This window comes from Dermacentor albipictus, chromosome 7, assembly GCF_038994185.2.
Source record: "Dermacentor albipictus isolate Rhodes 1998 colony chromosome 7, USDA_Dalb.pri_finalv2, whole genome shotgun sequence".
Lineage (NCBI taxonomy): Eukaryota > Metazoa > Arthropoda > Arachnida > Ixodida > Ixodidae > Dermacentor > Dermacentor albipictus.
Window position 1 is genome coordinate 91,949,418 of NC_091827.1, and position 121,214 is coordinate 92,070,631.

The 121,214-nt window shown below is 46.3% G+C and overlaps 2 protein-coding genes across 2 annotated transcripts; one reads left to right on the plus strand and one right to left on the minus strand.

The window, feature by feature from the left end:
• Positions 1–13,321: 13,321 nt before the first annotated feature.
• Xpd (general transcription and DNA repair factor IIH helicase subunit Xpd) lies at positions 13,322–102,092 on the minus strand. Its single transcript, XM_070522465.1, has 22 exons — positions 101,894–102,092; positions 101,312–101,411; positions 100,469–100,546; positions 95,917–95,979; positions 95,187–95,300; positions 91,336–91,449; positions 87,350–87,403; positions 79,210–79,272; positions 73,036–73,159; positions 64,181–64,277; positions 59,265–59,374; positions 56,188–56,211; positions 55,965–56,107; positions 53,676–53,820; positions 47,434–47,573; positions 44,110–44,211; positions 36,544–36,822; positions 30,966–31,038; positions 30,815–30,885; positions 23,094–23,237; positions 21,217–21,360; positions 13,322–13,509 (listed from the first exon to the last, which is right to left on the minus strand). The coding sequence occupies exons 1-22, from the start codon at positions 101,896–101,898 to the stop codon at positions 13,417–13,419; spliced, it is 2,280 nt and encodes a 759-aa protein (XP_070378566.1). The 5' UTR covers positions 101,899–102,092; the 3' UTR covers positions 13,322–13,416.
• Positions 102,093–102,338: 246 nt separating this feature from the next.
• Arl2 (ADP ribosylation factor-like 2) lies at positions 102,339–120,965 on the plus strand. Its single transcript, XM_070522464.1, has 5 exons — positions 102,339–102,883; positions 106,189–106,299; positions 108,119–108,281; positions 119,669–119,749; positions 120,173–120,965. The coding sequence occupies exons 1-5, from the start codon at positions 102,819–102,821 to the stop codon at positions 120,308–120,310; spliced, it is 558 nt and encodes a 185-aa protein (XP_070378565.1). The 5' UTR covers positions 102,339–102,818; the 3' UTR covers positions 120,311–120,965.
• The last annotated feature ends 249 nt before the right edge of the window (positions 120,966–121,214 follow it).

Genomic DNA, 121,214 nt, shown 5'->3' on the forward strand with positions numbered 1-121,214 from the left:
ATGTGTAATAGTTTGGCATCAGCTGTTTGAAAAGGAGCATCAGGTGGCATAGTTGTAGTATGATTGTCAACGTCCGTTTGGAGTTGACTAATCCATTGCTGTAGATCAAGAATGGAATTGGGAGCATTATTTGCACGAGTTTTCCGAAATTTGTCCCAATCCGTAAGTTTGGGAGGCAGAGTGTGAAAGGGCTTGTGAGAGAAGGTAACAGAAATCTGTATGACGTAGTGATCGCTACCAAAATTGATTTGAAGGTTTTCCCATTTAGTTAAGCTAACCCGAGAGGTGAGGGTGAGATCTGGTGATGTATCTATGGAGACACTATTTCCTAAGCGAGTGGGTGTGTCGAAGTCATTGTGGAGGGTGAGTTGATGATCCTGAATGTGGGTCCATAAAGCTCGACCTTTCGGTGTGGAAGTAGTGTGACCCCATAGTTGATTTGGAGAGTTAAAATCGCCAACAATGAGGAGCGGGTTTCTTCGAGCTTCCTGTTTAGCACGAGCAAAAAGGGTAGTAAAACGGTGGTGTTTAGAGCTGGGACTGCTGTAAACGTTAAGGATGTAAATAGGAGCTGACCTGGTCTGTTTAGGAAGTATTTCTACGAAGTCGTGATCAATGTCGATATTCTCAAAATGGGAGCAAGTAACAGTCAAATGTTTTTGTGCTAGGATCGCGGTATTGGGACGATCGCATCTTTTGCATTGGAATGTGTTGTATCCGGGGAATTTAACATAACCATTCGTTTCTTGTAAAGCAATGACTGCGGGCGGTTGCGTGAGATTGGCTATGTATTGTTGCAGACTGGCCTTCTTTTTCGAAAAGCCCCTACAATTCCACTGCCAAACAACTAGGTTGGAGCGCTTAGGGGATGCGGCCATGCAGTCGATCGAGTCTTTCGATAATTTGGTTGAATCGCTCATCAATCTGGCTAAGTCGCGCGTCATCCTGGTTAAATTTAGCATTTATATGGGCACTGAGGCTATGAACGTTAGTAGTGAGGGACTCAAGCTTGGCTTCTACGGCATCCATGCGTTTTTCAAGGGCCTCAAAGCGATTGTTAGAGTTTCTAATGTGTGCGGTGAGTTTACGACTTAGCTTATCGTGTTCCTCCCAAGTATCTCTCCCATCATCACTAGATTTGCGCTTCGTGGCGGTTATGGTAGTGGGAGGAGGAGAAGTGTCCATGGTTAGAGATTGATCGCCATTCTCACTGACAGGGGGAGGAGTTACAGTGGGTTGCTCATCAGCAGAGGGTTGAGATCGAGTGGCAGTAGTCGTACATGGAGAAGGGGTTTGGAGGTCGAGAATTTGTTTACGCAGAAGACGATTTTCGTCCTGTAACTGCTGTAGGAGGGCATAGATTGGGGCATCAGGTTGCTTAGGTTTAGGTAAGCTGTGGGAAGCTACCGATGCCCAGCTTACCTGAGGAGAGCTTGATTTGTTGTTAGATGGAGCAGCGGATAGAAGAGGCCAATCTTCGTCTTGTTTTTTCTTAGGAAGAGGTCCCTGCTTCTTGGGTGAAGCAGAAGACTTGGTCTTGGATTGAGGAGGAGTCTGGTCAGCCTTGAGGAGTGAGATTTTGGGCTTATATCGTAGTGGACACTGAATGGATCCAGTCTCATGACTTCCACTACATAGTACACACTTAGGAATGCACACATGATCAGTCGGTGGATTCACAGTTCCGCATTTATGGCAAGTATCCTCAGTATGCGTAGGGCACACGTCCGGTCGATGTCCAACTTTCCAACAGCGTGTGCAGGCCTCGATTTTTTGTCGAAAAGGCTTGCATCGGAGCATCGCCATTTCATATTTGACCCAAAAAGGAACTTTCGTTCCCATGAAAGTCACGAGGACTGCGTCGGAAGTTTTTCCCATTCGTCTGGCTTCTAAAAAGTGCATTTGTGGGTTGCACTCACGAAGCATGGGCAGAATGTCTTTTTCATAGATAACTTCTCCCAGGCATACTCTGTCGATGTAGATAATGCCTTTGCACGTCTCGGAGTTTGGAACGCTGTAGGAGGTGACTTCGTGCTCTTGGCCGTCGGCTGTGAGCGACTTGATGGCGAGATATTTCTTCAAGCGATCGCAGCTTTCCGTGCTGAGGGTAACTGTGTTTGTGGTGGGGTTGATGGTAACGATGTCTTGGCGCAGCTCCGCAGTGGCTGGAAAGCCGGCTGCCGTAGAGAGAATCTTGGTGAGTTGGAAGTGGCTGAAGCGGGAGGCGTCGAAGCCTCCGCGAATGCGAAAAATGGCTTTGTATGAGCCTTCGGGTAACTTGGGAGGCCTCACTTTGTTATTCCTTGAGATCATCTGTTTCCATACAGCAGCCTTGGCTGTGGCAGTGATGGCGTCCTTGCGGAGTGAGTCTTGATATGCGGCGTCGTATATGTGCGTTTGTCGCCACTTGAGCATCTCCTCCGGGGAAAGATCCACCCCGTCTACTACATCAACCGGGTTCATGACGCCCGCACGAGGCGTGTCAACGCCTACGGCGTCGGAGAGCCACCAAGCTCTCGTAGGCGAGGAACCACAAAAGTCACAATAACAAGCGTTCTAATGCACAGACCTCCTCAAAAGTAGTCTCAAAACGTCGCGGAAATCTTCACACATGTCGCGTGAAAGAGCCACTAGGATGTAGCAAAAAGAACGGGCGCTACACCCAAAAACTCACGGAGCCGATGAGACACGTCCACACGCGGCGACGCCACCTCGCGTCTCTCTATAACGGAATTATTTTTGAACAGTTCTTATAGCGTCCACGCAACAATGGTTGCTAGTGTACTGTCAAATGCTCATATGCTGCGGCCTAAAGCTCACAGCATGGTGCGAAAACGCGCTCACAGCGAAAGCAAAATATTGTGCGCTATAAGAACATATATCACATAGTTTACTCTCAGCATTTGGCTACCTTCACGCAAGAAGCCAGTTCGGGAGACTCTATCGCGGCGACCGCGCGCAGTGGCGTTCACTGTACGTATTCGGTAAGAGATAGCATCTGTAAACGATTCTGTGCTTTCAGTTTGCCCAAGATTAATATAACGACAGTCAAAAACTTCCCCCGTTTTGAGAATACCTACATAGATGTCCAGAATAGCTGCTGCGTGGTGTTTTTATTGAGCGCCGTAAGCCAAACCTGTGAGGAGCGCGCCGCGTGATCCCTCATATACTACGCAAGGGAGGCGCTTCCGACAGATGGCGACTCCGTAACTCCTCGCCGCCAATAACGAAGCAATTATAAAATTTTATCGGTCATGCTTTAAAAATCTGGAGTTTTGACGAGCCAAAAGTAAGATTTGATAATGAGGCACCTAATACAGGTACACGAACGTTATTGCATTCCACCCCCATTGGAATGCGGCCGCCACGGCCGAAATCGAACCCACGACCTCAAGTTCACCAGCGCAATGCCATAGCCACGAAACTACCACTGACGGTTCGGCCATGCTTTATTGCAGTGAGTTTTTGGCTGCAGTAACGATAATTGAAATGCTGTACCTTACACAGTAACGGTTATAGCAAAGCAGGTTTTTGCACGTGGCTCGACGTATGTATCAGGTAGAAAAAAATGACACAGTCACGGATCGATTTTACAGGTGCCTCGTTTTTCTAACCTGCGCGATTATGCGGACGTCTGCGGTGACACCGCCGCATGTCGCTGAGATAATGCAAACGGCAAATAAATTTTTGGAAGGCGCACAGTGCTCCACTCAATTTTGTTGACACGATACGCGCGTGATGCCGCAAACAGGGCGACCTTGAACATATACATGGACGTTGCTCGGAACGAAAGCGCATCTTTAGTTCCCAACTACCGACGAAGCAGCGGTAGTTAGGCCTAGTTGCCTAGGCCTAGCCACTTTTGTCACGGCTGCGATGCAGGACTGCCGGCGTGTGGCGGCTGAGAAGCCGTAGCCTCGTCACCCATATGTTCGTACCCGGAGACTTCACCAGTGATCGAGCGTGAGCTCTCACGCGCGAGCACGTCGGACGACCGCAATACGCTCCTGACACTGCCCAGGCGGCGCGACCGAGCAGCGATCGTCAGCGCCTCTTGCGGCACCTTCCGTCAAAACTGACACTGACGGACCGCGCTACTCACGCGGATCTGCCAACGTGATCGCTTGTTCATGCTTGTTTTGAAATGAGCAAATGGCGCATGTTTTGCTGTGTGGTTTCAGATCAGTCCTAAAATTAGTCGGTCGGATACGCCCTGCCATTCGTCGTAAAGGGGAAAAGTTCTACGCTGCCGGGCACGTTCACAGCGTGAAATAAGTCGCCGGTGTGACTGTGCTGGCGAAGCAAACAAGAAAAAAGGGGGTTAACCGAGGGGCCCTATTTTTTTATTAGTCATCTCATGAGAACTGAATCATGAGAAGTGTCACTTACACTAAGGCAAACGCAACACTGCAGCGTATCTGTAGCCTGAGTACACTCAACTATCATATTATGCTTTGATCAAACAGCTCAATTGAGTGTGCAGGCATGGCTGAGCTTATTAAGCGTTAGGCGTAGGTAAATAAGGGAAAATCAGGCATCCGCCCGTTCGTGCTACAAAGGAAACCTAAACGGGTTCCTCGAAAGAAAAGCCTCAAAGTTGAAGAAAAATTCGTCCTCGTGCGGGACTCGAACCCGCGACCACCGCCTTTCCGGGGCCGCCGCTCTACCATCTGAGCTAACCAGGCGGCTAGCACATGGCAGGGCGAAGTCGAATTTGTCGACAACACGAAGCAAAGGCAAGAGTTTGACGTAATAGTTCTGCGGAAACTCGCAAGGTGGAGATAAGTAATTAAAGAAGGGAAATTCGGACATCCACCCGTTCGTAGCAATTGCTAAAAATTAAACCGTAGGTGTTCTTATCCAACCATTTGAGTTACCGAAGACCCGTGCCGTAGACAAAACGTGTCCTTCCGTGGTGCTGTTTTGACACGCTTGCAAAGCCTCATTGGCCAGGGATGATAGGCGCCATATCTCTTAAAATTACTAAAAATCTCTTGTAGACAACTTGCAGAAAATTTTTATTAGGCTGCTATTAGACAAGCAACCGCAGTACTTTGTTTACAACTGCCGAGGTACCGGCACGACCAAGCTTGGGCCGCTCCTGCCGCCAAGACTCGGGTGACCGTATCCGGCAACCTGAACCCAAGCAGAGCCATACAGCGTGAAATGCTGAGCGACTCACGCGAGCCAGAACACCTGCAGCCACCACGCAGTACGCCTCGTATACACAAGAACACCGTGAATTCAAAGGGCGCCGCCATATTGATGAGCGCCGGTCGCGCCATCTATCCCAAGCGCCGCGAAGTAGCAGGCCTGGGCTGCCACGCCGGGAGATGCGACCTGGCGCGAAGGCGAAACTTGGGCTTTTTAGCTGGGCGGAAGGCGTATTTCGCGTTTTTTCTAGCCTGTCACTTACGCTGTCTCGATTCAATCAAACTTCAAGACCTCATGCAAGTCCGCAATGGCCACACTGAGTGATGTGCAGACTGCAGAAGCGAATAGATCGGGTAACCACGTAAGCACGTAACCTGTGAAGGATTTTACAGCACTGTGTTGGTGACATATATTATTAAAGAACGCAGAACATTGTCCTCTGCACTTTCAGCTTGGTCTTGTTTGTCATGGTCACTACTGGGTTGGCCGCGTTTGGCAACCAACTGGCGAGGTCGTTTGACTGCCTGATTAGCAGACGCCAGCCCTTCACCACCTGCACATTGAAAACAAAATAGATGTTATATTAAGAAGGGCTGTAGTTCTTTCCCATGCCATCACTGTTGCGAAGATATAAAGTCCTCGCAAAATGAAATAGAAAATGCACCAGGCCAATTGTATCGTGCAACCACTTAAGAGTACAACATTCAGAACACAAGCCTACAGCACTCGAACAAGCAGCATATGATGCTAAACCTGCACTCATTGGAAAATGAGGAACTACAGTAGTTATAATGTTCAACTACACGTGCAGTCAAAGCCCGTATAACAGGGCGAGCATGACGGATGCAGGTGTTGTACAGTTGCACAAACCATGACAGGGCACATAAAATTACCACCCCTACTTAAAGCTGCATCATCAGGGAAGCCTTTGGTACAAGACAACAACCGCACCTGCATTCCAAAAAATTAGCCCCACCAACTGCAGCTACCTGGTTTCAGACCTGTTTCGCTAGTACGAGGCCATATCGGATTCTTAGCGCTCCCTTAGAAAACAGTAAAAAAAAAAACTGGTGAGAACGAGCAAAATTTTGTTACAATATACAATAATAATTACGCACCTTATTTTCCTCGCCTTATGAACAGAAAGAATTTGCGCTTTGCCCCGTATAACAGCCCGCACGCAGTTTAGAGCTCAGGAGGCTCAAGTGAATTCGTTACGAGTGACACCTGCAACTCCAGCTCGTAAAGACAGGCGCGCTGCAAGAACGCCTTCGTCGACGAGCAGTCGTCGTTTACGTTTTTGTGGGCGCATGCTACGTGACGAGCAGGCTTCGGTTTACTTTCATTAGCAATAACGCTCACCAGCAGGGCAACATACTTTCGCCTACAACTTGTCGTTCACCCTTAATGGTCATGCCGTGCACCAGCTGCAAGTATCGCTGACCGCAAACTCAACTGTTCCGCTTAACCGTCGGGAGCTCTGCCTGAATGAAAACACGAAAAGGCTTGCCTTCTTGTTAGAGCCAAGGCGAAGCACCGGCGCGAAATTCTGCTCTGTGGGCTTGTCCAGAAAGTGCTCAGAGCAAACCTGCGTGTTACACATATTACGTTCGTAGGGCGCAAAGTTGAACGTGGCACCAAAATATACACAGATCGAATACTCACTCGTGCATTTTCACTGGGTTGGTAGTTCTTCCTATTCACTGCAGCTATCCACCGGTGGCGCAGCTTGTCATTCTTCGTTGCGGATGGAAATCGGTGCACGCTGAAAACACCGCACCGGCACGATTCCCTACGTGTATTGTGCACTTCGCAAACAGCGCTAAGCAACCTGCTCCTTTTCCGCTGGTTATTTTGGCATCCAAACACGACGCAACGATGCCCAGATGACTTCTTGTACTTAGGATCCGCGTGAACGGGCACATTTCCGCACTTTGGAGTCCTAGAGCTAGCGCTAGCCATGTCTGCTGGTCGCCGGCGAACACACTTTGGCAGCCCAGAACAAAATGGCGCTGGTCGACCGGGCAATCCGGGTGCGAGAGTATGCGTTCAAATAGTCTGGGCGCGAGGCTAGCGTATTCTGGTCTATACAGCAAAATAAATAGCTCTAAAAGATACGGATAATTTGCACAAATATGTAAGTCGGCTGCCCGGCAAGACTCTTTCTTGACCAAAAACTTCAGTCTACTGACAACAATCCTTTCTAGTGCGATCCTCCAGGAAGGAAGCGCGAGCACAAAACCACGGCCGGCCAGGAAATCTGGAGTCGAAGAGCAGGCAGCCCTGCACGGCCGTTACAGCCTTTGACGCAGCAGTACCGCCGTCCCCACGCTTTTCTTCCTGGGCTGTTTAAGATGTCTTGCACATATGCCATCGTAAAGCAGCGGTATGAGAACGTTTGCCCGCAGGACGGTGGCGCACGTGGTTTAGAAGTTTCAAATAACACGCGGTCATAAGAACAACACATGCGCCACTACGCCGTCGACTGAAGTTTGATCAGTACCAGAGTTGCGCTTTCGACGCTACAGGTGGCGCGGCCGTCGCCGGGAAACTCCACTGTCAGGAGCGTATAGCGGAGTTCGTTTAGGAGTTCGTGAACGCGCGCGCCCCCCTCCGTGTCCGAAATATCGCTCGACGATTGTACTCAGCGAGAGCTACTGCGCCCTCGGGAACGCCGTGCGCGTTTTCGGCCAGCTGCTTGGCTGGGCTGTAGACCATAGCCGTCAAGCCAACTTTCCGAACCCGTGTGACCACACCAGGGGCGTAGCCGGGGGGGGGGGGGGGGGGGGGGGTGAGGTTTATGGGGCTTCAGCACCCCTCCCCCACCGAAATTTTTTCGTGCTGTCAATGCACCGCCGACCGAAGGAACTCCCGGCGCCGAAAATCATCCTGTATTTTGTCAAGAATGTCTTTTTCATGGTCGAAAATACATTTCACCGCGAAAATGCAAATTCGGGCTGGATTTCGTGGCAACTCCCATGCACGAGGAGTCACATAACGCAAGCAGCCGCATCCGAGCACAAAGTTTCCATGAAGTTTTGATGACTTTGTGGGTCAAATGCTGTTATAAACATTTGATGCTAATGCTGCATTGACTTTTCTAAAGTCTTGCATTGGAACATACAACGGGACAAGCCAAATCAACACACTATTAGACAAGTTGACAAAGCACGCAGCAAGTTCCAATGAGACGAAGCGTTGTGGTGGTTCATTTGTGCCGTCATGTCACATCAGAAAATATCAAATTTTTTTTTCACCTACGCCAAAGCATTCATGTTAAGACACTAAAGCCAGCCAAGGTAACTACGTTCTTATTTATTTTTCCTACTTTGACTTTTATTCGCGAGGACACATTGAGCGTCAATTTCTTGGGTCTTGCTACCGTAGCCGCGGGCTGCCAGAGCCAGCCAGAGCGCATACGTTTTTCTCGTGTTACCCTGACCACTGCACGGCGCACTTCGGTGCGTGTTCGGTTTGCTCTGGCCGAGTGGATTTTCGCCTGGCGACGCTTTCTGGCTAGCAGACGAGAACAAGAAACAATGGTCGCTCACCGCCATCACTGTGGGGACTAAACGGATTGCACGCCGCTGGTTGGCGGTGGCGCGTGGATGGAGGGGCTTTATGTGCGTACGGTTCTCTGTGGACCAAGCGTCTCACATTTTTTTTTTTCAATATTCCTTCGGTAGCCACATTAGATGCGCAAAGTAGGCATTCAATTGTGGCCAACATATCTTCCTTGGGGTTTTTTTTTAAATTCGGCGCCCTCGCCTCACAAAAGGAAAAAAATACATTGTTGCGGCGCAGCGTTTCACCATGCGGTGAATGGTGAAAGTTCGATTTTGTTACTTCTTCCTGTGCGGAAAAGTAATGGGCCACGGGACGCTTCAGTTGCCGGATGCTCTTCTTATATTATTGCGATAGCAATTATATGGACACTCCAATCACATTCCCGCCGTCACCGTCGCCCTCATGTTTCATATAAAGTCCAAAGGTAATAACATCGTTACCGAGCGCCGCATGCTGTATGTGCGAGTGAAAGCGTATGGGAAGGGGGGGCTGGAATGGGTGAGCCGACGATGGTGACTCAGTCTTGTGTGCGCAAAGGAGAAAAGCGGAGAGCAAGCTAGTCATCTTCCGTCGCGCGTGATACATCGGGGGGAGTGGATGGAATGGGGGCGGTATCTAGGATTCTGTGAATCTGTGATGGCACAACATGTTTATTAGCTTCGTTTGACGAGCATTATACACCGTGACTTTTTCTTAGATACGTACATTTATTGGAGACTTATACGTATATTTAAATATCTTGTTGGGAGATTTTGTGCATACGTGCAGTGAAATTTGTTTCCAGCGACACTTTTTTGCCCTTTATCAAGCTTTATCTTCGCATTTGTATATCCCATTGTATCTTCGCATAGCTAATGTACGAGGGCGAGTCAAATGAAAGTGAGCCTACCCACTCTGCGCAATAATGGTTCGGTTCATTATCTGTGAGGCATGTGCGTAGAAGAGAGGGATGTCTCATTTACAAAAGTGACAAGCAAGTGTGAGTATAAAGGTTATGTAATGCTCTCATACTTTCGGTTGAACATGGTTGCGTGACATACTATTGGAAACTACAAAAGTTGAACGACGTGGTGCCGTGAACTTTTTGACTGCTGAATGTATTTCGTAAAAAGAAATTAGTCGCCATATGGCTGCCGTGTACGTTGACCATCGCATTTTATTGGCCACTGCGAAGCGTTGGAGCAAATTGTTCAAAGGAGGACGTGAAAGTTGCAAAGACGATCCGAGATGGGAGTAAAGCCATCGTGAAATCACCCTTAACAAAATTGCAGAAGTTGATGAGGTGATGAGACAAGAACGGAGGATAAGCATCGATGAACTGGCAGAGCGTCTGAACATCAGTCACGATTCGGTTCACACCATAATTCATGAACATCTCTGTCACCGGCTTTTGTGTGCGCAATGGATGCCCCAGATTTTCACAATCACACATTTTCACAACATCACAATCAGGGTGACGACTTCTTGCCTGCAACTGAGATCGGGGACGAACCATGGTGCCACTACTACAAGCCTGAAACACGACGGCAAAGCTTACAGTGGAAACATTTGAATTCACCACGCCCAAAGGAACCAAAGGCCATCATTTCCGCCGGAAAGGTGTTGTTGACTTTTTTTTTTTTTTCGATCGTCAGGGACCATTATGGATAGAATTTGCTAAGTCTTGAGCGACTAACAATTGTTTCCGATACCGTGAAACGCCGGTACGGCTGCGTGTTGCAATCAAGAAGAAACGATGTGAAAAATTGATGAATGGGATCATCTTGTTCCACAACAATGCCCGTCCACACATCACTGATGTATTTAATACAAAACTGGCAACGTTCAAGTGGGAAACGCTGCAACCTCCGCCACGCAGCCCAGCCCTGTCGCCTTGAGACATCCACATTTTGGGGCAACCGAAAAAAAAACAGCTCAAGGGAACCACATTCGTGTCGGACGATGACGTGAAAGAGTCAGTTGCAGACTTTTTGAAGCAGCGACCCAAGGAATTTTATAAGACCGGAATCACCCGACTCCTTAGTCAATGGGACAAATGTCTAAATGCTCATGGAGACTACATTTAAATGAAGTACCCCGTTTGTCATATATTCGCGTTGGCTCACTTTCATTTGACTCGCCCTCGTATATTTTGCAGAACTCCTGCTTTTTATACGTGCTCTCTGTTGCGACTAATTTTGGTGCACTTACTGACTATACACAACCGGTTACAGTTGCTCCTGCGTAATAGATTGGAACAAATGCCAGCGTCATTGATATTTTGCACTGGCCGTTGCATACGTACATGAATGTAAACACAGTTCTTGAATGACAAAGTTTCATTAACATATTTGTCGAACTTGTTCATTTCTTGGCCTTTACATTTTTCATATCAGCGGCATGCACTGCTTTGCTGGTTTCGAACCGATATAGTTCTAAAGTTCGTGTGATATTTTCTTTACTTATTGAATAGACAAAAAACATGGAAGCATTGATATAAGTTATTTTGGACACAATATTTGGCACATACGAGTATTTCCTTTTATGAAGAATGATACATTTTACTTGTTTTTATGGTGCGTAGCGTTCTAGAATTTGTTTGCATCATCTTTGGCAATGGCAATGCAATTATTATTCATGTATTTGATCCCTCGACAAATTGTTTAAAAGGAATCTTTAGCTCGGGCCCCACTCCGACGCGGCCTATTCAAGTACATGTAAAACACAAACGCTTTTCTGAGATAACCTCTGCATCACTTTTAATTAAATTTGTTGCATTTGAGAGAGAAAGTTAAATTATAGTGTCTGTTGGAAGCGTAATTTCAGTTTAGGGCCTAAATTTTGTTTAAAATATTTCAAAAAATTTGAGTTCGGAAAGATAGGAGCACGACGTTTACAAGCTAACAGCTCTGCATCAAGAACAGATATAGCTGTTCTGTCAACGGCATCTATTACAACAGTCAAAGCGGACAAATTTGGTTTGTCAATTTGTATCTTACGTGAATTGGTTACGTTGTGTACAAGGGTTCTGCAAAAGCCAAGTTTCCATAACACTAATTTTTTTAGATTCATGCGTAACATATCAATTTTGTTCGCTGTGGATGTGCTATTAGGAGAAATTCACAGAATTGTGATATCATTTTTCATCGTTGAGTTACAGTTTTAAACTTGATAGTCTTGTTTTTTGAAAATTTACGATTGTGGCCCATTTTTAATAAAAATTGACCTAAATGAAAAATTAGAAACCAGCAGTCACTAGAATGCCCCCCCCCCCCCACTCAATTTTTCTTTTAAATGCAATAAACTTCGTCAAATTTGATGCAGTGGTTGCCGAGAAAAACGAATTTTCTTTCTACGTGTATTTAGCTAGGGCACGCGAGCTAAAGCTTCCTCTTAAGGAGGATGCCGAGCTGGAACGTAAGCCCCGCCCTCCGAACGAAATTTCTGGCTACGCCACTGGATTACATCTTTCGCACGGCCGGTATTAGCGACAGTGCAAAATGCGCGTACATAACCGTCATTGTTCCCAAGTCACATAACAGCATGGCAAGCTGCCGACTGGCAATCGAAATTTGCCAGGTACCTTTTTTCTAGCGTGTCGAAGCCATCACGCTTTGCGTTTATTTAGCGTAGACAAGGTAGCAACATTTCGATTTTAGCGCGATCAGCGCGTGTGCTTAAACTAACATCGGGTACAACGAATCTATTTTCTTGTCGGATGAGTGTTTGTTGCAACGAGGTTCAACTTAAGAACGCACTTATCAGTGAGAAATTTCCCTGTGACGGCATTATTAGTACATCTAGAAAACTTCGACGTTCCAGAAAATATGCCACATATTCTTGCATGTAAAAGGTTGACCCTAAGCAAGACTTGCCATGTCAAACCAGTGCCTGTGGCACTGTTCTGCAGAGTTTGACGCCTGCAGTTCAATCCCAGCTGCATTACGATGGGGGAGCACGCAAAAACGCACATGTACTTAGATTTAGGTGCAGGTTAAAGAACTGCATGCAGCCAAAATAACCTGGAGTCCGCCACTACAGTGTCCCTCATGATCAGATAATGGTTTTGGCATGGAAAACACCAGAATCCTATAATTGTTTTACCGGAAGCAAGTTTGATGTCGAAAAGAAGGCAACCGAATGTCAAGAGGGTTTTGCAAAGTGGAGAAGGAAAGCTTTATTTTACTGTCTCCTTGCACAGCGTGTCTCTTTGCACAGCATTTAAGCAAGATGTAAAATAAAGCACACTTAACGGAGGTTTCTACAGTTGCTGAGTAATTAATCAACCAGAAAGATGCTATTGTAATTCCACTCCAACCAAAAGCCACATAGGACTGTGGTATGTAAGTACCCTACTACAAAACAACTAAAATACATGTCAGCATCCCACAATCATCACTTACGTTTTCATCCTGGTTCTGGTTCTCATCCTCGAAAAACTGAACGGACAAAGGGTAGAACTTGTTGCTGGGCGACTTGGTTGAGATCTAGTGAATACATTGTTGCGCCAAAAAGGAAAATAAAGACTTTTTCCTTTTTGGCGCGACAATGTATTCATGAAAGGAGAAAGCAGCATCTGCGTCACTGCAGAATGCTTTGTCAAGTTCATGCCATCCAAACCTTCAAGAAGCAATTAACAAATGTGCATAGACGCTTTATTACATTACATTGATGATGGGAATGATGCCAACTGTAGTGATCCCCTCCTCACCCCCGTCAGTGAAGCTGCACCCTGCTCTCCAGTTTGCGCTTAGTTTCATCGGACTGTAGTTGCTCAGCTGTCAGTAGAGACACTCCAAGCTGGTCCTCCTGCAGCCAGAAACACGAAGTGTGAGTGCAATGGAAACTGGTCAGTGCATACAAATAGCACATACACTACACGTGCACTACATAGCTGTACACTACAAAAAGCACACACTGAGCCCTGCACAATACTCATTGTAATGTCAGTTTAAAAAAAAAGTGTAATATAGGCAGTCCATGCAAACGAGTTCATTCAATGAAATCAAAATTGGTATATTTGCGACACCACAGAAGAACTAGACGGAAGAACAAACATACTAAAGAAAAAAAATTCTGGAGAATTCGAAAACAAGAGTGCCAAGCTTGTCATCCTACTAACATAGTCCGCGACAACATAAAAACACAGAGAAAAATACACATCTGTCCACTCGAGAATTTGCATAGACGTGCTGGCCAATTACATTCACTCATTTCCATGACGTCACAATTGTAGTGGAGCTCTTTCAATATAAGGGTCTCTTGAGAGCTATTTTGAGCAGGAAGATGCAGTGTGGTTCTGCGAGCAGAGCTCGTCCTGAATTCTTATGTTCTCATAGAGCAACTCAGGCTACACTTTATGTTAAACGGCCATTTCCTATTTAGCTACTATATATTTATTTGGCTGGGAGCAAAGCACTGATAAAACATGATTGCCACAGACGGAAATGGAGCTCATGACTTTGAGCTGCTTCGCGAGGAGTGCCACAGCCACTGTGGCATGCAGTTAGGACTGAATGTCCCCAGCACTTCGAAGCAGTAACATTGTGCAGTACATCTGCAACACATGTTCAACACAGGCTGTGTTTACCTATTGCTGGTACCCATTTGTTTTTCTGTCTGGTGCAATGATTGAGTGGAATGATTGGGAATGATGATTGATTGGATTGATTGGATTGGGAATGGGAATGATTGGATTGATTGGGAATGATGAGAATGATTAGGAATGAGTGGAATGATTGAGTGGAATGATGAGTGCAATGATTGAGTGGAATGAGTGGAAAGATTGCAATGATGCAATCTTTCCACTCATTCCATGATTGATGACCATGGAAAGATTGCAATGATGCAATCTTTCCATGGTCATCATTCTAGTTTCGTGATCTAACCCTCATCATGCTGTCATAGCCATGCTTTCTACCCTAACCCAGTGCCCCAAGTAATAGCTTGGAACACTAGGTATGAGCTCGTGGACATGAAGTTGTGTCGGTCATCGCATCATCGTCACGCCATCGCCGCCATGCATTCATAGTCACACCGTTGCTGTGATGCCGTCGTGGTGGTTCAATTGTCAATCCACCTTCATGATCTCCTTCTCGTCATACTGTCACCATCACGCCTTCTACTATGACCCAGTGACCCAGGTGGTGTAGTTTGACCACTAGGTACGTGTTTGTGCTCGTGCTGCCACAGCGGTCATTGCATCGTCATCATTCCAGTTTTGTCCTATGAATCTCGTCACGCCATCGCCATGACGCTATTGTTCCTTACACCGCATTCGTTATGACACTGCTGTCATGATGTGTTTCATTGCATCACTCTAACTTCGTCACACCATTATCATCACGCCATCGTCATCACATTGTCGTTTTACTACCATCATCACACCAGTAAGGTAATCTAATTGCCATCATGCCGTCATCATACCAGCTTCATCATTCCATCAATGTCAATCTTTTTTCACAACTCTATTGTAATTAACTGACATCATTCAATCGTGGTTATGTCACCATTGTCATACCATCGTCATCAGGAGGAGGAAATAACTTTATTGCCGGTCCTGCGAGTTGGTGAGGATGGCCAAAGGCCCCGCCTAGGTGACGGCCAGGAGTTTGTGGGTCCTGACAGCATCCTCGGCCCGCTGGACGGCCCATAGTTGATCCTCGAGGGCGGGGCTGAGCAGCGCGGCTTCCCAGTGCGTGCGAAGACTGTTGCTAGAGGCCGCGTTCTCGTTATTTTCATGTATCCCTCGACATTCCTATAATATATGCTCCAGAGTGGCTCTGGATTTGCATGTGTTGCCTTTTTTCGTTTGATATATATCCGGATATATGATGTGCAAGAGCGCAGGATTCGGATACGTCCTAGTTTGTAACTGCCGCCATGCGACACACTGCTTTTTTGTCGTGGGAATATGCCCCTCTGTAACCTACAGTGTTACGTAATGTCATAATATTGCTACGGCACAATATGTGCGATCACGAAAGGCCAGCAGTGTGAAGACGACGACGACGATTAGAAGCTAGCGCGGGCTGTTGCCTCTTGGCCAAGCGCAGCGTATTTTCCTTGTAAATATATTTGTACATAGCTTTTCGTCTGCGTCTTCCTACGTAACATATCTGGTGGAGGTGGACGTTCCCTGTACCTCGTCATGGAGCTTCGCAGTGGACGGTATGTCGAGCCTTCCTTCATGGCTCCCGGCGACGACAACCCGACTCCGCCGGCTCCGACACCTGCTGCCACTTCGACGACCTACATCACTCTCCCCGCACCCCGTGATCCTGGCGTATTCTCGGGCCAAGATGGGGAAGACGTCGATGACTGGATCCGCCTGTATGAACACGTCAGCCACAATAACCGGTGGGACCCTACTATTATGCTCGCCAACGTAGTCTTTTACCTCGGTGGCACACCTCGAGTTTGGTATCGCACGCACGAAGATGAGCTCACCAGTTGGGATTCACTTAAGACACAGCTTCGAGACTTGTTCGGCAACCCCTACGGTCAACAACTTGCCGCGCAGAAGGCGCTTTCCGGCCGTGTGCAGACGTCAACAGAGCCCTATGTCACGTACATTCAGGACGTCTTGGCTCTGTGCCGCAAAGTTGACACCCACATGACTGAGTCAGACAAGGTTTCCCACATCCTCAAAGGCATTGCCGATGACGCCTTCAACTTGCTAGTTTGCAACAACGTAGCCACGGTGGATGCTGTTATAAAAGAGTGCCGCCGCCTGGAACTCGCCAAAAGCCGACATATTGACCAGCAGTTTGCCCGTCTGCCCAACACCCCAGCGACATCTTCCTGTGCCGACGCTCCTCGTCCCAACAACACTGCCGATGTTACCAGGATCGTCCAGCGTGAGATCGAGGCCGCCTATCCGGCTGCCTTCGACTCCAGTCCCACCAACACATCTGCAGTCACGGTCTCACTGATCCAGGCAGTTGTCCGCCAGGAGTTTGAAAACATGGGTCTTCACACCATCTGCTCGGCCCATCGCCCTAATACCCGCCCGGCTTCTTCGATTTCGCCCCGTCCCGCATCTTCTTACCCACCACGTTTCCGCAACCCATCTGAATGGTGCACTGCTGACGACAAGCCTATTTGTTTCCACTGCCATCGAATCGGGCGCATTTCTCGGCACTGTCGTAGTCGCTGGAGTTCCCCGCTCCGGTCTACTTATACTGCCTACTCTCGCCCCTCAGGTGGCCCTTCTCGTCCGTATGCCGCACGCTCCGATAATGCCGCCACTCATTCTCCTGCAACGAACCGCCCCTATTCTCGTTCGCCTTCGCCCCAACGACGACAATCTCGCTCTCCCCAGCCCCTTCGCTCCTATTCGCCGACTCCCTTCGGGCACTGCTCCCAGCTGGAAAACTAGACGATGCAGTGCCTCGAGGTGACGCTGCATTGCTCCCTACGCCGCCAAATCCTCTACTGACTCTGCCCACTCATCTGAACCTTCTTGACGTACAAGTCGACAGTGTTTCTGTGTCTGCTCTCATAGACACTGGGGCGCATTTGTCCGTCATGAGCACTGACCTTCGTAACCAGCTCAAGAAAATTATCACGCCCGCCACGACGCCTGTTGTCAGTGTCGCCGATGGCGGAACAGCCCCCGTAATTGGTATGTGTACCGCCCGCGTCTCCTTCGCCGATCGCTCAACAATCGTGCTATTCACAGTCATCGCCCACTGTCCCCACGACATCATCCTCGGCTTAGACTTCCTCTCCGCACATTCTGCTCTCATCGATTGTTCCGCCAGTACTCTCCGCCTTGACCTGCCTGTTCTGGATCCTGCTGAACCACACCCCAGTCGCCTCAGTTCCGCCGACTTCGTTCGCTTGCCACCTTCGGCACTGACCTACGTTGACCTAGTGTCATCCCCACCAGTCCCCGACGGTCACTACATCGTGGCTCCTATGCAAGACGTCCTCCTTACACACGGGATCACAGTACCCCATACAGTTTTATCTATTACGGCGAATTGCGTCTGCCTGCCAGTGGTCAACTTTGGCTTGACGACACAAGTGCTGCCACGTGGGATGTATTTGGCCCAGCTTTGTTCATTCGAGGATCACTCAGTAGCATCCATTGCAGTAGACGACACTTCATCCGATACTCCTCTACCATCGCAGTCGACAAATTGTACCATCGCTGACTTACAGAAAATGATTGCCCCCGACTTGCCCTCCGAGCATGCTCGTGAACTCTACCGCGTTCTCTTTTCCTACCACGATATTTTTTACTTTAACGATCGTCCTTTAGCCCAAACTACAGCTGTCAAACATCGCATTAATACCGGCGTTGCCCCTCCTATTCATCGCCGCCCGTATCGAATGTCACCAGCTGAGCGTCAAGTTATTCACGCAGAAGTTCGCAAAATGCTTTCCGAGAACATTATTGAACCGTCATGTAGTCCTTGGGCGTCACCGGTTGTGCTGGTAAAAAAGAAGGATGGCTCATGGCGCTTTTGCGTGGATTATCGGCACCTTAACAGGGTTACCAAAAAGGACGTGCATCCCCTACCTCGGATTGATGACGCCCTTGACTGCCTCCACGGTGCTCGCTATTTCTCCTCTATTGACCTTCGCTCCGGCTATTGGCAGATTGCCGTGGACGATCTCGACCGCGAGAAGACTGCCTTTGTAACATCCGACGGTCTTTATCAATTCAAGGTGATGCCGTTCGGCCTATGTAACGCTCCTGCCACTTTTGAACGCATGATGGACTCCCTTCTTCATGGTTTCAAATGGTCCACGTGCTTGTGCTACTTGGACGACGTTATCGTATTCTCCCCCACGTTCGCTACGCACCTCGAGCGCCTCTCAGCAGTCCTGGCCATTTTTCGGCGAGCCGGTCTACAACTCAACGCATCGAAGTGCCAATTCGGCCGTCGCCAGATTACCGTCCTTGGACATCTCGTTGACGCGAACGGAGTGCAGCCGGACCCAGGCAAGATCCATGCTGTTACGCACTTCCCTGTTCCGAAGTGTGTCAAGGATGTGCGCAGCTTCATCGGCCTTTGTTCGTACTTCCGCCGTTTCGTGAGGAATTTCGCCGCCATAGCACGACCACTAACCAACCTTTTGAAAAAAGACGCTCCTTTCCAGTGGGGCGATAACGAGGCCTCTGCATTCTCTCATCTAATCGACATTCTCACAACGCCTCCAGTTCTGGCCCATTTCGATCCTTCTGCGCCTACCGAAGTCCGTACTGATGCCAGCGGTCACGGAATTGGAGCAGTACTGGCACAACGCCAGCGTGGCCACGACCGTGTTATCGCTTACGCCAGCAGGCTCCTCTCACCCGCGGAGCGCAACTATTCCATCACTGAGCGTGAGTGTCTGGCCCTAGTTTGGGCGGTTGCGAAATTCCGCCCATACTTATATGGCCGATCCTTTTCCGTTGTCACAGACCATCACGCGCTTTGTTGGTTATGCTCATTGAAAGACCCTTCAGGAAGACTTGGTCGCTGGGCCTTACACCTCCAAGAATATTCGTTCTCTGTCACCTACAAATCTGGCCGACTACACAAGGACGCTGACTGCCTGTCTCGCTACCCGGTAGACGAGCCTGACGACGCCGACAGTAGTACCGCCGACGGAATTTTCTCTACCGAAGGCATGTCTGCCTTCGCTAACATCGCCGATGAGCAGTACCGAGACCTATCGCTGCGAGTACTCATCGAGCGTCTGCGCTCTACACCTACCGACGCATTCGTTCGCCGATATGTCCTCCAGGGCGGCATTCTGTACCGAAGGGGCTTCCTCCCTGATGGCCCTGATCTTCTTCTTGTCGTGCCAAGACATCTACGACAGACTGTGCTCTTTGAGATGCATGACGCACCCACTGCAGGACATCTTGGGGTAACCCGCACGTACGACCGCGTCCGCCGCCGCTTCTATTGGCCTGGTCTCGCTCACTCCATTCGACGCTATGTTGCTGCCTGTGATCCCTGCCAGCGTCGGAAGACACCTCAGGTGCTACCTGCCGGTCATCTCCAGCCGATCACCGTCCCTGTGGAACCGTTCTTTCGTGTTGGATTAGACCTGCTCGGTCCCTTTCCCACGTCATCCTCTGGGAACAAATGGGTAGCCGTCGCGACTGATTACGCCACCCGATACGCTATCACTCGGGCTCTCCCTACCAGCTGCGCCACTGACGTCGCGGACTTTCTCTTGCGTGACATTATCTTGCTTCATGACGCCCCGCGACAGCTGCTTACTGACCGTGGTCGAAACTTCCTCTCGAAAGTTATCGCTGACATTGTGCGTTCCTGCTCCATTCACCACAAACTGACTACTTCATACCATCCTCAAACCAATGGCCTGACAGAGCGGTTAAACCATACTCTTACCGATATGCTGGCCAAGTACGTTTCCAAGGACCACCACGACTGGGACATTGCCCTTCCTTACGTAACATTTGCGTACAATTCTTCCCGGCACGACACCGCCGGATTTTCTCCCTTTTATCTACTGTACGGTCGCGAACCTACCTTGCCCCTAGACACGGCACTTCCTCCTGCTGCGGTCTCAACAAGCGAGTATTCGCGCGACGCCATCGCCCTCGCCGACCATGCACGCCAGCTTGCCGTGCTCGACTTACGGCCTCACAGACCACTCAGCAGTGTCAGTACAACGCCCGCCATCGTGACGTACAAATTTCACCTGGTGCGCTCGTGTTCCTCTGGTCGCCCTCTCGTCACGTCGGACTTTCAGAGAAGCTTCTTTCGCGATACACAGGGCCCTACCGTGTGCTGCACCAGGTGACGCCTGTGACTTACGAAATTGCTCCTGTGGGCTCAAGCTCGTCCTCTCCTGTGGCATCTAGTGATGTCGTACACGTCAGTAGGCTCAAGGCCTACTACACTGCTTCCGAGTCCGATCTTTAGTCGCTCCGGGACGGCACTTTTGCAGCCGGGGGTAGTGCTACGGCACAATATGTGCGATCACGAAAGGCCAGCAGTGTGAAGACGACAACGACGATTAGAAGCTAGTGCAGGCTGTTGCCTCTTGGCCAAGCGCAGCGTATTTTCCTTGTAAATATATTTGTACATAGCTTTTTGTCTGCGTGTTCCTACGTAACAATATATTGTCATGCTGTCCTCCCACTCCCACTCATTTACTGCACTGTCACGTCCGGAGGGTGTCAGACAATCGCAATTATGCATCCATTGTCAGACTTGCCACCATGCCATCGTGGTCGTTCAATTATCACTACAAATTCTCGTCGCGCAGTCATCGTCACGCCAATGTAGAGAACATAGATATAATGAAGTATCGGATATACAATGACAGAAAATAGGAAATACATATAAAACTTGCAAATTTTTTCAGGCCAATATCAGCATACATGCTAGTATGAATATCAGGTATAACAAAGGAGGCATTTCTGTGTTGGTTGCGACTGTGTTATAACAATATCTGGCTGTAGTAGAACGCAGACAACTACCACAAGAGGGCACTCATCTGCTGAACACGGCGAGAGCCAAGAGTGCAAGGGGTACTGACCCTTGTGAACGGCTGTGCCATCTGCCGCAGGAAGCGCTTGACGACCTGCAATGCCTCCTCCGTGCTCAGGTTGCAGAGAGAGTCCTGCAGGTGCTCCTGTATCCAGCGAGGCAGCTTGCTACGCTTGTCCCACCGTGAGAAACGCTGCGTCGTCGTCAGCACAGCCAAGGTGTCAATTCATACAGCACAGAATTCACTCAACATCATCAGCATTCTCAGACACAATCACCGTTTCAAAATGCTGTAATGGTGTGGAAGGAATCGCACAGAGAAAAAGGGCACGAGCCATTGAGGAATTGAAGGCCTTTTTCATAGGTTGGCATGCTTTAGGTGCATCTAGGAAGCATGCTTAATTTAGGGCAGTTTTCCCGCTGACTGCACCCAGCAATGTTGTGGTTTACACAGACTACTCTATTCTTCCTTCCAGCAGATATCAGTGTACAATATGATACTTTTGTCTGTTTTCCACATTAGCTGCAGGAATAAGATAAAGAATTGACGTAACGTCCAATCTTTCCACTGTGAACAGTGCCAATAAACAAACAAGATACACACATAGTTTGTCCTTCTTGGATGCATCATTGTGGACCTACACCCACATTCTCCGGCATCTACGATCAAGTATGTTTATATCAAACTAAAGAAAGTGTCTGACAGTTACCCGCAATAAAGTATGACTGCTCAATACACATTCGATACAATACCAGGCCAGCTACAACAAAAAACTATCTTTGCCTTAGTCATGACAGCGCCACCATTTTAACCATTTGAGGGTAGATTTTTTTCGCCATGTGCGACCACCCAGGCTCGATTCTTTTTATTGCAGATTTCAATTCTTTTTAGGGACTTATTTCGAAAAAAATTTACCGAAATTTTTCTAGGGTAAAGTGAGAAAAAAATATTTTGCATTGGTATATAGGTACTCTTCATTTATGAATAACAACAATAAAAAAGGAAGTAAACTTGTAAGAATTTAAAATTTGATGCATTTTTATACACATAGTTCAAGGCGTTGAAAATGCGCACACGAGAATATTTCGCAAGACTCAAATGTTCCTGCTCTTATACCAATATCTAATATGTACATCCATAGCATAATCGAACTGTGTAGGTGCACGCACTCAAGAAAACTGTGTGGTTGTGTGCCCGTCAAAAAAGCATGTGTGACAAACTTCCGCTAATCTTCACCTTATTGCCAACCAGAGGCAATTAGTTTTCGCGAGTGTCAAAAGAAATGCAACGGAAACACATGCACGGCGGCATCCTTTCTATGCGCACTCCCATGAGCACCAAACGAGCGAGAAAGAGGTGGTAGCCCTTTGAGCGATTAGGAAACCCACACAGGTTCTTCGAAAAAAAAAGCCTCTCAGTTGAAGAAAAATTTTCCTTTATAGCAAAAAAAGTTTTCTTGGTAGCAAATGCTACGATTGGGTGGATGTCTTATTTTCCTTTAATTACTTCTCTCCACCTTGTGGGTTTCTGCAGAACTATTCGTCAAATTCTTGCCTTTGCTTTGAGCTGTTGACGAATTCGACTTTGCCCTGCTGTCTGCTAGCCACCTGGTTAGCTGAGATGGTAGAGCGGCTGTCCCAGAAAGTTGGTGGTCCTGGGTGCGAGTCCTGGACCAGGACGAATTTTTCTTCAACTGAGAGGCCTTTCTTTCGAGGAACCCGTGTGGGTTTCCTTTGTAGCAAATGCTACGATTGGGTGAATGTCTTATTTTCCCTTAATTAATTACTTTTTCCAAGACTGTGAAAAAGTGCATCACAAGGCGAGTATGTTTCACTGCTACCACTCATCTGCTGCAGTTGTTTGTTTACACCTTGTTCAACTATGCATTAAGTGCAGATACTAGTTGCACAGTAGCGGTTGCCGACCTTGTCCGCAAAGATCATGATGCCGTAGTCAGTCTTCCCGCGAAGCGCTCGGCCCACACATTGCGCAGCGTGCCGCATGGCATCAAAGGTGAGGAAGTCGTTCTCCCGGATCTGGAATTGGTCCCGCAGAAACTCCAGCCGGGCCTGGCAAAGAGAAAGTGGTGAGGCGTCGTTATTCTCTTCTCCGTCAAGACCACAGTATTGCCAGTTACCACCGCTATAGATGGCTCCACTCTAAACGTTCTCCAATCACAATGACAACCTTGGCCCATCCTCCATGCTTTCAAGTTTTCTGAATTTATCACTCCGTCTGATCACATGCCACTCGTAACTATTGCAGCGCATAACTTTTGTTTTACTGTGTTTCGTTATCATCGCTGACATAACATCTAAATGTCTAGTGTTCCAAAGTGCGAGTTCTTCAATTACCTCAGCCTGTTGGTGCAATACATGCATTCTTGAAGTTGTGAGGTCATCGCCACATCTGAGTGCACCTTCAAATCGAGCCTTCCAGCTATAGGTAGGAATCACGAGTACATTGCTTCACACTTGCCCCACACCCATTTTGCAGGTGTGAGACAGAGCACTAGAGAGTGATGAAGGGTGTGAAAAGATGCAGGTATGAACAGAAGTGAGTGCCAGTGAAACTGAGTGGACATAAGTATAAACAGGTGTGAGTGCCGGTTAACGTAAACACAAACTGCATGGTGCTCACTAAGCACTACCTGCTGCAAATAATGGCAGAATATTTCAGTTATTGCCTATAAAAAGTGTGCAGTACACTTCCAATGGCAGTGTGCCACATGTGCTGTGAAACAAACAGGTGAAGAAGCTCATCTTGATATGGTTGGCGACAATAGTTCTGAATGCGATGTGCAATGACAACCCGTGCAAAGATTTGCTGATACCGGAAGAAAAAAGTGAGTGTGAGCCAGTGTTTTCACACAAGACGGGCAGTCGAGTACCACAGGGAAACTACCGTGGCAGGCGTCTACTGCTCTAGATCGCGCGTGCCTCACACCTTTTCTTGTTGACGTGGTATCTGGATGGAGGAAAATGTATCATACAATCGCAGCTGGGCGATATATTGAACGTCATTGCTGAAAGATTGTGTTTGCCAGGAACATATTGTAAAGTAAAAAAGAAGTGCTACTGTATTTGGGTATTTTTTGTGTTCTCAATAGCGAACACAATCACCAGAAAATCATATTAAATGGGATTGTATCAATGAGGTTCTACTGTATACGCGAGACCCTTCCTCCTAGTAAATAACTGTAAGGACAGTCGACTCGCATTACAATGGACCCTGATAATCCGACATAAAACCTCAGTTTTATCCAAAGTCCACAATATCAAAAATGCTTCATTTCCAAAGCTTTGGTTGCAGTGTCCAACAACGTTATTGCAAAGAGTGAGTGATGAATATGCAAAGTAAAAAACAAACAAAAAAGTTGTAGTTTCACTCGAAGGGCGAAGCATCGATTACTATATAGCACATCGGTAGACAGCTATGCGAAGTAAAGATAGTAGTTTTGTCTTGCTTGTTGAATGCGGAAAGTCGCCGTCAAAACGATGGAATGAGGAAGCGCAGCAGCAGCAGCCAGTGAATTGACCTTCGTGCTGTCTCTTGCTTCAACGTGAACTAAACGTTGAAAGCACAGCGCATACGACGTTACGGATCGCTTTCAAGATACGGTGGCTGTGCAGCGGTGCCATAAGCAGCAGCTGCCGGAGTATAACTCCCCTCTCCTCCCCTGGTGCCTCGTGTGCAAGAGAAGGCGGCGCGTTTTTGCCCCGCCTTCCTCTCTCATGCATGCGATACTGAGCTGCAATCTTCAGCTGACCTCCGCAAGTCAGTTGTCAGCCCATGTCGACACGGCAGAAACACGTTTAATACGCCTGATTTTGAAAACAATTGCAGCTAACTTCGTCCGTGGTAGCCAATATTCCGTTGTAGCGTGGTCTGTTAAAAGCGAACTTCGTTGCATTCTTTTGTTGCAGTGGGAAGAGAATCACTTCAATTCCGATTCATCAACTGCTACTGTGCTTGTCACGATCATCACCACTGCATTGGTGCTTTCTTGGGGAGCACAAGTTCAACCAATGAAGTGTTTTTTATTCAGTTAACGGCTTCACTGTTGCCTAGTTCTTACAACACGTGATAATTACTACTCCCCCTCCTGCCTTGCTATCCAATCACCACAGCGGTAAAAGAATAACACAAATTTATTCATCACTGTTCACACATCATGTCCAAGTGTACAAATTCACTTAAGTCAGAATTCTGTTGTATTTGCTCCATGATTCAGGCCCCTCTATGAGCTATTGTTATGCTTTCTGTCTATCATTTCTTTTACACTGCATAGCACATATACAGTGCAGTCCGCTTATAACGATATCAAGAAAAAAAAATCCAATGGTTATAAGCGATCATTGCTAAATCTGGACTGCAGTAAAAAAAAAGCTGCTGAACATACCTTTGTAGCACCGAAACCAAATTTGCCACTTGCGATAAAAAATCAACATTTTAGAAAGCAGGCTGTGAAAAATAAAACGTTTATATAGACCTATAAGCAGCGCGTCAAGACCTACGCACCCTGAAAGTCAGAAATCTGCACTTGTTCTCGCAGAAGTTTCAGGCTCACAACCGCAATGTGCATCGTGTCCAGCTATTGCACGAACGCTGGTGGATATAATTTAGTGTGCATGAAATCAATGAGCGGCTCAATTGATGACAGTGCATTTTGGGTGAACATCAGGGTCCGCGTCAAAGACTGGCCATTGACAACCTCATTGTCACAGCCACTGCTGTCGTCGCCTCCGCTCCACACCGCCGCCATCTGTCGCAACAACGATCGCCCCGTTGTTGATCTCTTAGCACTGCCTCGTTCTGCGATCTGCACTCAGAAAGCTCTCCATCAAAGCAGCACGTATTACATCATCAGTAGCGACGTGCTCCCAGAGTTTGGTACTGTCAGCAGCTTCCACCGTGTTGGATTCATCCATGGGTGTTTCAACCTGGCGCACAAAGCCGGCCTTTTCCATTGAGTGCCATGGCCACTGGCTATAGCTTTCATGATCGCGGTGCTCCCAGTTTTCCGAATTGTCAATATCATAGACTGCCCGAGCTCATACTTTGAGTCTTGTAAAAGTTGCAGCTTCGTCTCAAGTGACACAGCTCTGCACTTTGTAAGTACATACACCTATCACTGTTTCATCAACACATTTCCGCACTCACTGAGAAAGAGAGGGAGGTTGTAGAAAGGGGCACAGGTGGCGGTAACTTTTCGCCTTTTATTTATTTATTTATTTATTCTTTTCTTTTTTTTACGCTTGCCCGATCACCGGAGGAGGAGCAAATAAACTGTATTGAAGACGTGGGGAGAAGGAGGTGGGAGCCGAGACCCGGCGGAGAGAGTCAGGGTTGCACCCTGCTGGCCGCAAGCCCAGTCTGCCTGCCTGGCTTGGATTTGAGTGTTAGTAGATTTTAGTACAAAGTCCCACGCCTGCCACGAGGGAGTCTGCCCAGGAGATTTCTTAGGGGAGGATTATTCCTGTAACCCCACAGATATGATGCTGATTGGCTGGATACATTGGCTGGAAGTTGCAATACTTACATTGTGAATTATAGTCGCCTTTGGATATACATAATAGAATTTTTGGGGACATAACTGTCCCTGTCTGTATCCTGCAGAGATCCATGGCTTGCATTCTACTAACGGAGGAATCTGGTGGCATATATATCCGTCAGTCCCCCCTGTAGGCGGTGGCAATTTCATTGCAGCTGTGGCTGGGTGTTGTTCCACCTGGTAATGGTCCCAGACATGCCTCCACCTCTTGGTTAATTAATGCGAGTGTTTGCCGAGAAGAGGGGGGCTGGCTGAAAAGCTGGCTCGCAGCTTCGTTAAGTTTGAGGCCGCTGTCGTCGCTGCTAGGCCGCGGCGGCATCAAACGAAAATAACAATTTTGCCGTGCGAAGCGAATAAATACCGAATGTTTTTTCCCCTTTCATCGCACTCTCTCTGAATTCCGTTTTTGCAGGTAAATTGTCAATCTCATGCTATTTCGGTTAAACAGTACTGCCGTTTAGTACATACTTTTTCCGCGCTCCAACTGACTACGGTTTAACCATGTTTCACTGCATCGAGTATCTTCAAGTCAGATTTTCGGAGGCAGAGATGGCGACGTGTAGCAGCTGGCAGCATCTTGTTGCCCGCTGTGCCAACTTGAGCTGTGGCTTTCGCAATCGGCATGCAGGCAGGACGCACTGCCCGATAATGGCAGCAGATACGTACTTGTGCAGGCAAACTTTTCAACCCATCTCGGTTAAGGAGTACTTAGCAATGCAAATTTCACTATTATTTAAAACAAAATTTCGATCGTTATATCCGATATGCAGTGAATAACGTATTACAGTGAAAGCTCGTTAATTCGAACCGGAAGGGGAAGCCGCTTCAGTTCGAATTAACGAAAGTTCGAACTAACAAAAGTGAAGGAGAGCAACAGTACACTGCGATTTGGAAGCAGTAGGGCATGTCAGAAATTTGGCGTGTCAGAAAGTGATGGCGTGTGCCGCGGGCACACGCCATCTTCAAGTCGAAGCTCTGGGTCCGACTGTGCCACACCACCGATGTCCAGCGAAGCGAACGTTAGCCGAGGCTTAACACTATCACAATGATTCGCGACGGCTGATACCTCCTAAGCTGAAAACAGAGGTGCACAACCGATGAAGACTGCCGAGACAAAGACGCTGAACATGTGAAGGTGGCGAAGGCCCTGATTCGTTGGTTCTTGATTGCAAGCGCAGCTGTGACGTACTTGATTCGCTGTGTTTTGGCGCTTGCCGTGCCATCTCCGCACAACATTAGCAGCTGTACAAGATTTGCAAAGCCTCCGAGATTCACAACGGGCAAGAAGTCTTGGAGGTTACGTAGAACGGAGAGGCGGCAGCCGCCACTGCCTTCTGGCTGACCCCGCGTCGGTTAGATTTTTTTCCGATTTTGCCTTCTCTCGCCGTTCTCTCCGTTTCGGAGGCAATACAGCCTTGTGTGTAGGCAGTAGGCGCTTTTCTCTGGCCGTGTGCCAAGTGAGCGTAGTTCGAATTATCCGTGAGAGAACCTTCTCGCGTTCGAATTAACGGACTTTTTTATACATAGACTTCTGTGGAGCTTGGCCGGACCAAATCGTACAGTTCGAATTATCCATAAATTCGAATTATTGAAGTTCGAATTAACGAGCTTTCACTGTACTATATATGCTTTCTTTTTTCTCATAGCCCTGATGCATAAGTTGATACTCTTAAGAGGAAGCTTTAGCTCGAGTGCTCCTATCTAAATGCATGTAAAAGGAGAATTCGTTTTTCTCGCCAACCACTGCACCAAATTTGACGAGGTTTGTTGCATTTAAGAGACAAACTTAAAATCTAGTGACTGTTGGTTTCGAATTTTTGAGTAAAGTCGTCAATTTTTTATTAAAAATTGGCAAAAATCGAAAATTTTTAGAAAACGAAACTATCAAGTTTACAACTCTGTAACTCAACGACTAAAAATGATAATACAATTCTGTGAATTGCATCTAATAGTACATCTAAAGCGGACAAAATTAATATGTTACACATGAATATGAAAAAATTTAATCGTAGGGAAATACAACTTTTGCAAAACCGTTGTAAACAACGTAACAAATTCACGTAAGATGTAAAATGACACATTGAATTTGTCCGCTTTGAATGATCTAATGGATGCCGTTTACAGAACCGCGATATCAGTTCTTGATGCAGAGCTATGAATTTGTAAACTTTGTGCTTCTATTTTTTTCAAACGGTCAAATATTTGAAAATTGATTTAAGAAAATTCAAGTCCTAAATCGAAATTCCGCTTCCAACAGTCACTAGAATTTAACTTTCTCTTTCAAATGCAACAAATTTCATCAATATCGGTGCAGGGGTTATCTCATAAAAACGTTTTGGCGTTTTACATGTATTTGAATAGGCCGCGTCGGAGTTGGGCCCGAGCTAAAGCTTCCTCTTAAGTTGTTTCATTGTTATAACCGATAGATTGTTGTATGTGGTATCGTTATAAGTGGACTGCACTGTATATGCTCAGTCCTGCCTATAGCTTCCAGTTAACAATCCTTTGAGTCCTTTCAAAAAAGCAGGCACACCACTAAACTGAATGCTACATCACCAACTTGAACCTTGGTCAAAGAAAAAAGGAATTTTCAGCGTGCAATACATAGTGAAAAACTTGGTTTTTCTGTTCTTACTGCAGACAGTCCCAAGGAAGAACTTCTTTCCTATTCTTTTGTTATCTCCAGTGGTTGCAAGGAACAGAAGTTTTGTTTTGTTTTTGTATTTTTTTGAAGTTACACTGACAAGGAGACTTTGTTTTGTCGCCACTGGTCTTCACTGTACATACTTCACAGCCTCACCAACCTAACAATGTGCTCGAGTAGTACTAGATCTGGCTGCACACTAAAGGTAAGATAATGTCCAGTGTTGGCTTGGCGTGTCTGGCACAATATGATGGCACTTTTTAGCACTAATCACGACTTGTAGCCCTGCAGTGCTCTCTCCTGCGTATGCCCAAGTGCTACCATGTATCATGCTTATAACAAGCCAAAAAACATCCAGTGAGGTTGCCCACAAAATTATGACTCAATTCCTTAACAATTCCAACAAATTCCCTCAATTCCAAACTTAAACAGCGGTTTCGTTTGAAAGCAGTAAAGTAAGATCCCCAGCTCAGCAGCCATTGAACATGATGCGTTTTGTCCCCGCATAAACCATACTATCTTATTGTGTACATATTAGTAAACGTGTAGTGTTTCCACTTTTCGTCGCAAAATCATGGCGGCGCTTCGGCCCAGCAGAACGAGTCTCAGAGATCAGAACGGTCTCCAAGCACAAACGCAGAGGGCGCTTGGAAGATTGAAGCCACATCAACATCATTTCGGTGCCATGCTAGAGTCGGAGGGCGTTGTGGCCGTGTTGTGTTGTGCAAGCTAAGACAATAACGAGTGCTCAGTATGGAAGGAAAATTGGACATTGTTCATCCTGTCGAACGTGGCACGAAGAAGTCAGTGCCGGCACATGAGAACGATCTACCATTGACTACGTTGTGTGGCATTTGGAATGCGAAGGAGAGGTTGTTTGGCAATGCTGCTGAGACTGCAAAAATATGTCAGCTACGAGGTTTGACTTTTCGCCATTGTTGCCTCTGCTATTGCCAAAGTGCTGCTTAACAGCAGTGATGAGGACGACACGGAAAGTGACGGCATGGACAATTTAAGCCTGAAAGTGGCAGATGCTGCGCGTTACATCAGCCTCATGCAGGTGTTTGCCGAGAAGAGGGGGCTGGCGGAAAAGCTGGCTCGTGGCTTGAGCAAGTTTGAGGCTACAGTAGTCGCTGCTAGCCCGCTGCGACATCAAACGAAAATAACATACTTTTGTCGCACGAAGTGAATAAATACTGCATGCTTTTTGCCCTTTCATCGCACTCTCTCGTAGTTCCATTTTTTACAAGTAAGTGGGCTATCTCATGCTATTTCAGTTAAGCAGTACTACCATTTAGTACATGCTTTCTCTGAAGTACGGTTTAACGAGGTTTCACTCTATACATAACATGCTCTTCAGCCAACAGTGGGATTCTCTAATTGCGAGATTTAGCTGTGTCTTACATCTAGATGTGGTGCCACGTAAGAAGGATTCCATACACACGTACCCGAAGGATCCTGCTCTGTGTGTAGACAAATGGGATGCCAAACATGAGCACAGCCCTGCCAAGGTGGTGGTCTGTAAAAGAGAGCAAGTTCTGAGACACTCCGCACTGAGGTCAACAAGGTGTGGAAAACCAGCCAGTCAAGAGCACTCACCAAAGTCAACACCTTCGGACACCTTGCCTCGAGCTACAGAAAGGAGCACGGCCCCTCTTCCATTCTCACAGGCCTGCACCAAGGCAGAAGATTTCAGGCTCACTGGTGTAAACACTGCTCGCTTGCAACATTTTCCAGCTACAAAGGTCTAGCTTCAAGAGTGGAGCTCCTGCACATGCGTTAGCTTGCCAAATACAGTGGAACCCCGATTGCATGACTTCCTCGAGACCACGAAAAAGCTTAACAAAATGCGGGCGTCGTAAAATTCTAACATAAATTATGCCTATAAAAATACTACTTATTTCGCGCAACGGATTTACGAGAAACTTCAATGTAAACTACTAATATACTCTGCAGGGCTTGGAAACCCAAGTTACCAAAAAAGTAAATGCGATAAGAATTAACGCTGCAGTACAGGTACCAATCATGCTTTATTCAATCTAATCTTTACAGCACTCCACTGCCCACTGCCGCGATTCCCGCCAGCCAGCGCGAACTTAAAAAAAAAAGTCGGTAAGTTTCTTTTCAACCTTGTTTGATCCATGAACCAAAAGCTTTCGCTCCAGTTGGGCAATGTCCAAAAGCAGGTCCGTTGCGGCAGCGCATGAATAGATGAAGTTCCAGATGCTGTCTATGTGCCGTAGCACCCCGGCGAATGTGGTAGGCACAGGCACGGCATCTGTAGCGTTGTCGTTGTCCTCGTCCGATGTCGTAGCGGTGTCGGCACTAGGCAAAGCCTCCTCGATGGCGTCATCCAGCGACACCTCGTTGCAGATCACAACATTGTCGTCGGCCTCCACGTACTCGGTGAAGGTCATGCGAGGTTCAAACCTTCGAAATCGTCGTCGGCAAAGCCTGCATTGGCCTCGAGTGGCATCGAGGTTGTTGCGTCCCCAGCAGAGGAAGCAGTCTCTCGCTTAAAGCCACAGTGCTTGGACGAGTTAGCGAATGTGCTTCGCGACACTGCGTTCCACGAACTGGCAATAAAATGCATGGCGTCGAGCACAGTGATCGTTTTTTTCCGACTCGCTGCGCTCCATAGCCGCTAGCCGACGCTGCACTAAGCGCTTCCTTTACCCTTGCTTGATGCACTTAATGATGCCAGCATCCAGCGGCTGCAGCCGGCTTGTGCAGTAGGGCGGAAAAAAACAACCTTCATGTTTCTAAGGCTGGACGTGTCGGGTAGGTGGCACAGTGCGTTGTCCACGGAAAGCAATATTTTCCTTGCCTTAGCACCCATTTTGTTATCCAGCTGCTGCAAAAAACTCCTTAAGAGAGAAGACGTCACCACGCCTTTTTGCTGAAGTAGCAGCACAGCAGTGTCTTCAAGTTCTTAAAGCACCATGGCTTTGCAAACTTTCCAACAACGAGCATGGGCAGCCTCTTGAAACCGTCCTCGTTAGCACGGAATAGTGCTGTCACACGCTCTTTACTATGCTTGCCACCATGATAGCTGTCACCCTTAAACGCAATGTTTTGCTCGGGCTGCATATGGTAAATACCACTCTCATTGGCGTTGATAACGTCGCTTGGCTTGTATGCAGCAATCATCTCCAGCAGCGACTCCATCCACTCGTCCACCGTCTAAACGTCCACGAAAATGCTTTCTCCGCAGGAGCCGCTGCACACAATCCTGTTTCGTTTTTTAAAGCGATCCAGCCACCCATTCGATGCCTGAAAGTCATCAATGTCCAGTCATCAATGTCCAGACGCAATGCCACAAGGTCTGCCTTTTCTTTTAGAATGGCGCCGTCAATGTTGATCGCAGAGCTCCGTGCTTGATGCAGCCACTTGACGAGAACTTCTTCTAACTTCTCATGCTGTCCTTCTTTTGCCGTTTTCTGCTTGAGCGCGAACTTGTTGGCATTCTGCAATATCGCCACTTTGTTTGCCAGGATCGTCTGAAGCAAAGATTCAGGTATCTTAAGGTCCTGGGCAATGCTGGCTTTCGTGGCTTCATGCCGCTTTTCCGCTTCCTCGATAATATTTAGCTTATCGCCGAGCGACAGAACTGTCCGCTTTCGAGACATTGTGCGTTGCATTGCTCCACGCAACTCAACACCTCCGCTGAACGTTGGTCGCTAGGATTACGATGAAGAACGTGTGCAACAAACCTAGGCCTCTCCACGCTACCTTGTCGGCGATCTGCTACTGGGAAACTGGAAGGAGAGAAATGCTTCCCCAACGCGAAGAGAGGTGACGCCGCCGAGAAGAAAGGGAGAAAGTGATTGCGGAGAAGAAAAGGCACTATTTCAGCACAACGAGCGTCGCAGGCGGCTGCTGGTGGGGGAGAGAGAAATGAACGATGAGACGAGGCAGGGAAGAAAGCGGCACCGGAGCAAACCAGTCGAGCTGTGTCAAGCGCTCCGCATGTGGAGAGATGGAGCAAGCAAAGAGACCCGCGGCACTTTTCTTTCATCCGCCGTTCCATCCCGCACTTCGTGAGGGTCATCGTATAACACGGGTCAGGCGTAAAATTGCGTCGGATAACCGGGGTTTTTAATGCATTGCTTCTATGGGGACTTCGCCGGGACTGCGCTAATCCGTTGTAAAACCCGGGTCGTCGCAAAACCGGGGGACACATAACTGGGGTTCCACTGTACCTAGTTTGCTCGCAGCACTGTCAGCCAACTTTTATTGCGATAGCAATTATACAGACACTCCAGGAACATTTCCCTCGCCGCCGTGACGTTCTGTATAAAGTCCAAGGACTATAACATCGTCACTACGTGCCACATGCTGTACGTGCAAGTGAAAGCGTGCTTGGGGTGCAGCTCATTCTCATGCATGCATGGGAGAAAAGTGCGGGAGAAGCACTCTGTCGCACAGTCTTCCATTGTCGTTGTGCACAAGGCACCAGGAGGGGGGTTCTACATCGGCAGCTGTTGAGTAAGGCACGGCTGCGTCGGCCCTACCTTAGAAGGCGATCTGCGATGGGACAGAGATGAGCTTTGTGTGTGCTATTTTTGCTGCTTAGTTCACGTTCAAGCAAGAAGCAACACGAAGGTACATTCGCTTGCTGCTGCCGCGCTTCCTCTCTCCAACAGCTTTGACAGCGAGTTTTCATGGTCATTGAGTGAGATGTACTCATGTTTGCTTGTGTGAGCGTGACAACATTCTTGTTAATTTACTTAGTATGCCTATGTCTACATGTTTATACGGCCGATAAAGTTACTCTTTTTGCTTTGTATAGCTGTCTAATAATTTGCTATCGCAATTGATGCCTTGTCTTTCAACTGAAACTGTGACTTTTTCTGGTTGTTTTGCACCTCAGCTAGGGATCGCCGTGTTGCTTGTCCCACTAACCATATTCTAGTACACTCCAAATAGAGCCGCCTTGGCATGCCGGGGCCGTTCCAACAGGAGTGATGACAGCCGGGAGTGGCCGCATGCTCCTCACTGGCCACTTGCCGTAAGCACCGAAAAGTCCAGTGTTACAAGCGAGAAAATTGTGAGAAACTGTGCCAGAGGCACCGTCGCGTGGTGTGCGGAATGTGAATGGCTGCACTCTTTTGCAGACAATGAGTCTGCTCGCTGTTGGCAGCCTGACGGAGCACACATGCCGAAGCCCTTCTGGTACAGCGTGGTGCAATTTTGGTCAGCTTTCTGTGTTTGGCGCAGTGTCGCGCAGGAATTTTCGTTTGTATTACCACAATTGGCGCAGTAGTCCCACCCCTGCACATGTGGCAGATTACCTCTAAAACAGGGCACCTGGCTGCATATACGCTCAGCTGTGCCGACAGCTATGCGCAGCTATGGCCGTGCTAGAAAAGGAGATGCGCGTCAACCTGCACCTCACTCCCTTGCCCGTCCAACTCTCAAAAGCACTTGATTGCGTTACCGCAAGCTCGCTGTCCCTCCTTTCCCCTTGCTAGTGTGGGAAGACTGCCCTCATCAAGCCACTATTCTTCTTGGCTCACCTTCGCATGCTTTCACTCTCATCCAAAGTATGCAAAGCATCTCATTACACTTGGGCTTCATGCGAAACATGATGCTCTTCCACTTTGGTGGCCGCTCCTGGTTGCACGGCACGTGATTCGAGAGGTACGTTCGCAAGCAGTTGCTTGTAATTTAGCCATTTGACCATCTGTATCCACAGCAGTCTCTATTTACTGTCTCAGTATACTTTCACAGCGACAGTGAAATTTCCATATGGTATTGAAATTGTGAAATTCATTGTGGCATTGAAATTATTTATAAACACACTTCGGTATTCTGAGGTCCTAAATACATGGTGTTCTACGGACAAGAAGTTATACAAAGCTTAATACTTTGTTATATTGAGAATTGATAACAATGAAGCTCGTTACGTTGAGGTTTAACTGCACATGCATCGGCTCATGGACAGTGAGTTTAAGTTACGTACTCCTCAAGTACCTGCAACTTTTCATTACGATGCATTTGCACAAACATACTGTGATAATAACAGGCATAACATTAACAGATAGGGCAGTGGAAGTATGAATTACAGTACAATTGTGGATACCTGATATTCTAGTTAAGAAAGACATAAAAATGGGCACATCATCTAATGCATACAGTAGAGCAGGTGGTCAGTTGTCTACGAAGAGCAACAGAATGAGTGCCAAGAGAATAAAGATGCAGTTGACAGAAACAACAACAGACTAGGTCTTGCAGTGGACACAGAAGGCTGATGATGACGTGAGGACAATAAATGCGACGCCACAGTTAATGTGAGAAAGGAATATCTGCGACTGAGAAAACAGAAAAAAATGCAAGCAGGACCCTTGTAAAACTGTGATGTTGAATTCCAATGGCGGAGTCAGAGCAAGTTTTTCTGCTCGTTTCGGAGCAAGTTTGTTCTGATGACAGAGTGAGGGCGGATGCAAGGTGTTCCAATGAGACAGTCGGAGTGGATTCAGAGTGGGAGTCACCCCGTGGAGCAGAAAAAGATGCTCCGCCAAAATCGGCGGAGTGGACCGGTACTCTGCGTGATGTATTTCCTTTACCATGTTTGTCTGCTGGGAGGCTCCACCGGTCACGACTCGCGAGGAAGCAAACGCTGCTGCACGCTTGGCGAGATATCCATTCCGTACTTTTAAAAAAACAACAGGTGAACGGCACTGAAGAGACAAGTGACCAGTGCAGCGATGCTGGGAGCAAACAGCGGAAGAAAATGACAACACGCAAGGCATCCTAGGTAACTCGGCGATAGAAGTTCTGCTTCCGCCTTGCTCCGGCGGCGCCAGTTGTGTTCCACTCGTGGATTTGGAGGCGTTGCTCTACGCCAGCATCGAGTGCTCGCACGCGGAGTCCGTCGGCCACTTCGACTCCGCCATTGGAATTCAACATGAGATGAGGCACGATAGCAATGGTGAGAATAGAGGGGCTATGAGGCAAAGATAGAAAGCAAAGAGGATCAGTGCTACATGTTGCACCGGCAGCTGTTCCCTGCCAGAAAAAAAGGAAAGGAAGTATCGCATCATACTTGTTCAAATACAGTAATTGCTCCCCCTTGGCATTCTATGCGTGCTTAATTTAAATAAATTCGAGTGACTGAACAGCCAATGGTCATCACACACGTACCGCCACGAACAAGCACACACACATTAAGTACCTTGACATAGTTTGCCAGTGCAAGCGCCGTCTCAGCTGAATCCGGCGTCTCGAGGAAAAGCAGCTTGCGGCGCTGCAGCTGGTCGAGGACCCCCTGCTCGTACCAGGCAGCCACCACCGACTCAAGGTACACATACGAAGTGAAGAAGCACACCATGCCGTCCGGCACACACGATGCCAGCTCCACCAGCAGGGCCCCATAGTTGCGCACCACTGACACCTCATCACGCGTCTCGAAGCGCGTGCTCAGGGCCACCTGGTCGCTGCCCTTGCTCACAATCTGCGTAGTCATTGAATGGAATTTGTGTGAAGGGGATTGCGCCATCTTCCATGCCCTGTGGGAAAAGCACGGAGCTTATCAACACTAGGAAAGACGTTGCTGGGAGATTTCCTTGAGCAGAAGAGCCCAGAATGTTCACAGGTGCCCTCACAAAAAAGTGGCGGCTTCGACCAAAGGGTCAAACAGAGCAAGGTTTAGTGTTGCACTTGACTCTTTCGCGTGGGGCCTCTACTGTGGGATTAAGCCAAAAGATGTTTGCTCCAAAGTCCAGGAATTTATTATGGGGTACAACTGAACGCCATGTTAAATTTGCATGTTTTGCTTCTTAATGCGATTATAGTATGCTTAAGTTACTTCACATACTTTTCGAAGGCTGTCCGAGGATGGTTTCCTGCCAACTTGGGTTACTGAATATGTGGCACTGGGCATGTACCACAATCTATGTGTCACACGGTATGTGTTACAAGGTATGTACCCCTCTTTAATAAGCTTTCTTTATGCCGACTTCGGTCACTAGCTGTGAATAACTGGGTATGTGCCGCTCTTCAACGAACATCTTTGACGCAAACTCGCGTCCCTGGTATATGTGCTACAGGGTATGTGCTACAAGGCTGGTGCCACTCTTCAATAACTGCCTTTTACGCCAACTTCTGTCACTAGCTCTGAATAACTGGGTATATGCTACAAGCTTTGTGCCACTCTTCAATAACCGCCTTTTGCGTCGACTTCGGTCACTAGCTGTGAATAACTGGGTATATGCTACAAGCTTTGTGCCACTCTTCAATAACCGCCTTTTGCGTTGACTTCGGTCACTAGCTGTGAATAACTGGGTATGTGCCGCTCTTCAACGAACATCTTTGCCGCAAACTCGGGTCTGATATATGTGCTACAGGGTATGTGCTACAAGGTTGGTGCCAGTCTTCAATAACTGCCTTTTACGCCGACTTCTGTCACTAGCTCTGAATAACTGGGTATATCTACAAGCTTTGTGCCACTCTTCAATAACCGCCTTTTGTGCTGACTTCGGTCACTAGCTGTGAATAACTGGGTATATGCTACAAGCTTTGTGCCACTCTTCAATAACCGCCTTTTGCGTCGACTTCGGTCACTAGCTGTGAATAACTGGGTATATGCTACAAGCTTTGTGCCACTCTTCAATAACCGCCTTTTGCGTCGACTTCGGTCACTAGCTGTGAATAACTGGGTATGTGCCGCTCTTCAACGAACATCTTCGCCGCAAACTCGGGTCTGATATATGTGCTACAGGGTATGTGCTACAAGGTTGGTGCCAGTCTTCAATAACTGCCTTTTACGCCGACTTCTGTCACTAGCTCTGAATAACTGGGTATATCTACAAGCTTTGTGCCACTCTTCAATAACCGCCTTTTGTGCTGACTTCGGTCACTAGCTGTGAATAACTGGGTATATGCTACAAGCTTTGTGCCACTCTTCAATAACCGCCTTTTGCGTTGACTTCGGTCACTAGCTGTGAATAACTGGGTATGTGCCGCTCTTCAACGAACATCTTCGGCGCAAACTCGGGTCTGATATATGTGCTACAGGGTATGTGCTACAAGGTTGGTGCCAGTCTTCAATAACTGCCTTTTACGCCGACTTCTGTCACTAGCTCTGAATAACTGGGTATATCTACAAGCTTTGTGCCACTCTTCAATAACCGCCTTTTGTGCTGACTTCGGTCACTAGCTGTGAATAACTGGGTATATGCTACAAGCTTTGTGCCACTCTTCAATAACCGCCTTTTGCGTCGACTTCGGTCACTAGCTGTGAATAACTGGGTATATGCTACAAGCTTTGTGCCACTCTTCAATAACCGCCTTTTGCGTCGACTTCGGTCACTAGCTGTGAATAACTGGGTATGTGCCGCTCTTCAACGAACATCTTCGCCGCAAACTCGGGTCTGATATATGTGCTACAGGGTATGTGCTACAAGGTTGGTGCCAGTCTTCAATAACTGCCTTTTACGCCGACTTCTGTCACTAGCTCTGAATAACTGGGTATATCTACAAGCTTTGTGCCACTCTTCAATAACCGCCTTTTGTGCTGACTTCGGTCACTAGCTGTGAATAACTGGGTATATGCTACAAGCTTTGTGCCACTCTTCAATAACCGCCTTTTGCGTCGACTTCGGTCACTAGCTGTGAGTAGCTGGGTATGTGCCGCTCTTCAACGAACATCTTTGGTGCAAACTCGGGTCTGATATATGTGCTACAGGGTATGTGCTACAAGGTTGGTGCCAGTCTTCAATAACTGCCTTTTACGCCGACTTCTGTCACTAGCTCTGAATAACTGGGTATATCTACAAGCTTTGTGCCACTCTTCAATAACCGCCTTTTGTGCTGACTTCGGTCACTAGCTGTGAATAACTGGGTATATGCTACAAGCTTTGTGCCACTCTTCAATAACCGCCTTTTGCGTCGACTTCGGTCACTAGCTGTGAATAACTGGGTATATGCTACAAGCTTTGTGCCACTCTTCAATAACCGCCTTTTGCGTCGACTTCGGTCACTAGCTGTGAATAACTGGGTATGTGCCGCTCTTCAACGAACATCTTCGCCGCAAACTCGGGTCTGATATATGTGCTACAGGGTATGTGCTACAAGGTTGGTGCCAGTCTTCAATAACTGCCTTTTACGCCGACTTCTGTCACTAGCTCTGAATAACTGGGTATATCTACAAGCTTTGTGCCACTCTTCAATAACCGCCTTTTGTGCTGACTTCGGTCACTAGCTGTGAATAACTGGGTATATGCTACAAGCTTTGTGCCACTCTTCAATAACCGCCTTTTGCGTTGACTTCGGTCACTAGCTGTGAATAACTGGGTATGTGCCGCTCTTCAACGAACATCTTCGGCGCAAACTCGGGTCTGATATATGTGCTACAGGGTATGTGCTACAAGGTTGGTGCCACTCTTCAATAACTGCCTTTTACGCCGACTTCTGTCACTAGCTCTGAATAACTGGGTATATCTACAAGCTTTGTGCCACTCTTCAATAACCGCCTTTTGTGCTGACTTCGGTCACTAGCTGTGAATAACTGGGTATATGCTACAAGCTTTGTGCCACTCTTCAATAACCGCCTTTTGCGTCGACTTCGGTCACTAGCTGTGAATAACTGGGTATGTGCCGCTCTTCAACGAACATCTTCGCCGCAAACTCGGGTCTGATATATGTGCTACAGGGTATGTGCTACAAGGTTGGTGCCAGTCTTCAATAACTGCCTTTTACGCCGACTTCTGTCACTAGCTCTGAATAACTGGGTATATCTACAAGCTTTGTGCCACTCTTCAATAACCGCCTTTTGTGCTGACTTCGGTCACTAGCTGTGAATAACTGGGTATATGCTACAAGCTTTGTGCCACTCTTCAATAACCGCCTTTTGCGTCGACTTCGGTCACTAGCTGTGAATAACTGGGTATATGCTACAAGCTTTGTGCCACTCTTCAATAACCGCCTTTTGCGTCGACTTCGGTCACTAGCTGTGAATAACTGGGTATGTGCCGCTCTTCAACGAACATCTTCGGCGCAAACTCGGGTCTGATATATGTGCTACAGGGTATGTGCTACAAGGTTGGTGCCACTCTTCAATAACTGCCTTTTACGCCGACTTCTGTCACTAGCTCTGAATAACTGGGTATATCTACAAGCTTTGTGCCACTCTTCAATAACCGCCTTTTGTGCTGACTTCGGTCACTAGCTGTGAATAACTGGGTATATGCTACAAGGTTGGTGCCACTCTTCAATAACTGCCTTTTACGCCGACTTCTGTCACTAGCTGTGAATAACTGGGTATATGCTACAAGCTTTGTGCCACTCTTCAATAACCGCCTTTTGCGTTGACTTCGGTCACTAGCTGTGAATAACTGGGTATGTGCCGCTCTTCAACGAACATCTTCGGCGCAAACTCGGGTCTGATATATGTGCTACAGGGTATGTGCTACAAGGTTGGTGCCACTCTTCAATAACTGCCTTTTACGCCGACTTCTGTCACTAGCTCTGAATAACTGGGTATATCTACAAGCTTTGTGCCACTCTTCAATAACCGCCTTTTGTGCTGACTTCGGTCACTAGCTGTGAATAACTGGGTATATGCTACAAGCTTTGTGCCACTCTTCAATAACCGCCTTTTGCGTCGACTTCGGTCACTAGCTGTGAATAACTGGGTATGTGCCGCTCTTCAACGAACATCTTCGCCGCAAACTCGGGTCTGATATATGTGCTACAGGGTATGTGCTACAAGGTTGGTGCCAGTCTTCAATAACTGCCTTTTACGCCGACTTCTGTCACTAGCTCTGAATAACTGGGTATATCTACAAGCTTTGTGCCACTCTTCAATAACCGCCTTTTGTGCTGACTTCGGTCACTAGCTGTGAATAACTGGGTATATGCTACAAGCTTTGTGCCACTCTTCAATAACCGCCTTTTGCGTTGACTTCGGTCACTAGCTGTGAATAACTGGGTATGTGCCGCTCTTCAACGAACATCTTCGGCGCAAACTCGGGTCTGATATATGTGCTACAGGGTATGTGCTACAAGGTTGGTGCCAGTCTTCAATAACTGCCTTTTACGCCGACTTCTGTCACTAGCTCTGAATAACTGGATATATCTACAAGCTTTGTGCCACTCTTCAATAACCGCCTTTTGTGCTGACTTCGGTCACTAGCTGTGAATAACTGGGTATATGCTACAAGCTTTGTGCCACTCTTCAATAACCGCCTTTTGCGTCGACTTCGGTCACTAGCTGTGAATAACTGGGTATATGCTACAAGCTTTGTGCCACTCTTCAATAACCGCCTTTTGCGTCGACTTCGGTCACTAGCTGTGAATAACTGGGTATGTGCCGCTCTTCAACGAACATCTTCGCCGCAAACTCGGGTCTGATATATGTGCTACAGGGTATGTGCTACAAGGTTGGTGCCAGTCTTCAATAACTGCCTTTTACGCCGACTTCTGTCACTAGCTCTGAATAACTGGGTATATCTACAGGCTTTGTGCCACTCTTCAATAACCGCCTTTTGTGCTGACTTCAGTCACTAGCTGTGAATAACTGGGTATATGCTACAAGCTTTGTGCCACTCTTCAATAACCGCCTTTTGCGTTGACTTCGGTCACTAGCTGTGAATAACTGGGTATGTGCCGCTCTTCAACGAACATCTTCGGCGCAAACTCGGGTCTGATATATGTGCTACAGGGTATGTGCTACAAGGTTGGTGCCACTCTTCAATAACTGCCTTTTACGCCGACTTCTGTCACTAGCTCTGAATAACTGGGTATATCTACAAGCTTTGTGCCACTCTTCAATAACCGCCTTTTGTGCTGACTTCGGTCACTAGCTGTGAATAACTGGGTATATGCTACAAGCTTTGTGCCACTCTTCAATAACCGCCTTTTGCGTTGACTTCGGTCACTAGCTGTGAATAACTGGGTATGTGCCGCTCTTCAACGAACATCTTCGGCGCAAACTCGGGTCTGATATATGTGCTACAGGGTATGTGCTACAAGGTTGGTGCCAGTCTTCAATAACTGCCTTTTACGCCGACTTCTGTCACTAGCTCTGAATAACTGGGTATATCTACAAGCTTTGTGCCACTCTTCAATAACCGCCTTTTGTGCTGACTTCTGTCACTAGCTCTGAATAACTGGGTATATGCTACAAGCTTTGTGCCACTCTTCAATAACCGCCTTTTGTGCTGACTTCGGTCACTAGCTGTGAATAACTGGGTATATGCTACAAGCTTTGTGCCACTCTTCAATAACCGCCTTTTGCGTCGACTTCGGTCACTAGCTGTGAGTAGCTGGGTATGTGCCGCTCTTCAACGAACATCTTTGGTGCAAACTCGGGTCACTGGTATATATGCTACAGGGTGTGTGCTGCTCTTCAATGAATGCCTTTCAATGTGACTTGGGTCACTAGCTATGAGTAACTGGGTTTGTGCAGCTCTTCAATAAATCTCTTAGATGCAACCTTGGTTCACTGGGTGGGAGCCATAGGGTATGTGCCACTCTTCAATGACAAAAAAAAGATCATTTAAATTTCTCCAGTGCTGGATGGAGTCGAATCTGCATCATGTATAGTCAGACAATCTTGCCTGAATATATATTCACACATACTTCATACGGGAATTTCCCAGTGGTAGCACTAGTTGGCTCAACATGTTTGATGACAAGTGCGAGAGAGCAGCCCAGATGCACACACGCCTCATACATGACACATTTTGGCAGTTGCAAAATGGGTGTCGATGCACTGGTTCAATGATAATTGCAGTAACATCAACATTCATCGTGAGATTAATTCTGCTGGGTCCTTTTTCTTTGTCCTTCTCCATCAATGAATATTGAATGTTCTTGCTCTTATTGGTGTCATTTTAACATGCAATTTCACCTTTCAACAGTCCTTACTCTATGGCAGTCCTAAATGGTTATTTATGTTTAGAATTTTCACTAATCAACCCATTTCTTGGCCAATCCTCGTTAGTGGGCATGAGCCACAACTTGGGCGGACAACAACAACAATGGAGTCGAAGCGTAGAAGGCTCCAGGGTACTGCAGCACTGTAATCCTAACACAAGCACAGCAAAAATGGCAGCTATTTGAACCAGCGCCTCCTCTAACTAGATGCCTGGAACTAGATGCTTGCTTTCTCATAGAAACCATTATGCCGCTTGTTGCGAGGAGGCATACATAGCGCTTGCCACCACCCTGCCCGCAGTCACATGACCCTCCCCCCCTCCTCCCAGCACAGCGGTAGCCATGGCCTTCAAGATTGCGAGCACTGACCGGCCATGCATCTGGGTGGCTGTTTACAAGCGGTCACCCAGATCTGTTCCTTCTTCTGTTCTCTCCTTCTTCTTGTCCTTTTTCGTCGGTAGGGTACCCTGGCCACAGGTACCCTACCGACAGAAAAGGACAAAAAGAAGGAGAGAACAGAAGAAGGAACAGCAGCGCATTTGCAGCTTACATTTCAGGCAACAGTTAGAAAAGGCGCTGATTCGAACAAAAAACCAAGTTTTGAATACGGTCGTCTTGTTTATGGATTGGATCGAGCCGTAAAGCCACAGGTTGCCAACGTAACGCTAAACACCGTATGATTTAGAACATTTATTTTAAAATGGTCAAATTTGCTATTATTCAAACCTAATGAGAGGGTTGAGTTGAAGCAACGAAAATCATGAAAAAGAAGCTCAGGTTACAATCAAGTAAACACAGTACAGCCAGTAACAGGCCAGAAGTTAGTTTTTCTATTTTGCACATGAAATGAGTGTATGCTCACCAGAGGGCATATGCTGGGTCGTGCCAAGGTTATGCTGAGAGAAGCAGACACGACTGGCCGAAAGTCAAGGATCTTTGGGTACATCTCTACCGGGGACAGCGTCTGCAAGACAATGAAATCTTAAGCTGCAGCCATACCTTTCAAGTGAATATACGGTAGTAGCTACTGCAGCAATCCGTCAGTAATTTCCACAACGAACATCCCTGATCAAACGTGCAATTAGCGCCACTCTGAGCAATGTCGTTTCAAGGCTGGAACCTTGGAAAAAACAACGTTGAAAGCATTGGCAGCGTTATTGCCAACAAGGACACTGCAATGACAATGGCAGAAAGTTTTTTTTTTTTTACTGTCACAAACAAAAACTACACTTCAGTTACAGGCTTTCTCTCTGTATTACTGTGTTCCACACGTAGCTCTATGGCTCTGTCTGCCACCGCGGCACAAAAACTGCCCCCTGTCTCTTGTCTGAGTCCTCACGACCTTGTTGCTTCGTGCAGCAACCTCACTACTAGGAAGAAGTCCACTGGTACTGCTACTCCCTCCTCGCTTTACACGGTAGCTCACACAGTTCACAGTGGTGAAGCGTCCAATAATCAGCACTGCAAAAGCACAGAACAAAATATTTCGCACAAATATTGTATGTGACACTGCATCATTTCACTTCTGGCAACCACTGTAGAATTTATGGCCTCCGATAGCCCCCATCTGGGCCCCTATATACGAGTCACAGAGGCTCAAAGGTGAAAAGCCTTTCGGAGAGCAGCTGGTCAAAGGGTGTTTTTACCATGCATGACAAGGTATGCATGCATGCATGCATACCTTTCAATACATTATTTTTCAACTGCAACCACCCACTATTCTCTCCGCCACCTAACAATCACTTTGTCCTTGGCCATCGCCCCTTAAAAGGGATTGACAGCCAATTTTCATGGTATCTATTTCTTTTAATGCAATGGAAACCTTACCGGTCACAGTGTCTAGTCTTGAATTCGTAATGCAGAAAACATTGTGGAACATTTTTTTATTCGAATTTTTTTATCTGCAGTGAGGATGTGGTTGTTTATTGGAACCATGCTGAAAATGGTGACAGGTGAGCGCGATAGCAATTATGCACCAGCATTAGTGGGGGACAGGCGACAAGTGTGCCCATAATTATGAGAAAGTATTATTTTGTTTATCAAGTCGATGTTCTTGTGATTCATGTTTTCCGAAGTGTTAAAGTATTTCTGCGACAATAGCTATGTGTTTTTGTGGTTTCCTGTCCAACTGCGTTAGTACTTAACCAGTCAAAATGAAACCAATCAGATTGAAAATGAAACGCTTTTATATATGATATGCAGTTCAGCGCATTGCTGTAGCCATGTGGTCAGTTTTGATTTCCAAAGCATAGAATAAAGCACAAGAGTTTAATAATATAACAACTACAATTTTAAGCAATACTTATGTCGTACTTAGTCACAACCGACTTACGTAATCTCTGATTATATTTGAAGTGCCATGATCTTACTGCCAGGCCTCGCCACTTACTGGTTCTCGAGACTTTCTTTGACAATTTAAAATTACAATTCACACTTAAATCGCGAACAGCGTGCTGGATTCTACCACTATAAATCATGGTCATTTCATTTCCATCAACGTCTCGCAACACATTCTGACCAGTTGTCAGTCCCTTTAAAGGATGACTACAATTATTTGGTGCACAAGCAACCAAGCAGACAACATGGCGGTCTCTACTGTGAAAGATTTGCGCTGTCACAAAAGAAGTTGTTCAGAGCCAAAGGAATTGTTGAAGTCTGCTTCCTTTCCACCTCACCTACTTTAACCACTGGTTCACACTGCACAGTTGTTCACAAAGGTACAGTGGCCATGTAGAAAGATAAGTGCAAGTGACTTGCATTACAGCGTTGATTTGTAAAAATAGGCAAATAGTAAAAACTGAAACTAGTGAAATAGTGTTATGTTTGCAGCATGGGGAGGTTGGCAGTTATCTACAACAGTGTTCCAGCAAATCGTTAATCTGAATCACAATCTTTTCATCTGTGTTTATGTGCTGGCTACCCATCAAAACAAAAAATAATTACATTCGAGCCCAATTATAATGATCCCAGATATAATGACTGCATTTCAGTGCATTTACGACTTTCCGAACCGGCCTATTGAAACTGCTTCCAGATATAACGAACGGTTTTTAACTCACTGTAATCTTACAAAGAACACTACGAATCTACTCAAGGTAAAAAGAGGGTGCACAGGAAGTAGCGAAACTTGAAAACAGGACCAAACTGGGCACATAGCAGCGTGCACCCCGCTCCAGTCTAATCGTGACGATGACACGGCCTTCAAGATGATTCAGAGAGCGACCATTATGTGCGGACTTCGGAAGCCATGAAGGTCACTCGCTTCCAAGTCACGCCTCCAGGAAGGAACATAACTTGAATAATTGAAGGAGGCATGCCTTGAATATAACGGTTTGCGATGATGAATAATGCTTTAACCTTCAAGCATCAAAATTCTTTTACAACATAAATTTTTTATACAACTTTACAGCTCTTGTCTGGCTGACATGCAGTCGCAAGGCGGAGACTATGGTGTGCTCAGATGTAGAATGGCGGCATGCCACAGTAGTTTTCGAAGTTTACGCTTCGGGCCAACTAGAACGCTTCACTCTCTTGTGCAGAATACAGTCATGTCCCACTGAAAGTAACACATATCACAAGCTCTCGAATAAAAAATAGTGGCTGCACTTGGCTTTGCAATGACAGGTAATCGGAACCAGGTGCCATTTTGAAAGAGCTATGCAATGCTGCATTTCGCTCTTTAGATGGATGTTTTTTACGGAAATTTGTGGCTATGTGTGGGAACGCACCAGGAAGAAAAATGACACTGGAAATCTGGTTTTTGGACCAATGTGCTGCTGAATTACAATTGCTGACACCAGCTTCCATGCAATTAATCTTTTAAGGTATTTAAGGGCAAATCCATATATAACAAATTACTGATATAACGACCACTTTTCATGGATCTATTGAGTTCATTATAAACAGGTTCAACTGTATTAGAAAGGTGCAACTGTCTTCAAATGAGAGGAGTAAGAATGGCGGGGTACTCTTGTTGTCGCCAGCTGCAGTGCTGCAAATCGCAATTTCACCACTCCAACGCAAGGTCGCTCATACTAATTTTGTTACATGTAAACATGTAACTGTCGTCATTTATACATATGCAGGTTAGTTGACTTGCTCTGTTCTGCATTCACAGCTGGACATACAACCAATGCATACAGCCACATAACGTGCAACTTTCCAGCACCACGTTGCCGAAACTCACCCCCGACGTGATGATGACAGACTGAAAACGGTTGAAGACAGGCTTGATGGACAGCGAGGCGTCCATGCAAGACAGGTTTATCACAGGGTTTGGCACACCGGGACTCCGCTCGTCGTACGGCTCGACAATCACCGTAAACCCTGCAACACCAAAGCGATGGCTTAGCCACTATTGCACTGGCTCCAGGGGTAGACACCTGCGCTAGCAATTGTCTTTGTCAGAGCACCACCACACTAACATGTTACAGAACTACCAAGTCTCTGGCTGAAGAGGCTGGGTGATCCGTAGATGTTGCACAGCAAATGTGTTGCAGAACTGCAGCACAACCGACTTCGGTGAAATTTTGCACCTTGTAAAAAATGTTTCAGATGAATAGTGTCAAAGTGAAATTTTTCGCCGCTGAAGTGATTTTTGCTGAGATCTCTTGCAAACTTTCATTCCTATTCAAATTATGTCATCGCCTGACATGGCGATACGTGAGCTGCCTAGGCCAGCATGCATCAGGGTGAACAGGTAGCCATTTGTAACTCATTTGCCCCCTTCACTGGAAGTGAATGGTGTTGCAGAAAAGAACCAGAGAAAAACATACAAATCGGGAAAACGTACAACTCAAGGTCACTAAAATATTTGGCAGACTCATCTGTGGTTGATGTCTACATAATGCGAAGCATTGCATGAATCGACACACAAATGCACGCCGAGCCCACGCAGCTCGACATGTACGTTGTCATTGAGCCTTGCTCAGCAACTTCGTTGTGCTGAGCATTTTCGCGGGAAGTTTTGACATGCCCAGGTGGCTAGAATCGTGGCAAGTTGGTGGTGCTTGAGCAGCTCGAGGCGTGCTTTGTTGTTGTCCTATTGCAGGTATTATTTTGGCAACAGCCTATTATAAAGAATGCAGTATGCTTCCAATGGCATTACGCCACCAAGCTGTGAAACAGATAGGTGGAGACGCTTATTGTGATGGGATGGCCGGTGATAGCATTGAATGTGACGTGTGACAACACACGAAGAGGTTTGCCGGAACCAGAAGAAAAAAACGAGTGCGTGCCAACATTCTCACGTGATATGGGTGGGTAAGTACAGCAGGAAATACTGTTCTCAATCACGCATGCCTCGCACCTTTTAATGTGAGTGTTAAGGGCCCCGTGTCGCAGGAAATCTGGCGTCGGTGTCCAGTGTCAGACATCACTTCGGCAAGAAGAATTTCGAACCACGCATACCCAACCACGCAGGCCCTCCATGTGGGGCAAAGAAGTTAGTGAACTACAGTAAAACCTCGTTAAACCGTACCCGTTTAAACAGTAGTTTTGTGTTAAATGTAGTAAAGTCAAATCCCCAACTCAGCGGCCATTGAACATAACATGTTTTGTATCCGCATAAACCATACCAGTTTATTGCATGCATATCGATTAACACGTACTGTTCTCACTTTTCGTCACGCAAACACGGCGGTGCGTCGTCTCCATTGGGCAACCCGGCAGAACAACAAGCCTCAGAGATCAGAACAACAGCCTCCAAGCGCCCTGTGCATTTGCGCGTGAAGCCACATCAACATCAACATCATATCGTCACCGTGCCAGAGAGCATTGTGGCGTTGTGCAAGCAACGAGTCGCATCATGCCGAAGCTTGGATAAAAAGGACGCTGGCTGCTCAGCATTGAAGAAAAATTATACATTGTTTGTGCTATGAAATATGACACGAAGAAGTTGTCGCTGGCACGCGACATTGATCTACTGTTGAGTACGGGAACAAGAACAAGACTACGGTGCGGCATTTGTAATGTGCAGTTGCTCGGCAGCGCTGCTGCGACCGCGGAGAGATGTCGGCTACGAGGTTCGACTTTTCGCCATCTTTGCCTCTGTTGTTGCCGAAAGGTTGCCTAGCAAGAGTGATGAGGACAACATGGAAAGCGACAGCACAGGATGAAAGGGATGCCCCGATACTTCTGCAATGCTACCGCGCCCGTGCACGGAGAATATGCAATGCCATGTGAGTGTTTGCCAAGAAGAGGGGGCTGGCTGAAAAGCTGGCTCGCAGATTCAGTAAGTTTGAGGCCACTGTCATCGCTGCTAGGACACCGCGGCATCAAACGAAAATAACACATCTGTCACGTGAAGTAAATAAATACTGCATGTTTTTTCCCCTTTCATCGTACTCTCACTGAGTTCCGTTTTTGACAGGAAAGTGGGCGATCTCATGCTATTTCAATTAAGCAGTACTACCGTTTACTAGATACTTTTTCCGAGCTCCGGACAACTACAGTTTAACAAGGTTTCCCTGTAATTGAATTTCTTAAGGTAAAATACGTAGAAAAATCATAAAGTATGACTTACAACCTACAGACATGGTAGCATCGGATTGTAATTTGAATACACGAGAAAACATAATTCAGTTACATGGAAACTCGAACACAAACCCCTTTTAACGCAATAGCATTTTCCAGCTGCCGTTTGAGGTCTGTCTTACATTAGAAGCAGCGCGGCCCCCTTGGTTCCTTGCACACTATCAAAAAAAGGATCGCAAAGCTCGCCTTCACGCATACTGTTCGCCGCCAATGTTTCCTGGAAAACATTACTTACATAAGCTGCAGTTGCCGGGAAGCATGAGAAGCACTCAGGGATTCAGGGATAACTGAATGCTATCGTGTTCCACTCTTTAAAGGCGATGCTTAAGCATCCTCCAAATTTTTCTTGTTCACATGTAATGTAGCAGCAAAAAAATGTATCATGTGATAACAGTTTGACAATGTATTAAACACTGGTGCTGAAAGAGTCTTCCAGGAACGTACGAACCAGTAAGAAAGAAGCGCGACTGTATTGGGTAATTTTTCGCATTCTTGATCACGAACATTGTTGCTAGGAAATTGTAAGAAACAGGATCATATAAACGAGGTTCTGCTGTATTCACCAAGAATTGTCTATTGTTATTTCTATGAATACGTAAATTTGCTGACAATCCTGTTGTTCTGAAGAAGCGTGGAAGTTACGACAGTACCAATACAAAATGTATTAAGTGTGTCAGAAAGTAGTAAGTGTGTTCCGGGGGTTGGCTTAGAGAAAGGGCCAGCCTAGATTCGAGTAAATACGGCATTTATATTCTGGTTACTTTGTTTTCTGAGTTAGGTTTCCACTGTTTAATGGATATATTGTACTTGTTATTTTGCATCCCTAGAACCCATGTAGGATCACTGTAAACATTTTTCCACTGGATATTCATCCGGACATAATGTTCCATCAAGCAGCTCCTACCACTTAACCATCTTTCAATAAACCAGACAACTTATCCTTTATGTGCTGCCTTTCCTTTTACAGTACTGAGGCCAGGCACGGATGTAGGTGACACATTTGGAGAACTTGAGCACCCCAACAAGCCTTCCCAAGTACAGTCAACTTCCATTATTTCAACCTTGACGGGACTAATGAAATTAATCAAATTATCCGGCGGCTCAAACTAAAAAAGAAGAGAAAAAAAAAACACCAAAGGACACCATGATCGGCAGCATTTTCTCGATTCTAAAATGCCCCAGAATCGAACGCGCACCCACTCTTTACCTGTTCCATGTAGAAAACTAACAGAGCAATGACATTAGACCGTCTAAACAATTTATAAATAAAACATGCACCCGATATTTTGCCAAGAAAAACTTAGCATGCTGCCAATTCTGGCAATAAGAAAAAGACAAAACCAACATACTTTAACTTCACAGAATAGAGATTTATTTACCTTAGTGGGCACGTCAAAACTTCTCGCCGATATGCCTTGCCCGAAAAAGCTGCTGACCCAGGCCAAATCCGAGGGGCACACACGTACCAAGCTTGCAGAACTCACGAACAGAACAATGTGCACCTCAGGCCACTTGGACCCTACCAGCTCGGCCGAGTCTGCCAAATGCTTTGTTGACTTCGGGTTGTAGGTTTTCTCTGTACTTACGTCTTTTCTTGCGTTCTATCCCAAAACTTACAAACAAGGTTCTGCTATTCCTGGGGTAAGCCGAAAATAGGCTTTTTCAGTGGGAAACGGCATGTGTGCAAAGCACTGACTGTGCCCTAAGTGCCACCAAGATGACAGCAAGATGACAGCCGCCACTAGGGGAGGCGCCAACTGCAGTCACCACTGGGGTAGGGATCACGCATGATGATCAGGCAAGTTCAAATTATCTGGCAAAGACTAAGTTCAGGATAGAAATAAACAAAGTTTAAGTCCATAGGAAGGTATCTGTGCCAGCCGAGACCTTCGATCAGGACTGAGTTAACCGAACAATCAAATTAACAGGAGTTGCATTAACAGAAGTCTATTGTATTAACATTCTAACCCCTTAATTTTCAGCTGAATTAATTTGCACCAATACTGCCAAGTACAAATCCTACTTTCTCATGCCGCACTTTTCCTTTGTTTGCTCTTCAGTAAAGAGTCGAGCACATAAGCTCACTCCATCAATATTTCATGGCTAAACGCTCTTGTAAATACAATTTAATGGTATGCATTTGTTTTGCTATCATGAGTGTAGAGGATATCACAGAATTTTATGCACTTTTGTGAAAACGCTTTGCTGGCACCTTACTTAATGTTTCTGCTGAATTCAATGTATAAACTATCTAATCAATATTTTTTAATGAGCACATTACATGAAAAAAATCTGCAAAATAAGAGAAACGTCAAGAACTCAACACACTTTTCTGGAAAAGGACTCAGGAGCTAAAGGCTTAAAATGTGCTGGGCAGACCACTTCTCAAAGCAAAGGCACCAGTATGTCTCCTGTTTATCTGAATACAGTGGAACCCCGTTCATACGTTTTTCACCGGACCGGAGAAAAAAAAAGTAACAGCCGGGAAAACGCAACAGTGAGGAAAGCTCCGAAAACAAATGAAAAAAGTGCAGCTTCAACTATAGACAATTTATTTCCACAGAGTGCGCTTAGGACTAGAATGGTGGCTAGAATCTTAGGTCTAGAATGGTGGCTTGCCGTTTCTTTCGCTCGCTCGAAATTGCCACACGTTTCTCAATAGCCTGGAAGGCCGCATTGCTGTCCGCGTCGCTGTGAGGTGCGACATACCTGCGGAGGAGGTCCAGAGCCGCGACGGCTTCTCCAAAGCTAGGATTCGGCAACTCCCCGGCATCATGTGGCTCGTGCTCCTCGCCGTCACCGCGCCACGGCAATGGCAACGAACAAAAAGATATCCGCAGGAAATTTTGCCCTCTTTGGTGCAATCATGCTAACGTGCTAACGATTGTTTAGTATTGATACGGAGCGCACGTGTCCGAGCAGCCCGGTTGCGCGCGGCGCGGCGTGGTTTCGCGAGAAATGTAAACAAGAGAGGAGAGCGGGCCCGATAGGCGGAGCAACGCCATGAGCAACGCCAACTTCCAGCTTTACTTTCGCTTCACAAAGAGTGACGTCAAGGCCTCTCCCGAGTTTCCTTCCTCTGTGAGTCGGCCCGTCCAAAAACCATGCGGTGACCGTAATCACAGTGATGATAGTGAGAGCATTTTTTACGAATGGCCACTTAGTGGCGGCCTCTCGAACTGGCGTGCGGCTTCTTGCAGCCAGTTCTATAGCCAAGCCCTGCCAAAACTCGTCAAAAGCCAAAATGGCGGTTGGAGCGCGTTGCTACTTTAAGGCACGTTTATAGTCCGACGTTATCGGCGCGCGGGTGAGCGTCATTCGCGGTCAGTCACGCTACGTCGGTTGCGCTGCGCCAGCCCAGATACCATCCCCTCTATACTTCAACGCTCGCGGCTTCGGCTGCTATGTTCGAAGCATGCGCAGAACGTTCGCCAAGTCGCGCGCCGTCCGCAAAAGCCGTCTGTGGAGTTACGTTGGCACCTTTTTCTTCGCGTGCAATGCATTGTGGTGTGAGAGTTCCGCCGACTCCAACGCGCGAATGGCTCACATTGGCGCCGGGCGCGTTGGAAGCTGCCGGTGCGCCCGACTATAGAGGGGTCGTTTTCGCCAAAGTGACGTAGCGTGCGCGCGCGTGGGCGTTACGTCGGACTATAAATGGCCCTCAAGCACAGGCGGGTTCGCGGTGCTAAGTTGCGACGTATCATGCGGGAACGTTTTCACAGCTACTACGTAAGAGCGGGGTTCCTTATACATTGGACCCTATGGAAGCTATGCTGGGACCGGATGAAAACGACGTAGCAGCCGGGAAAATGCAGCAGTGAGGAACGTAAGAGCGGGGTTCTACTGTACGAAGTGGAGGGGTGTCAGGATGGACCGAGATACGGGACCACACACCCTTGGTGTAGGTGCTCACGAGGCTGGCGAAGTGGCAGAGGCGCACCAGGGGGCTGAAGTTGGTCGGGTCAGGCACTTCAAGGGTTCGCAGCAGAGATCGCAAGCGCTCCGCCGCAAATCGCAGGGGCTTGCGCTCCAGGCACACCTGGGGTCACAAGAGCGGCAAAGTTCAAGCGGGTTGGTGATCCCCGTCATCATAAAGCTGAGCGCAGACTAGAGGAAGTCGAGTTAGACGCACATGTACACCCGGCGTCAAATGTTTACGGACCACATGATCGCCGAAAATGAAGAATTTCCAAGAGCTTTGCAACCGTACCCAGTAAAGCCACAAAACACTGCGTTGTGCAATTCTCATCATCTTGTGACTAATTAGCACTCGCAGAGGCGAAAGCCTTGCGAGTTCCTTCGTAGCACGACCGCAGTGCAAGACTTGCGCCTTTATCCAAGACATGCTTTTTAATACTGTGCCATTCTGTTGCCAGTCGGCTGATTGGCAACAGCCTCGCGATGTAGCCAGCGGGTTTGATGCCAGAGTGCGGGAGGACCACGTTAAGATCACTCTTCATCCACCTTCTGCCATGTTTGATATTGGGCACGCATTGCACCAAGTCAAAATGAAACTACTGTTTGCCACAACCACTGATGACAAAACCATGGTCACTACAGATACGATCATGAAAGGCGACTAGTAGTTCTGACGGCACACGGCCAATGCAGCGTTGCGTGCAGCGATAGACCCAAGAACAAAGGCTAGAAAGGCGCAAACAGGCATGAAGCGTTCATTCACATGTTAGTTCCTCTTGCTCCCATACGGTTTCTGCTAACCACTATGGCAATGCAGATTCTGCTGGTTCGTTTTGGTTGGACGCTGGCTCAACATTTGCTGGCTTGCATAGCACATTTTTGATGAGGCGTGGTCGCCATGGCCCGAAGTTGTTCGAATTAAGCAGTGGCTGTATACGTCCAAATTGTACCATTTCCCGATTAACAAGGGTGGAATCGCCGAGCTTTTTGTGTATGTGGCTGCGGAAATATTTAGATTTCTTTTTCAGTTACCACGATCCATAAACTTGTGACGCCAACTGAACACCCCCATCTATACGAGCACATATTTGCTTCCCTGTTTTCATCATGCAGTAGTTTATGACACCTGGGTTCCCACTAGCACGTGCTAGCTTTGACCGTAACGCATAACTGTAAAGCTATCTTTTCTACAAAGCAGTTTGCTAAGCTAAGCAAATTTTGAAAAGGGGCACCATGCTATGAACACCAGGAAATGCGACAAGATAAAAGAAATGTATGCATCCCTGGATGTCCTTTGTAATGTTCTCGTCACAAGTTATACAGCGCCCATGCTGCTTAGAAATCTTGCCAGTCTTTAGAAGAATCTTGGCAAGAAAACACAGCAACACTGTTCATTCCACTTGCTTTGCGGCACAGGGCCTCTCCTTACTCTAACATGCTCACACGGTATGCACTGGAAATAACGTGGCACTTTTGTCTTTCCCTGAGCACTAATCAACAGAGAAGTCAAGCCCACAGCAGTGCTTTCCGCAACAGCACCTGTCTTAAAGTTGGGCTGCCAACCATGTCGACAACTCTGTTACTGAACTGTCTATATGACCGCAAATTATACTGGGTGTTTCACCGAACACTTTCAAAAATCTTTTAAAAGTTGCCTGTGGCAGATATCACAATTCTAGTTCATGAGCGGCTCTACTCGAAGCAGCAGACAATACTTGCACAAAAAATTGAGATGCAAAGTTGACTGATTAATAAAAATGCACTAATTAAGTTTTAAGCAAATTACATCATGGCCCATATTACAATTACAAATTAAAGCCGCGGAGTTTCATGCACGTAGTTTCATACACTGAAGCACACAAATAACTGGAACACCAATGCATTTCTCCGCAAAGTTCGGGAATTTAAATCTCGAAACTGGTGTCGTCCTCAGAATTCGTTCCAAGTGAATCCGCCTTGCAAAGTCCACTGCTAGAATTTGTAAACTGCAATATAGGTCATAAGATAATTAGCTAAAAAGTTAATTAGTGGGTTCTCCTTAATTAGTCAATTTTGCCTTATATATTTTTGTGCAAGTAGTGTCCTCCCGTTCGAGTAGACCGGCTCTTCAACTAGAATTGAGCTATCTGCCGGAGGCAACCTTTAAAAAATTTTGAAAGTGTTTGCTGAAACACCCGGTGTGTTGCTCCAATAGGCTTACGAACCAAGCAACCAAGCTGCATTGCTTGGCATGCCCAGTGCATTTCGATGCGGCGTTTCCCCCACCTTCTGCAGGATGTCCTTGAGGAAGGCGGCGGGGCTCTCCTGCACCATGTGCTGTGCCCGCAGCCGCATCTTGACGTACTCCAGCAGGCGCCGCAGGAAGGCCACAAAGTGCTCCGCCAGACGAATGTTGCCCGGAACCGCCTCTACCCGGAGGAGGAAGCACGGCCCTCTGTCACTCACACTGGTCGTGCCAGGAACGAGAGAGGCACCAGAGGCCGCTTACCTTGCAGCACCTCATCGGGAAGAACTGGAAAAGAAAGACAGCTTGTTCATCACGTACATACACACCTTAAAAACTTGCAAAAATGAAAAATTAGATTTTGGCGTTTTCTTTTACATGCCAACACCACAATCTGATTAGGAGGCATGCTGTAGTGGGGCATTCTGGTATAGTTCTGACCATCTGGAGTTTTTTTAATGTGTCCCTAAATCTGAAAACATGGATGCTCTTGCATTCTGCCAAGATCCAAATATGGGTGCCAGAGTGAGGATTGAAACCGTGAACCCGGCAGCATGAACTCAGCAGTGTGGAACCATAGCCACTAAGCTACCGTCGTGGGTAACCCTCAAAAGTTTCACATGAGGGCAGTTCCAAACTGGTATGCAACAAATGATGTGTAATTAATTCTTGTAATGAATTATGCCTTCTGGTAAATCTGTAGTATAATGATTACTTTGCTTACTTGGTAACCCTCACTGTAATTCAATTACTTCATTGAGCAACATGTAACCAGTTTCATTTTTGACTAAACAGGCTTTAACAGATGACCCAGCCTTGTGCCTTTAAATTTAGCAGGAACAGCAGGGTCCAAAGGGATGAAAATATGCACATGGGTTACCTTCTTCCCGCAAGCAGCATCCTGCAGCTGTGCCTTCAATTACCTGGCAGGCTTGCAGGTTCGCCCATCTCTTTTGGAAATCAGACCTCTGAACCTTTTTCAAATAAGAAATTTATTTTTCTCTCTCTCTCTCGCCTGGAAACACGTCTAAGCGGCCTTCGTAGGCAGTAAGAGCTGCTGCAAATTGAAGCCAGTGATTTCGCAAGACGCCTCCTCCACTTGGAACAAATTTTGTAACTAGCACCAGCTTTGATATATCTGCACTCAAAATTGCTGTAAAAAGCACTGCTGTTTCTTCTACAAAACTACTTTTTGTGCATAGAAGCGCAAAAGTTACAGGATCACCAATGTTGTAGCATGCTTTGGGAAAGCATATCTCAAAACTGGTACCATTCTCGGGTTTTGTTCCAGATGGATATGACCTTTGAATTCTCCAGATACAATTCATAAACAACATGTTCTGTAAAGTAATTAGTTAAAAGTCATTTGGCAAAAATCATTAATTATTCAAATAATAAATTTGATTTCTTGAGGAAATAATGTTCGCCTCTGAGAGTATGCTATCTCAAGAAGTAGAATTGTGCAACATGCCACTGGTGATTTTTTAAAAATGCTGTTAATGATAAAACAAAAACACCCCATAAATGTTATTCATGCCTATTTTTGCAATCGTAACACACAAACAGTATTTTAGGGCTGAATAAGATGCAGCTTTAGATATTTTTCTGCATCGCAGATTTGCCGACTTTTTCAAGGAATGTTAACCTTTGCTGGCGTCTGTTACAATCAGTCGCTTAAGAGGAAGCTTTAGCTCGGGGGCTCCTATCTAAACACATGGGAAAAGAGAAATCGTTTTTCTTGGCAATCATTCAATCAAATTTGATGAAGTTTCTTGCATTTAAAGGAAAAAGTTAAGCTCTAGTAACTGTCAGGAGCGAATTTATGATTTAGGCTGTCAATTTTTAAATAAAAATTGTTAGAAGTCGGAAATTTTTAGCAAACAATACTGTGAAGTTTACAGCTCAGCAATGAAACATGATTTCACAATATTGCACATTGCATCTAATGGTACATCTAAAACAGGCAAAATTGATGTGTTATGCAAGGCTCCTAAATACATCACTAAAATAAAGTAGGACTTCTGCAGACGCCTCGTAAACAATGTAACAAATTCACATAAGATATCAGTTGGTGTATCAAATTTGCCAGCTTTGGATGCTCTAATGGATGTACTAGTTTACAGAACTACGACATCTGTTCTTGGTGCAGAGCTACAAATTTATAAACTTAGTGGTTCTATTTTTTTCAAGCTTACCAATTTTGAAAATACATGTACCTTTTAAAGAATTCAGGCCCTAAATAAACATTCCTCTTCCAACAGTCACCGAAATTTAACTTTCTCCTTCAAATGCAACACATTTCATTAAGATCGGCCCAGTGGTTATATCAAAAAAGCGCTTATGCATTTTACATGTATTTGAATAGGTGGCCTCGGACTTTGGCCCGAGCTAAAGCTTCTTCTTAAGTCTAAATGGCTAACTAGTGCTGTATAAAGGGCATAAGAAGGAGGTCTATAAATTATTGGCCAACAAATTCAAACTGCACTTTATAGTGTCACTGTAGATGCCTTTGCTAGAAAACGACAGAAGATTACCGAAATTTCTAAAAGCAATTCTTGAATTGAACTGAATTCTGGCATTTTATGTGCCAAAACCACGATTTGATTATGAGGAACACCGTAGTGGGTGACTCAGGATGAATTTTGGCCGCCAGAGACCTTTAACACACCAGAGCGCATGGGACACAGATGTTTTTGCATTTCACACCCATCGAAATGCGGCTGCTGTGGCCGGGATTCCCGCAACCTTGTGCTTCGCACCAAAATACCATAGCCGCTAAGCCACCGTGGTGGGTAAATCAGTTCTTAGTGAAGATAAACAACATATGAGGGGCTGCAGAGGACGCATTGAAAGGGCCAGGCCAGCTCATTCTATTTGAAGTATTTGTGCAAGTTTAATAAGATAGGGAGAAAAGTAATGTTAGAGTAATGGAATACTTTTTACTAATTTCTCATACTTTCATGGGGCAATAACTGGTAAGCGTAATCAATTACATATTTGAAATGATTAGTCGTAATTGGTTACATTTATTCTGTAACATAGTATACAAGTTTGAATGATTCGCAGGGTTATTAACTCATATCAGCCCACTGGGCTGTGAGGGATTCTACGAGAGAAGGCTATGGATTAAATTTGACCACCTTAAGTTTGTCAACATTCGCTTCCCTCTAAGTACACAAGAATCTTTGCAATCCATTTAAGTTGCACTGCAGTAACCGCAGCAGGGAATAGGACTCTTGACTTCACATTCTCAGGATGAGGCAACTATGACAGAGACAGACGACTCACAGACGCTTTGCAGCAATACCACAAGATCACGTTGGGTGGGAAAGCACACAGACCAGGGTTGGCGAGGATGAGGTCAGCCTCCCGGGCTTCCCGTGCCTCGCGAAGTCCTTCCAGCAGCTGCTCATACTCTGTGCGCAGCTTCTCGGCATCCTGCTCCTTCAACCTGCACAGGAGGAAAAGGTTCTGCCCCGGAGTTTTGCAAGGGCACGCGACATATCCCAGTCTGAGGGAAGGGACCCCTCCCGGAAGCGGCTCTGCTTCACCCATCACCTGATGCATCACGAGCATCTTGCTCGAATTCAGCACTATCAGCAAGACTACTAAATAGCACTCCCTTGCTGCATTAGGTGCTTGCAGGATTTGGATTTTGCATCACACTGCAACACTGCTTCATGCAAAAGAATGTTGGCATCAATGTTTGAAAGCAGCACGGAACTTACAAATGATGGGTTTATCAGAAAGAAAGCTTTATAGCTGAAGATAACTTTGTGCCAATCTGTTGACCCAACCCAGCACCACCATCTTTCCAAGGCAGTCGCTCTAGTGACTGAGCTAACAAGGAGGTTACCAGATGGCATGGTGAGGGTGAATTAAGCACTTACTTATTCCCCGCATTTTCTTACGTGAAGAAAAGCATCAACGCTTCTTATAAGTACTTCCACAGGAGGTCAGGGCATCTAAAATTAATTACACACCATTTGATACTTGAGGATGAAATTCACGAACTGTTATGAAAAACTGAATCTGGTCTCTGGCACAAAAGAGTATCTTTATGTCCATGTGTTCTTTCACTGCAAGTCTCTTCACTTGCAAATCAAACTGTTGAATATCTTATGGCAGCCTAATTAACGGTTGGTACTGTAGAGATGTCCACTGCAACTTCGGCACCTGAATTAATGCAGCCACACAAGTTTTTTGGAATATTCAGCCTCACTGGTCAGTGGCTTCCATGGCGTCTGAGTGTAGTACATGCTTGCGCACTTGTATTGCTTGTATTCTTTTCACCTGCCCTGCATTGTTCGTGTTTGAAGTTATGCTGACATTTCACTTAGAGTATAAGTAATTTGTGACAGTTTATTTCGTAATGAGCACTTTTATTTTTTTTTCTCCTCTTCTTTCATACTGTGCCTGAGTCATCAACTCCTGTTTTGGCACTTATGGTGACAGTATGGATAAATAAAATAAACACTGGTAAAACAAGGGGTGTCTCATGCTGGAGCATTCTCCCCATGGTGGGTGGTGGTGGTGGAAATGTTGAGAAAATAAAATAGCACTATTTAGTGCGCTATCAATATAAATTGGGTAGAAAATCAGGCAGTGAGAGAAGCCATTGTACCACAGGGTGCAAGACTTTTCATTAAAAGCAACGTCACCATTTTGAAACCATCATAAAAAGGAGAGGTCTGACCTTCAAGCAGCCATAGCACCATATTTCGCTGTGCAGAAATAAAACAAAAGAAGCGAACGAAATAAGAAAAAACAAGATAGCATCATAGCATCATCATTCATTACTGCTGCCAAGCGGACAGAGGAAGCACTCCTATTGGCTGATGGAGATTTGAATCACCAGCACGTGTTTCGTGCATGTTATCACAGTGTATTTACTTTATCCTGACGAAGTTTGGCAATCACAGTAGGATGCGCCGCTGTCTCGCATTAAATGAACAATCGGTCAACTTACAATTCAAAATGGTGGAACAGTCATATGGGTAAAAAAGAGAGAGAGAGGCCCTAGGGTGTAAAAGAAATCTAACTTTGACTGCACTAGTAAAGCAACTTTGGCAATGCTGCAGTGCTCGTGATGGTCTAAACGTCTTATTAGCAGCCTTTAAATAGCTCCTAAGCACACAAACTGCGCACCTAGTGGTTAGCGGATATGACAAAAGTCCTGGCATGTCTCCTCTCAGATTTTTCAATGTGCCACGGGCAGCATCTCATCTCTGATGCGGTGCATTAACGCTCACTTCTGGTGAGCGGTAATGGCAGCACTTTTGATGCGTTCGCATTGTTAGGGTCCTTCACACACTTTTCAGGGGCTAGCTATCGATCTCTATGTACGCATGTTTGTGTCTAACCGTTTCCCCGCCTTCCTCAACCACTGTGTAGTCCGTGGCCGAACGGGTACTACATCTGGCTGCTGTGCCGAGGGAACAGAGTTCGAAGCGAACTGCTGGAACAACTCGAGTCACTAAGTATGCGGCAATGTGCACACACGTACTGGTCCTCAATAGACCTCCTTCATGCCAACAAGGGTCGATAGGTATGTGCCAGCAGGTGTGTGGTGGCATTCAATGAACCTCTATGACGCCTGCTTGAGTAGCTGGGTATGTGCCACTCTACAGTGATGAAAAAGATCCCTTAAATTTCTCCGATGCTGAGCAGAATCAAACCTTCGTCACAAGCAACCTGACGCATTAGCAGGCTGCGCCGTGAATGCACTGGGTACAGTCGAACCTTGGTATATCGGACCCTGATATAACAAATTCTTGCGTATAACAAACAGCTGTAAAATCCCCCTCAAGAATTTTGTACCAATGTTTTTATTTTATATATCGAATTATTGATATACCTAACTATTTCACAATACCCTTCGAGTTCGATATATCCCGGTTCCACTGTATGTTCTGCTCTTCAATGAACATCTCGCCAACATGTGTCACTGAGTATGGGGCACTGAGTGTGGGACAAGCAAGGGAACAATTCTCAGCATTTGCAGGCACCGGCACGCCACACTTCTCGTCTTGGAGACCACACGTGAACTTCTTGGCAGTACCACTAGATGGCACAGCGTGTACAAAAATAACCGCAGGTGAGGAGCGCGGTGGCCGCATGACATGCTTCTCAGTGTTGGCACGTGTTGGTGCGCCATGAATACTGGAGGCCACATGCAGGCTTTGTGGCGGTGGCGCTAGATGGTACCGAGTGTTCTTAGGGAAGCACAGAATAGGAGTCCTAATACGGCACACCCCTCATACGTAACTTGTTTCAACGGTGGCAATACACTGTGTCACTATATTGATTCCATGCGAAATGCATTACCGTCGACAGTCCTCGTGGGATGGGCTCTGCCGAATTTTTTTTCTACCTATATCAGCATCAAAAACTGCTCTTGCTATCCTTTCATGATGCATCCACTCACACCTCAAACATAGCATTTTGCATGGGAGTTGCTCTATGTACACTATCCGAAACTGCACTTTTTATGCAGCCTAAAGCTTTGTTGCATTCACTCTAAGTAACTAAAGTATGTCACCATAATCATCATCAGCTTACTTACGTGTGGTGCCCAGTGTATTAATGGCCTTTCCAAACAGTCGCCCATAGTTCATCTTGAGTCATCCGACTCCACTCTACACCTACGAATTGCCTCATCTCATCACACCACCTAATCCATTGCTATACTAAAATGCATTTCTCTTCCTTTGGCCCCCCCATTCTATTACTCTTGTTAACTGTTAACAAACCACTGGGTATCTGCTCTATGCATTACGTGACCTGCTTAATTTCTCATCTTCTTAATTTCAATTACTGTAACCCCTTCAGGCACTGTCCGCACAATTGTGGATACCACAGTAGTGCATCGAGAGATGAAAAAAAAATTGCACAGAAACTATCAACGATGATTGTCAATGTAAGCAAATAGCCAAATGCTTCTAGAAAGCTATTCCCTGTATTAAAGAAATGATGGACTTGAAGGCGCATATCATATATAGTACTCGGGTAATGAACATGCTTGCATAATAAATGCATCCTCATAATCGCATCCCCAAGTTTGTTCCGACACAGCCCGTGCCTGAATGGCCGTGCTAAGATTTTGCAGTGTGAACTGTTGTGGGCTTGTGGGTGAAAAAAAAATCAGGCAGACACTGGCGCCTGGTGTCCACAAATTGCATTTTTAGCCGAACCCGCTCAATCAGGCGAATCTGAGGCCCATCTACGGGAGCCACGAAGAAAAAGCGTGCCGTGGGAAGCGTGCATAACGAGCACGCAAGGAGAATCGAGAAGGAAAGCACAGCATGGAGGAGTGTGTCACTGCTTTCAAATTATCAAGGGGCTTTAGGCCTATCCAGTGTTGCCTCGTTAGTCAGTGACCAAAGTTAGTTTGGTGCCAAGTCAAAAACACGCTTCACAGTGGCTGTATGCAGAAGGCACTTGGAAAGTGAAGAAACCACCTCGACAAAGAAAGTTGGGGCCCGGATGGCATGTGCAACAGTCGAATGGCGGCAACTTGGTTTGCAATCAGCGTGTTTTCGACACTGTGCCCATGCATTAATCTGCAATATGGAACGAGGTACCATATGGTGTGCACAATTTTTCTTGCCATTCTACATAAGTTCAGTGGCGTTGGCGGCACAGTGCCATGAGAAAGTCCAAATAATCAAGCAGGTCTCAAAAATTAGTAATTGCCAACTTACTTTACCCTTTTTTTTTTCTGTGCTCTCTTGTCTGCTTCATACAAAGACCGTGGGTTCTTCGTCATTAAACTTTCAGTATTCACAAATTTAAATGGAGAAAAACATCCCAGTCACGTAGTTCGCTTATCGAACACGTGCGGCTGTTCTGTCTCCATGCTTTGCATGTGCAAAACCTCTAAAAATGCTCTATTGGTTATGGTGTGGAATCACTTACAGTGCAGATACTCGCAACTCCAGCAACTTATAAGCAGTCTATGCTGTAATCAACAGCAGAATACTAATTGCATGCTGCTTTCAACATTTGGCCATATTGTACAACTGGTAATGAGGGGTTGTTCGTGCCAGCTACGGTAACTCCTAATGAAAGACTCGTGACGTGACACAACACATTCTCTGTAAGTGCAATTCACACAGAACTGGAAGGGTCAGCACAGTGATGGCACGCAAAAGATGATGAGAAAAGAAAATATGTCACAGAGACAGACGACATAGCAGCACAGGCCCTGACACAAGACCCCTCAACATACAAAAGGCACACGAAATAGCAGACTCACTCCTTGATGGTATGCTCAAGGTTGTCAATGTTCTCCATACTCCCTTCAATGGTCCGCTTGTTCAGGCGCACACTCATGGACTCGATGCACACATTGTCTGTACAAAAGACGTCACACTTGTAAACTCTCGAGCTGTAGTAACACAGTCAGCAGCTCATAAGCACACGGATATAAGTATTTTTAATAAAATACACTAAGATCTGCTGTTACCACATTTCACGCCGACACTATGTACTTTATTACTTCTCGTATCTTGTTATTAGACACTTACCTTCACCTGAGTGGCACCGCTACGAACTAACAATGTTAAGCTGTTGCAAACAGTTGGTAACCAAGTGTGGTGGAACAAAGGATGTCTAAGACAGGAGCTAACCTTGGCTACAGAGACATCCCTTGTTCTACCACGGCTTGAAGTAGCCTCCGTCGTCCTGTCAATGCCTGCCTTGTAGACACCCAATTTTTAATGGGTAATTCACAAAGACTTCTTTCCTATACAAGTATAATTTTATCTTTAATTATATATGGGAGAGAATGCAGGTTGTTTGTAAAACACTTTTATGCTTTAGTACCAATACCAAAAAGTCCGTGCAACTTGGCACTTCGCCCACTTTCACCGTGCAAAAAGAAGGTTGGGGCACAGCTGAGCGGATAGCCTTGCTCTTTTTGCTACCGGCTGTACCGCTCTTTAAATAATGGGAAGTAAGCCTCTTTACGTGTATCATCATCATCATCAGACTATTGTATGTCCACTGCAGGACGAAAGCTGTGATCCCTGTGATCTCCCATTACCTCTGTCCTGCGCCAACCCATTCCAACTAGCGCCTGAAAATTTGCTAATTTCATCACCCCACCCAGTCTTCTGCCATCCTCGACTGCATTTTCCTTCTCTTGGCACCCATTCTGTAAGCCCGATCGTCCAGTGGTTATCTAATCTACGCATTACATTACATGCCCAGCTCCATTTTTTTTCTCTTAATGTCATTTAGAATAACGGCTATCCCCGTTTGCTCCCTGATCCACACCACTCTCTTCCCGTCTCTTAAGGTTACGCCTAATGTTCTTCATTCCATCGCTCTTTGTGCGGTCCTTAACTTGTTCTCGAGCTTATATGTATGTTACTGTATACTATAACTAGGCCTCACCATGTCTTACAATGTTAACAATACACGAGAAGATTTCTAGGTCGTATAGTGCCAGCTTCCCCATAATTGGACCAGTATGAGAGAAGCAAGTGAGCATACAGCAAATAAACATGTCAATCCGGGGCTGTGTTAAGCTCATGATTAACTTAAAAAATGTGCTTCCTGTGCCTGTACAAGTGCAAGGTAACACTGAGATTTCTCACCAACAGGAATTTACAGAACGGGAAACTGTGTACCCTTGCAGAAACCAGGCTCCAGACAACAGCAGCAAGCGAAAGTGCTCGTTCAGCCCCACCCCCCCACCTCTACATTTGAGGTACGCGCAGTTGACTACAAACTAAAAGTTTTCGGGTTCGAGCTGTGGTAGCTACATAATTCATTGGCAACGAAATAAAAATACTTTAAACAACTGCCTTTTTTGAAGCTAGACTGACACATGACTTTAACAGTGAAGCTGTACGTGGCTAGGTTCTCATGAAAAATGTGTCTGTGTGCAAAAGCCGTGTAGAATGGAAAAAAAATATACAGGTTGTCCCACATAGCTTCAGCCAATGCTATAAAAATGAAAGGCACTCTGGACGTGAGTTGAACCAAATGCATAATGTTGGTACTGGCCTAGAGTTACTCAGGCTATTTTTATTTGCCCCTTAACTAACGGATTAGTTATGTTTAATTAATCAACTTTTTAAGTATTAGCTGCAGACCCCAAGTGTGATACGCAAAGTTGTACGGCACCTTGAGAAACCTCTAAAAAAATTGTTTCCAATGCGTTATATCTCACGTGGTCCTTTCTTCCACATTCCAAAGAAAGCCCACAAATACGAGAGTCCTTTAAAAAAGCTTAGTCTGCCTATTACTACGCACAGCTGTAAGCAACTGTGACAAGCATAAGCTGGAACTATTAACTCTGAACATGACCGATGGTCGTACTTTATAGCCGCTCTTACTATTTCTAATTCTTTTTGCTCTCTGTCATTGGCTTGCAGAGGTGAAATCCTGCACTGCCATTATTACTGTGAGTGGCGAGTTGGTGCAACGGATGACAAGAAATGCACAAGATGGCAAGAAAATAACTGCTACAAAGTAACCAGCATCTCTATATTGTAACGCACAATTGAGTGATGGTGTTTTAATCGCTTTACCTTGGGCGAACTTGTGCCCGACACACAGCTAAACAAGAGCTTCACAGGAGCGTCCGCAGTCTTTTCGCAAGAGACCCGCACCTCTTCTTCTTCCCTCGTGTCCCGCGCTCATGACACGCTGCTCCGATGCGCGTGCCTTGCGAGCCCGTGTTGCCCGCTTTAGTGCCGCTATCTTTCGCAGGTAGCAGTAAACAACTGCACGAACGCAGGAGGCGGCTGGCGCGCTTAATTTGAAATCATCTTGTGTCATTGTCCCCCTTCCAAGAGTGCATCGTCCCGATGCTCATACAGAGGGTGGTGATTTCTAGGCTGTCATGATTTCGCAACGCTTGTAGGCGGAAGCACTTATTGCCTGTCGTAGTACGGTTTCATTCTGACGACGTGGACGATTTCTGTGCGATGCCGCTGTCGTGATGAGGTTACTTGACCTTCTGGAGCAACTTCGTAGTTCAACGGACTAATTCGGCGAATTATCCTATATGGGCCGAAGTAACGACGAAGAAGCTTCTCGGATAGGCCGCGCATCCGTACGGGAGTCCACACCCATACTTTGTCTCCAGGTGCATACTGGACGTCTCTTCGTCGCACGTTGTATCGGTCCGCGTCGGTTTGCTGTTGCTGCTGGATGCGGTGTCGCGCCAGCTGCCGTGCTTCTTCAGCTCTTTATGTGAAGTCGCTGACGTCATTGTCATTTTCAGAGGTCTCATCTACTGGTAGCATTGCATCTAAGGTTGTGGTGACGGTCCGGCCAAAAACGAGTTGGAAAGGTGTCATTTGAGTCGTCTCTTGCACAGCGGTATTGTACGCGAACGTTGCGTACGGTAGTATCCTGTCCCATGTTCGGTGCTCCATGTCCACGTATATTGACAGCATATCAGTCAGCGTTCTGTTGAGTCGCTCAGTCAGTCCATTTGTCTGCGGATGATATGGCGTGGTTTTGCGGTGACTGGTGTGCGTCAATTTCATAATGGACTGTGTCAAGCGGGCAGTAAATATGGTTCCTCGGTCCGTGATGAGGACTTTAGGGGCGCCGTGCCGTAGTACTATGTTAGTGACAAAAAAATCAGCTACTTCACTGGCCGTTCCCTTGACAAGAGACCCTGTCTCGGCATATCGAGTTAGGTAGTCAGTTGCAACTACGATCCAACGCTTTCCTGACGACGATGTGGGAAAGGGGCCAAGTAAGTCCATTCCAACTTGTGCGAATGGAGTTTCCGGTGGCTGTATCGGTTGTAGGAGACCTGCTGGCTTGAATGGTGGTATTTTACGTCTCTGACAGTCCCGGCAGGTTCTTACGTAGTGCTGCACAGAATTCAATAACTTTGGCCAGTAATATTTCATGCGGATGCGTGCGAATGTTCTGCTCACTCCTAAATGTCCTGCTGCTGGCTCGTCGTGGCATGCTTCCAATATCTCGAGTCGTAACTTTGAAGGTACGACGAGCAGAAATGTCTCTGCACTATGTTCAAAATTTCGTTTGTACAGGACATTATTTCTCAGGACGAACGACGACAAGCTGCGGACAAAAGCTCGTGGAATGTCGACAGGATGTCCTTCTAGGTAATCAATGAGCAGGCGTAACTCCGCGTCGGATCGCTGATGCTGAGCCATTTGTGATGTTGTTACAGCTCCGAGGAAAGGGCAATCCTGTTCATTTTCCCTAAGCATAGATTCCGTGTATTCAATCGGGGCACGGGACAAGCAATCTGCATCACTGTGCTTGTGACCGGACTTGTATACGACCGTTATATCGTATTCCTGCAGCCGTAGACTCCACCTTGCCAGCCGTCCAGATGGATCTTTGAGATTCGCCAGCCAGCACAACGAATGATGGTCGCTGATAGCTCGGAATGGTCGGCCATATAAGTATGGTCTAAACTTGCTGATGGCCCATATCACCGCGAGGCATTCTTTTTCTGTTGCTGAGTAGTTCATTTCAGCCTTCGAAAGTGTTCGACTGGCATACGCAATGACTCGTTCCTCTCCGTTTTGCCACTGAATGAGGACAGCACCGAGACCTAAATTGCTTGCGTCTGTGTGAATGTCAGTTTCGGCTTCCTCGTCGAAATGAGCAAGAACTGGGTGGTTCTGAAGACGCTTTCGGAGCTCATTGAAAGCATTCTCCTGCTCATTCAACCAGACGAAAGGCGCGTCTTCCTTTGTTAGCCGCGTTAGTGGTTCGGCGATTCTTGAAAAATTTTTCACAAAGCGTCTGTAGTAGGCGCAAAGTCCTGAGAATCGCCTAACAGCCTTTTTGTCGGTTGGTTTCGGAAATTTCTCCACTGCCGCAGTCTTCTCAGGGTCCGGGCGAATGCCTTCTGAACTGACAACATGGCCGAGGAAAAGAAGCTCGCGAAAGCCAAAATGACATTTCTGCGGTTTTATCGTCAGACCTGCTGACCTAATCGCTTCCATCACAGCCCGCAGACGTTCTACATGCTGCTCGAAGGTGGTAGAAAAAACCACGACATCGTCAAGATAAACGAGACAGGTTTGCCATTTCAGACCAGTGAGCACAGTGTCCATCATCCGCTGAAATGTGGCAGGTGCGGAACAAAGGCCGAATGGGAGCACTTTGAACTCGTACAGACCGTCTGGCGTCACAAACGCCGTCTTTTCACTATCTCGTTCGTCCGCTTCTATCTGCCAGTAGCCGCTTTTGAGGTCCAGGGAGGAAAAGAATTTGGCATCTCGTAGTCTATCTAGAGTGTCATCGATTCTTGGAAGTGGGTACACATCCCGCTTTGTGACGGCGTTCAGCTTTCGGTAATCAATGCAGAAGCGCAAGGTTTGATCCTTTTTCTTTACAAGTACCACAGGCGACGCCCACGGACTTGCCGATGGCTGAATTACGTCGTCTTCGAGCATTTCCTTAACTTGACTTCCGATGGCTTCCCTCTCTTTTGGTGACACTCGGTAGGGATGCTGGCAAATAGGCCTCACTGATTCATCAACAATTATCCGATGTTTGGCAATAGATGTCCGCCGGACTTTGGATGACACTGAAAAACATTCGGCAAATTCTCTTACGAGGGTCACTATTTGCTCCTTCTGTCTGGGCGATAGGCCTGGTTCGATGTCGATGGCTGCAAGGACAGAATCCACATCTTGAAAATTCGATGGTGAAGACTCCGGAATGCTGAGATCTGTAACTTGGACGAAGTTATTAAGGGTGGCAACAACGGTTCCCTTCGCGACATGTTGCACCTCATTCCCAAAATTAGTGAGGAAAACGTTGGCACATCCGCCACGCAGCTGAACAAGGCCTCTTGCCATGCAGATCCCCTTTTCGAGTAGGAGACTGGTGTTGCTGTCTGCAATTCCCTCGTAGTCGCTGAACGCGTCGCTTGTGACTGTGACGGCTACGCTGGATCTCGGAGGAAGCATCACGTCGTCATCGGCAATGTAAAGGGCGTCGAATTTTTCTTCAGTGTTGAATGCTGCGACAGCGTGCTTGGTTGAGAAGGAAACACATGATTCCCGCAAGTTGATTATAGCGCCATTATCCTGCAAGAAGTCCATGCCAATAATCAAGTCTCTTGAGCACTCGGAAAGCACGATTAAGCTGGCGACGTACGTGAAGCCTCGTATTCCTATTCTAGCCGTACACTTGCCCGTCGGGTCGATGAGGTGTCCTCCTGCTGTGCGAACTTGTGGCCCTTTCCAAGGAGTCAGCACTTTCTTCAGTTTCCTGGCGAGCTCACTACTTACTACCGAGTAATCTGCACCTGTATCCACTAATGCGTCTACTTCGTAACCGTCAACAAACACACGTAAATCGGAAGCAACGTCACTCTTACGGCACTGGTTTCTGAGTCCCTCGTCGTCGCTCGGAGTCATCGATGGAGGTTCTTGTCTTTTCGCGTCGGCAGCGACCTTACCTCCCGAGGTCGCTGACTCTAGTTTTCCCGACGCGGGCTCTGTGAGCGGCGTCTTGGGGAGCTTGAAGACGGGCGGGGGCTCGGTGACCGATGCCTCAACGGCGCTGTTGACCGAGGTTGGTGTTGCTGGTAGGCGTATGGGGAGCTTTAACGAGTGGACAGGTACTCTTCGATTTCCAAAGGACGCTCACCATTTCGAGGGCAAGGTGCGTTCACCGGAAAACCGCGAAGCCCTGCCTGACGATAGTGGCACATTCTGTACAGGTGGCCAGCCTCACCACAATGGTAGCAGAGGGGTATTCGGTCAGGAGTGCGCCATACATCGGCCTTCCTGAATCTTCTCTCGGGTGGCGGCAGCGTAGTACGAGGCATCGAGCTTTTCATAGCGGAAGTGGCTGCGACGTCAGCACGTCCGGGAGTTTGCCTCAGCACATCGGCATATAAGAGGGTGGGTTGGCGCAGGAGTGACGCTTGGGGCTGCGCACTAAGCTGTGGTTCCCGGACCACCTGTCTGACTTCTTCGAGAACGAGGTCTGCCATCGAAGAGGGCCTTGGAACGTTCTGGTCAAGCCGTAGCCTCTGAAGCTCTTCTCGCACTACGGATCGCACGAGCTCTCGCATAACCTCCACGCTGTTTCCAAAGACGGCTGGAAATGCGTCCACAGAGGTGATGTTCATCTCCCGGTTGTACATCCTTGATCGCTGTTGCAACGTGCTTTCCATAGTCGTCGCCTCTGAACGAAACTCAGCAACGGTGCGCGGCGGGCTCTGAACCAACCCTGCGAACAGTTCCTGTTTTACGCCCCGCATTAGATGGCGTAGTTTCTTGTCCTCGCTCATGTTCGGATCCGCGCGGCGGAATAGGCGGGACATGTCTTCTACATACATGGCCACGCTGTCATTGTTACGCTGGTTTCTAGCTTGCAGGGCAGCTTCGGCCCTCTCCCTGCGGTCGGTACTTGGATAGGTTGCCAGCAACTCCCGTCGAAAAGCATCCCACGACACAAATGTCGCTTCGTGGTTTTCGAACCATGTTCGTGCGCTGTCCTCTAATGCGAAGTAAACGTTTCGTAGCTTGCGCTCTCCGCTCCATCCATTGAACTCAGCCACGCGCTCAAAGCGTTCCAGCCAGTCCTCTGCGTCTTCAAATGTGTCGCCGTGGAAAGGCTCTGGTGTCATTGGCGAGTTGACTACGATATGAGTTGGCGTGGTTTGAGTGGTCATCTCGATAGCGTTTCCGCTAGCAGATGCTGACGCTCCCATAGAATCCAGCAGAGGGGAGAACTCAGGGGGCTCACCACGTAGGCGACGACTGCTGCGTTGGTGAACAGGAGTCAATTCGATGGGTCCAAGTTGCCGTGAGTCCAGGCTCCTTTCCCTGACTTGAGAAGGGCTTGAAATCATACCCCGCACCTCCACCAGATTTGTAACGCACAATTGAGTGATGGTGCTTTAATCGCTTTACCTTGGGCGAACTTGTGCCCGACACACAGCTAAACAAGAGCTTCACAGGAGCGTCCGCAGTCTTTTCGCAAGAGACCCGCACCTCTTCTTCTTCTTCCCTCGTGTCCCGCGCTCATGACACGCTGCTCCGATGCGCGTGCCTTGCGAGCCCGTGTTGCCCGCTTCACTGCCGCTATCTTTCGCAGGTAGCAGTAAACAACTGCACGAACGCAGGAGGCAGCTGGCGCGCTTAATTTGAAATCATCTTGTGTCAATATGCATCCAAGGTGCAATATAGTTAAACATTGATGCAACAAACTTTAAAGGGACACTAAAGCGAAACAATAAATCAGTTTAGACTAATGAAGCACTGTTTGAGATCCCTGCAGGCAGTCATTTCAAAAAAACAGTTTGATTATTAGATGAAAAAATGAAGGTCCAAGTATCAGTATTTGAATTTCGCGCTGAAACCTCGGCGCCGATACGTCAGCGTGACATCAGGGATTTCAAAGTATGTTTTCGCATTTGGGCCGCGTTGGCTGAATAAAGGTTTCCGAAACTTGCCATGTTTAATATTTGGTTCCTTTAGAAAACAATGTAGTCAATCTGTACCGCTATATATAATTAGTAAGCCCTAGAAAATGCCATAAAAATCCAAGACGTCACAACCCCCAGATGTGGCAACTTAAGTAGGCGTTGCCACCCGTATTTCGTTCTTGCGCTTTTTCTGGCTTACCAAACGTCTTTTCGTTGTAAGAGTGGTGTTTTTGGTGATGTAGAATGGTAATTTACTGACGCAAAAGAAACCATTTCTCACTTTAGTGTCTCTTTAATGTAACGAAATCCTCTACGTAGCAAACCAATTTACTTTTCAGAACTTGATGTTCGCAGAATGCCTGTGCTTTAGTCTCAATATAGCCATGTTTATCAGCTGTATCAGCTGCCGCACAGGAAGACAAAGACTTTAAACAGAAACTGCACCATAGAAGAAGTAGTGAAAAGTCTGCATTACGTGCAGTTGCTTGCAGGATGAAAAATTGGGCAGGTTGGTGTAGCGTCATGGTTGCAACGGCTCAAATGGACACGGACAGAGTAAAAAAGGAGGGAACGAGAAGAAGACCAGCACCGTGTGGCGTTCCCACCTATTTGCTCTGCCCCCGTCCAGTCGCACTGTTACAACCACGACGCTACACTCGGCACCTTGGGCGAGTTTGGTGCAGAAGTGCGCGAAAAGGGAGGCAACCCACCGATGTTGTGCGCCTCATCAAAGATGACAACAGCGCTGCGGCTCATCTCCTTGGAAACCACCTCGGCGATCTTGGGGTCCAGCAGGTAGTGGTAGCTGTACACCACCACCTTCGCGTGCATCACCTGCACCCAGGAAACAGCCTGTATGGTCTACAGTCGCCGACCAATAATTCAGACACACGCAGGAAATGCCAGAAAGTCTGAATACTCGGAAATCTGAAATACTGGATTCGCCCAAAAATAAGCAATATTATGTTCCACAAATGGCCAAAAATGGTGCACTGTATTTTCGAATCATACTTTCAGGGACATCTTCAACTTCGTGTGAACAATGCAAAGTGCATTGACATCTACGAGCGATGGCATTCTTGGCACAGTGACAAGCCCGCTACCTTATAACGGCAGGGAAATGCTACCGCCCATCAACACATCCGGTGCCAGCCACGTCAAATATCATGAAAATTAAAGTTTCTTTAAAGGTAATCGCCCAAGAACACGGTGCAAGTTTGTAAACTTGTTGCTGCATGTACGTACACTTGCCTTTGGCCTAGACATTGTGCTGCCGCAATATTATTGCAACGCCTTTTATGCTATTTCTTTTCACACTTTCCGTGCTTTGTCAGGAGTTAGAGCAGTGATTCGCAGGAATTATCAATGAAATCAGCCAACCACTAAAGCCTGTTTCACATGCAAGCGAAAATGCTCGCGAATCCTGCCGCCGCGCCGCAGAAATCTGTTTCGAGCGGCGGCGGCGGCACTAGCGGCGAGGTTCGGGCAAGTTGGAATTTCATCGCGGCGGCAGAGCGGCGGCAGAGCGGCAGCACCGCTTCCGAACGGCCTGTCTCGCCACGTGACCAGTGGAGGACTAGTTCGGGAAAGCCTGCGCATAGGGCGATGTGCTACTATCGCCCTATGCGCCGCGCTACTATCAGCTGTCGATATTCCCACTCTGAATGCCAGGGCGACATCTTGAATTTGCATCCCCGATGCCATGTACAGGGAACGAAGCAAAGAAGTAAAGCTGGCGTACTCAGATAAGCGATTTATAGGCGGCGAACTACCTAGTACCTCAGTCATTGCAAGTCTTGCGCGTGACGGTATAGGTTCCCGCACAACGAAGGGCATCGTGAGCGGCCCTTCAACCAGGTCATGGAGCGCCTCAAACTTTTCTGCCAACATCTTATATTACTCCTGAATACACTCAATGTCGGTCTTCAGGAGCAGCGGCATCTGCACAAAAATATTGCACAGTAAAGTACTATTTCTGTGCAAACACAACCCACCGCGGTGTGCAACTCGGATTCCTCCTTCCGATTCTCCCAGATAGGTTTCACCCACCAGCACCGTGGAACCCGGAGTTAGAGCAAAGCCTTCTTTTTTTTTTTTAAAGGCGAGCAGAAGATCTGTGTAGAATCCTCATGTGGAGCACATAAATGCATCTCTGTTGACACCATGGTTAACATGCTGGTGTCTGTTATGGCAGCGTACCGAGCCGCTCGCGAGATTGTGCGCCGCATATGCGCATCTTTTGACAAAAACAACACAAAATATGAAAAGTAAGCATGATTTAGATACTTAAAGCGCAGGAAATGTATTTATAAAATAAAAATGTGAGAATCAGGGACAAAGCAACGCTTATATTGGTAGTCGCAAACTACCGAAACTGGCTGAAAGTCCCGTGTTTTTTGCCAGCAACATTGGTATTCGCAGCGGCGGAAAACGCGCGGCGGCAATGCATGTGAAACGAAACCTCGCGAAAAGCTTGACAGCGCCGCGCCGCTGTTCGCTCCATTCGCGCAATCGCTCGCATGTGAAACAGGCTTAACAGTAGATGATAAGATTGGCATAAAACTGATCAAAATGAATTGCCAAAAATTTGGAGCCCATGTCTCTACCACTGTCGTGTTGTTGCTACAGATAGACGAATGTACAGTCAATGCATGGACCAAATTGTCATTGGCGACTAATTGATTGACTAGGCTTCGCCATCTTCAGTCACGAGGAGTCGCCGGCGACGTATCAATACGAAAATATCACTATTTCTGCTCGACTCGATTGCCAAATCAGCACACAGTCACGTAGTTAGAGTCCGAATTATCGCACGGCGTGCTGCAAGGTGTCTAACATTGCGGTCGCCCTTATGCATTAAGTCGATGTGGCTAGAGGCGGTGCCGTAGAGCTGTCCGATAAGTAGGAGAGTGCAAATACTCAAAAATTTCAAATATTATCGAATAGTATTATATTTTTAATATTTGCATTCGATTCGAAAACTAGGTATTCAACATGTTTTAAATGTTCGACTGGAGACGAATATTCGAAACAAATCGAATATGTTGCTGGCTATGCAGGAGTAAACTTGTTTCTTAGCGTTTATTTTTATCTAATCTAAGAAAATATGCCTGATTTTGTGTTGAATTTTGCGATAATTTCATGCTGCTGGCGAAATTTCAGCTGTAAAACATGCTTAGCCACTGTACGTCTAAGCTTTCCAGAAAAGCTAGCCTTTCAGTAGTAGGGGCACGGGTTTGCAGGTTCCACCCCAATCGTGAGCTCATTGCTTGACAGCAAATGCAATAAGTGACGGCTGGTACAGGCTCAAATGCCTCCGAGTTTATGGGAAATTGATACGGTATAATAAGGCACAGGTTGGCGAGAACAAACAACTAGCAGGAATTATTCAAATCTTTAAAGCTAACATGAGCCAAATAAAAAATATTTTAGTATAACGGCTTACTAGTTCCATTTTTTTACCAATGACAATGCAATCGCAATGTTACATGTTAAAATAAACCAACTTGCTAATAAATTCATGTGCATATCATTATTTGGTATTTGATGTTAAGTATTCATATTCGATTCACACTCGAAAATTTTGATATTCGCACACTCCAACTGATAATCAAGCATGTTCGAGTAATCGGCCGGCAATTTTACTAGCGTTCTAATGCAAGCCAGACAGATCTAGGTTTGTATTATTCCGAGTTTAATATACCCAGTCAAGCTCGGATATGACAAACACCTTCGTTGCACAAAATGTGTTTGCCGTATCAGAAGTTCGTTACAAATGAATTTTCCCACGAAATTACTGATAAAAAACTGAGCAAGGTGCAGAAGAAACACTTTATTACCAAAAATGATGTACACTGCAACAACTGGCAGAAATCGGTAAATTAAGTTTTTTACACCCTTCACCATTGACTTGGACATGGCTCAGACGCTGCTGCGCCACCATTGTCAGAGAGAATGGCCCCCTGGTCTGACGTGTGGTAAGAAAAAACAAAAAAAAATTAAATGGAAAATTACAAAATATGAGTCCGGAACTTTAAGTTAACCTAGACAGAATTTGTCATCATTATCCTATTTATGTATACTGCAGGATAAAGGAGCAATTCCCATTAATTCAGCCTCAAGTTTCTGTGCTGAAGAGTGAATTACTGTGAGGCAACTGCATTTCGTTATTTATAAACAGCACTTGCACGTCAGATACATACATCATAAGAAAGTGCCTCATCATCTAACACAGTACTCAGTGTTAGAACGAGAAAAAAGGGGGTTAACCAAGGAGGTAAAGAGTGCTTCTCATAGCACTCAGTGTTGCTACAGCAAAATGTAGTGACTTCTAGGACCTTCGGCAGGACACATATTTTTAATGTCAGTGGGAGAAGAGATAGGGGTCAGTCAATCCTTGTCCAGGCTATACTCGTGGGCAACTTCTACGGCTATGGAGTGAGAGCTACCAAGGCAAAGTAAGTGCAAGTAAGATTCAGGGTGTCTACCAAGCTGACATTTCCAAATTCCCCGCGTTTTCCAGGTTTTCCATGAGTGCCTTTGTGAAATTCCCTGAGTGATGCAGAACTATGTTTTATGTCAAGACGGGCTGGAACCATATCGCTCGATGCTCTCACTCTTTCGTAAGCATAAGAAATTTTTTTTTAAGAGAACCGACTTAATCCAATTTGAATACTAAGGAGTAGTGTTTATGCTATTCAAAAAAAAGAATAGAAGGGAGGGGTTAGCAAAATGCACAGCAAATAAAATATGTCTTCGAAAGAAATTGCAAATCGAGTCAGACATTCTCAAATACAAATAAAAAGGAGATGCATACAGAAGCAAATATTTTCAAATATGAGCTACTTATACCAACTGATAGCAAGCTCAGTGGTATGAGGCCCGAATTTTGTCACAATTGAGTCTCTCTCAACAGCTCGTAAGTCAACCTCAACTGTCCTGACATACAGCCCGCGCACGACGCCTCAGTGTTGTGTTTCACTGCTTTAAAGAGTTTATTTTGGTTTGTATGAGGGACACCTGCATCTCGGCGTCAGCCAAGAGTGTTTTTTGAGCTCAGGCTCCTTCAAAGAAGCACTCGCATACTTCATTCCCCGTTCATTCTACAATGCGTTGGTCCTTTCTGTTCTCATACTCCTGTCACGCGTTCGCACTACGGACCATTTGAAGCATACTCTTGGTCAGTTTACAGTCAACGTCCAATTTTTCGGACCCCCTAGGGGCCGCGAAAACTTCCGAAAAGTCAGGCAGTCCGAAAAAATAAATGCATGTCTTTTACTGCTCTTAAGGGCTCAAATCGACACAGGCACGTCTGGAAAAGCTCTGAATGCCTGTCAGTACACTTATTAGGCATAGCGGGGCTCCTACTGTGACAGGTGAGGCCGGGTGCAAGCGTGTCAAATTAAGGAATACATACTGTGTCCCGTGACAATTGCCCCTCGCTATGCTTGTTAGGCTTCACTGCAATACTTTTGCTAATGCTTCACCGCGTCACACAACTGTACTGAGACAAAACTAACTTTCAGGAAACAGCATTATGGAATGCGTCGTGCTTCCCGAGCTTCGAAGTCAAAATTATTGCTGACAGCGGACAAATGAAGAAACACAGCACCGAACGGCAAGCAGCTTAACAGCGAACGTCGAAGCAGCTAGGCGTAGCGTTGCCGCAGTGGTGGCTATGGCTGCCAGTGGGTCTGCGTGCGATAGCGCTGGTTCGAGGCGGTGAGGTAATCAAAATGGCAGCGGTGGTGGCTTTGATTAATGCCGTTTCGGACCTGCGGTCATGCAGAACGTCCAGAAAATCGGACGCCAAAGAGTTCTTGCGTCCGAAATTTCAGACATTCTGATACATTGACCCTATGGGGTACGTGGTGGTGCCGCTAAGCCGTCCAAATTATCGGGAATCCGGAAAGTCGGTCGCTGACTCTACAGTGGCAACTCCTCCAGCCGACGACAGGGCGTCAATGACGATTCGTTATAATTCCTGTCTGTTACTCGAGCCAGCATTACCGCGACTTTCGACCCTTTCAATAAAATTACAGCTAATTTTCCCTGATGGAGGCACAAATTCCCCGAGTTTTCCCTGAGTTTTTCCAGACTACTAAAAATCCCTGAGAATTCCCGGTTTTCACGGTTTTCCCGGTTGGTAGACACCCTGAAGATCGCTCTTGAAAGAAGTTGCGCATTGTCATTCACATTTGTTCAAGCTGGGGAAAGGTAAAATAAACACATTTTTACAAAAGCAAAATAAGACAAAAGCACCACTCAGTGTCAAGCTTGAGTTGATTTTATGCTTTCCTCTTCTGTGTTCAGGCAAATGCGAAACCAGTGCAAATGGATGCCACGCCGATTCCGTACCTGTTCCAAGGAACTAAAATCGCTGTCAAGCTATGCCAGAGTACCTAGCACAACACGTACGCACTGAAGCTCCATCCTTGCACATTTCTCCTCATTACCATAGTATGTTGTTTGCGAATATATAGAGCTTCTTAGCCTGCATCCTGTCAAAATTTTAATCAATGAAATTCTGGAGCTTTACGCGCCAAACCAAAATCTAATTATGAGGCATGCCAAAGTGTGGGACTCCAGATTAATTATGCCCACATGACTATATGCACTTAAACCTACGTACCCGAGCATTTTTGCATTTTCACCCCCATCAAAATGTGGCCGAGATCAAACCTGCAACCTTGAGCTCAGCAACGCAAGACCATAGCCAATAAGTTCATTGTAGTTGACAGGCTGACTTAGCGACTCATCAACAGGATTCAATTGCCCAGGGCAACAGAATGGATAAAAGATTCGATTAATTTATTCAGAGTTTACTTATATGCAGCAAGATATGGTACACCACCATGAATCAGCAAGAAAAAAAAAGGACTCACAGCTTGCCGTGCCACGAAGTAAGGACACAGCTGGTGCACCCGCCCATACTCCTTCAGGTCATCCTGCACGAATGAGCAAACAGAATCGAGATCGCAAACTGAGCCACCATCAAGATCACACAAAGCTGGCACAGTAGCAAGCAGCACACCGCTGCCAGCTTTCCAAGAAGCCAACCGGCATGCTGTCTCACTTTGGCTGAGTTGGTTATCAATGGCTAGTACGTACCACTGAAGGAATTTCACAAGAGCCACAGGACTGGTAACTGCATCATTTTATTATTACTAGCAGCTTCCAAATATCGTATTTATTTGCCTAATGAATGCACCGCCAAATTAGCCACGAGAAATCAGATTTTTTTTTCCTCGCGTAAAGAACGCACCCTCAACTTTGCTGCTGTGCAGTCCCACGATCGAATGGTGATGCTGTAGTTTTTCGGAGAGACTACAATCTTTGACTCTCGCACTTATGCTAAAAGCAAGCGCACTTAATGCTTAACACATTCTTTCCTCCAGTGCTGACGCAAAGGCACCTCGCAGATTCGAGAGAGAAAATAATGCAGCTGGCTCTTTACAACATACCCAGTTTACATACTTTACGCTGACATAATAGCAGAGCATGGGAGAGTCTAAGTGAAGGCACAGCTGGCACTTGATCCGCATAGTGGTCATAGTTGAGCGTAATGCCGAATTCGCGTGTCTGTGGCTCGCTTTTCTGCCCGTCTTGGGTTTCGATGTGTGTGATGGAACTTGGGGAGACGCGGCAATCGAAGTGGTCAAATTGTAAAAATTTTCGATTTTCCAATTAATTTTTTTTTCCATCCACGGACCATTATTTACCCTGTAGTGAAATATTATAACAAAATACACGGTAGAAATAAAGAAAACAGCACTTTCCTAGAATGCCGTCATCAAAAATTGCGACAAAATCTGGCTTCGGAAAGCCCCGTCGCACCGCGGATCATTCGGCTATCCGTTGACGCAGTGCCGCCATCTTGGTACCATCGTAAAGAAGAGAGATCGGAGGTAAAGATAGCTGGAGCAACCTATTTCTCCACCGAAAAATAAACCAACAAACATAAGCGAAAGAAAGGCAAATGCGCCATTGTGATTGGGCGCAGTAGTCACATGGGGCACAGGGCACACTCCTATTGGCTGTTGTAGATTTGAATTGCTGATGAACCTCTTTCGCGTTCATCTGCGCAGCAGCGAGCTGCGCATTCCAATTAATGTGACTGATGATTGCGTGAGCTTAACGCACGTGTTCTGTGATGAGCCCCAAAGGAATCAAGTTGCGAATGGGTATGAAAGACCAAGACAGGCATGGAAAAGAGGGAGAAAACCACTCGTAGAAGCAGATGCTACCGAGCTTGTCAACGGCGGACGTGGTTGACCGGTAGAGCGCATCCGTGAGCGATGGTGAAAGTGCGTTCACAAGCGATGGTGAAGGCACGTCTGCGGGCGAAGGTGAAGGCACCTCCGCGAGAAATGGTGAAGGCACGTCCACGAGCAATGGTGAAGGCGCGTCTGCCAGCGATGGTGAAAAAATCAAAATAGGGGGATGGCAGAGCTGATGTGAGAACACTATAATGGTGGGGAGGTCAGTGCCCTCCCCACCACCTTCCTCCATCTGGCTGCTGATTGTGTTCACTCGTTTAACTGCTTCCCGAGTGCTTCGACGACACGTAACAAGCCGCAGCTGTCGACGTTAAAGAATGGCACTGCTATAACAACTGCAAAGAGGTGTCATAGGTAGCAAGCAATATGCAAGCACTGCCGAGGCATCGCTTTGGTGGCCTGAAAAGGGGCCTTTAAAACATTGGGAGAAGGTTGCCGCGGCAGCCTGTCAGCTTGAGAGATCCCAAAGAAACGCTGAAGGGAGATCACCACAAGCATCTCGCCACACACTTCTAGTGGCTTACACATGGAAAGCTTATTTCCATCAGCCTTGCACGCTACACGTGAAGCTTGCCGACATCCTTCTCCAAGGCATCCAAGGGCTCCACATAGTGCAGCGAAAGGTTCCTTGCGAAAACGAAGCCCCAGAGAGACTGAATCACAGGAGGGCTGGGCCTCCTGTGAGGACAACGTTAAGGCAGCCCGCCCTACCATCTCATCGCTGCCATCGTTGCCATTGCTATCTGATGCAAGCACGTTCGCGACAATCGTCTCATCGGTTAGAAGTACTTAGTTTCCAAATCTACAGCCCTGCACTTTCTTTTCACCGACAACATTGTGCATTGCCGATGATCAGCGGGCGGATCAGCCATCTTCCATTTCGGCACAAGTCAAGCGAAGCTGAGAAACTGCATGGCCAGGAACGACTCCGATACAACAAACAAAGAGAAACGTGAGCAATTAAGCTGTTTGCAGAACTGTGTTGAATGAGGAGCTTGTGAGCAACATGCGAGCAATCTGCTTGCGGCGCAGTTGGAGCAGTCCGTTCGTGTTTCCTAGGGTGGGGCAACGTAGAGCTATGGGCACAGCCCATTCGTGTTCGGAGGGGTGGAAGGGCGATGAGAGAGAGCTGCGCCGAGATGGCTGGAAAATGAGCACGTGGCGGCTGTTGGAGCAGCGACTCATCATGCAGCATCTCGAATTTCTCACTTTCTTTTTTTCTTTTCCAAGATTTCGCATTTCACTACCTTCTGGCTCGGACACCCAGCAGCCAGACTTCATCGTCATAACCGATAATGCTGCATCGGGGCATTGTAGTAAGTGGGTTATTTCACTATGAAAAACATACAAAAGTGGACGGTGCAGCAGCTTCTCCTTGTTATAACTGATGTATTGTTAAAACTGGTACAGTTAAACCTGGATGTAACGAACCTATATGTAACGAATTCCTGGATTTAACGAAGTTTTTGAATTCCCCAACGCTGCCCCCATTGAAGCCCATGTATTTTCGACCTTGATGTAACGAACGCGTTGCGGCGGTTAGCCTTGATGTAACGAACTCCCAAAGCTGATCAGTCATTACTTTTTGCACTTTTAAGGAAAATTCGGCCGAAGAAATGCTCTAGATTATTGAATATTAATATTGTAAGGAGCCAGCAGCTACGCGAACGCCAGGGATTGCCGCGACCGAGCAAAGTTAGCGATGATGATGATGATGGCGGCAACTAGCGCCGCTCCGTGCCTAACGTAGCAGTCTTTTCAGGCTTTGCTTGTCTAGCGTGACGCCAGGTGGCATTGGTATCGGCAGCTGATTTCTCTTTCAGATTTATTTTGTTTCGTTAGATTTGAGGACAAGCATTCTTATTTAGTGATTTTTATTTGTTTCAACAGCTTAGACGCACTTATGTGTAAGAATTCACTTGAAAAGCAACGCTGATAGCCGGTTCTTTCATTGCCAGGGCGCGGGAAGGGAGAGGGACGATGACGAACGACACTCCATGACGAACGACATGCGTCACTTTTTTTCTTTCTCTATGGATGCGTTGCATTCGCCATTTTGAGTGTTGTCCTGCGCTCTGCACGTGTGCGTGTGTCAACTGTGCCCTGGTACTGGCTTGTCCGACTTGTTTTGGAGGTGCTAGGCCTGCCTGTCGGCGTGTAGTCGTGCGTCTCCGCTTCTAACTGCGTCGTCGGTTGGTCGTGATGAGTTCTGCTGCCAGAAAACGAAAAGTTCTGTCTTTTGAAGACAAACTCGCAATTTTAAATGCTGTCTCCGCGGGCGAGAAGAAGAAGGACGTTGCCGCCCGTTTCAGCATTCCAGCGAGCACATTATCAACGATTTTGAGTGCGGAACACAGCATCAGAAACGCAGTGGAGTCGGGAACAAGCTCGAAGAAAAAAAGACTGAAGCTGTCCACATACACTGATGTGGACAAGGCAGTGTTCACATGGTTTTTGGACACGAGAGCCAGAAATGTACCCATAAGTGGTGCGATCTTGCAACAGAAGGCAAAGGATTTTGCGTGTATCTTGGGCCATGATGATTTCAAGGCAAGCAACGGGTGGCTGCAGGGATTTAAGAGCCGGCATGGTGTCGTCGGAAGAGTAATCAGCGGCGAATCTGCCTCCGCAGACAGCGATGCTGCTGCTTCGTGGGTGGCTGACGAGCTGCCTGGAATCCTGAGTCGCTTCGAGGCGGCTGATGTCTACAATGCCGACGAGACGGCCCTATTTTATCAGATGCTTCCAGGCCGCACGCTAGCGTTAAAAGGCGATGACTGCCGCGGTGGAAAGCAGAGCAAGCTCCGCATAACGATTCTGCTGTGTGCCAACCGCGACGACACAGACAAGCGAGTCCCGCTAGTTGTCGGCAAAAGTGCCCGTCCCAGGTGTTTTAAGGGGACGAAGCGTATGCCCGTGAAGTATGTGGCGAATTCCAAAGCTTGGATGACTCGGCCAATATTTTCTGAGTGGTTGAAGGGATTTAACCAGGACGTCAAGCGGCAAGGCCGTCAAGTTTGCCTACTGCTGGACAATTGCTCGGCGCACCACGTCGAGGGCCTGCAGCTGTCGAACATCGAACTGCATTACTTCCCGGCCAACTGCACGTCTCTGCCCCTGGACAAAGGGGTCATTAACAGTTTTAAATGCTGTTACCGGCGCCGACTAATCCAGAAGATACTTCTCGACATCCGTCTGGAACGGGAGATGAAGATCGACATTTATCAAGCAGTCGAGATGCTTGCTGCCTCCTGGCAAGAGGTGAGGGCAGAAGTTATCGCGAATTGCTTTTTAAAGGCCGGAATAGCCAAAAACGCACGGGCTGGTGCCGACGAGGAGGAGGAGGAAGACCTTTCTACTCCGTCCGATGTGGCCGAAGCGTGGAACGAGCTATGCACTAACGGTGGTGTACCCGACGACGTTGAACTGACTGACTTTTTGTTTGCCGACAACGCCGCCGTGGCTACAGAAGAAATGTCTGATGCAGCAGTAGCTGAAAGCGTGCAAAGTCCCGATGGCGGTGATGATGGTGCCTGTGAGGCAGATCCGTGTGACGTGCCTTCTGCAAAGGAGGTGATGAACGCAATGGATGTTATGCGCCGTTTCGTCGGCTCGCTCGACGATGAAGGAGCTCTACACGATTTAGCTTCTTTGGAGCGGCGTGTTGCGCCGTCACTTGTGCCGAAGAAGCAAGCGCAAATTACGCAGTTTTTTGGTGTAAAATAAATGCTTGAAGGGTGAGTTCACCTTCGCGGATATATTGAGCTATTTGGTTTCGTTTCTGCATCATTCGTACGAGCCTTCATGCGAAACCTGCATGTAACGAAAACCTGCATGTAACGAAAAATTGCGAGCTTTTGTCAACTTCGTTATATCCAGGTTTAACTGTATCATTATAAGTGGGTTCAACTGTATTCAAAAGGAATGCATCTACAGAAGTAACTATGTGCGCCTTCTGGATAGACGGTTCGACACAAAGAATTGGCAAGTGCTCTTCATAAATGACCATTATCCGAGCCACGGGAAGATCGACACCCTCAAGGTGATGGCTGTGAAATGTTTGCCTGCAAACACAACCGCGGTACTGCAGCACAGGAATCAGGGCATCATTGAGGCCGCCCGCACGCTGTACCGCAAGGCCCCTTTGCAGTGAATGCTCACAGCGTATGACGCCAGCATGAGGTACAACATTGATTTGCTTGATACTATCTATTTGCTGAATTTTTCATGGAAAGAAGTCGCACCTTCGAAGCGACCCTGACGATGACCGGACTCGCAGCGATCTGTACGAGCCTGCTCAAAAAATTGCTGGCCAAGAGGTAGAAGGTGACTTGGAGACATTTGCGTTGGCTGACGCTGCTGCTCCCGTGGTCGCCCTAGCGACGGATGCGAAGATACTAATTAACACTGTTGATGGAGTCGACAAGGATGCAGAGCCACGTGAAGTGCCAACTATGGTGCAGACGCGGGAGTACCAATGCCTGCTGCGAAATAAGGTTGAATGCATGGGTGGCGACCACGGCCTCGTGCAATGCTTGGTCAAATTAGAACAGGAGTTGCTCGCACCCAGTAAGAACTTGAAACAGCCAAGGCTCACTGCCTTTTTTGCACCTCAATAAAGTTTTACTTCACTGAATACACTGTATTTTGACTTCATCGCAGTTGTGGCGCAATTAGCACTCGACTGCTTTAGCCTTTCTCAAGTGGTTGCTTATATCGAATTACTACTTACAACAAATTTTTTCACTGTCCCACCGACTTCATAATAACGAGGGATTACTGTATACCGCAAGCAGCTCGTGACCAAACGTGCTGTAGTGCGCTTGAGCAGGATTCAGCTTCTGTGAGAAAAATCTCAGTGCGCACCGGGAGTTGCACTGGAACTGTAGTAAAACAGAGCCAACAGCCACACTAGATGCATCGGTGATAAGACACATTGATGCAATATGTAAGGGTTGCACCAGCAGGGTGGCACCTACCAATGCGTTTTTCGCAGCTTCAAAGGACTCTTTGGGGTCAGACGTCTAGGACAGTGGAGAAGACTGAGCTTTAGTGGTCTTGAGAAGCTAGGTTAGTGGCATAATAATTCAGATGATGTTGGGAAGAAAATGGCAGTGGAAGTAGGGCAGTTCAAAGAACTCGTGGAGCTTTCCCAGTGATGTTGGGCGAGGGAACTTGCGCAAGGCTTGAACTTTCTTTTCCAATGGCCAGACTCCTTCAGGAGTCACGCGATGCCCGAGGAACTCGACGTTGCGGGCACCAAAGACACACTTTGTGGGGTTGATGAGAAGGCCACATTCCCGGAGCAGAGAAAACACCAGGCGTAAATGGTTGCTATGCTTTTCTGGAGGAGTGCTAGCCACCAGGAAGTCAATCAGGTATCCAAAAGAGGAGTGCCTGGTTGGCCTCGTTGATAAACCTCTGGAACGTCTGAGCAGCGTTTCAGAGCCCGAACGGCATGCGGACGTACTCGAAGAGCCCGAATGGTGTCGCAATTGCAGTTTTTGGGATGTCCGCTGGCTCAACAGAAATTTGATAGTAGGCCTTCACTAAATCTATATCGCTGAATACTACCGTTTCAGCTAGGTAGTTGGCTGCAACGTCATGAATGTGGGGGAGTGGATAGCGATCAGGGACGGGGCTTGCATTGAGCGCATGGTAGTCGCTCAACAACTAACGGGCGCCAATCTCCTGGGTTACGCTTTGACACCATGTAGAGAGCTGAAAACTGCTCAACAAAGGACAGATCACACCCAGTTGCACCGTGCAGCAGCTATGACTTAAGTCCCAGCACATCGCCTGCAAGATAAGGTGTTTAATCTGGGAGGTACCGCCAAGGAGCTGCGCATTCCAGGTAATGTAGCACTTCCAGCCAGCAATAATGGAAACGCTATTTTTTGCCCCCAGTTTCCATATCAACAATGGGAATATTTTCTATCTTTACACGATGCTTTCCCTTGTAATTCAAACATGATATTTTGCACGGAGGTTCCTCTATATCTCCACTGTGTTAACCCATGTGCCGGGCAGCCGTATTTTGTACTTTTAGAAGCTATTTATGGATGGCCGCACTGGTGTCAGTTTACCTGAACATGGTTAGATAAGTTACTGATACCCTGCAATAGTTATCTGAACACACTTTTGTATGTCTTTGGTTGTTCTTATCTGGCAGCTGGCATGCTGTCCCTGAGAGTGAGATATTGGATATTCTCCTGGATAGTGACAGTGATGACAAGAGTTGTGACAACAGCACTTTGTCTGAGCCTTTTTCTACTGATGAAAATGAACCTGATGGTAAGTGGGATTCAAATTCACCAGAGGATGACCGTCCATGCCGGAGTGCTTCAAACTTTTTCGCACTATGAAATGCTTGTGACTTTAAAAACTGCACACAGTAAAGTGTGAATGATTCTCAAATGTAAATAAATGTGCTTCATGATTTTTCCACCAAACGTTTGACCCATGCGCTGATGGCACACAGAAAAACGAGCGTGTAACATACTACAGCTTTCGGTAAAAGAACACGTGATACAGAAAGCCCGCGTGCATGCACTGCAGGCAGCAGAAAATGGGTTGTTTTTTTTTTTTTTACGTGGATCAAACTTTTGTTGGAGCTGGCACTTAAAACATGGTTGTCATCCTCAATGCAACGGTTAACAGAAGCCCCCACAGCTTTTCTCGCTTGATGGACTGTACAGGGTACAGAAACATCAGCATTCGAGCAAAGCACTAACAACGAACTTACCACACTGTAGATGCCAGTGGGCAGGGGAATGTCTCGGCCCTGGGCGTCGAAGTTCTGCGCAGAGAGGGCAACGAGATCAACGGTAAATGGGGCTAGTTGGCATTAGCACATCATTCCATTAGACAAAGACAAAGGAAAGACAAAAGTGACAGCACTGCACACTGACTAGCAACTGACGTTTTTTATTAATCGGAGCTCGAGCGAAGGCAGGTGCTGTTTCACTACAAAGATGCCATAGCAAGAAAATTAATGCGGCCATTTTGTTTTTTTTTATAAAGTCAAAGTATTATATTTACACAACTGTAAGTTGACCACTTTCTTTAAATTTGAAAATCTGAATTGGGGCGGTCGACTTACAATCGAAACCAAAACATGGCACCGCCAAAAAGCGAGACCAACAGGAGCTACAACGTAGTTACAATTTTGTTTGCTCTATGGGCCTACCCGTAGCTTTTCACTATATCGTGTGTTTGTTCACTTTTCAAAAGGGTTTTTCAACATTTTTGAGAGTTTTACAGTGCACACAACACTCATGGGAGGGGGGGGGGGGTCGATAGTTGATGGAAGCGCTGCTGTTCCATTCACAGTGGCATCCTCAGAACGGCGGCACTTGCGGGGAGTATCGGTAGTTCATGGAAGAGCAGACACCGCTCACTGGTTTCTCTTTCCCTGTAGTGCTTAGCTTTCTCTATAGTTTGATGAAATGCATTGGTTTGACGCGTTCCACTTGACTGCAGGCTACATGCTACTTCTGTGCTTCCCCAGTCGTCATGAGTGCTCTAGGCCCACTAATCGTTCGGCACTCGTTCACAGCAGCGTTCAAGGGGGCTGCCGGCCTTTATGCCGAAGAAACAAATCATTGCAGCAGTGGGCCGCAAGTTCGATGTTTCTGAATGGGTGGTGTGAGAGTGGCGACTGCAGCGAAGCGAAATTTTCACCTGTGACGGCAAGTGAGGAATTTCCCATATACCGAACTCTGGACGCTTTCCGGAGCTGTAGGCTAAGCTTACGTTGTACGTCACTGAAATGCGTGGTCGGTCCCTGCCAACGAAGTGCGACATGTCATGAAACAAGCCCGTATCTTTGCCTTCTAAGGACCTGCTCCGCCATGAGTACGAGTGGCTGGCGGCAGAAAACCGCGAAATTACGCCAAATCAGACGTGTCAAATGAGCCTCCCTGATGGCTGCATGTGGTTGGGTGCATTCGGCGTGGGCTGCTGTTCCACAAGATGTCGTGGTGCGGTCGTTTGCCAAATGTGAAATTTCGCGGGACGACGACGTGTTGTGGGACCGTAGCAACGATGACAATGGCAGCACTAGTGAAGACGAGTAGTCCAGTGACCATGTCGGCTACTAATAAATTTTCGTTATCGAATGCGCCCTCGGGTATGCTCTCCTTTTTTCTTCCTGTCACGCAATAAGGGGGGGTTTGACTTACATTCGAGTCGACACACAATCGTGTAAATACAGCATGTGCGTGAACACGCCATCATTGGTCCTCCTGGACAGTGAACTCGCTCTGTTGGATGTTTGACCATGAGGTTACCAGGTGTCTGTCACAGTAAAACATCGTTAACTCATATGTCATTATTTTGGAAAATCGGATAATTCAGAATCTTCCTATGGATGCATTTGGCCAAACCGTGGAGCCAAGCAAGCTCGGAGAGCCGCAAATGCGCAACGTAAAAGAGCAAAGGCCTCGCTAGTATCCAATCGAAACGAAGCAACAAAGTCCGCATTGCCATTCATCAGCGGAAAGCGACAGGAACTCTGGAACGCTTCATATTTTTTTGTCTTTATGGCCTTTATTCTTTCGTATGCTGCTGCGTGTTACACTGTGTTGAGCACGTACCTTTAGAACTGCCTAGTGGCCACTGTGATCGTGTCAACAGCAACCATGGTTCCGTCCGCAGCGGTTATGCCAAATAGTACTTTTTTTTTTTTACTCAATGTGTGCACTGGCTATGCCTTTCAGAAGCACGCAGTTACCATCTGTGACCGTGTCAATCGTGACTGTGCTTTCGTCTGCAGTGGTTGCGGCAAGCAGTAGTTTCATTCAAATAGCGCTTTGGTCACGTGCCTTCACGATTGTGTTGTCAGCACACGCGATTGTGGTATCGAAAGTGACGACGGTTTTGTCCGCAGCGGATGCAGCAAACAGCAGTTTCATTGTGACTCGGTGCACATTGGCTGCGTGTCTTCAGAATTGCGTGGTTGCCCTCCATCCGTGATTGCATCGACAGCAACCACAGTTTCATTCGCAGTAGCTGCGGTGAGCAATGGTTTCATTTTGACCGAGCGCAACGTGTAGGCGATACCGCAGCCCGCACTGGCATCGAATCTGGTAAATGGACAGCCTGTTGGCCACCAGCTCACTGGCGAAAACCATGCCCTGGATGAAGACGTGGGTTTCACGCCATGGCCACAATGCCAAGGAAGCAGCGAGGCCCTTTCTGCCGGGAGCACTAATCAGTCACGAGATGATGAGAATTGCAGCTTCTGAACTGCTTTTGCGCAAAGCAGAAACAGGATTTGCCGATTCATTCAGTAAATAAAATCGTGTTGATGTAGTTAGCATTTGTTTATTGTTCTCTTTGTACACTCGATAATTCAACATTCAGTTAAGTTGGACATTCTTCTTAGACCTGTGAAATTGAAGTTAATGAAGTCTTACTATAGTATGATGCCGGGCTGTTTTTGCTAGAAACCTAAGTAGTGATGGTTATGACACGTCAATACGATTAGCAAGCGCAAGGAGGGAAAGCCTGGTGCCTTTAAAAAAGCTTGTTTCAATCAATAAATACATCAGTTGCTAGTTGGAACGAATTCTTGTCGTTAATGTCTTTCCTTTATCTTTGTCTTTTATACTGCAGCAATAACGGCAAGATCAAGGTGCATCAAGTAAGCAGGGGCCTCAATATCAGTTCAAGGAATTACCATCATCATCCTTGTTATGACCACTGTTGGATAAAGGCCTTTCCTAGCAATCTCCTATTACACATTTAATGCCAGCTGACGCCCATCTTATGCCAACAAATTCCAAAATTTTATCGAACCACCTGGTTCTCTGCCGTCGTCGATTTCGCTTCCCTTCCCTCTGGGAAACCATTCTGTAACTCCAATAGACCACCTGCTATCTTCACTAAGCATTACATAGCCTGCCCAGCTTCATTTCTTCCCCACTCCAATCCAATAAATGCAATTCAACAATATGATTGCTCCATTTTGTATTAGATGAAGTGAAAAGGCAACCCTGAAAAAGCTCCAGCAGTGAGCAGCGTGACGAAGTGGCTGCCCCGTGACAGCAACAGAGAGGTCATGTTACAGATGTGCAAACCGGAACAAAAAGACCACGGTCTTACCAAAAAACGTTTAGTGTCTTCTAGCACAATTATGCCAACCTGCAATTGTCCTGGTGCATTACATTGGTCGAAGAAACAGGCACACACAGGCTACACCACTTATTTACAACCTGCCCGCCCAGACCGCGAAGAAAATATTTTTTTTTTCACAGCTAGTGGTCCCCAGATTTTTGCTTGCGACTATAAAGGTTAACTTTCCAGACGAACTACAAGACACATGATCAGCATTTGTGTTTGCCATCTCTCTTGCATGTCATGTTGTGGGTGCTTCGTTTCTGCGAGTGTTTACATTCATGTGCCCCCATCCTTTATGCAGCAGTGTTTAACCAACTCATTCTTCTGCAGTGTTGCAGTGGCCCATGATCTTTATTCCAGCTGGGTTTTCCTATAGGGTGGTGTGCATATGATTATAATTTATCTCTCTTTTTTTTTCTCGTGGATGAACCGATGCATAGATGTCATCTGTATGACAGTACATCCCGAATGAAAAAACTTTGCATTGTTCCAAACATGAGCAAGAACTAAGCCATGGTAAGCATAACATTTAAGGTTGGTACAATATAAATGCAGGTAACTCGGGTGATTATAGTGTTGCCGCAGAAGACCGCTCAAGGTCGCACTCACCTCAAAGAAGGAACAGCACTGAGTGGCTGGGTCAGTGGCCTGCGCCCGCCGGTACGAGGCCGTCAAGCTGAAGCACCGGCCGTCCACTACCCGGCCGTCACGCTCCAGACTAACCTGCAACATGCCAGATGTGCTCTAGTCACACAGTAAACCCTCACTTTAAATATGAAAGCACAAACTATGGCGCTTAACACCCCGGAACATACATAGTAGAATCCAAAGGACACCATGATTGGGTGATTCAAGACTAATTTCGACCATATGGGGTTCCTTAACATGTATAGAAGCACAGCACACCTAACCTAACCTCTAACCAGGGGTTTCCCCAGGAATCAAATCAATGGCTGTGGGGGGGCGGAGGCTAGATAAACTATATAAACTGTTTCTTTTTTAGTGCATTAGTTAAAAAGACGTCTATTACCCAAATGCTCATCTCCATCACGTTTTCCTTTTTCTCTATATACACCTGGGAGGCAGTGTTTTCTATTTAATCTGAAAAATAAAAAAAGCACTTATTCTTTAGAAATTCAGTTTTTACCGAAAAAGGTCAGTATTCATTTCTTAAATGTCTGACCATTCTTCAGTGTATAAGGACATTTTCAAACTTGCTGCCAGCGCCAGTGACGAGATTTAAGCTTTAGAAACAATGTTTAAGGAGTACACGAATTATGCAGCACTTATAAAGGGGGCACAGAAAAGAGGACCGCCACAGGAAAAGATTTTAACGAAAAAACTGCGGCCGCCTACTCGGAAAAGCTGAGACGTGGCCACGTAAACCAAGCATAAAGACAGGTAGACATCAAAGACCGGAAGTTTTCTGGGACGTCTTCCGGTGGGTTTAGCCTGTGGCACCACCTGTAGACCTGTAGGGATTTTTTTTTTAGAAGGGTCTATGCACCATGGCTGCGTGCTGTTTTCTTTTCCATTTAATTTCTTTATAAAATTTCCTTTAGGTTGCATCACTTGTTTCCAATACTGATTAGCATTGTTTATATTTAAAAACATTCTCCATTTATAGTTTCGTGCCTCGAACCACGTCCATTCCTTTTTCTTTTCACCTGACGCCCACTAAAGCTAAAGCTTCTATGGGGCTTCATATTTCCAGAGAAATTTGGTCCTTCGTTGGAAGCCCCTTAGATTAAAGTAGACAGGTGCCTATTTTCTCTTTCTGTCTCGCTTTAGAAGGTAACGTGGTATTTCACTCCTCCTTTTATTGGCACTTGACCAAACTGCCCAGACGTTTATTGCAAGAATTGACATGAGTAAAATTTAGAGCTTCAAGGGGGGAGGGGGGGGGTGCGTCCAGAAGAACCGGGGGGGTCTACACACTACCTAGGGGGGGTGTGTAGGGAGATCACTGCCTCTAACCCTAACCAACCTGATATTTGGCCCCTTAGTTTGCAAATCTTGCCTTCAAGTATGGCTTCACAGCCATGTTTCAGTTATTATAAAAGTGACCTTCATCAGTGCACAGCAAACCTCTGAAAAACTTAATGTTGCTGCTTTCTAGTTCATTCGTTGTCACCTTCACTGTTGCTTTCTTTCTGACGTCTGCTGAAGTGGGAGATGGCTCCATGGCAATGTATCCATTACTGTCATAAAGCTGTACATGAAGTTAACATTGACTTCTGTTAACATGAACACATCAGCTAGTTGGTCATTTGCATTGAAGCGGGAACAGTGCTAAGGGAAGGCAAATCAAAAACACAGCACACTATGTCATGTTGCCTGGAGCTCTTGCAACGTGTACTTAAATTTAACTACCTGAGGCGCGGGGACGGAGCGCTCGTGAAAGCGTGGCCGGCTTCGCTAAATTCGTACTTCCGATGTGAAGATACCGTCGACGTACGCGACATAAACCCATACCATTCGTCGCTGACTCCCAAATTTATAAAAAAAGCATTGTTTTCTCATTCAAATTTGCTTTTTCCGATTGCCCAATAATTTGGAAAGTTCTGCGGCCCCTTTTTGTGCAAGAAAAATCGATCGGTGACTGTACTTTGTTGCATACAAGGTCAAATTCCAATAGAATGAAATTTCGATATAACAAAGATAATTGCCGATTTTACCGATTTCATTATATCGAGGCTTAACCGTGGTTTCATGCCGTGTGAACGATGCATTCACTCTGCAGTACAAAGCAAAGCCAGCCATGCTTTTGGGTTCCCTCCACCCCCATGGCTGATAGTGCCGCCCGCTGTGGGAGGACGCTACACTGGAAAGCACCAGCAGCAGGGAGTGAAGGCTTCGTCTGCCCCTCGCTCCAATGCATCTCCGAAACTCAAGGTAATGCAAGCTCTAGCACTAAACGCACAGGAAGACAGCATACTATGCCACGCCACCTCAGCTTGCCCAACCATGGAACGTGGGGCGTACCTCTAAAACAGGGCACGTGGGCTGTGTATGCGCTCAGCCACACAGCCAACTGTCTCGGCTCGGCCTTTGCATTTGCTGCAGATTACCCTCAAGATACGGCACGTGGCCCACATGTGAGGAGGAGACACACGCACTGGGGGACAAGGCATCCTCCCTGCTAGCGCGTGCTCGATCACGTTACCGCGCATTCACTCCCTTGCGATGCGTCCACCTTGCGCACAAGGAATCGTCAGCTGCAGAGTTTTTTTCTAGCACTCCGAGCGATTGTGCACCCCGGTGCCTCCGCAACTTGCTTACACATGCGACAAATGGTGTAGCAGTGTTTCCTGCGTACTGTGTCCCAGTGCGCGCGCTATGTAGGATTTTTTACCACTCAAACTTTTCATGTGGAAGGACATTTAAAATAACTTTTGCCTTAGCCTACATTTTTACAGTTTCTTGCTAGATTTACTAGCCACAATGTCCGAAAGCTGCGGTAAATCGAAACCGTGTCACAAATTGCATAGGCAAATAAAAAAACTCACAATTTTCAATGGAGTTAAGGTCCGGAAATTAAAATAGTTTGTTGCATCGCAAATTTCATTAAATTGAGGTTCGTTGTATTTTTTTTTTCTGTCGCCTGCAGCTTCATTATAATGAAGTTTGACTGTAGCCCACGCTGTTCACTCTTGCATTTCAAATATTACAGCAACTTCCAGCTTCATCAAACAAGGCTATGCCTCCCAGAGACATATGAGAACAAAGTAAGGGAACAGCACTAAGGGGACCGATCGGAAACAATGCTTCTTCACGTTGCCAGATCTTGTGAGATGACTAACACAATAACTAAGAAAGGCAACTTTTTTTTTTTTTTTGTCTGCGTTGGTCGCTTTTCAGAGCAAGCACTTGGAGCATGAGTAAGAACAAACATTCCAGAGATTCGGATTAAAGATACTTGCGCTACTGTTCATGCAGGTGAAGCCTGAAAAACAAAACAAGACCATTTGGCAACTAAACTTTTGGTTGTCGCTGTCCAACTCATGCAATAACAGTAAAGCGATAAATACCATTACACAGACCTGAAAGATCAGTGGTCTGAACAAAACGATGATGAAACATGGTTATTGGAGAAACAACAATGCTAGGCAGCCAACGATCCATTACTTCAACCCTGGCAAAACGTACAAAGCCTCAAATTATCATGTGTTCTAATGGAACAAAGTGTCCATATTGTATGCCCACCCTTTGAATGCATAAAAACTAAATGTGGGTCAAATTATGAAAGTCAACTGTCCACTGTAAGATTTACTTACGAGCTACTACTGGGCGCAAGATACTACGTTTACACTTTCTTTCTAAACTTCCTTCTAACGTTCGATAGTATCAATAGTTTACCTCTGAGCTTCCATACTTGCACTCTTTCTACTAAACCTTTGTAACTGCAGAATACTTTTGTGCACAGCATCTCAGACGACCATCCACCCTTCCCCGTTTACCTGTGGGTGTATGCAGAGATTCTTGCGAGAAGTGAGACACAAGCCCAGCAGAGACATCTCCTCCCCAGTCTCTTGCTTGTAGTGCTCGAGCAGACGACGGAGCTCCTCCACCACCTGCAGAAGGCACAACACAGTAGGGGCCGAGAGTGTGATCCACAAACACTGACTCTCGCTGGCAAGCAGCGCTGATTAATTCCGAAATCCTGCAACCTTCTTTGCCCCTGGTCTAATGGTGTAATTACATTGTTATAAATTTCATATTAGTTGCCACAGCTAGAGAGGCTCCCTGTGTCGTCTTGATCAAACCGTTAGCTATGGGTATGAAAAGTGCTAACCTCCTTCTTTCTTTAGGTTGATTGAGAATAAAAAATAATGGGTGACAATCTAAGAATGCTGTGGCAGATAGACCACTGTCCAACTAAGAGAATTTCTACAGATGTGCCAGCCAATTACATTCAGTTATTTGCATGACAGCATAGTGGAGACAAACTTCTGTTAATATCGCTGTTCCTTGGCTGTGTGACGCAGACAGAACAAGGGCAAGTGCAGGGCACTTTTTTGGGTGGAGATTGGGCCAATTCCTCAGGTTGTCATCCAGTACAAAAGAGGCGCGATCACGCTGCCAACTCCTTCCTTCACTGCTCAGCTTGGATGATGCTATGATGGCTCGTCAAAATTCATAGCTAATGGCTCAAACGTTGTAGATGGTTGAAAAAAAAGTACACCGCACCTTCTCAATCTCGGGCATTGTCCGCGAGCAGTACAGCAGCTTTGATACCATGGCAGGAAAGGCCTGGAATGCAATCATAAAGAAAAACAAACAGCATATTGGGGCCATATGACCACAATTTGTGCTCATTCAAATTATACCCCGGGGCACTCTCACTCACGATCAGGCCCAAATGCCATCAAATTCTTAAACTGCAATTGCTCCATTCTGCAGCTTGTGTAAAAAAAGCAATGACAATGGAGAAATTGAACTCCAATAGGGGCCGATCATGATCAAAAGTGCACTTGTGACACCTGTATTATTTCTGGCCCCCACTGTGGCTTTAAGATGCCCACTTTAGAGGGCCGTTAGGTCAACTCAACGTACCTGCACCAAGAATGAAGCCATCCCAATATGTTGCATGCACAGTGGCTCACCATGTCATCAGTATCATCTTAGGCTGGATGAGGGCCTGTCCAGGCGATCTCCAATTATCCCTGTCTCCCATGCACTGACTCCAACCTATGCTTGCAAATTTCCTAATTTCAATGCAACACCAGGTTCTTTGCCATCCATGACTGTGTTTCGTTTCCCTTAGCACCAAGTTTGTAACTCTAGTAGACCAGCAGTTATCCGCCCTAAACATTACATGACTTGCCCAACATCAATTCTTCCCGTGAATCTTGACTAAAATATTGGCCACCCCTGTTTCTTCTCAAATACCAAGACTACCACCACCTTTCTGTATCTCAGCATTTCACTTATCAGTTTTCATTCTATCCCTAATTGTTCAGGCAGTCCTCAGCTCCTATGTGTGTCACCAAGCTCCTATGCCCTTCCTGCCATTAAACCATACAGCACACAGACAAGCTTTGCAAACCGACAGACCAACCCAAGACCCTGGGGCCACTGCCTTTTTTATCACTGCTTCACAGAAATGCTGTTGTTAGACACTGAGTTACACAAATCATCTGCAATGCTGCGGAGGCTAGTGGGCATGCCTGCAGACACAAAAAAAAGAATGGTTGGGAACTAGTTGAGAAAACAGCTCACCCCAGCACATAGGCTAAAGTTTTCTTCATTCAGACTCAGTAAGAAATAAAAACAAGTTTTAACCCTTAAAAATGACCGAGCTGTGCTATACAGCTGCTAGTACATTGTTTTAGATCGTTGTTCTTTTCATTGTTTTCATTTTGGGTTTTTCCCTTTCAGCCCTTTGCAGCAGGCTCGCAGCGAAGCACAGCCAGGCTGATGGGGGCACTCTTGGCGCAACATCCAATTTAACCTCTAATGTCCTTTACAACACTAAAAACCACCGTGAGGAGTTCACACGAGGCACATCTTCAGTTGTCCCTCAAAAATGAAGACAAAGGAAATGTGTAATGGTGGCGAACCCATGCCCTTCCCGGGCTGGATGCCTAAACCACTTGACCATGAAACATGCTGAGTGATACATTCTTGATGGCCGAAATTTCTCTTGTAGCTTTGATATGTTGCACCCGAAGTATGGAACCGAGTAGAGCCAGGCGCTGGCAATAGCCCCCATGCGGATGCCACCACAAAATCCTTTCTCTCTCTCTCTCAAATAAATGCCACATGGTGGCGCAACATCATAATATGTGCACAATAGTAAATTGGCAGCCAAAATGGCCTCGTCAGGACATATGTGTGACATACTAAACCGTAACATTAAATTGAATTGGTCATTAACGCGACACAAAACAGCCCACATGCTTTCTAATATGATTCAAGGGATAAAAAACAGAATGCACATGCAAAAAAAAAAGAAAAAGACCAAAATGCACATAGCTCAGAGAAGTAATTCTATACCATTTTTTAAAAAACGTATAATAGATAAAAAAAGTCAGTACTGCCATTACTACAATGTTAAATAAACATCGCAATCGAAATGTGGGTCTGGAATTACCAACTTTGTGAACTCTAAACACACGTTTCTGCCAAAATCATGTTTCTGGCAAATAAAAACAGAGTGTACCGAAATCAATAATTTAAAGTAGGAATGAACACACTTATGCAAAATAGCAAGTCCTGGAATTTACGACGTCAATTCAATGTTTTCATGTTGTGCCTGTTAGGAACACTCACGTAACTGTAATAATAACAACAAGCCATGTACCGATCGAAGAGTACCTATATTAATGAACCTGCATTGCCCTATTTCAATTCAGCCATCAAGAAGGATGCCAATGCTACTCCACACTACCAAACAATAAGCAGTACGGCATCTGTATTGCAATATCATTGATGATAAGGTACAGATGCCATAGCTACAGGTACAGCCAAGGTACCGATTCTACTAATTAAATTCCAAGAGGTTCCTGTACCAAAATCATGATCTGATGATGAGGCATGCCACAGTGGGGGAGACTTCAGGTTAACTTTGACTACCTGGTCTTTTTTTACGTGCACATAAATCGAAGTACACAAGTGCCATCTTTCACCCCCCTCTAAATGCAGCCGCCGCGGTTGGTCAGGATTGCATGTGTTTTAATATGAGCAGTGCAATGCCGTAATCAGTGGGCCACCACGGCAGGTCATGGCAATAAGTGTCAGCAATATACGTAGGGTTCTTAGTTTTTGGGTAAAGCCCATTAAATGCTGCTTCTCTGCACCCCAAACAAAACTTATGGAAATCAGGTTAAAACCAATTTCTCCCCAAAGTTTGCCCTTTCATAAAGGGTAGATACAAACGCAGGTGTAACACAACTAATGAACGCTGCCCACTTTTCCCAAGTGAGTGGCCAAGATGCATAATATTATTAGTAGTATTAATACATGAATATGCTGTATGCCCCATTTTTGCTTAACATTCAAGCGAAAATCAGCATATATAAACATTTCATATATTCAGCGTCTGCTCGCCTTGAGTGAACAAAAGCATGTTGCTTGTTCAACAGCCACGTTTACATGAATACGACAATGGTGCATTGCATTTTCTGAACATCGCTTATATGTAAACAGTGGTAATGGACTGGGAAGCAAAGTAACACAGTGATGGGGTTGCTGTGCATTGTGAAAAGCTGCTATGACACTGAGAGGATGTTTAACCAACTACGTTACATTTGAAGAAGGATGGTTAGTTGGTCTGGTCAGTATCTCACTATTTTTGTTGCAGGAGCATAATGTGGGATGCAGTAACACAGGATGACAACCAACAAGGATGAAAATTACAAAATTACTTTGTTATATCCGTTATTACTATTTACTGCAATATATGCTAATAGGGTGCACAATTGTAAACGTGCAAATAAGAAAACAGCTTTGAGGCGCGCAAACTGCTACACAGCCACGCATGCTATAAAACTTGAATAAAACCACATAAGAATCTTCAGCATGCGCAACATATATGCGACTTCTTAGCACTTGACATGACAGCCTTTGGACACCTTTCTTCCGTTCCACTGTAATGGTCTTTCACATTTGCTTTTCACTCGGCTTGTCACGGTCAAGCAGCACGTCTGTGGGACACAACACAGCGCTCTGATGTGTGATCTCGGAGGCAAGCGAACTTCGCCATGCCAGCGCGGCTCAGCCGGCTCATGGCCTCCGAGATTGCACCGGTGCCAACTGCGATCTCGGATGCCACACCCAGCTGCCAGCCCGTGCGGCACGTCGCAAGGAGAGGTAGAAGGGAATGCACTGTCTAGGCGTGACCCCAAGATTGCGCTGCGAATATCTCGAAGGCCACGTCCAGCCATGCCTGCCTGCACGGCGCACGATGCAGTAGATGTGAATGCACTAATCTTTTAATCTTTTGCACCACCTTGCGGCGTGGTGGCAGCATAGCTCACGCAGCCAGGCATGCGCAAGGGGGAGAGGCCAGTGGAGAAGTGCGAGAGTGAGCCGCTGCTTGTGCTCAGATACGCAGCTCCGCGAGGCGTTGAGAAAGACCAGTGTTGCCCTATGGTGTATTCAACGGGGCAGCACGGGAATTTTTAAATGCCACAGCAAATTAGTACAGAACCCCTTGGAAAGCAATGTACTTGGCACGCAATGGTCGGGTATTTTTGGTTAACGAATTGAGTTCATTATATGCATTGGCAGGACAATTTCACTTCGTTAGAATGAGTTTTTAAATACACGGATCTCTACGAGGATTTCAAGGAGTTCATCTACTTTGTTATAGCCATTATTTTGTTATATAACGAGGTACAAGTGTACATGGTACTGCAAGTGATTTCGCTTGTTTAAAATGGAATGTTTTTGTCCAGAGGGAGACTGCTACTTGTGTTTACTATGAAAATTTCGAATCTTGATGCAAAACCCCCCCATTTTTTCCCAGATTGCCATTCAAAAATAACACCCGATTTATGCCCTCCCCTGCTCCCCGAACACACATTAAAAAGAAAAAGAATGAACCCGAAAATGAAGGATATTAAATATATGGCATCTGTACCTCAAAATCAATGCTTTTGAGGTACAGGTGCCGCATAGTGCTGAAACGAACAAACTCAAGGTTATTGGTTACTCACTGGTCGCAGCCTTGCTTGTTCCCCGAGCGCTTATGCCTGTCCCGTGCATGAACAGAAAAGGCATTGTCCCCAGGACTCACCTTCTGGTAAGCAAGGATGAGTGCAAGCAAGGTGACCGTTTTTCCCGTGCCCGATGGCATCTCCAACACCCCATGGCCCTGCAAACATACAGTGATTTACGGCAGAACAGGTAATCACATGCATTTCACCACCACTTAGCAAGAAGTAAGGTGCACTTGCACAAACAAGCATGCAGTAGGTGCTTTGCGATCAGTAAACAACTGTGCTTAAGAACTGCTCACGTGCGCAATGTTAAAAGTCACACTAAAGAGAAACACTCAAACTGCACATTCTCACCATGTACTGGGTAAGAGGTTTTGTGGCTTCACATATAATTTTATGATCGACTGGCCATATAATGCTACGCATTAAAGCTGCCGCACTTGTTTCCCCTGTCTACACCCACACGTGGCAGTTGCAGCGATGTCACAAACTTGGTGAGCCAATATATCACGACGGGACACCTCCTGGGTACTGAAACCAAAACTTGTTTGCAAAACCAGTATTGCCATAAGTTATTTAGGGCACTCTGGCACTTTCCAATACTATTTCCAAGGTTTAGCGAGTCTGTGCCTTCAATTCAACAAAAATAAAAATTACTATTCTGAAATGTCATGTCAGCATGTCTAGCTACAGGGACCCTGGAATACTTCTGAATATGGTAAGCAAACAATTCACTGCTGCTAAACGATACTCTCACCAATATTTGAGCGGTACCTACGCAGTACCCATGCATGCTGCTGGAAGCCCTTGAAAAGCTTGAATCCTAAACCTAATCTTGATGCTTTAGTAACTTGAACCTTCAGCCACTCAAGGCAACCATGACACTGCTGAACTCTGGCTCAACGAAGGCTGGCACTTACCTTCGCGTCCAGACACTGCTTGAGTTGTAGCATGTAGGAATACTGCTCGGGGTAGATGTAGTCGTAGGGGAAAAACACCGACAGGCCGTCAACGTCGATCCTGGCAGGAAGAGGCCATACGCTGCTCATTACACACGTTAACATGGACACGACAAACACCCATGTCACAAATGCGGTTTCGATTCTCATTGAGATCAATCTACAGTGAACACGTCGAACGAGCATGCATTTGAAAACGATCGTCTAGCAGCCCTCGATGTGTAACGACTAAAGCTCAATTAAGACCAACTGGATTTTCACATGCGTACTACGCATTATGCGCAGAATAAAACTCTGGAAGGGCGCATCTCATCAAGTCGCAATCGTGCGTCGCACAGCGGCAGGCCGGGGGAGAAGTCGCCTGGAAACAGCGCATAGCATCGATTCGGAGCGAAGATTAGGTGACGGTCACCAGAAACCAAATTTCAATAAGGCAATGGTCAAAGGCCCAGCAAGAAGGAACACTACGCAACCGATGAGGCCGCACGTCAAACGCTGTGCGACTCCACGGCGGAGGAAGATCGCACGAGATATTTCGCCTACTTCATTCTGAAGCTTGTGCAACTGTCGGCGCAGGGCTCCAGTCACCTCCCGCACGTCGTCGTGTATGATTGTATGGTGTCAACTAGTGGAAACCACAGTTGTCATTGCAAAGAAAAGGTTGCGGCTACGCAGCACCGGCATCCACAGCTCGCCATACACTTGTGTAGTGCGTGCGTGCGTGCGCACCGTTGTCAAAGCAAGCACGCTCATACATGTTTGTGTGACGCAAGCCAAGTCAAGTAGCATGTGTGACCCCAAACTTTAACAAATTAAAAATTACCATGTATTGCCATTGGCTTATTAGTACGATTTTAGTTCAAGTTGTATGTACTTTCTTACTAGCAAACCGATTGTACAGTGTACTAGAGTAAGGTTATTCTAGTACACCCTACCAATACAAACGTTTTATCATCATCAACAACACACACATTCGGTTCAATCCAATCCAATCCGACTTCATTAAAGTTTGTGTTTGGTTTTTGTTTCACGTTTGCGCCTTCACTTGCGCCCACTAAAATTTACACGTTTTTACGCCCATCGTTCCCTTGTGACGGAGCCCAACGCGCAACTTGAGCGCAAAATATTGCTCGCCGTTTGTTCCCGTAATGGTGTGATTAACAAGTAGTAGCCCTTCGACTCGCAAAAAAGCCAAAATGTCGTACAACCGGCACGCCCGCGAAGTTGCGTACTGCCCCGTCTAGTCTAGTAACGTGCAACCACAGGTGCTACCCTAGCTCACAGTACGTTGCTTACGGCGGCGACTTCTTGTGCATCGGTGGTCTTTGCGAACTGGTTAACCCGTAATCCTGTTGTAGAAAAACAGCTGTGGGAGACCGGACATCTTGTTCGCCGCGTTTGACAGGTCGGTACCCAACGTTCGGTACCGGCATTGCACCCACTGATATCGACCTGCGACTCCTCGGCAATGGGACTGCACACCATTCTCAAGAAGTTGAAGCGCAAAGAGAAGGAGATTCGAGTCCTTATCCTGTATCCTTTATACCTCACGAGACATCACTCGTGATGCAGAGTGCAACTGGACACATAACAGAGCTAAAATAATTGCACCATTACCTATTCCAAGCATACAGGGAAAGCCTGGATCAGCTGTGCACTAATCGCGTTTATTTGCGAGGCAGAACTCTCAGCAAGTGTAGCCACATGGATATTCAGTGTTCGCATGCTTATGACGATCACGCTTGTTATTTCTGTGAAGTGTCATGCTGCGCTAATGCATTAGCTCGAGGAGGCGAGTTTGATCCCGGCCGAGGCGGCCGCATTTCAATGAGGCCGAAATGCAAAAGCGCTCGTGTGCCTAGATTTTAGGTACACTTTAAAGAAGCCCAGGCGATCGAAATTAATCCGCAGTCCCCCACTACGGCGTGCCTCATAAGCAGATCGTGGTTTCTGCACGTAAAACTCCCAGAACTTAATTCATTCTAAGGCTCTTATTTCTGCTAAGCATTCCTATGTTTTAGTATAGAAAACTTCACCGAAAATGAGCGCGTGCGGTGCCCTTCTTTTCTTTTTCTTTTTACAATTGTTGCCGTAGATTTGAGTGCTCTGGAAACTAGTGTGGGAGGCGGCGCGACGAGGTAGCCACGGTTTATTTAAGCCGGCCAGCCATAGTGTTGTGGGATCTCGGGCGCTGCTTCTGGAAACACTACAGAAGCTACTGCCTGTGTGATGTTGGATGCTATGTGATATGCTGCAATGCGAGTCACAGTGCCGAGTTGCCTATGAAGGTTGAAAACAGCGAAGTATTGTACCTGTAGCAGTGGAGGAACACCGCAAACAAATGCTTGCACCTGTTGGAGGCCCGCTACGTACTAGCACTTCCCTTAAAGCGAAGCTTTGAAAGCATTCTTTGCCTCTTCCTTCGACTTTTCCAGTGCAGTTGCTGCCTTGCACGCCGCATCGGGAAGTGGTTCAGAGTGTGCATGTGCATGGCAGAAGGGTGGCAGAGAGAAAAGGCGATGCGAGAAACTCCTTTGGACCTTTGTACCGCGTCACCTGCACAATGCCCTCTGGAGCTCCCTGGGCATCGCCACGATACCGTCTTGATGGGAGTAATTATTCGTGACCCCCCCCCTCGCAAAAGCATCGCAGAAACTGCAGCACTTAACTTTATACTAAAGTGCGACTCTCCAGAGGGGAAATATATAGAATGGTGGAGGGGAGGCAGAGAATGGGTCGAACCGACGCAGCCACGAAACGAGTGAACAACAGCCTTGGCACTCTTCGCTCGCATACATGGGGGGCAAAGCAGGAGAGGGGAAAGGCAAGGAAACGCTACCACTAGGGTGCCTCAGTGTGTGCGCCTCAAGGCACCCTAATTACTACTAGACATGACAGCTGTTACCGACAGACTGAATAATTTTAAGTTCACGGTACGGTACTGTACGTTTCTGCCATTTCTGAAAAATAAGCGCCATGCAAATTTAGCAATCGAACAACTGACGCACGGTGTGCAGACTCAAAGCTGCATTAAAACAGCATAGTGTCTAGGTGACATGGTAGCACCGCAGAGCCTAGGCATTGCACTTCAATTCTGCACTTCTGTGCCCATCATGGTAGCTTCGTGGCTATGGCATTGCTTGAGGTCGTGGGTTCGGCCCTGACCATGACAGCCACAATTCAACAGAGGCGAAATACAAAAACTTTCATGTGTGTAGGTTTATGTGCTCTTCAAAGAACCCCAGGGGGTCAAAATTCACCCGTAATCTGCCACTATGGCGTGCCTCATAATCCGATTGTGAATTTTGCCACGTACAGTCCCATAATTCAAGTAAAGTTAGCACATTGCCGTGTGAGGCAATGACAACACTAACCTTCTCAGAGGTTATAAACAGTGGTGCACAACGCCTCAAGCAAACACGTCTTGCTGTGTGTTCTGTGTACTACGCAGACAAACAGCAGTGGTGCACGTAAAATAATGTTTACCATCAACTCACCACTCTCGTATTGCACTAAACGCTGAACAAATGAAGCATTTGTCGTCAGCATCACAGCTAATTATCATCAATCAAAGCAAGTAGCACAGAAATCTTCGCTTACGTCGATTGCCACAGTGCATCGGACCCACATAATTTTTAACCTCTGGCTTGCTTGAAAGGCTATTTGTCCTTAAAAAAGACTGATGCGGCTCGCCAAGCAGGCCGGACATTTGCACACGCAGTGCAATAGTTTCTGTGGTTTCATTGCTGAAATCGTTGAGACCAATCGAAATAAGTAAATCAGCAGCAAGGACCCTGTCAGCTTTGACGAAACACCCCCGTTTAGACACCAGAAATTAGAAACTTGAGCACAGCACCAAGCAAAAGAGTTGCCAGGAACCTGGATGTCATAGCCACCTTTGTTTGTTCGCACAGTGTCGCCAGCACAAGTAATAGATTCTGGAGTTACCAATAGTCACTTGCAGAGATGCACAAGATTACCCTTTGCTTGGTGATCAAACTTTGTGGCTGGACTGCACTTGTTCAGGTGGTTGTCACTACAGGTGCTTTATATAAAGTGACCTCTGACAGTAGCCAAGTAGCTGTGTCATTGAACTACTGAGCTTCAGAGAGAGAGAAACTTTTATTGCTTAAAAGTATTATCGTGTAATGGTTGGAGCCCCTTTGATCCACTTGACCTGTCTTATGAAGGACTGTTGTCCCACCAGGTCTGAGCTGGTTAGCTGTGCCTCCCATTGCTCCATTGTGTGGTGTGCTGTATCAAACGGGTGTAATACACAATCCCATGTGATGTGTTGTAGTGTTGGTGTGCCGCCGCACCATGGTCAGTCGGGCCTGTACTGAGCTTGAGGTCGCGGGTTCAGTCGCAGCCATGGCTGCTGCATTTCGATGGAGGCAAAATGCAGAAACATTTGTGTGCTTAAATTTAGGAGCACCGTAAAAGAGCACCAGGTGGTCAAAGTTAATAATCTGGAGTCCCCAACTACGGCGTGCCTCATAATGAGATCATGATTCTAGCAAGTAAAACCTAAAAATTCCATTCTTCTTTTTAGCGCTAGGAAGCTTTCTAATCACATATTTTCATGCATGCTTGTTTAATTTTGGTTAAAAAATGTTTATAGGTTTCTCAAAATCTTGCAACTTGCATAACATTCATACGAACTGTGGAACCAGCACTATGAACACGTTGCATTCCTCCCGGTCCCGCCGTGCCCTCCACTTTGGTTTACGACGTGCTTGGAAACCTCTTGAAACTGTGCCACAGCAATGCTCTTGAAATGTGTGTGCTTGCAACTTGCGCTGGAACGATGAGGATTTGCCTTAGCACGACTACCCCAGAGGGCTTGACAATGCCGGCAAGACAACGCTGCTTAAGAGGCTCAATGGGGAGGATACGTCAGAAGTGTCCCCCACCCTTGGCTTCAACATCAAAACCCTTGAACACCGAGGGTAAGCATTCCTTTTTCCCTTATTATGCACACTGCGGTCCACTGGTAAAAGAAACACAGAAGTTAGTATTTTGTGTCTGATTGGGTCAATTTCAGCCCTAAGTCCTCCGCAGTGGCTTTTTTATCGGTGTAGGTCTGCACTACACATGACGTCAAGCGCTGCTTCACTATGAAGTTGATGATGTGTTCAAGTTCTGTTGGTATGAATGCTAATTGTTTCCTTTAAGGGACCCACCGACTGACCCACCAAGCCAAATCGGCCGTCCGGCCAGTTGGCTGGCTGGCTGGCTTAGCTTGGTGGGTCAGTCGGGTCGGTCGATCGGTTAAATCAAGCTTATTGGCGCAAAACCAACTTAGGCCATGCTGCGCCACCGAGGTGTTAGAAGAGTGATAATAAAAGCAGTAAAAGCTGCATTGCTCTAAAGCTTACTTAAAAAGGTGATGTCACCTAAAAAACTTTGAGAAATGTCCGTGAGGAGCTCAAGCAGTTGTGAACAAGGGGTCCATACGAATCCTGCATTTTGTTTCAACTCTGGTCAAACAAATTTTGTTTCAACTCTGGTCAGTGACACCTCAGTTCTAGAAGCAAGTTCTCAGATCTCTCAGTTCTAGAAAGCCACATCTACATGTCAACACTCAAGTTGAGCGTGCCACATGTTTGGTTAAGCAGGACAGAGGGTTGACATGGAGATGGTGACTTGAAGCAGTCAACAGTGGACGAACGAGGGATGCCTCAGGCTGCAGCCAATGTTCTGAGAAAGGGACTTGTACTTGTTGGAGGAACTACTGCTTTCCTCAGCAGCATTTATATGAGTAGCTGACTGTCTCTCCAAGGGCAAGGTGCATAAACGGGTATGGAACGGTGTAGGTTGAGAATGGGAGAACTGGACATTTTCAAAAAGAGGAAATATTTATTGTGGTGAAGGCGATTGGAAGGGTGACGAAAAGCGGAAACGAACTCTGACGTGTGAGCAGATGGTGTCAATTAGGCGGGTTTACCCCAAAAACAGAAAACATGAAGAGACAGGGCTTGGGCAATGGAATAATCTAGTTGCAGCAATGTAAAGATAAAGTTATCTGTATCAAAAGGTATCCAGTTAAACTATTTAAATGCTTTGCACGAGTATGCTCATCTGGCTGCCAATGCACAAGCCTGGCCCTACCCAAGATAAATGCCAACGTGAAAATGGTACCGGGGGGGGAGAGGATTTGACATTCTGTTCCCGTTGGAATGCAGCTGCTGCAGCTGGGGTCCAACCTGCAATCTTGACCTTAGCAGTGCAGGCACGGCCACTGCTAGTGGGAACATGTGAGCTCGTGGCAGCAAGCGCCACGCCCGGCGCCTCATGAAGTCTTGGCACACGACTCCCAAGGCTTTTTGCCAGTCGCTTTGATTATGCCTTCGCTGCAAGATTTTAGGGGACGCTGGTGGCGGGGCACTCCGCGCAGCAATGCCTTGGTCTTCGTGGTCCCACTAGCAGTGCCCACGTCTGTACAGTGCCATAGCCACTGGGCCAGTGGGGCGGGTAGAAATTGAATTTGTTACACTCTAGAAAAATAACCGGCAACCAAAGGATTAAGAGGAAAATGTGCCTGTAGGAAAAGGAATTAATGAACACAACAAATGTGCACCTTGCTGAAACTTGCCCTGACGAAGTTAAGTCACTTTGCTGGCGCCAGACTGAGGCATCTCTTGTTCACCCATGCTGCGGTCACTTACCTGTTTTACTTGGGGTGAACTTGGGGTGGATCACTTATTGAAGTATCTTTCTGAAGTGACGGAAGTGGTAATATGTGGCAGTGACATGTGGCGGCTGCAGGTTCCGGCTAAATATGTGGGACGTGGGTGGCCAGAAGTCCCTGCGGGGATACTGGCGCAACTACTTTGAAAGCACTGACGCGATCATCTGGGTGGTGGACAGTGCCGACCGGCGCCGCCTGGGGGACTGCCACCGGGAACTTCGTACACTCACGTGTGAGGAGGTGAGCCCCTCTCTCTGGCATTTCAGTGCTGATATATTTGCTGTGCGACAGACTTCACAGTATACATTTACAAACACTTCTTTTTTTTTTAAATCAGGAAAGATGTGGAGGGCTTGGCAGAACAAGCTGTTCATGGGTTTGTTTGGGAAGTTGGACTATTTTGCGACTGAAAGTATAAACGCTGATGTTAATATGCCATGCTGTAGAGTGCTGGGATGCACTAGACCGTAATGGTACGATGATGTCACTATAGGTGTAGGCCAGTGGCGTAGCCAGAAATTTTGTTCGGGGGGGGCTACGCCACTGGCCCCACGTATATATATATATATATATATATATATATATATATATATATATATATATATATATATATACGTGGGGCCAGTGGCGTAGCCTCCCCGAACAAATATATATATATATATATATATATATATATATATATATATATATATATATATATATATATATATACAGGGGGCCAGTGGCGTAGCCAGCAATTTTGTTAGAGGAAGCTTTAGCTCGGGTTCTCCTATTTAAGTACATGTAGAAGGGGAATTCGTTTTTCTCTGCAACCACTTCACCAAATTTGAGGAGGTTTATTGCATTTACAAGAAGTTTAATTCTAGTGACTACTGGTTTCGAATTTTTCATTTAGGTGGTCAATTATTTATTAAAAATTGGCCAAATCGAAAATTTTCAGAAAACGAAACTATCAAGTTTAAAACTCCGTGACTCAACAATGAAAAATGATATCACGATTCTGTGAATTGCATCTAATAGTACATCTACAGCGGACAAAATGGATATGTTACACATGAATCTAAAAAAATTAGTATTGTGGAAATACGGCTTGTGCAGAACCCTTGTACACAACGTAACCAATTCACGTAAGATACAAACTGACATAGCAAACTTGTCCGTTTTGACTGTTATAATAGATGCCGTTTACAGAACCACAATGTCTGTTCTTCATGCATAGCTATTACTTTGTAAACGTCGTGCTCCTATTTTTTCAAACTTTCGAATTTTTCAAAATATTTTAAACAAAATTCAGGCCCTAAATCGAAGTTGTGCTTCCAACAGAACTAGGATTTAACTTTCTCTCTCAAATGCAACGAATTTCAACAAAAGCGATTAGCAGGATAATCTAAGAAAAGCGTTTCTGCGTTTTACAAGTATTTGAATAGGCCGCGTCGGATTGGGCCCGAGCTAAAGCTTCCTCTTAAACAATTTCTCAAGGGATCAAATCCATGAATAATAACTGCATTGTCATTTCCAAAGATGCTGCAAACGAATTCTTGAACGCTACGCACAGTCAAAACAATAAAATATGTATTTTTTCACAAAAGAATATACTCGTATGTGCCAAACATTTTGCCCAAAATAACTGGTATCAATGCTTCCATATTTTTGTCTATTTAGGTAAAGAAAATATCACACGAACTTTAGAACTACATCAGTTCGAACCCAGGAAAGCAGTGCATGCCACTGATATGAAAAATTAAAAGGCAATGAACTGAACAAGTTGAGGACAAATATGTTAATGGAACTTTGTCATTCAAGAACCGTGCTTACATTCTTGTATATATGCAATGGCCAGTGAAAAATCTCAATGACGCTGTAATTTGTTTTAATGTATTACGCAGGAGCAGCTGTCACCGGTCGTGTATCGTGAGTAATTTCACCGAAATCATAGTCGCAACAGAGGGCACATATAAAAAGCAGGAATTCTGCAAGATATACGAGGGCGAGTCAAATGAATGTGAGCCAACAACGGGGTACTTTATTTAAAAGTAGTCTTCATGAGAATTTAGACATTTGTCCCATTGACTAACGAGTCGCGTGATTCCCGTCTTATAAAACTCCTTGGGTTGCTGCTTCAAAAAGTCTGTATCTGGTTCCGTTGAGCTGTTTCTTTCGGTTGCCCCAAAATGTAGAAGTCGCAAGGTGACAGGTCTGAGCTGTATGGCGGATGTTGCAGCGTTTCCCACTTGAACTTTGTCAGTTTTCTATTAACCACATAAGTGACGTGGGGACAGGCATTGTCGGGGAACAAGATCACCTCACATTCGTCAATTTTCCACGTTGTTCGTTCTTGATTGCGACATGCTGCCGTTCTGGCGTTTCACAATATCGGAAACAATTGATAGCCTCTCAAGATTTAGCGAATTCTATCAGTAATGGACCCTGACGACCGAAAAAAAAAGTCAACAACACCTTTCCAGCGGAAATGATGGCCTTTGCGTTCTTTGGGTGTGGTAAATTCGTATGTTTCCACTGTAAGATTTCCCGTCCTGTTTCAGGCTCGTAGTAGTGGCATCAAGGTTCGTCCCCAATCACAAATTCAAACAAGAAGTCGTCATCCTTATTGTGATACTACCCGATCAGATGAGTCAAGGCAGCGCGGAACTTCTCCGTCTTCTCGCGATGGATCAAAATCTTGGGGATCCATTGCCACCAAAGAGCCGATAACCGAGAAGCTCATGAATTATGGCCTGAACCGAACCGTGACTGATGTTCAGACGGTCTGCCAGTTCATCGATGCTTATGCTCCCTTCTTGTTTCATCAGCTCATGAACCTTTGAAATTGTGTGGGAGGTGATTGCACGATGGTTTTGGCCCGGTCTTGGAATGTCTTTACAATGTCCTTTAAACCGTTTGCTCCAACGCTTCACAGTGGTCAATGAAATGCCATGTTCAACGTAAACGGCAGCCATACGGCGATTAATTTCTGTTTTGGAAACACCTTTAGCTGTCAAAAACTTCGCCGCACCGAGCTGTTAAACTTTTGAAGTGTCCACCATGCGACGCAACCATATTCAACCCAGTGTATGAGAGCATTAAAGAACAGTTATCTTCATACCTGCGTGCCACTTTTGTAAATGAGACATGCCGTTCTCCTACGCGCATGCCTCGCAGATAATGAACCGAACCATTATTGCGCGGTTAGGGTAGGCTCACTTTCATTTGACTCGCCCTCGTACATTATAAATGCAAAGATACAATGGCATATACAAATGCGAAAATACGGCTTGATAAAGGACAAAAAAGTGTCACTGGAAACAAAGTTCACTGCATGTATACACAAAACCTCGCAACGAGATATCTAAGTATACGTATAGGTCTCCAATGAGTCTACGTATGTAAGAAAAAGTAACTGTATGTAATGCGTCAAACAAGGCAAATAAACATGTTGCACAATCATACATTCACAGAATCCTAGATTCCGCCCCCATTCCATCCACTCCCCCCGATGTATTGCGCGCGACGGAAGGCGGCGCGCTTGCTCCCCGCTTTTCTCCTTTGCGCACACAAGACTGAGCCACCATCGTCGGCTCACCCACTCCACCTCCCCTCCTACGCTTTCACTCGCACATACAGTATGCAGGGGGTAGTCACGATTTTATCACCCTTGGACTTTATACGAAACATGAGGGCGACGGCAGGAATGCGCCTGGAGTGTCCATATAATTGCTTTCGCAATAATACAATAAACGTATCCGGAAACTGAAGCGTCCCGTCGCCCATTACTTTCCGCAAAAGAAGTATCAAAATCGAACTTTCACCATGCGACAATTCGCTGCGCCGCAACAATGTATTTTTTTTCTGTGGGGCAGAGGCACCGAAATGAAAAAAGAACGCATAGGAAAGTATGTTGGCCAGAATCGAATGCCTACATCGGGCACCTAATGGGGCTACGGAATTAATACCGAAGAAAACATGAGATGATTGGCCCATTGAGAACCATATACGCATACTGCTCAGTATCCTACACCGGCGAAACAAGACTTTCCGGAAAGGTTCCGCTCAAGGAACGCGGTGCTATCCTTCGAGTCCCCACAGTGATGGCGGCGAGCGACCATTGTTTTTTTTTTTGCTCGTCTGCTAGCCAGAAAGCTTCCAAAACTCTGTAAGGGAAAAATCCACTCGGCCAGAGCAAACCCAACGCCCACCGAAGTGCACCGCGCGGTGGTCGGGGCCATACGAGAAAAACATATGCGCTCTGGCTCGCTCTGGCAGCCCGCGGGTAGGGTAGCGAGAACAAAAAAAAAATTGAAGAGGCTCAATGTGTCCTCGGTGAATAAAAGCCAAAGTAGAAAAAAATAAATAAGAACGTAGTTACTTTGGCTGGCTTTAGTGTCTTGACATGGATGTTCTGGCGTAGGTTAAAAAAAATGTTGGTAATTTTTTATGTGACATGACGGCACAAATGAACCACCCCAACGCATCGTCTCATTGGACCTCGCTGCGTGCTTTGTCAACTGGTCTGCTAGTGTGTTGATTAGGCTTGTCTCGTTGTATGTTCCGATGTAAGACTTTAGAAAAGTCAATGGACCTTTGGCGTCAAATGTTTATAACCACATTAAACCCACAAAGTTCCGCAATTGAAAATTTAAAGCACAACTTTGGAAATGTCAATGCACGTTTCACATCTAGAGCTTATGAGATTTATACCCATAAAGTTTCGCAATTGATATCCATGCGCTCCATAGATTCCGTGGCCTCAGTGAGATGCCGCGGCGAGCCCGCTCACCATCAAAGCGCCCTTGAAACTTTGTGCTCGGATGGGACTTCTTGGCGTTATATGACTGCCGGTGTATGGGCGTTGCCACGAAATCCAGCCCGAGTTCGCAATCTTCGCGGTTAAATCTCTTTTCGAGCGTCAAAAAGACATTCTAGACAAAATATAGAGTGATTTCCGGCGCCAGGGGTCACTTTGGTCGGCGGTGCATGGACAGCACGAAAAAATTTCGGGGGGGCTGAAGCCCCATAAGCCCCCCCCCCTGGCTACGCCCCTGGTGTAGGCGAACACTGCACTGATTGGCAATTACTTTTGTGTGTCAAGTATTTGTTCTCATTTTTATCGTTACTTTGCTTTGGTTGCTTGAATTCTTATTGATGTAGCATTCACTGCACTGTATCTACCCAGTGCCTGTAAAAGGCCAGAAAAAGGGAAATCCCACTTTTGTCTAGACACTGGGGCATGCTGAGATCAGGCTTTCCTGCCGCATCTGTAGAGCACGCCACCTGAGGCATGTTGCCTACTGGTAAGAGTGTAACTAAAGTATCTTTGTGTAGTTTGCAGCCATTCTTCACAAATTTTATGAGTGCAAGTTTAGAAATACTGAGTGCCTTTAGCTCTGTACGCTCTGCAGGTTTTGTGGCACAAAGCATCAGTATACTGCCAATAAATTCACTTAAACATTTTTTCTTATCTTTTCCCTCTGTTCCTTTCTCTGAGATGCAGTAGATATTAATTCTTCAACAACAAAATTTGCACTACAAAGGGTTGAAGTGTAAAAGTGACACACATGTTTCGCCTTTAAATTGTAATCTTCCATCCAGCCTAGAGAGCCTGTAGTAAGGTAATAAGACGATTTTAGTTTAAAGGGACTGACAGCTGGCCAGAGATTTTTCAGAGATTTTGATAAAAAATGAGAAGACCATGATTTATAGTGATAGAATCGAGCACACAGTTTGCAATTTATGTAGGAATTATAATTTCATATTCACAAAGAAAGCCACAAAAAACCAGGAACTGGCGATAAAGCCTTGGTACTTCAGCTGTAACACTTTAGATCACGTAAGTCGGCTGTTATCCAGTACCACATACTTATTGCTTAAAATTACAGTTTGTATATTATTACACACTTGTGCTTTCATGTCCCTCAGTGCATGGCGGCACACATTCTGAGCATGCATGCAAGCTAAAATCCTTCCAGCTCGCTTAGGTCTTTGGGAGACAACATGCTTGGAAAATCAGAATCGCCCACCTGACTATGGCAACACACTGAACAGTGTATCACATGTAAAAGTGCTATTTCGATTTCGAGAACTTAACTTGCCTTGGCTAGAAAACACCTCTGACTTGTTTATGACTAAAGCTGCTGAACAGGAAATCATGAAAGCATATAGCTATTATTCATAAGTAACATGAGTCGCAGGAACTTTGACTTGATAAACAAAATGATACTTACAACTACGGACACACTTGTCGACTTGGTCTGCCTCCCACAAATGCTGGCATATCATCTATCGCATTCACCTATCACTGTCTCCAGCATGCTTCGAGTGAATGACTAGATTCTCACTGCATATAGAAAAATTCTTATACGAAATGTTCTGTGGCATTTTTCATGTTATCACTGCGTTATTGGACAGTGTGACTGGTAAGCTTTCCATTGCACTAAAAGAAATGTCTACCGTAAAGATTGATAGTCAGTCCCTTTAACATTAGTGTAATAGGAGGGTTAAAAGAAATAGCCTTATCATCATGTTGAAAACTAACTGTGCAAATATATATCTAGAGAGAGATAATTTATTAGAAAGGCAGAGAGGTTGGCCTAAGCTAGCATGCTCCGGCCTACTACACTGCCCAAGGGAAAAGGAAAGGGGGACAGGAAAGCATGATTAAAGATGATCATGAGGACAGGAAGAAGGGATGCATATATACACTGACACAGTCCAGTTAAACCACGATATAATGAACTTCAATATAATGAAATTCTCGATATAATGAAGCATTTCACTTTTCATAACCTCTTGTCCATAGAACACCACATAATCAGAATCTCAATGTAACGAAGTCTGTTTGTATGAGATTAATGAGAATATACTGAAATTTCGCTTCCGCATCAAGGGCATGCTGAGACAATAAATGGAAACTTCTGCGAACACAAATGCTCAAATTATTGAATTACAAGCGACTGCTTGCAAATTCAACTCTCAAATCACACGTGGCTCTACAAGAGGGACAGCCAAAGTGGAGCCGCATCATGTTCCGTATAAAGTCCAAGCGCGATAAGATCCTATCATGCCCCGCGCATGGTGTGCTTTAGGTGGAAGGGTGAGACAAGAAAGATGGCGGCTTGACGCACGAGTGCCGCCTCACCACGCGAGTAAAGGGAAAGAGGGGAGGGGAACAATCAAGCAAGCGAGGGGTGGGAAGAAGGAGGGTAAGTTGGCGTGCGTTGGCATATCAGCCGTCACTACACATGGCTGTAAGCGCGGCTGAGCGCATACGCAGCCACGCACCCTGCTTTAGAGCTAATCTGCCACGTGTGCAAAGAGTGGGCATGCCGAGACAGCTTGGCATCATGTAAGCTGTCTTCCCGCATGTTTAGTATTCAAGGTTGCGTAATCTCGAGTTTTGGTGATCGGTTGGAGCAAGAGGCAGACGAAGCATTCGCTCCCCGCTGCGGGCGCTTTTCCTGATAGTGTCTTCTCAGTGCGGGCGACACTATTAGCTGCGAGGGGCGAAGGGCACGCGAACGCGTTGCTGCCTTCGTTTATTTCGTAGCGCCTATGTGAAGATATCGTCGACGTGGCATAAAACCGTATCATTTGTTGCTGACTCCTAAATTCATAAAAAATGAATTGTTCTCGCATTCAAATTTGCTTTTTTCGATTGTCTGATAAATCGGGAAATTCTGCACTCCCTTTCCACGTAAGAAAAATCGATCGGCAACTGTACTCATTTGCATGAAAGGGCAAATTTCAGTACAACGAAATTTATATATAACGAAGCGAATTGCCGACTTCACCTACTTCATTATGTAAAGGTTTAACTGTAGTTTCCTTAACGCTTTACTGCACCTTGTTGCATTTACGCAACATTCTGATGAACGGCGTTAAAAACCGAAGCAAAGTCAGTTTCGAGCTTCCTGTACATGTTGTTGCATATCCGCAACATTGGTCTGTAAAACGCGGCACCTTGTGCTGCATTCTGTGCTAATTCTTTGCATCTTCTACCAAAACAAACGTCGCGGAGGCTGCGCGCACCCAGGAGCAGTGATATAGGTAAGTTTTACAAATTGTAAATGCATTTCTCCATAAGACAAAGAGCAAAAAATTCTTACGCTATGCTCCACATCCTTCTGACTCTGTAGGTTCAAAAAAAACATTGTCATTTCGGAATAGTTTGTTCCTAGCGACAGAACGTTGCTATGTTGCACAAATGCAACAACTTGTACATGGTTTATTTTCTTCGGAATAGTTAAATGGCTCCGAAACGCTGGTATGGCCCAGCAATTCCTCCTGATAGTGAAGGCAGTGACTATTCAATTAGTCGCGACAGCCGCGAGTGTAAGTCCGTTTCGATTCAATATGGAGACAAGATGTTCTCTGGTCAAATTTTCTTTTTTCTTTTCAAAAGTACGCTGTGCCTCCGCACGTTGCCGTATCACGTCGACACGGGCACAGCTTTACGTCTGTGCTTCAATGTTGTACATTTTGACAATAACCCGAAAACACTGCATTGTTTCCTGGCTACACGGGAATCTCCATGACGTACTGCAGGAAGTGTGGGAACCACCTGTGCTGCACAAGCATGTACAAGTGCTTCTCTTTGCTCCACACTAAATCATAGGTGCACCAGTGATTGTCTCGTTTAAACAAGCATCTGAGTATGAATCGCACTAAATCTACTTTTTACTTTCAACTTCTTCTTTATTTGCACATTGTTGCAAATATGCAACATACCCTTTTTCTGCAAATTGAAACCACAGACATTCGCTAAAGTAAGTTTCCATGGGAGTGCAGGTACTATTATGCTTCCCTACAACCCCATGAATAATATTTTGAGGAAACAAAAAATTGTGCAGTAAAGGGTTAAAGCGTTGCGTCTTTTCCGGTGATCATCAAGTAGTCCAGAGCAGTCCTAGTAGCTATTGATGCTGCTGTATAGTCACACGTTGTGTACAAAATACTAGTACTTTCAGTCAATGTTTGCCTGCCAATGCCTGCTAGCGTCGAAGCCAGCATCTTCCGTCGTGGTGTGTAGAGAAGGCAGTTGCTGCAAAAGATGGAGTTTTGGTATAATGTGATAGCGTTGTTTACGATCTCGGAAGTGCTATTCAGTTATGTTTTGCGTGTATGTGTGAAACATGCAAGAAACAGTGCAACGACAGCTGGGAGCACATTGTATTTGCACTTTCTGTGCCTGCCGATCGGTGGCGAAATCAGTACAAGCCAACACATAATGAGCCAGAGCCAGCTGTTTGTGGCCTCCAAGGTAGGATGGCATGAGCTGCCCTGCCTAGCTCTTGACCTTGCCGACAGGTGGCACTGGCATTCCAAAAGTTTTTCTTGTTAGGCCTCAAAGTATTTGAGATTAGAAGCAATCTTGAAAGCTCTTCAAAGTTATCATAATACTTTGTCGGCGAAGCAGCTCGAGACTAAGCAAAAGCGGTTTTACGCATTTTACACACGAATTTGCCGCAAATGAAGTGCATTCTACATCAACAACACTAAATTCACTTTGAAGCGAGTGGCCGGGACCACCGCCATGTTGCCACAGTGTGGACATAAACCATGCAAAAGCCATAACGTTTAATCATAAAAATATTGTGGGTACGATAAACGTTATGGGTCTTTTATGGTACTGCGCATGCACATTTCGAACTCGCTATTCTGCTAAGCACGCTAAACTAAAACCGTCTATTGTGAGGAGCAAAAGTAACAGAGCCCTCGGCATTTTTGAAACAACTATTTTGCGTCGCTTGACCGAGCAGCTACTGTTCATTCTAGTTTAAAAAGGCCCTGAACCATGCCTCGATCTGGGTGAAATAACATTGTCTGTGTGTAGCATGCACTGCTGTGAACAACTCAGCCAAGTTTTGCTGTCGTACACGGTGCGTGAAGCTCGCAAGCGGATCATGAAGTCGCCTTTCTCTCAAATGCTCTCTTTTCAACAGACGCCGGCTCCTCATTCTCTCCAGGACACTTTGTTTCACGATAAAGCTGATCCCCATACGCAGCTGCTATTGGTAGCTGTGGTCCGCTATGTAGCATATATACCGCGACCACTACGGGGTGCCACTATGAGTCCACTGGCTAAGTGAACTGTGGCTCGCTAAGGACAACCACATTTGGCTTACGTTTAGTGCATTGTAGGTACCAAAATCAAAAGTTGTGGCATCTGAGTCAACATCCAAAATGAAATTTTAGCTGCGCACCCTGGTGACATTTAGAAGGCAGAGCGTTGTAGCGCACATAACCTCGTCGTAGCCTTCACAGTGCAAGGCATTGAAGAAGGAACAGGAGCACATTGGAGGTCATGTTTGATTGCCAATTACTCCGCTTCTGCTGAACGCATTGAAGTACTTTTTGCAGCAAATTTTTCTGAAATAGCCTATTTTCACTGCAAATGCCTTTCTCCGCTTTGATAACAAGTGGTCCAGGGCCCCTTAAGGTGGTTTAAGGTGTGCTCATGTGGCAGAAAAACAACTACAACAGCAACAGCATCTTTGCCAGCTGATGCAAAAATAGAGGTTGATACCTTAAAAGGAACACTAAAAGAACACAATCAGTCTAGAATAATAAAGTGTTTTTCAATAAACTCGATTTTCGTTGATTACACAGTAGTAGGTTGACTATTAGAAGAGAAAAAAGTTTCTTTTTTTTCTTAATTTTGAGCCAACACCCTCGGGCATGTACGTCATGTGACATCTCAACTTCTAAAGTATCTTCACATTTCAGCCATTGTGGTTCAGTAAAAGTTCACGAGCTTCCCAAGTTCAGCCTTTGGCTCTTTTAGAACACTAAGTAGTTGACTTGTATCAAGAAAAGATTTGCTTAGGCCCGTGCAGATTTAGTCAAATTCCGTGGTGCCATGACAAGCGATAACTTCAAGAGAGCATCATAACCAGTCTTCCTTTTCTTTCTTTGTCTTCTTTTTTTATCTTTCCTGGCTTACCAAGCATCTTCTCACGGTAACAATGCCATTTTTTTTTATTGCAGAAGGGTAATTTACTAATACACCTCAAGTAATTTTTCTCTTTAGCGTCCCTTCAAAAGAGGAGTCCATTGCTAGTTTTGCACATGAGGGTGTACATGGGACAGCAAGTATTGCCATTGGTTAAACCATTGCCTCTTTTACTAGATGCCTGCCCTTTCCATTTTCCACTCTCAAATAGTGTCAATTGCACGCCACGTGTGGTCGGTGGAACCACTGGGCACAACCTCGCGTAGCTTCTGAAATCCCCGTCATGCGTGCACACCAATCTCAAAGGTTATTAACCTCGATCGTCGCTCAGCCTATATTTGCAGGCACTGCAGGCGACAGCTATTCTACAGCCAGACAACCAAGCTTTAAAAAGCGCACCCAAAAGATTGTTCCGACCGTGGTTTAACCGCCGCACCACCCACGTAAACATTGTATGCTAGGTCACTAGCCATCGGTACCGCACGTGATAATAGCGTCAGTCGTGAATGCCACCTCACAACACTTGTTCACAACCGAGGGCAGGCCCATTCTACAGGGAGCGCGAGCCATTTCACGGGCATCTAGTAAAGGAGGCAGTGGTTAAGCATTGGGTTAATAATGTGGCAAAATCAGTCGGTTGCTGGAGGCAAACCCTCGAAAAACTTCTCGTTTGACCGTGCAGAAACTGCTCGGAAGCAGCCTGCTGGTGCTGGCCAACAAGCAAGACCTGCCGGGGGCCGTGCCTCCAGACCAGATTGCCGAGGTATGTGAGCCCCCACCCCCTGCTTGTTTGGATGCAGTTCTCTGGCCAGGGATTTCTGTAGTCTTTGCGTCTAATTAAAGAGACAAGCGCTATCAAATTAACTTGTAGCATGGCTGGTGGCAGCAGCCCCCATCGTAACATACTTCTGTAAATTTTGTGTCAAGCACAAGCTGTGGCTATTGACTATTGCAATCAGGTTGCTTGAAGAAAGTGTGGTCCTGAAATTGTTTATCCACTGTTGTAATGGAGGTTAGTACATGGGCTTTTATGGTGGCAATTATGATTACAGTTGAGTCCAACTGCAGTACACGCATCATAGATGACAAATTTCAATTATTAGCATACTTGGATAGTCTTAACAGATGAGTTTGAACTTTTATTTAGGTGTGGCTGTTCAATTTAGGCATATCTACAAAATCGCAGATGTTGGAGCTCTCTGCCATCAACAGCCTTCACTGGAAGATGCTTGGCTGCAGCGCATTCACAGGCATGGACGGACTGCTGGATGGCATAGAGTGGATGCTCGACGACCTCTCCAGGCGCCTCTACTACATGGACTGAGCCAAGCCACACTTGTGTGCGACACATTTGGCCAGTGTTGCTCATCGGTCAGTGGACTACGGTGGCTTGTCACCAGAAGCACGCCCCTTTGCGCACCAGACGGGTTGCAATGCTATGTTTACTATGCTCTGCAGGTGGTTTCCCACCTGCTTGGTTTATGAAATGAGCTGCATAGCTGATAGTGTTGTCTTGTGGCAGATGTGAAACGGTGACCTTGTCTTTTCTCAGACAACAGACCTGTGGCCACTGAAGAAGAATTAAGAGGTAGTGTTAATGTAAATGGATGTGCCATAGAGGCTGTGGAGGTACTGTTGACTCCTTGTGCGTTCCTTGGTGTCACAAGCGCTGCACTAAAGGCACCGCTTCGAGAAGCCAACTTAATGTGGCTTTTCCAAAAGTGAACTGTCTCTCGCACCTCCAGAAATGTGGAGTGTGAAAGGTATGCCAAGCAGCAGTGCACTCTATGTATTGTTGTGGTGTTTTAGTTTCGCCTTTGATGCTCATTAAACTTTGTAGGTAAGCTAGTCTGTTTCCTTTTACAAGGTGTGCAGTCCACATCTTCACTGCCAACTTGACCAAGCTTCTGCACTTCCCATCACATTTGCATCTCCTTACGTCTTTTTTTCAAGGAATAAAGAGTGTTCCCGGCCCCAGAGTAGACCTACCATCCACTGTAAACATATCACCAGAAGAGTCAACTAAGCTTCAACCGACAACCAACATTTCTTTACAAATGGGGGGAGAAAAAGGAAGAGGGGCGCTGAAACCAAATGTGATAGTGCTTGTTTCATGGGTTGCAGGCATGTCCCGTTTCTCTTCACTGTTCACGTTGGCTTGTTCACCTGTCTTGTGCTGCATTTCTGAACAATACACTCTTCTGAAAGAACGTGCTTCGCTGGAGAAA

Bases quoted from the DNA above. Each gene is read 5' to 3' on its own strand.
- Xpd (XM_070522465.1), bottom strand. The intron at 73,160-79,209 runs GTGAGTCCTTTT...TCCTGGGTGCAG, and splicing joins ACTTCGTGGCACGGCAAGCT to GTGATGCACGCGAAGGTGGT. The intron at 56,108-56,187 runs GTAAGCGGCCTC...TCCTCCGGGTAG, and splicing joins TCCCGATGAGGTGCTGCAAG to AGGCGGTTCCGGGCAACATT.
- Arl2 (XM_070522464.1), top strand. From the start codon at position 102,819: ATGGGACTGCACACCATTCTCAAGAAGTTGAAGCGCAAAGAGAAGGAG. The intron at 106,300-108,118 runs GTAAGCATTCCT...TGGCGGCTGCAG, and splicing joins AAAACCCTTGAACACCGAGG to GTTCCGGCTAAATATGTGGG. The intron at 108,282-119,668 runs GTGAGCCCCTCT...TTGACCGTGCAG, and splicing joins GTACACTCACGTGTGAGGAG to AAACTGCTCGGAAGCAGCCT.